Genomic DNA, 144,179 nt, shown 5'->3' with positions numbered 1-144,179 from the left:
TATGAAGAAACTTTGAGTGTTTAATGAGTTATTGGAAGGTATTATTTTTGGCAGCCATGGAATATCAAGGTTAATGAATTATTTCTTCATGTAAATGGTGTTTTGAGGTGTTGAATTAAGTGTTTAAATGTATAGGAATGATTTACCATGTATATAGTTTGAATTGTAAGCTTGAAAAGTCAAAATGGAAGCTTGATGTATATGTGTTACTTGGGCAGCCTCATGGTGAAGATTGGAAGTGTTTAAATTCATGAAAAGTTTTTTGAATTATGGTACTAAAAATGGCAGCATATGTATATGATATAGTAGTGAAAATGTATGTAATTTGGTAGTGGAAATTATATGTAATAATTAGGAGTGTTTATGTGTATATATTATTGGGTTTGGACTTTGTGAATTAGGATTGCATTTGGTGTATTGTGAGTTGTTATATTCTGCCCAAGTTGACCTAAATGTGATGTGTTGAGTGATTATAGTTAGTACCAATTAAGAATTTGGTAGAGAAGTGGACTTATAACAAGGTTAATGTGTATTTGGATTGGTGTTTGAGACATGTAAAGGGCAGTATGCAAATGAGCCTATAACCCTAAGTGTGTGACTCCAATTGGTATGAGGTCAATTGGAGGTGAAACTGGGCACAAAATGTGCCAACTTTCACGAAGAAAGCCTACCTAAATTCTATCTAGAAAGTGACAAGAGAATTGACCAAATCTGGATTAGTGACTTTGCAAACCTAAAAATTGACCATTTGAACAACAGTCAGTATTTACAGGGGGATGCATATGACTGGTGGAAAACCATTCCCCATAGTTTGGTGGAACCTCCAGTGCTAACCTGGGATGAATTTCTTCGAGAGTTCAGATAAAAACATGTCCCGGATGCCTATGTGAACCAGAAGCTATAGGAGTTCTCAAGTCAGAAATAGGGAAGTAGATCAGTGGCAGAATATGAAAGGGAGTTTTCCTGCTGAGCCACTATGCAAGAAGTCTCCTTTCTACTAGCAGGGAAAGATGTAAGAGGTTTGAAACTGGCTTGAAGCCTAGTCTCAGACTGTAAGTGGTTGGATTCAAACATAATAACTTCTCTAAGCTTATTTCTTAAGCACTTGAATTAGAAAGAATTGAGTCAGAAGCGGCCCCAAAGAAAAAGAAATTAGAGAAGACAGAAAAAGAGAAAGAGGGAAAGTCAGTAGATCAGAGTTCTAGTGGTCCTCTTGGAAATAGAAAGAACTTTGGGGGACAAAGCAGGGGTGGTAAAAAGTCTGGTAGGGGAAGATTTTCGGGACAGAGACCTCCTCCATCTAGTCAATAGACTACCAGAAGTTCCTACCCTCCCCGTTAATGTGAAATTTGTGGTAGAAATCATGGTGGGGTATGTTATAAGGCCACAACAGCCTGTTATAACTGCGGAGGCACAGGACACTTTGCTAAAGACTGCACTAATGCCCGTAGAATTGGGCTACCTCCTACTACTGCAGAAGGGTCAGTTAAGAATCCTACCATTAGAGGTTCACAGCCACCTAGCAGAGGTAGAGGCAAGGGTAGAGGTAGTCCATCAGGCAGTCAAGGCACAGTAAATCAGTCAGAGCAAGGCAGTGCTTCAGTCAGAGTCTACTCAATGAGATAAAGAGAAGAGGCTGAGACATCTAATATTATGGCTGGTACCTTCTCAACTTTTAATCAAGATGTGTTTTTGTTATTTGATCAGGGTTCTACCCACTCCTATGTGAGTGCTAGCATCATTGATTGCATTGTTGTTCCATGTGTGAAAATGGACTTTGAGGTGTTAGTAACAAGTTCGCTAGGACAAGAGGTTAGGGTTAATAGAATGTATAGGGATTGTCCTTTGGTGATCCAAGGACATATTTTTCTATCTGATCTCATTGAAATGCCCTTCAAAGATTATGATATCATCTTGGGCATGGATTGGTTAGCCAGGCATCATGCCATGATTGACTGTAGACTGAAGACAATCACTTTTGGTCTCCCTCAGTATAGTGATGTGGTAATACACGGGGAGAGGCAGCTATTGCCATCAAACATCATTTCGGCTGCACTAGCCAGAAAAATGATCAGAAAGGGGTGTGAAGCATACTTGGCACATGTGGTAGACACCCAAGTGGGGAGCCTAGCATTGAGGGATATCCCTACAGTATATGACTTTCTATATGTGTTTCCTGATGAATTGCCAGGATTACCTACAGAAAGAGAGGTGCAGCTTGAGATTAATGTTATGCCTAGTGTGGATCCAATCTCTATAATACCATAAAGAATGGCACCAGCAGAATTGAAGGAGTTGAAGGTACAGTTGCAAGAACTACTTAAAAAGAGCTTCATCCGCCCTAGTGTGTCACCTTGGGGAGTGCTAGTATTATTTGTTAAGAAGAAAGATGGCACTCTTCGCTTATGTATTGACTATTAGCAGTTGAATAAGGTGACAATAAAGAATAATTATCCATTACCTCGCTTTGATGATCTGTTTGATCAGTTGAAGGGTGCAGCTGTGTTCTCCAAATTGATTTGCGATCTAGTTATTATCAGTTGAAAGTGCAAGGGTAGAGTATTCCCAAAACTACTTTTAGAACTCGATATGGCCACTATGAGTTTCTGGTAATGCCATTCGGATTAACTAATGTTCCAGCTGCTTTTATGGATCTGATGAACATTATCTTCAAACCATACCTCGACCAATTTGTGGTGGTGTTTATTGATGATATTTTGATATATTCGAGGAATGCAAAGGAGCATGACAGACATCTGCAGATTGTACTACAGACCTTAAGGGAGAAACAGCTATACGCCAAATTATCGAAATGTGAATTTTGGCTGAAAGAAATATCTTTCTTAGGACATATTGTGTCAGCTGAAGGGATCAAGGTAGATTCCAGCAAGGTAGAAGCTATCCTTAATTGGAAGCCACCCAGGAATATCACTGAAATTCACGCTCGGGTTTAGCCGATACTACAATGATTTGTGAAAGGGTTTTCTATGTTGGCTTCTCCACTGACCAAGCTGCTTCGGAAAGATGTGAAATTTCAGTGGACGGATAAATGCCAACAGAGTTTTAATGAGTTGAAGAGGTGTTTGATTGAAGCTCTAGTCCTTACTTTACCTACCCCGGGTAAAGAATACACAGTTTATAGTGATGCCTCTCACAATGGGTTAGGCTGTGTATTGATGCAAGATCGGACTGTCATTGCTTATGCATCACGCCAGCTAAAACCGCATGAGAGGAACTATCTGACACATGACTTGGAGCTAGCAGCTATTGTATTTGCTCTGAAGATCTGGAGACATTACTTATATGGGGAGAAATGCTACATTTACACAGATCACAAGAGCTTGAAGGATTTTGGCACTCAGAAAGAATTGAACTTGAGACAGAGGAGATGGTTAGAACTGATTAAAGACTATGATTACTTAATAGACTATCAGCCAGGGAAAGCAAACGTGGTGGCTGACGCCTTAAGTCGCAAGACTATGGCAAGTCTCAGAGTTTTTTCTTTGTCCATGGTACATGAGTTAAAAGCACAGCATGCTAGTTTGGAGATTGATAATGAGGGACAGATAGTAGTTGCATGAAATGTACAGCCAGTGTTGATTGATCAGATCAGAATGGCTGCTCAGAATGATGAAAATTATCAAAAGCTACTGAAAGAAGTCCAGCAAGGCAAGAAACCTGAATTCTCTGTGAGTGATGATGGTTTATTGCTACATCAAGGCAGAATGTGCATTTCTAATGATGTTGACTTAAGACAGATCATTATGAAGGAAGCACATGAGTCTCCTTTTGCTATGCATCCTGGTGGAACTAAAATGCACAGAGGGCTAAAAGAGCTTTACTGGTGGATGGGTATGAAAAAGGATGTAGCTGATTTTGTCTCCAAATGCCTAACTTATCAGCAAGTAAAGGCAGAACATCAAGTACTAGCTAGTTTATTACATCTATTGCCAGTACCAGAGTGGAAATGGGAACAGATAACTATGGATTTTGTTGTGGGACTTCCGAGGACACAAAATAGTCATGATGCAGTATGGGTTATAGTTGACAGACTGACCAAGTCTACTCATTTTCTGCCAGTCCGGATGGACTATAGCCTGGAAAGATTGGCCAGATTGTACATAGATGAGATTGTAAGATGCATGGAGTGCCAGTATCGATTGTATCTGATAGAGATTCTAGGTTCACTTCTAGATTTTGGGGTAGTCATCAGAGAGCCCTAGGAACTATATTGAACTTCAGCACGACATTCCACCCACAGACAGATGGCTAGTCTGAGAGGGTAATTCAGATCTTGGAGGATATGCTACGAGCTTGTGTGATTGAGTTTGAAGGTAGTTGGGATACACACTTGCCTTTGATTGAGTTCGCTTATAACAACAGCTACCAATCAAGCATTGGGATGCCTCCATATGAAGGTTTGTAGGGCAGAAAGTGCAGAACTCCCCTATGTTGGGATGAAGTAGGTGAAAGAAAGATGATTGGGCCAAAAATTGTTTAGCAGACAGAGGAAAAGATCATATTGATTAGAGATCGACTCAAGGCTACATCAGACCGTTAGAAGTCCTATATTGATTTGAAAAAAAGAGATATTCAATATGCAGTGGGTGATGAGGAATTTTTCAAAGTTTCTCCTTAGAAGAGGATTATGAGATTTGGCAGAAAGGGGAAACTGAGTCCTCGTTTTATCAGACCATATGAGGTTCTGGAAAGAGTGGGTCCTTTGACATATCGGTTGGCATTACCTCCAGAGCTAGAAAGGATACACAGTGTCTTCCATGTGTCCATGTTAAGGAGGTATAGATCTGACCCATCTCATGTTCTATCAGTTGAAGAGATTGAGGTAAATCCAGAACTCTCATATGAGGAAGAACCCATAGAGATTCTAGCATATGAGGTGAAGCAGCTAACGAATAAACAAATACCTCTGGTTAAAGTACTGTGGAACCATCATTCAGGCAAGGAAGCTACTTGGGAACGTGAAGAGGACATGAGGAGACAGCATCCACAGTTGTTCAGAGACTGATGCCAGGTAAAATTTTGAGACGAAATTTATTTTAAGGGGGGGAGAATTGTGACACCCCTATATTTGGTAGTTCGTTTTACTATTTCGGTAATCAGTGTCTGTCCGAACAATTAGAATGCCTGGAATTATACTTAAACATTGGTGAGGAGATATGAAATAATGAAATACAATAGAGGAAAACATAAGAAAAACAAAGGAAAAATAATAGCAATGAAATGTAACTACGTTAAACGAGCCAAAAATCGTAGCGATGGGTGACCGCACCGGGAAGTTGCGACGAGGATCGTTGACTAGCCCTGGACCATGAGGAACCCTGGGAAATATTTTTAAGACTTAAATAAACATCTATTGAAGTATAAATGACATTGGAAATGTCAAATAAAAATTAATTAATTAGTACAAAGAAAAACAAAAAATCAAGAAACTGACAAAAATCGGTGTTATCGAAAAATCGAGAATACAACCCAAATAGGGGCATTTTGATCAATTGACACCCCGAGTTGCCTTTTGACCTAAATGTCCATTAAAAATAAATGTTATTCAACTTTGAAAATTTGATGAAAATTAAAAGTGTGGTACATATTATAAATAGTGGAAGTGTGGTGGCAAAATTGCAAAATTATGAAACTTTGATTTAATTAAACCTTAAACTAAGTTAGTGCTCCACTAACCTCATTTTAGTGGACCTATGTACAGCATTTTGGGACAAAAATTATATCATCTTCAACCTCACAAACAAACCAGCCGAAACTAAAGCTCCCAACATCCTCCCATGGTTGTCTCACAACCAAGCTCCATGCAATCCACCTTAAGCCATCTTCTCCACTAAGTTCTTTCATTAAAATTGTTCACAACAACACAAGGAAGAATTTGATAGTAATTTTAAGAGGAATAGGTGAAGTTTAGCCAAGCTCACTAGAGGTAAGTAACCATTTCTTCATCCTTTCTTTGTTAAAGTTTGTGTGGGTGTTGTGGTGAGTTGATTTATGAAGAAACTTTGAGATTTTAATGAGTTATTGGAAGGTACTGTTTTTGGCAGCCATGGAATATCAAAGTTAATGAATTATTTCTTCATGTAAATGGTGTTTTGAGGTGTTGAATTAAGTGTTTAAATGTATAGGAATGATTTACCATGTATGTAGTTTGAATTGTAAGTTTGAAAAGTTAAAATGGAAGCTTGATGTATATGTGTTACTTGGGTAGCCTCATGGTAAAGATTGGAAGTGTTTAAGTTCATGAAAAGTTTGTTGAATTATGGTATTAAAAGTGGCAGCATATGTATATGATATAGTAGTGAAAATGTATGTAATTTGGTAGTGGAAATTGTATGTAATAATTAGGAGTGTTTATGTGTATATATTGTTGGGTTTGAACTTTGTAAATTAGGATTGCATTTGGTGTATTGTGAGTTGTTATATTCTGCCCAAGTTGACCTAAATGTGATGTGTTGAGTGATTATAGTTAGTACCAATTCAGAATTTGGTAGAGAAGTGGACTTATAACAAGGTTAATGTGTATTTGGATTGGTGTTTGAGAGACATGTAAAGGGAAGTATGCAAATGAGCCTATAACCCTAAGTGTGTGACTCTAATTGGTATGAGGCCAATTGGAGGTTAAACTAGGCACAAAATGTGCCATCTTTCATGAAGAAAGCCTACCTAAATTCTGTCCAGAAAGTGACATGAGAATTGACCAAATCCGGATTAGTGACTTTGCAAACCTGAAAATTGACCATTTGAACAGTAATCAGTATTTTGGCAATAACTCACTCAAAACAAGTCCAAATGACCTATAATTTATATGGTTGGAAAGCTTAGACATAGGGCTACATCTTTTGTAGAGAGCACAAAACCCAAAAATGACCATAAGTAAGTCAAAATGCTTGCACAAATTTGGGTAGAAAAACTGCCAGAATCGGAAATGACCTAAAAATGACCTAAGTTTGCCATTTTAGTGCAATCTATCCAGCAATAGTAAAATGACCATAACTTGGTCTAGTAAACTCCAAATGACCTAAAATTTATGGCAAAAGTTCACTAAGACATAGACCTACAAGTTTGTAATTCTGACCAGAACCCGAAAACTAAGGAAACTAGGTCATTCGGCTAGGTCAAAACAGTATACCGAAATTCGATAAATTGCAATAAAATGCAATACACTTGAAAATGAAATTGGTAACGTATACCAACACTAAAGGACTATAAAATGTGATATATTGGTAACATTAATATTAATTCACCTAGAGTGCATCAAAGGTCCACATTATAGGTTGACTAATAAAAGCAATAGTATTAAATAAATTTAATTATTGAACTTTATTATTAGAAACAATATAATAGAGTACTGAAACACTTCAAATTGTGTGTTTCAATTAGCAAAAACTCAGAGAAGGAGAAGGAACCACTGAGTCAAGACCAAGAGGCATTTATCAGAGGTTTGTGCACAAAAGTTATTTCTTTTGAATTTTCAATTGAAATAAATTATGACAATTTATATGTTATTTCTTAAATTGTGAAAAATTTATTTGAATGGAATTTGATGGATACTTATTGCTTGAAAAATATTACAAATGGTTTGAAATCATAGCTATCATGAATATTTGATTGAATTCCTCGCTAGCTTATTTAGTGGGATGAATTGGCTTTGAATTCCCTCTCTGGCTGAAGTGTTGAGGTGTGTGTCAGTTGAGGACGAATAGGATGAGTACTCATATAATTGCTAACTAGCTATGTTATTCCTCATTAGCCATTGGCTTTTGGGACGAATTGGACTTTGGAAACATGATTAAGCTGTGTGTGTGATTTATTGATATTTATTGAGACATTGTGAAATGGAGTTTAATTCTTTATGACAATCTTTGTCTTTTGAATTTAACTATGATTTTAAGTATCCACAATTTATATGATTTATGGTTTATGGTTTTAAATTGCATTTTCTTAATGTTGTGCACTACTGAGACATTAGCTCAGCAATAGCTTTTTCATTGCTGTCGCAGGTAGACAGATAGACAGAGCAGCAGAGTAGGCTGCTTGTGCTACATTTTGGGATTCTGCCGAGTATATTGAGTATACCAACTTTTTGTAATTTTTGTTATAATGTATGCGCACTGTATGTATATATTATACTTGGTATTGAGCAGTTGTAAACTAAAGCTGTAATATATTTCTCTTATCTCAACTTTTGAACTACTCAGTCATTTTGTAGTTTATCTTTGGAAATATTGAAAATTTGATGTTGAATTGAGTTTGACAAATGTTGAGAAAGTTGATTTGTATTGAGTCATATTGGAGTTTGGGATTGAACAAATATATTGGAAGTGCTTCTTATAGGTTTTTGAAGAACTGTTTTATTCAAAATACAGATGGCACTCTGCCAAAATTTTTACAGAAATTACTGATAATTCATATGTGTTATTTGGTTTCACTTCAGTTAAAAAAAATTTTTTAACACCTATATCACCTGTCAAAAGTGCTCACCACTGTAAAAAGAAATAAGAAAAGGTTTAAAATCCCTTATAGTGTATTTAATGGGTTATCAGTAGACGAAGTTTGATAATTTATTAGGTATACTATGGGATCATGTTATGCCTTACGGAGGGGTAAGGTGTGACACGGGCATATAGCCATGAGTGCGGGCATAAAGCCATGAGTGCGGGCATAAAGCCATGAATACAAGCATAAAGCCTTATGCAGTATTGCTAAAACAATACCCTATTGGCATGCCAATCTATCCAATCTGAAGCACGTGTCTAGGCAACACATGGGCACATAGGTACCATTAAATGTTAATATATTGTGTTTTATGACTTCATTATTTCATGATAAATTCCAATTATAATTTATAACATTTCAATTATATTTCTAACAGAAGTATAATTTTTTAAAATACATTTCTACATAACTTTTGCCTTCATCATAATTCATATATTTATTCAATATATCATTTGTGTTGATTACAATTCACAACAATGGTTTTCATATACCATTGTACTCAAAGTACTTTTCCTTTCTACAATAATGAGAACTAATGTCTCATTTATACATTAACATGATCCATTTATTCATTACACTATTTATATAATTTATCATTCATATTTCAAGTAATCCATGAACATTTCATGGATTTCAAATTTAACTAAATTTTCCTTAAATCCTAGAGTCACTCAACTTCAAGAATTTAAATTCATTAATCACATTAGTACCATTAAGGGTTCATAAGTATCATTGACTGTTATTTTTTATTATTTCATTATTTCATTATAATTTATGCATTCATTTGATCATTCATATAATCGCAATTCACATCGATCAATTTTTGTGTGTTATTTGTACATCGAAATATTTTTTCTTTCTCTCATAATGAGGACTAATGCCCCTTCATACATCCAATTGATTTTCTTATTCATTATAATATTTATATTATTATTTCTTATGCCTTTCGAATTACTATTCACTCAAATTCTTAACTTTTTCATACATAATATGTACACAAATGTTTGATACATATTTATACCACATTTTGGATTCTAAGTTTGTTGGCATTGATCGACAATTGCAATTTTAAGCCTCCTAAAAGTATTTTCAAAAATTCAGTTTTTGTGTCCTATGATTACTGTTCCATTAGTCTAAGCTACAGTGAGATTTTGGCAAACGTTTCTTCATCAAAGTTGTCCCTTTATGTGTCTTCTTTAATTTCCTTTTTGAATCACTCTATTTTGAGTTTTGTAGCTCAAATTATGGTCAATTTACTATAACTGGCCGGATTGGTCCTTACCCAGATTTTCTGGGCAAATTTGGTTCTGCTAGATTTGGTGTCCTAACTTGGACTAGCAATTTGAATTGGTTGGATTCAGAATTTGAGTTTGTGTTCTTCATGAAAGTTATTCTAAATTGTCTAATTTTCCATTGATATAAAATTCAGGTCATTTGGATATTTCTACACTGAGTTATGCTGTTCATTTGGTCAATTTTCCAGGGCAGTATATATGTTACCCGGATTAGGTCAATTTTTAAGGCAACTTAGGTTGGTTTTTCTGGGCATGGTTTCTTCACCAAAAATGTGGCTTAAGGTCTTAAATTTCATCTCCAATTGGCCTCACACCAATTGGAGCTATTTAGCTCTACTTATGTTCATTTAAACACACTGGACTCATAAGTCCAGAATTACTTGCACATGAACAACACTCCCAATGCCACCTTCCCACACTACTACCATCCACAATTCATATTCCATGCACTTCAGTTAATCCATAATTGGTCTCAACATCAACAATTTATCAACATATCTTTAAATTCCTAATTTTTATATCAAACCCTAGCTCCAATTCAAGATTTACACAACAAATATCACATTAGGCATACTAATTAATTTCTAATTGATGTCTACACATGAAACACCATTTCTAAACCATTAAAATCCATCAAAACCCTCAAACACTCACTCCTATAAGGCTAGCCAAAATTCCATGAAACCTAAGCATGCATATTTACTTCATTTTTCATCAATTTCTTACCTAATTTAACTTGAATTCATGCTTAAAAGGGAATAAAGGTAAGAAATATGGCACTAACCTTGTTTGATGAAATTTCCAACTTGATAAACTTTCAATTCTTCTCTTCTTTTTACTTCCTAGAGGATGTTTAAGGTATGAGGAATAATTTTAGTGAAACAAGCAAGTGGTTTAATGGGATTTTTACAAAAAATTTCTAGTGCGAAGGTGAAGCAAAAATGGAGGTATGGAGAGGGATATGGGTCTCGGCTGAACAAGGAAGAAGGAGAAGAATTTGCTTTCTTAGTTTTGACTTATTTTTCCCCTTTTAAAGAAATTTAAGTGTGTTGTTAAATTGTGATTAGTGGAGCCATGTTAAATGACATCATCTTATGTCATAATTCCAATTTTTATTTATTTTCTTTTCTTTTCTTTCCTACTCATTTTCAATTTAATTTTTAGCAATATTTATTCATATTTTATGTCATATAATTCACTTACTTAAATGGACAAGTTGGTAAAAAATCATCTCTGCAGGCGAAATGACCAAAATGCCCTTCGTTTGGCTTAAGGAGCCAAAATCGTCTGTACTGATTGATAAAATTCTCCTACCCTTTTCTTGGCATTCTAATGCTACCTAGGGCTTCGCAACTCTTCTCTGGCATCCCATAAATTATTTCACAGGATTTCCCTTGGGTTTAGAGTTACTAGCTGTCTTCACCATTACTTCCCATTAGGGGTCACCCATCACCGGGGCATCGGCTCATTTAACTTTGTTGTATTTCATTTCTAAAATTTTTCCTTAATTTTTCTTACTATTATTTAGTCTATTTATGACTTCCTACTCTGGTTTACATATAGTTCCATAAATTTCGACTGTCCGGGCCAACATTAATCACTAGAACAGTCGAATGCACAAACTAGCTAAAGTGAGGGTGTTACAGTTTTAGAAACAGCCTTCTGTGAAATCTCAGCCGTCTCTGCTCTACCAGGTCTTCTACCCCTTTGTATTGTGGGGGTAGGTCTATCAGCTTGTGCTGGAGCTGTTAAACCACTCCTCTGGGGGCAATCTCTTATGAAATGATCTGTAGCCTCACACTTGAAACACCCTCCAGTTAACAGTCGATACTCCCCTCTATGTCTTTTCGCACAGTGTGTACATTCTGGCACTGGGGCTGATCCCCTTGTTACTGTGCCCGATGAGCTAGCTACAGTTATTCCAAACTAGCCTCTCTAGCCCTGTGTCTGGTCCTGTGAACCCTTAAGCTTCTTACTATTAGTCAGTATACTTGACTACCCCGATCCAACTTTCCTCTTATGCTGCCTATCTTTTCTGCTCTGTTCACTTACTCTGACCCTTTCAATCTTCAGTGCAGCTTCAACCAATTTTGCGAAGTTTGTAATCCCCAAAGCTATTATCATGAGTTTGATATTATCATTTAACCCTTCCTCAAATCTCCTGCACCTCTTAGCTTCTGTGGGAACTATCTCCCTTCCATATCTACTCAACCTCACAAATTCTCGCTCATATTCTGATACCGACAATTGCCTCTGCCTCAAGCTGATGAATTCCCTTCTTCTCTCTTCCAAGTACACACTACCAACATACTTCTTTTTGAATTTCGTAAGGATGAAGTCCCATGTTATCTGATCTGGCTGCCTCCTTAGATACCATGTCCCACCACTGTTATGCATCATCTTGAAGTAGGGACACAACCCCCTCCAGGTTCTGCTCTGGGGTGCAGTGGAGTTGTTTTAGTACCCTTCCTGTTCTATCTAGCCAATTTTCAACTGCCATGGGATCATCTTCCTTCTTTCCCAAAAAGTCCACAGCCCCATACTTTCTCAATTTCTCTAAATGAGACTTCGGGAGGAACATAATCACACTCACCCCAGACTAATAAGTCAAAGAGGGAGGAATATATCACACTCACCCCATAAATGGAGGAGGAACATAGTAACAGTGTCATGCCAAGTGTGAATCAAAACAAATTTCAAATCACAATATTTCATACAAACCATAAATCACACTTTATCTCAAAATTTCCATTTGCAAAGTTGGCAACACAATAATTTCCAAATAATATTCCCAAAACCAAAGCAATAAAAAATTATTCATAATTCATTTCTCCAAATAAATTTGCTAGTAAAAGCAGTGAATATAAAAGTATTGTGCATGGACACAATTTAAAACTATAATGTTCAACTAAATTTTTAAGTAAAAAATGAGAAGTTAAAATTGTTGTGCACAAACACAATTTAAAACAATAACATACAGATAATCATAATTTATTTCAATTGAAAAATTCAAAAGAAATAATTGTTGTGCACAAACACAATTTAAAACAATAACATATAAATAATTGTAATTTATTTCAATTGAAAAATTCAAAAGAAATAACTATTGTGCACAAACACAATTTAAAACAATAACATACAAATAATCATAATTTATTTCAATTGAAAAATTTAGAAGAAATAGCTATTGTGCACAAACACAATTTAAAACAATAACATACAAATAATCATAATTTATTTCAATTGAAAAATTCAAAAGAAATAACTGTTGTGCACAAAACTTTGATATATGCCTCTTGGCTCTGACTCAATGTTTCCTCCCCTTTCCCTGAGTCGTTGCTAACTGAGAAACATAATTTGAAGTGTCTCGGTGCTCATTTAAACTGTCTCTAACGATAATGCTTAATAATTAATTCATTGAGTTCTATTATTTCCTTAGTCAACCTAAGATGTCGACCCTCGATGCATTCTAAGTGAAATAGGTTTTAATGTCACCAATATGTCACATTCAATAGTCTTTTAGGGTTGGTACATGTTACCAAATTCATTTCTATGTATCTTGCATTTTCTTGTAATTTGCTGGATTTTGGGATACTAGTTTGACCTAGCCGGACGACCTAGTTCCCTCGATTTTCGAGTTTCGGTCAAAACTACAAACTTGTAGATCTATGTCTTATTGCATGCGGGGCAAAATTTCAGGTCATTCTGAGTTATGTAGACCAAGTTATGGTCATTTTACTATTGCTGGTCAAATTGCATCAAAATTGGTCACTTTAGGTCATTTTAGGTTAATTTAGGTTCGGCCAGTTTTTGGACCCGAACTTGTGCAAGCTTTTTGACTTGCTTATGGTCATTTCTGGGCTTTGGTGTCTTCATAATACTTGTAGATATGGGTCTTAACTATTCATGGTCAAAATTTTAGGTTAATTGGACCTGGTTTGAGTGAGTTATGGCCTAAACCCTAACTGCTGCCCAAATGGTCAATTTTCAGGCCTTATTTGCACTTAATCCTGATTTGGTCATTTTTCAAGCTACCTTGCAAGCAGAATTTTGGCAAGCTTCCTTCATGAAAGTTGGCACATTTTGTGCCCAGTTTCACCTCCAATTGGTCTCATACCAATTGGAGCCACACACTTAAGGTTCTAAGCCCAAAACACAAACTGCCCTATTACATTTTGTTTATACTCATCAAGATCACCTTTAACACTTACCAAACTTCACCTTCATGCCATTTCTGGTTTGTACCCTAACCTAAACATATTTCACAACATTTTATTGATCATTTTGGCAGCTTACAATCACATTCAATGTAACACCCCTAAGTTCGGTAGTGCGTTCTACTGTTCCTATGACCAGTGTTATCCAGATAGCTAGAATGCCTAGAACTACAATTCGACATGAGTGAGGAGACATAAAATAATGAAATACAAGAAAAGAAAGTACAAGAAAAATAAAGGAAAAATAATAGCAAAGAAATGTAATCAAGTTAAGCGAGCTGAGAACCCTAGCAATGGGTGACCGCATCAGGAAGTCACGGCGTGAACCGTTGACTAGCCCTGGACCGCGGGGAACCCTGAAAAATATTTTTAGGACTCAAATAAATATTTATTAAAGTATAAATATCATTAGAAATATCAAAGAAAAATTAAATAATTAGTACAAAGAAAAGTGAGAAATCGAAAAATGGACAAAACCCGGTGTTACTGAAAAATCGGGAATGCAACCCGAACAGGGGCATTGTGGTCATTTGACACCCCGAGTTGTCTTTTGACCTAAATGTCCATAAAAAATAAATAATATTACACTTGGAAAATATAATGAAAAATTAATTTAGTGGTACCTAATGTAAATAACAAAAATGGAGGGTAAATGGGGTAATTAGCACTTAAACATATAATATGATTAAAAATGCATGAGTGGAGCACTATGGGAATTAAAATATTCATTAAGTGGGCAGATTACTTCCACTAAGCTCATCTTCAACCTTCATTCCTCACCATTGCCGAAATGAAGAAGTTCCAAGGTTCTCCCATGGCCACCCAAATGCATGGTTCATTACACCCATTTTCAAGCTAGATTTTGGTTACTTGTCTTCATTAATTTTGATCCTCACACCATGGGCAGTAGATAGGCAGCAAGAAAGGAAAGTTTTTGTGGAGTTTTGAAGAATTTCCAAAGTGGTAAGTTTGTGTTTTTTATTATTGTTTAATTAAAGTTTGTAAGGATGTTATGGGTGTTTGATTTATGGAGAAATTTTTGAGGTTTAATGTTTAAATGGAGAAGTGTACTTTTGGAAGCCATGGAAACACTTTGAAGGCAGTTTATTTTTGCTTGTAAATGATGAATTAAATGATTGATTAAATGTATATTGGGTAGGAAATTATTTGGGTGATGTATACTTAGTATATGTAAATGTGAATTGAAATTTGAAGCTTGGAAATTAATGGATTGTAAATGCACTAATGCGGCAGGTTGTTGACTCTTGAAGAATGCTGGAATTCATGCTTGGTTTGTGGTATATTAATGTTGACTTATGTTGGATGTTATGGCTATTTGAGTGTATATATGATGGTGTGAAGTTGGATATGAAAAAAGTGTTATGGTTAGGTGCCTAAATTGTTGTAATTGAGTTGAAAAATTCTGCACTTTATGGTGTTTATTGAATGTAATTGTAAGCTGCCAAAATGACCTATAATATGTTGTAAATTATGTTTAGGTTATGGTACAACCAGAATTGACTTGAATGTTGAGTTTGGTAAGTGTTAAGAGTGATCCTTGATATGTATGGAAGAAATGCAATAAGGCAGTTTGAGTTTTAGGCCTATAACTTTAAGTGTGTGGCTCCAATTGGTATGAGACCAATTGGAGATGAAACAAGGCACAAAATGTGCCAACTTTCATGAAGGAAGCTTGCAAAAATTCTGCTTGTAAGGTAACTTGAAAAGTGACCAAATCCGGATTAAGTGCAAATAAGGCCTGAAAATTGACCATTTGGGCAGCAGTTAGTGTTTAGACCATAACTCACTCAAAACAGGTCCAATTGACCTGAAATTTTAAAAATGAATAGTAAAGACCCACATCTACAAGTCTTATGAAGACACCAAAGCCCAGAAATGACCATAAACAAGTCAAACAGCTTGCACAAGTTCGGGTCCAAAAACTGGCCGAACCAAAGTTGACCTAAAATGACCTAAAGTGACCAATTTTGATGCAATTTGACCAGCAATAGTAAAATGACCATAACTTGGTCTACATAACTTAGAATGACCTGAAATTTTGCCCCGCGTGCAATAAGACATAGATCTACAAGTTTGTAGTTTTGACCAAAACCCGAAAACCGAGGGAACTAGGTCGTCCGGCTAGGTCAAACTAGTATCCCAGAATCAAGCAAGTTGCAATAAAACGCAGTATACATGGAAAATGAGCTTGGTAACATGTACCAACCCTAAAAGACTATCGAATGTGACATATTAGTAACATTAAAACCTAAATTACCTAGAATGCATCGAGGGTCGACATATTAGGTTGACTAAGCAAATAATAGAATTCAGTGAATTAATTATCAAGCATTATCGTTAGAGACGTTTAAATGAGTACTGAAACACTTCAAATTGTGTTTCTCAGTTAGCAAAGACTCAGGGAAAGGGAAGGAAACACTGAGTCAAGGCCAGGAGACAGTTATCAGAGGTTTGTGCACAACAGTTATTTCTTTTGAATTTTTCAATTGAAATAAATTATGACTATTTGAATATTATTGTTTTCAATTATGGAAATGTGTTTGAATGGATACTTATTTCTTGAAAAGCATTGTAAATAGTTTGAAATTGTGAAAAATTGTTTGAATGATATTGATGGATACTTATTGCTTGAAAAGCATTGTAAATGGTTTGAAACTGTGGAAAAAATTATTTAGTGTGATTTGTGAAAATTGAAGTTACTTATGAATTATGTTGCCATTTTGTGAATGAAATTATGACTTTGAAAATTTATTGGATTCTCACAAATCATTTGAATAAAATGTTTGGAATTGATTTTGTGTTCACACTTAGCATGACAGTATCGTATTATTCCTTCTCCATTTATGGGGTTGTGATCGTTTATTTTCCTTCTCCATTTATGGAGTCGTGATCGTTTATTTTTCTCCCTCTCTGATTTACCAGTTGAGGTGATCGGATGAGTACTCATTAGATAGCTAGCTCCCTTCCTCATTGATTTCGATTAGTGCGGTCGTGATTGCTTTGTCGTGGTGTACAACGCGGCATTGATCGAAAATTTTGTGTCATGGCTTAAGTTGTGAATGAATTGGCAACACTGTATTCTTAAATTATTCGACTAAATTGTGTTATTATGAGATTTGATAATTTGTGAAATGGAGTTTAAATTCTTATTGACATTCACTGTCTTTTAAATTTAACCATGTTTTGACTATTGAGATTTATTGTGATATTGTGAAATGGAGTTTAAATTCTTATTGACATTCACTGTCTTTTGAATTTAACTATGTTTTGATTACTGAGATTTAATGTGATATTGTGTTAAATTCCTTATGACATTCATTGTCTTGAATTTAACTATGGTTTTATGTATCCATCATTTATATGATTTATGAATTGTGATTTAAAGTTGTATTTGGTTAATGTTGTGCACCACTAAGACATTGTCTCAATGATAGCTTTTCATTGCTGTCGCAGGTAGTCAGACGGATGGAGCAGCAGACTAGACTGCTAGTGCATTCAGCGAGAGATCATCGGGTATATTGAGTATACCACATTTTGCATTTTGTACTGTAATGTATGTTCACTGTATGTATATATTGTTCTTGGTTTTGAGCAGTTGTACATTAAATTTGTACATTGAAGTTGTAAAGTAAATTATGAGTATTTTGACTTGTAAAAATTGTATTATATTTCTTTTATCTCAGTCTTTGAAAAATTATTGTGGATTTGAGTTGAAAAAGATATTGTGTCGTTTAATTATTGAAGTGGAGATTGAGAATTATATTGATGTGCTTTTTACAGGTTTTCTGAAGAACTGTTTTATCTAAAATACAAATAGCACTCCGCCAAAATTTTTATAGAAATTACTAATAATTCAAATGTGTTAGCTATTTCACTTCAGTTCAAAGAAGTTTTTAACACCTGTAAATAGTGCTCACCACTGTAAAAAGAAGTAAGAAAAGTTTTAAAATCCCTTGTAGTGTATTTAATGGGTTATCAGTAGACGAAGTTGGTAATTCATTAGGTATACTACGGGATCATGTTATGCCTTACAGAGGGGTAGGGTGTAACATGTTTTAGTGGTATCAGAGCAAAGTTTTTAAATTCTGTTTTCACCTGTTACTTGAATATTCTTTCTTCATAGTACAACTGCTTAATATCCTTGTTTGATACATACAGTACATTACATTATAAATATGCACTAACGGGAGGAAATCTCCTTGTGTTAATTGTTCAGGAGATCTAAGATCCTCGCATTGACCATGGAAGAGGGTGATCATTCAGTCGATCAATCTATAGAGGCTGAGGTGCAAGGGGATACCCCAGCCCTACATAATGTCAGTGGTTCAGTAGCACCAGCCCCCGCAGTACCGCAGTTCCCTGCTCAGTTCGCTCAGCAGATGGCTGCAATGTCCTAACAAATGGCTGGTAATGTGCCTACTCAAGTCCCAATACAGACACCAGTGGTACAACCACAGTCTTCTGCTAGACAATATGACAAATTGATGAAATATGGGGCTACAGAGTTCAAGGGGACAGTAGATCCTCTAGAGGTAGAACAGTGGTTGGAGAGGATCGATAGGGTATTCAAGAAACTGCACTGCACAGAGGAGCTCAGATTTGAATACTCAGTATCTTTGCTACAGGGGGATGCTGATGACTGGTGAAAAACCATTCCCCACAGTTTGGTAGAACCTGCAGTGCTAACATGGAATGACTTTCTCACAGAATTCAGACAAAAATATGTTCCTGATGCTTATGTAGACCAGAAACTGCAAGAGTTCCTAAGTCTGAAATAGGGGAGCAGATCAGTGGCTGAGTATGAAAGAGAATTTTCTCACCTAAGCCATTATGCAGTAAGTCTACTTTCTACCAGCAGGGAGAGATGCAAGAGGTTTGAAACCGGCTTGAAGCCCAATATCAGATTACAAGTGGTCGGATTCAAACACACTAACCTCTCTGAACTTGTTTCTCAAGCCCTAGAGTTGGAAAGAATTGAGTCTGAAGTTGCTCCTGAGAAAAAGAAATCAGAGAAGACAGAGAAAGAGGGAAATCGGTGAAACGAGTTCCGGTGGTCCCTCTGGAAGAGGAAGAACTATGGGGACACAGAAAGTGACAAGAAGTGCAGTAGGGGAAGACATTCGGATGAAACCTCCTCTATCAGTCGTCAGAGTACAGAGGTTCCTACCCTTCCCGCCAATGTGAAACTTGTGGAAGATATCATGGTGGGATATGCTATAAGGCTATTGGAGCCTGTTATAACTGTGGAGGCACAGGACACTTTGCCAAGGACTGCACCAGTAGTCGCAGAGTTGGACCACCTCTTACTACTGTAGAAGGGTCAGTTCAGAGCCCTGTCACCAGAAGTTCACAACCACCCAGCAGAGGTAGAGGCAGGGGTAGAGGTAACTCAGCAGGCAGCCAAGGCACAGTGAAACATTCAAAGCAAGACAGTGCTCTAGTTAGAATCTATGCAATGAGGCAGAGGGAAGAGGCCGAGACATCTGATGTTGTGGCTGGTACCTTCTCAACTTTTAACCAAGATGTGTTTGTGTTATTTGATTTGGGTTCTACCCATTCTTATGTGAGTGCTAGCATCATTGATTGCATTGCTGTTCCATGTACAAAAAATGGACTTTGAGGTGCTAGTAACAAGTCCGCTAGGACAGGAGGTCAGGGTTAATAGAATGTATAGAGATTGTCCTTTGGTGATCCAAGGACACACTTTTCTGTCTGATTTTATTGAAATGCCCTTCAAAGATTATGATATCATCTTGGGCATGGATTGGTTAGCCAGGCATCATGCCATGATTGACTGTAGGCTAAAAACAGTCATTTTTTGTCTCCCTCAGTACAGTGATGTGGTAATACATGGGAAGAGGCAGCTATTGCCATCAAACGTCATTTCGGCTGCACTAGCCAGAAAAATGATTAGAAAGGGGTGTGAAGCATACTTGGCACATGTGGTAGACACCCAAGTGAGGAGTCCAACATTGAAAGACATCCCTACAGTGTATGACTTTCCAGATGTGTTTCCTGATGAATTGCCAGGATACCTCCGGAAAAAGAAGTGCAGTTTGAAATTAATGTTATGCCTGGTATGGATCCAATCACCATAAAACCATATAGAATGGCACCAGCAGAGTTGAAGGAGTCTAAATACTTTTATATTAGTGTTAGAATTATATGTTCTGTTGTTATTCCTTTACAGGGGAATAAATTTTGATGCATTAGTGATTAGTCCTTTAGGATAAGGATTGTGATAATAAGTGAAATTAGTTTTGGAAGAGTTTATCGGCGAAAAGTATTTTCTGACACACCATAAATTATAAAGCTAATTGGCGAGCCTACTTAATGTAAGGCAAGAGGACATAAAAGTAAGATGCAGTAATGGAATTGCTCTAGATGAGGGCAAGGATGTTACTGTTAGTAATTGCTAATGGATATTGTAATCAGAATAAATTCGGATATCAGTGAATTTGAAAAGGATAAAAGAGAGGAAAGTTTGATCTATTGGAATGTATCGTAGTAACTATGCAATATTCTTGATGTTTATACTGTAAGCTGCAGATTACAGTACTAAGTTGAGATTATTGTGTAGAGCTACATACTACCCGATAGTACACCTAGATGAGAATAGTTGCCAATGGCATCTGTTTTGGTATAGTTCTGCCAGGACAGAATTTAATTGTTAGAAATAAGTTTGAAAATCCTACTTAGGGATCTAAAACTCAAAAGTTAGAATATCGAAAGGTTATAGTTCAGTACAAAAGGAAGTAAGTTATAGAATATTGATAAATAAAAAGAGTTGTGAAAGTAGAGATTTGAACAGTTGATTCATATATAACAAAGAAATGTTACGAATGTGAGGAAGACTATGGACTAGAATGGTCAGAGGATCAATGACTAGATAAATGATTCTAACATGACCTCAAGGGTCATTCAAGAAGGAACGTGAACCGAAATATTAGATAGTACAATAGTAAGAGGAGATTAGTGTTATACAAACAAATTAAACGTTGTATTAGATTGTCAAAAGTCTTATACAAATTTGAGGAAAAGAAGATTATACGATCATATAGAAAGGAGAAAATAAACGTATGACTATTGTAAGATGCCTATTGGGTAAAATTTCGTGGACGAAATTTATTTCAAGGGGGGGAGAATTGTAACACCCCTAAGTTTGGTAATGCGTTCTACTGTTCCTATGACCAGTGTTGTCCGGACAGCTAGAATGCCTAGAACTACACTTCGACATGAGTGAGGAGACATAAAATAATGAAATACAAGAAAAAAAAGTACAAGAAAGACAAAGGAAAAATAATAGCAAAGAAATGTAACCAAGTTAAGCGAGCCAAGAACCCTAGCGATGGGTGACCGCATCGGGAAGTCACGGCATGGACCGTTGACTAGCCTTGGACCGCGGGAAACCCTGAAAAATATTTTTAGGACTCAAATAAATATTTATTGAAGTATAAATATCATTAGAAATATCAAAGAAAAATTAAATAACTAGTACAAAAAAAAGTGAGAAATCGAAAAATGGACAAAACCCGGTGTTACCGAAAAATCGAAAATGCAACCCGAACAGGGCCATTGTGGTCATTTGACACCCCGAGTTGTCTTTTGACCTAAATTTCCATAAAAAATAAATAATATTACACTTGGAAAATATAATGAAAAATTAATTTAGTAACAAAAATGGAGGGTAAATGGGGTAATTAGCACTTAAACATATAATATGATAAAAAATGCATGAGTGGAGCACTATGGGAACTAAAATATTCATTAAGTGGGCATATTACTTCCACTAAGCTCATCTTCAACCTTCATTCCTCACCATTGCCGAAATGAAGAAGTTTCAAGGTTCTCCCATGGCCACCCAAATGCATGGTTCATTACACCCATTTTCAAGCTAGATTTTGGTTACTTGTCTTCATTAATTTTGATCCTCACACCACGGGCAGTAGATAGGCAGCAAGAAAGGAAAGTTTTTGTGGAGTTTTGAAGAATTTCCAAAGTGGTAAGTTTGTGTTTTTTATTATTGTTTAATTAAAGTTTGTAAGGATGTTATGGGTGTTTGATTTATGGAGAAATTTTTGAGGTTTAATGTTTAAATGGAGAAGTGTACTTTTGGAAGCCATGGAAACACTTTGAAGGCAGTTTATTTTTGCTTGTAAATGATGAATTAAATGATTGATTAAATGTATATTGTGTAGGAAATTGTTTGGGTGATGTATACTTAGTATATGTAAATGTGAATTGAAATTTGAAGCTTGGAAATTAATGGATTGTAAATGCACTAATGCAGCAGGTTGTTGACTCTTGAAGAATGCAAGAATTCATGCTTGGTTTATGGTATATTAATGTTGACTTGTGTTGGATGTTATGGCAGTTTGAGTGTATATATGATGGTGTGAAGTTGGACATGAAAAAAGTGTTATGGTTAGGTGCTTAAATTGTTGTAATTGAGTTGAAAAATTCTGCACTTTATGGTGTTTGTTGAATGTAATTGTAAGCTGCCAAAATGACTTATAATATGTTGTAAATTATGTTTAGGTTATGGTACAACCAGAATTGACTTGAATGTTGAGTTTGGTAAGTGTTAGGAGTGATCCTTGATATGTATGGAAGAAATGCAATAAGGCAGTTTGAGTTTTAGGCCTATAACTTTAAGTGTGTGGCTCCAATTGGTATGAAACCAATTGGAGGTGAAACTAGGCACAAAATGTGCCAACTTTCATGAAGGAAGCTTGCCAAAATTCTGCCTGTAAGGTAACTTGAAAAGTGACCAAATTCGGATTAAGTGCAAATAAGGCCTAAAAATTGACCATTTGGGCAGCAGTTAGTGTTTAGACCATAACTCACTCAAAACAGGTCCAATTGACCTGAAGTTTTAACCATGAATAGTTAAGACCCATATATACAAGTCTTATGAAGACACCAAAGCCCAGAAATGACCATATGCAAGTCAAACAGCTTGCACAAGTTCGGGTCCAAAAACTGGCCGAACCAAAGTTGACCTAAAATGACCTAAAGTGACCAATTTTGATGCAATTTGACCAGCAATAGTAAAATGACCATAACTTGGTCTACATAACTCAGAATGACCTGAAATTTTGCCCCGCGTGCAATAAGACATAGATCTACAAGTTTGTAGTTTTGACTGAAACTCAAAAACCGAGGGAACTAGGTCGTCTGGCTAGGTCAAACTAGTATCCCGGAATCCAGCAAGTTGTAATAAAACGCAGTATACATGGAAAATGAACTTGGTAACATGTACCAACCCTAAAAGACTATCGAATGTGACATATTAGTAACATTAAAACCTAAATTACCTAGAATGCATCGAGGGTCGACATATTAGGTTGACTAAGCAAATAATAGAATTCAGTGAATTAATTATCAAGCATTATCGTTAGAGACAGTTTAAATGAGTACTAAAACACTTCAAATTGTGTTTCTCAGTTAGCAAAGACTCAGGGAAAGGGAAGGAAACACTGAGTCAAGGCCATGAGACAGTTATCAGAGGTTTGTGCACAACAGTTATTTCTTTTGAATTTTTCAATTGAAATAAATTATAACTATTTGAATATTATTGTTTTCAATTATGGAAATGTGTTTGAATGGATACTTATTTCTTGAAAAGCATTGTAAATAGTTTGAAATTGTGAAAAATTGTTTGAATGATATTGATGGATACTTATTGCTTAAAAAGCATTGTAAATGGTTTGAAACTGTGGAAAAAATTATTTAGTGTGATTTGTGAAAATTTAAGTTACTTATGAATTGTGTTGCCATTTTGTGAATGAAATTATGACTTTGGAAATTTATTGGATTCTCACAAATCATTTGAATAAAATGTTTAGAATTGATTTTGTGTTCACACTTAGCATGACAGTATCGTATCATTCCTTCTCCATTTATAGGGTTGTGATTGTTTATTTTCCTTCTCCATTTATGGAGTCGTGATCGTTTATTTTTCTCCCTCTCTGGTTTACCAGTTGAGGTGATCGGATGAGTACTCATTATATAGCTAGCTCCCTTCCTCATTGATTTCGATTAGTGGGGTCGTGATTGCTTTGTCGTGGTGTACAACGCGGTATTGATCGAAAATTTTGTGTCATGGCTTAAGTTGTGAATGAATTGGCAACACTGTATTATTAAATTATTCGACTAAATTGTGTTATTATGAGATTTGATAATTTGTGAAATGGAGTTTAAATTCTTATTGACATTCACTCTCTTTTGAATTTAACTATGCTTTGACTATTGAGATTTATTGTGATATTGTGAAATGGAGTTTAAATTCTTATTGACATTCACTGTCTTTTGAATTTAACTATGTTTTGATTACTGAGATTTAATGTGATATTGTGTTAAATTCCTTATGATATTCATTGTCTTGAATTTAACTATGGTTTTACGTATCAATCATTTATATGATTTATGAATTGTGATTTAAAGTTGTATTTGGTTAATGTTGTGCACCACTAAGACATTGTCTCAGCAATTGGTTTTTATTGCTATCGTAGGTAGACAGACGGATAGGGCAGCAGACTAGGCTGCTAGTGCATTCAGCGAGAGATCATCGGGTATATTGAGTATACCACATTTTGCATTTTGTACTGTAATGTATGTTCACTGTATGTATATATTGTTCTTGGTTTTGAGCAGTTGTGCATTAAATTTGTACATTGAAGTTGTAAAGTAAATTATGAGTATTTTGACTTGTAAAAATTATATTATATTTCTTTTATCTCAGTCTTTGAAAAATTATTGAAGATTTGAGTTGAAAAAGATATTGTGTTGTTTAATTATTGAAGTGGAGATTGAGAATTATATTGAAGTGCTTTTTACAGGTTTTCTGAAGAACTGTTTTATCTAAAATACAGATAGCACTCTGCCAAAATTTTTATAGAAATTACTAATAATTCAAATGTGTTAGCTATTTCACTTCAGTTCAAAGAAGTTTTTAACACCTGTAAATAGTGCTCACCACTGTAAAAAGAAGTAAGAAAAGTTTTAAAATCCCTTGTAGTGTATTTAATGGGTTATCAGTAGACGAAGTTGGTAATTCATTAGGTATACTACGGGATCATGTTATGCCTTACAAAGGGGTAGGGTGTAACATTCAACATACCCCAAAAAGTACAGAATTTGTCAAACTCATTTACAACAATTTAATCACCTATTCATGCTCATTTACACGTCCAACTTCACACCATCATACATATACCCAAACTGCCATAACAACTAACACAATTCAACATTAATATTCCATAATCCAAACATGAAATAACATCCTTATGGTTCACCAAACCAGGCTGCCAATTCATGCATTACAGTCCCTTAATTTCCAAGCATTCAAATTTCAATACACATTTACATATACTAAGTATACATCACCCAAATAATTTCCTACACAATATACATTTAATCAATCCTTTAATCTACCATTTACAAGCAAAAATAAACTGTCTTCAAGGTGTTTCCATGGCTGCCAAAAGTACACATCCCCCTTTAAACATCAAACCTCAAAAATCTCTCCATAAATCAAACACCCATAACATCCTTACAAACTTTAATTAAACAATAATAAAAAACACAACTTACCTATTGTTGGGGTTTGTCAAATCTTCACTAAACTCCCTTGATTTTAGTATCTACTTCTTCCTTGTGAGGTGGGGATCAAAATTAATTAAGACAAGTAAAGAAAATCAGCTTGAAAATGGGGTGGAGTGAGCCATGCATTTGGGCGGCCATGGGAGAGTTTGAAAGCTTTTGAATTTCGGCAATGGTGAGTGAATGAGGAAGATGAAGGTGCTGAATGATGTGGCTGTCCACTTAGGTGTAGATAATTCCCACTAACTCTCCACTAAACTTTATTTAATTAATATTATATGTTAAATGTGTTAATTACTCAATTTGAATCCCATTTTTGCTATTTACATTAGGTACCCCGAATTTAATTCTTTATTATATTTTTCAAGTGTAATATTATTTATTTTTTAATGGACATTTAGGTCAAAAGACAACTCAGGGTGTCAAATGACCACAATGCCCCTGTTCGGGTTGCATTCCCGATTTTTCGGTAACACCGGGTTTTGTCCGTTTTTTGATTTCTCACTTTTCTTTGTACTAACTATTTAATTTTTATTTAATATTTCTTATGGTATTTATACTTCAATTGATGTCTCTTTAAGTCCTAAAAATATTTTCCAGAGTTCCCCGCGATCCAGGGCTAGTCAACGGTCCACGCCATGACTCCCCGGTGCGGTCACCCATCGCTAGGGTTCTCGGCTTGCTTAACTTGGTTACATTTCTTTGCTATTATTTTTCTTTTGTTTTTCTTATATTTTCTTTTCTTGTATTTCATTAGTTTATGTCTCCTCACTCATATCAAAGTGTAGTTCTAGGCATCCTAGCTGTCCGGACAACACTGGTCACCGGAACAATAGAACGCACTACCGAACATAGGGGTGTTACACACAAAACGAAGCCTAGTAATCCTACCAAGTGCACTGCTGGATGAAGTAACACTGGACACAATGCATATCAGAATCAGACTCCCAGTCTATGGTCTACTGGGCTCTCGCTCAGTATCTCCAGTACCTACGCATGGCAAACAACGACGCGCTAAGCAATACATGGTGCCAATATAAAATAAAAATAAACTAAATAAATAAATATGCAGATATTATGTTGCCATTTTATGCAAACTAAAATTTTTGGTAATTATTAATATTATTATTAATTTAGTACTTTTTATATTCATTATTTGGTAATAATTTGTTAAGACTTATTTTAGCTGCCCAAGTAACCTATACCAATTGACTGGACTAGATAAATGGGTAACCTAGCACTGGGCACCAAGTACCTCGGGCTATCACACCATCGGTCACAAAGTGTCTCCAGGTGTGCAACAGAATGGTTAGCAAGCCATAATAATCATCGGGCACAAGGCCAAGTATGTCAAGTATATTAAAATGGCTAAAAGCCATAATATCACAAAATGGCCACAAGAGCCATAAATCAAGGAATGGCATGAAGTCATATGCAGTACTGCTATCGAAACCCTATTGGCATGCCAACCTATCCAAACTAATCATACTAGGCATACTAGGGTATGTTACAAGGTTAATTGTTTAATTCTTTGTACTTAATGCTTAGTGGTTACTATTCACCTTACTATTCAAGCAAAAAAGTTGACTTTTTCTTAAATAATAGGTATGCTAATTCTAATTACATCAACATACCACATTTTGGATGTTATATGTGTTAGCATTGGTTGCCAAATTTAATTCAAAGTCCAATGGAAATTATTTTAAATTTTCAGTTTTGGTCACTTAGGTTTACTGTTCCATTAGACCTTTCTAAATCATAAGAATTCAGATCCCCAAATTCAGAAACCCTAACTCAATTAGCTAAAATTTCAAAATCCAAAAGATCTAATAGCACTAACCTTGTGTGCTAGCTTCAATCACCCTTCAAACATCCTTTTCTCCAATTAAACACCACTTCCCTCTTTTCCTCTACTTCTGGCCAGATTTCCCTCTTGGAATTTAGTTTGTTTTTCTTTGCTTTAGGGCTGGATATGAAGTTCTCTCAAGGTTTGCAACAATTTTGGTGAAGAAAGGTACATGTTTGGAAGCTTAGGTTTGGTGTATCAATGGAAGAAATGAAGAAATTTTTTGAGAGAAAATGGAAAGAGAGAGTTATGGGAATGCTTAAAAAGAAAAAGAAGACCATTAGCCTCAAAAGAACAAAATAAAAATGAGTTGTCAAATATTCCATTTGATGGTGGCTTTTTATTGTGTCATACTTAGGTCACCATGATGTCATAATTTGTAATTTTAATTTCTTTTTCTTTTTCTCTCTTCTCTCATCATTTTTATTAATATTTATTCACATTTTATGTCATATGCCTCACTTACTTAAATGGACAAGTTGGTCAAAAATCATCTCTGAAGGTGAAATGACCAAAATGCCCTTCGTTTTGCTTATTGAGCTAAAATTGTCTGTACCGATTGATTTAATTTTCCTTGTATTTTCTTAGTAATCTATTATCATCTAAGCCTCAATAATTCTTCACTAGAGTCCCAAAAATTATTTCATAGGGTTTCCCTCAGGTCTAGGGTTGCTAACTGTCTTTATAGTCATTTCTTCTTAGGTCACCCATCGCCTGTGCTATGACTCATTTAATTTTATTGCATTTCATTTCTTAAATTTTTCCTTAATTTTTCTTATCATTATTTAAACTATTTATGACTCCTCACTCTAGTTTATATATAGTTCCAGACATTCTGGCTGTTCGGATAGACATTGATCACCAGACCAGTAGAACGTATGAACTTTTAAAGTGAGGGCGTTACACATATATCTTTGTGTTCTCCATTCTTGAATGGCCAGGTGATGGAGAATTTGGGTTGTGGTGGTTGTGGAGGCTGGGGGTGTGGTTGGGGTTATGGTTGGGGGTGTGCTTCTGGTTGTGGTTCTTGTTGTGTGGCCCAGTGTGTTCTTGGTCACTGCGATGGAGATTGAGAGGGTGCGGAAGGTGAGTCTTATCCTCCTCTAAAGGAAGAACCAACTCTATCTGCTGCCCTTTTTGTGGATACCATGGAAGAAGAAAATAAGAAACTCCAGGGTTTTTGGGAGAGAAATCAAGATTAGAAGGAAACTTGTGAGAAATTCTTAGAAAGGAAGGGAATTTATAGGATTTGAATGGGTGTGTAACAGTTGGGAGAGCATTTAAAGGGCTAAAGTGGTGCTCAAAATCTTTTTCTCACCTCTTCGGTGCACTGTCTATGAAGAATTATACGGGTTTGTGTATCACTACACAGCCATACCCATGTAACTCTCTGTTTATTTTTTTTTTTCAATTATTGTCTAGTTACACGGGTCTAACTTGTGTAACTTTTGTCACACCCTACCCCTTTGTAAGGCATAATATGATCTCGTAGTATACCTAATGAATTACAGAACTTTGTCTACTGATAACCCATTAAATACACTACAAGAGATTTTAAACATTTTCTTACTTCTTTTTACAGTGGTGAGCACTTTTGACGGTATTAAAAATTTTTTAACTGAAGTGAAACAAAATAACAAATTTGAGTATGAATAATTTCTGTAAAAATTTTGGCAGAGTGCCATCTGTATTTTGAATAAAATAATTCTTCAAAAACCTGTAAAAAAAACACTTCTAATATATTTCTCAATCCCAAACTCCAATAACAATTCAACACAATAATTTTCTCAACGTTATCAACTCAGTTTAACAATCAATTTTCCAGTGTTCCCAAAAGATGAGATAAAAGAAAGTCACAATATTTTTACAAGCCAAAATAATTTACAATTTTAGTTTACAACTGCTCAAGACCAAATACAATATATACATACAATGCACATACATTGCAACAAAACTACACAATATGGTATACTCGATATACCCGGCGAAATCTCAAAATGTGGTACAAGCAGCCTACTCTGCTGCTCTATCCATCTGTCTACCTGTGACAGTAATGAAAAAGCTATCACTGAGTAAAATTTACTCAGTGGTGCACAATAACAATTTAAAATGCGGTATGTAAAACTTTTATTGACAATTTACAATCGAAACAATTCACAATTTTTCAAAGCTCATATAACACCAATTTGATCAAACAATTGAATAACACAGTGTTGCCAATCAATAACACAACTTAGGTCATGACACAAATTTTTCCGAACATGCTGTGTTGTTGATGTGAACCTTCAAGTGATTGGTAACTTGAAAACCCACATTCAAGAATTAAAGGAACAATATGGAAAGCACCAAATCAAGATGTATGAATTTGATTCTTTGAACCAGCACAATTAGATTGCTGTGTAATTCAAAGAAAATATCAGAAATGGGATTCTTGACCTAATTCATATGGAGAATGAATAAAGCAAGAATATTATGCACATTAAATCTTGCAAGATAGAAATCTCAGCAAGTTAATGAGCTTCACAAGAACAAAGGCAACAACCAATTTTACTCACTAATGGAGCAGAAACAATCTTTCATTAATATTCAAAGTGTGTCCTCCACTCTCTCATTACACTTGTATTTATAGTCTATTGGCTCCAAAGCTAAAGACAAAAATATCCCTACTTTAATAACAGCTGCAAGGAGCTTTAAGTCTAAACAAAAATTAATTTATCAAAAGACTAAAAACTCCTAAAAAAAGTAAATTTAATACAGCAGCAAATAAGGGCATTTAAGTCCAAAAGAGAGGTGGTTATAACAGCAAGGAATATTCTTTCAAAAAGGTGCCAGCAGATGCATGTACATGGGTTGGATCTGGTATATGCATGTCCACAGTTTATTCCATGTAACCTAATGCTCTACATGACACCTGGTCACTTCCAAGCTTAATTTTCACCAAATTTAATCCTTTATAATTTTCTTCATGTCATTCTAGCTTATAATCCTTGCTCCTTAAGATTTCACAAATTAAATTCTGAAGTGATTTAGCTCTAGCTCTAGTAATTGGACCTTGGATGAAATCCTTTGGCGTGGATGTAGCTTGATTCTCATCATTCCCCTCCGCTTCAAAAGGATTCGTCCTCGAATCTGTTCCTGCATCAACACAAGGAGATAAATCAGCAACATTGAAGGTGGCACTAACATTATACTCACTGGGCAGGTTTATTTTGTAGGCATTATCATTAATTTTGGTCAGCACTTGGAAAGGTCCATCACATCTTGGTTGTAATTTTGATTTCCTTCAAGAGGGAAACCTTTCTTTGCGCAAGTGAACCCATACCCAATCTCCAGGTTGAAATGTGACTTTCTTCCTTCCTTTGTTGGCTTGACTAGCATATTTTTCATTTTTCTTTTCAATTTGAAGCTTGGCTTGTTCATGGATTTTCTTCACCAATTCTGCTTTTCTTTTTCCATCTAAACTAGCAAGCTCGTTCACAGGCAAAGGTAAAAGATCCAAAGGAGTTGAAGGATTGAAACCATACACAATTTCAAATGGAGAATAGCCAGTAGAAGAATGCACATTTCTATTGTATGTAAATTCAACAAGTGGAATGCAATCTTCCCATGACTTCAAATTTTGCTTAACCACAGCACGCAAAAGAGTAATTAGTGTCCTATTTACTACTTCAGTTTGACCATTGGTTTGTGGGTGACAAGTGGTGGAAAATAACAACTTGGTGCCCAATTTTCCCCACAAAACCTTCCAAAAGTGACTGAGGAATTTAACATCCCTATCACTAATTAAACTTTTAGGTATGCCATGCAATCTAACAATATCTCTAAAGAATAAATTTGCAACATTTGTAGCATCATCAGTTTTATGGCATGGAATAAAATGTGTCATTTTTGAAAACCTGTCAGCAACAACAAAAATTGAATCATAGCCTTGTTTAGACCTAGGTAATCCCAACACAAAATCCATAGACAAATGAACCCAAGGATCACTAGGGGTAGGCAAAGGTGTATACAAACCTTGTGGCAAAACTCTAGATTTAGCCTTAGCACACACAACGCACCTAACACATACTCTTTCAACATCTCTTTTCATATTCGGCCAATAAAAATGTTCCTTCAACACATCTAAAGTTTTGGCAACACCAAAATGACCCATTAATCCACTAGCATGAGACTCATTCACAAGTAATTCATGCATGGAACTCTTAGGCACACAATCTATTTTCTCTAAATAAATATCTATCATGCCTACAAAACTTCTCAAAAGCATTCTTTTCATAAGCTGCATACACTCTAGCAAAGCCATTATCTTCAGCATATAATTCTTTCACATATTCGAATCCCAATAACTTTGCATCAAGAAGGGCAAGAAGGTTATACCTTCGAGATAAGGCATCAGCAACCACATTTTCTTTCCCATGTTTGTATTGAATCGCATATGGGAAGGTCTCAAGGAACTCAACCCATTTTGCATGACGCCTACTCAACTTATTTTGCCCCTTGATATGCTTCAATGACTCATGATCTGTGTGGATGACAAATTGCTTTGGCCAAAGGTAATGTTGCCATGTTTCCAAGGCACGTACTAATGCACACAACTCTTTGTCATATATAGAATAGTTCAAAGCTGCTCTATTATGCTTCTCACTAAAGTATGCTATTGGTCTCTTATCCTGCATTAAAACGGCTCCAATACCTATTCTTGATGCGTCACACTCAATCTCAAAAGTCTTAGAAAAATCAGGTAAAGCCAACACAGGAGCGGAACATAACATGTCTTTAATTTTATGAAAAGCATCATCTTGTTTCTGTTCCCAAACAAAATTAACATTCTTTTTGACAAGATCATTCAATGGTGCTGCAATGATACTGAAATTCTTAATAAATCTTCTATAGAAACTAGCTAGTCCATGGAAACTACGTACTTCAGATGCAGACTTTGGAATGGGCCAGTCTTTAATAGCTCTAATTTTTTCATCATCAATTTCAACACCATTAGCACTAATGACAAATCCTAAAAAGACAACCTTTTCCATGCAAAATGAACATTTCTTCAAGTTAGCATATAATTTTTCCTTTCTTAACACATCGAATACAGCTCTTAAATGATGCATATGTTCATTCATGTCTCTACTGTAAACCAATATATCATCAAAGTAAACAACAACAAATTTTCTAATAAAAGCACGCAACACATGATTCATCAATCTCATAAAAGTGCTAGGAGCACCCAAAAGGCATCACTAACCACTCATATAGTCCATGCTTTGTTTTAAATGCAGTCTTCCATTCATCACCTACTTTCATGCGAATTTGATGATATCCACTTTTCAAGTCAATTTTGGTAAAAACACAAGCACCACAAAGTTCATCCAACATATCATCCAATCTAGGTATAGGGTGGCGATACTTTACAGTGATTTTGTTGACTGCCCTACAATCCACACACATGTGCCATGTGCCATCTTTCTTTGGTACCAAAAGGACGGGTACAGCATAAGGGCTCATACTTTCTCTCATGTAACCCTTAGCTAGCAATTCCTCAACTTACCTTTTTAATTCTTTGGTTTCTTTAGGATTAGTTCTATAGGCTGGACGGTTGGGAATAACTGCTCTAGGTACAAAATCAATCTGGTGCTCAATCCCTCGAATAGGTGGTAGTCTTGCTGGCATCTCCTCAGGTAGCACATCCTCATATTCCTGCAAAAGGGAGACAACAACACTAGGCAAATTGGGATCAAGGTCAGATGTGGATAAACAAGAGTCCTTAAACACAATTAATAACATTTGCTTGTTGGCAAACATGGCATTCCTCACATCTCTTCCTTTAGCATACAAGCTTAATTTTTCTCTCCCCTCTTTCTGCACAGCTCTCCTTTTGCGCCGAAGTTTCACCTTTTTCAAGCACTCTTGGAATGTTTTCTTTACTCTCTTTTCTTTCCTCACAACCACCCTTGTCTTGCTCACTCACAACATTTTCAGTCAATTTCTTTTCACTCCTTCTTTTCTTCTCTGCTCTCTTTTCGGCCACTCTTGATTTTACCTCACCCATTGCTTGCTTAAGCCTTGTTTGGTCTTCATAAATCTGTTTTGGTGCCATAGGTGCCAAAATGATTTTCCTTCCATTCATTTCAAAAGAATGCCTATTTTTATACCCATCGTGGATCACCTTTCTATCAAATTGCCATGGTCGGCCAAGTAATAAATGGCCAGCTTGCATTGGAACCACGTCACACATAACCTCATCTTGATACTTTCCTATTGCAAAGGAAATCAGCACTCGTTTTGTTACTTTCACCTCACCGCATTCATTCAACCATTGCAATTTATAGGGTCTAGGGTGTTTCAAAGTCCTCAACCCTAATCTCTGCACCAAAATAGTACTAGCAATATTGGCACAACTTCCTCCATCAATGATGACACTACAAGCTTTGTCTTGGATAAGACACCTTGTATGGAAAATTGTTTCTCTTTGCAATTCATCACCAACATCCTCCTGTACTTGAGTATTTAATGCTCTCATAATCACTAGAGCACTTCCTTCAGCAGCATATTCTACCTCTGCATCCTCCTCCCCTGAAGATGTGGAATCACTCACAATTTCCTCCTTCGTTTCTATCTCACCATTTTCTCTCATGACCATGACTCTCTTGTTAGGGCATTGAGAAGCTATGTGTTCACTGCCCAAACACCTAAAACACTTCACATCTCTATTTCGGGTAGTAGTTGCAACCTCCTTTCCTTTACTTTCTACAAATTTCTTCTCCACCTTCTTTTCCTTTTCCTCATTTTTCTTATATTTGCTAACAGCCTTTTCCCTATCCTCCTTTTTCCAGTTAGACTTCCAAGATGAAGAAGTACCTGCATTTCCTCCAAATTTTGACTTGCTTTTAAGTTGCCTTTCTACCTTCATAGCCATATGGACCATATCCTCCAACTCAACATAGTGATGTAACTCAACAATATGAGCAATCTCCTTGTTTAGCCCATTCAAGAATCTGGCCATGGTGGCTTCTCTATCCTCCTCTACATTTGCTCTAATTATAGCAATTTCCATTTCTTTATGATAATCTTCAACACTTTTAGAACCTTGAGTCAATCTTTGTAACCTCTGATGTAGCTCTCCATAGTAATGACTAGGAACAAATCTCCTTCTCATTATAGTTTTCATCTCATCCCAGGTTGCAATTGATTGCTCATAATTTCTCCTTCTACTAATCAACACTTGATCCCACCATACTAAAGCATAATCAGTAAATTCTACTGCTGCTAACTTTACTTTCTTTTCCTCTGAATAGTGATGACAAGCAAAGACGGCTTCTACCTTCCTTTCCCATTCTAGACACACATTCGGATCATTTTTGCCTTGGAAAGAAGGGATGCTCATTTTAATACTTTTGATATTGTCATCTACCCTATTCCTCTTTCTTTCCTCTCTTCTTATCCTCCTATCCCCATTCCTCCTATCTTCAGCTCTTCTCTCATATCTACCCCTCCTAGGTCTTTCAACCTCAAAATCATAGTTATCAACCTCATCTTCATCAGATTCAACTACTGGAGGTACAAGATCCCTCCTATTTGGCCTTCTTTCATTTTGCCTATCTCTTTGCTCCAATCCTTCCAACCTATTTATGATTCCATTACACACAACATTCATTCTTTCAAATTGTTGTCTGATAGCCTGCATGTAGAATGGATTTTCACCTTCCCCCTCACTACCATCACCCCTTCGAGACATGCTTTCAGACCTGCAAGAAAATGGTTAGTGTAAAGAAAACACCTCACTCACTCCCTTACATGTTTACACTCAATAGGGGACACTCCAATCATGTTTAACTCAACAAGGCTTTTCCCCTCTTATGAACTCACCACTCTGTGCCTTTTACCTCTCTTGGCTATGTCCATAAGTTCTTATCAAACTCAAGTAACTCAAACCAAGACTGTACTTACAAAAATTTAACACACAATAAAATTCTTGAACGTGACGGATCAAAACGAGTAATAAAAAAAAAGCAATAATGTGACTCAAGAAGTCAAGAAAAGAAAAGCTCAAGTATGGAAATGTAATGCAATAAGGAATCAAGAAAAAAGACACCAAAATAAAAGAGTAGTAAGTTGGAAAAGAGACAACCTAAAGAAGAGATATCAAGCTTAAATATCCAAGTTTGCCACCAACTTATCACAATTACCAGCAATTCACACAATACACCAAGAATTGCATAAATTTAGGATCACCAAGCAAACGAGTGTATTTTGATCTGAAATTGAGTAGGCAAATGCAACCCAATACTGATTAATTGTTGCTAGAATTTTAGGCTTTTCTTGACATGTTTACTATGTAAACCAAATTTAATCGTGTCTGCCACAAAATTTTGTTCCCCACACAAACGATTAAATTTTTAGCTGAGATTTAATTTGAGAATAGCTCAAATGTGGCAAAAATAACCTGTAAATTTTCAAGAATTTCTGAGCTGATTTGCTATGTGAACTTAATTTGATCGAGTCTGCCACAAAATTTTAGTTCTCCACACAAACGGATGAATTTTAAGCTGAAATTTAATTTGGGAACTACTGATATGGGATATAAAAACCCGGTAAATTTTCAAAAATTTCTGGGCATATTTGCTATGTGAACTTATTTTGATCGATTTTGCCGCAAAATTTTGGTTCCCCACACAAATGGTTGAATTTTAAGCTGAAATTTAATTTGGGAACTACTGAAGTGGGGTATAAACACCCTGTAAATTTTTAGGAATTTCTGGATCTATTTGTTATGTGAACTTAATTTGATCGGGTCTATCGCAAAATTTTGGTTCAGTAGGCAAACAATATCAAACAACCTCCAAAATTTCCACCCAATGTCTTAAACACACCCAAATAATGCTGGTACAGTTTTAGGCCTAATAGGTAAGTCGAACTCAATGACCCAAATAATCTCTCATACTTGATATCAAAATGAAGGAAGCAAGATGGATAGCTAGAATAATGGCTTTGGCTTGATTAACCCAAAACCCTAAGACAAACTAAACAAAATAATTTTTTAAACAAACAGGTCATACTAAACCCCAAGAGCCAATTTCGCTCAAGCATACAATGAACAAAAATGTGAATAACAGAAACACAATAAGAAGCAAAACAAGGTTTAGCAAGAAAGCACCAGATGCAAAATGAAGAAGAAGAAACAAATATGGAACTAGAGCCAAACAACAAATATGAAAAAGGTAACAAACACAAAGAATAAGAAGCAAATAGAGAATCTACCTTGTTTGGACGTCCCTTTGCTCTAATACCAAAACTGATGTGAACCTTCAAGTAATTGGTAACTTGAAAACCCACATTCAAGAATTAAAGGAACAATATGGAAAGCACCAAATCAAGATATATGAATTTGATTCTTTGAACCAGCACAATCAGATTGCTGTGTAATTCAAAGAAAATATCAAAAATGGGATTCTTGACCTAATTCATATGGAGAATGAATAAACTAAGAATATTATGCACATTAAACCTTGCAAGATAGAAATCTCAGCAAGTTAATGAGCTTCACAAGAACAAAGGCAACAACCAATTTTACTCACTAATGGAGCAGAAACAATCTTTCATTAATATTCAAAGTGTGTCCTCCACTCTCTCATTACACTTGTATTTATAGTCTCTTGGCTCCAAAGCTAAAGACAAAAATATCCCTACTTTAATAACAGCTGCAAGGAGCTTTAAGTCTAAACAAAAATTAATCTATCAAAAGACTAAAAACTCCTAAAAAAAAGTAAATTTAATATAGCAGCAAATAAGGGCATTTAAGTCCAAAAGAGAAGTGGTTATAACAGCAAGGAATATTCTTTCAAAAAGGTGCCAGCAGATGCATGTACATGGGTTGGATCTGGTACATGCATGTCCACAGTTTATTCCATGTAACCTAATGCTCCACATGATACCTGGTCACTTCCAAGCTTAATTTTCATCAAATTTAATCCTTTATAATTTTCTTCATGTCATTCCAGCTTATAATCCTTGCTCCTTAAGATTTCACAAATTAAATTCTGAAGTGATTTAGCTCTAGCTCTAGTAATTGGACCTTGGATGAAATCCTTTGGCGTGGATGTAGCTTGATTCTCATCAGTTGTACACCACGACAAGGCATACTCACCCCACTAATCGAAATCAATGAGGGAGGTGGCTAGCTAGCTAATGAGTACTCATCCATACTCACCTCAGACTGACAAGTCAAAGAGGGAGGAATATAGTCATACTCACCCCATAAATGGAGGAGGAAAATAGTTATACTCACCCCATAAATGGAGGAGGAAAATAGTAATATTGTCATGCCAAGTATGAATCAAAACAATTTCAAATCATAATATTTAAATATTTCGTATAAATCACAAATCATATTTTAACTCAAAATTTCCATTTGCAAAGTAAGCAACACAATAATTCTCAAATAAAATTCCCAAAGCCAAAACAATAAAAAATTATTCATAACTTATTTCTCCAAATAAATTTTCTGGTAAAAGCAGTGAATATAAAAATTATTGTGCACAGGCCTCTGATATATGCCTCTTGGCCCTGACTCAGTGTTCCTTATGCTTCTCAATATCCTTTTCAATTGAAACACACAATTTAAAGTATTTCAGTACTCAATGAATTTGTTTCTAACAATAAAATCCAATATTTAAATTTTCTTGGTACTATTCCCTTCAATTCATTTCATTAGTCAACCTATAATGTTGACCCTTGATGCACTCTAAGTGAGTCAATTCTAATGTTACCAATATGTCACATTTTATAGCCCTTTAGTGTTGGTATATGTTACCAAATTCATTTCCAAGTGTATTACATTTTATTGCAATTTACCGAATTTTGGTGTACTATTTTGACCTAGCCGGACGACCTAGTTTCCTCGGTTTTCGGGTTTCAGTCCAAACTACAAACTTATAGGTCTATGTCTTATTGCACGCGGAGCAAAATTTTAGGTCATTCTAAGTTGTGTAGACTAAGATATGGTCAATTCACCAATGCTGGACATAATGCACTAAAATGGTAGGCTTAGGTCATTTTTAGGTCACTTTTGGTTCGGCCAATTTTGGTACCTGAACTTATGCAAGCTATTTGGCTTGGTTTTGGCCATTTCTGGGCTTTGGTGTCTTCATAAGAATTGTAGATCTATGTCTAAATATTCATGATAAAAATTTCAGGTCATTTGGACCTGTTTTGAGTAAGTTATGGTCAAAACACTAACTGCTGCTCAAATGGTCAATTTTCAGGCTTTCAAGTCACAAATCCAGATTTGGTCATTTTTCAAGTCACCTTCTAGGCAGAATTTAGGTAAGCTTCCTTCATTAAAGTTGGCACATTTTGTGCCTAGTTTCACCTCCAATTGGTCTCATACCAATTGGAGTCACACACTTAAGGTTCTAAGCTAAAGTGTACACTACCCTGTTACACATTATTCAACACTTACCAATTACACATTCAATACTTACCAAGTTTACCTTTCATGCCAATTCTGATTTGGTACCATAACATTAACACACTTTACATCACATTTTCGTCATTTTGGGCAGCTTATAACCACTCTCAACATACACATTGTAACTCAGAATTTTCAAAGTCCAATTACAACAATTTAACCACATGAACATACCTCATTTACATGTCCAAATCCAAACAATTATTCACATACACATGCTGCCACCATAAGCAACATAATTCAATAAACCAAACCATGAAACAATACATTTCTAACCACACTTTAAAGTTGCCAATTCACCTCATGGAAAATATCTCCTTCAAATTGCTTTCAAGCTTCCAAAACCAAGTGCCCATTACACATACTCTTAATATACATTGTCTAAATCATTTCTCTGCACATAAGCACTTACATCAATATCTTAAACAACCATTTACAAGTGAAAAAAAAACTAAATATGTTGAGTTCCCATGGCTGCCAAAATGGTGTACCACCATTAAATCATCAAACTTCAAAACTTCTTCCACAAAACAACTCACCACAATATCCACTCAAAGTTTAATGAAACAAGAATTGAAAATAACAACTTACCTCTTTTGGATTTCTTTAAAACTCCACCAAAACTTATCCTTCTTGCTCCTAGTATGCTGCCCAAGGTATGGTGGTTAAGTTTAATGAAGGGAGCTTAAGGTTTTTATGGCTAAATCATGGTGGACTTAAGCTTGGAGTGTGGACGGCAATGGAGGATTCCCGTGGAGGCTTTCGGTTGGTTTTGCAAAGTAAGGTTGAAGATGAGTTCTTGACCTCCCAAGTGTCCCTTTAGCTGTCCCAAGGTTAAGGTTAGTGGAGCACTAAGGTAATATAATGGTTATTTATTCCAAGTTTCTAAATTCTCACATTTTACCCCATTTCTTTTACTATTTAATTTATGGACCACCATTTTAATTTTCATGGTATTTTCAAAGTTTAATATCATTTATTTTTAATGGACATTTAGGTCAAAAGGCAACTCAGGGTGTCAATTGACCACAATGCCCCTATTCGGGTTGCATTCCCAATTTTTTGGTAATACCGAGTTTTGTCGTTTTCTCGATTTCTCGTTTTTCTTTATACTAATTAATTAATTTTCTTTGATATTTCTAATGACATGTATACTTCAATAAGTCTTTAATTATGTCTCGAAACTAAATTCTGAGGATTCCCTACAGTCCTGGGGTTGGCTATTGCCTGTGCCATAACTTCCCCGTGCGGTCACCCATCGCTGCGATGCTGGCTCGTTTAACTTAGTTTCATTTCATTGCTATTATTTTTCCTTTGTTTTTCTTGTATTTTCCTTTCTTTTATTTCATTATTTTATGTCTCCTCACTAACATTTAAATGTAGTTCTAGGCATCCTAACTGTCCGGACAGACACTGGTCACTGGAATAGTAGAACGCACTACTGAACATAGGGGTGTTACAACTTTTTACTGCTTTTTCTCCTTTATTGTGCACCTTTTTTAACGTACGTGGGATCGTGTAATGGAGTGAAGGAGGCTCGTGTAAGTTTCTGCCCTATGTTAATCCATTCATTCTTTCATCTTTTCCAATTACACTATTCATGTGTCTTCACACAGGTTACCCCATGTAACCTTCTGGAGTGCCTATGTGCAAGAGCTTCTGGTCCAGTATGTCACATGGGTCGTGTAACACAACACGGGTTGACCTGTGTAATTTTCTGGACTAAAAATTTCTTTTTGCTTTTAAGAGTTTCCTCTCTTCCTAACTTTCCAAGAGTTGATGCTAACATGTTTCTATGTGAAATAAATAAAATGCTCATGGGAGTTAGCAATAAAAATACTTCCCTGATTTTGTGATTTCCTTTCTTACATGGTTTGGACTTGGTGATTTCCTTTCTTCTTGCTTCTTGCTTTCCACAATTTATGGTCAATTTGAAGAGTGTGGGTGCCTACAAAACTAGAAATAATGATAAGATGAGAGAAAAAAAAAAAAAGAAAAAGAAAATTGACTACAAAGAAAATTAGAAGTCTTGGGTTACCTCCCAAGGAGCGCTTGTTTATAGTCTTTAGCTCGACTTCTCTTCTTAGTTCACGGCTGCGCTAGAGTGTTGCTGTAGGATTGTGTGAATCCTTTCTCAATTGGATCTCCTGAGAAGTATGGCTTAGTGTCTGCCCATTAACCTTAAAGGTGCTAGAGGTCTCACTCCATACTTTTACTACTCCATGTGGGAAGACTTATGTATCCTTTAAGGGTCCAAACCATCTAGACCTCAACTTTCTTGTGAATAGCTTCAATCTTAAGCTAAACAACAAGATAAGATCTCTTTCCTTGATTTCTCTTTTGGTTATGTGCTTGTCATGCTAGCTCTTAGTCTTGTCCTTGAAGATTTTGGCATTCTCATAGGCATTTAGTCTAATTTCCTCTAATTCATTGAGCTATAGGTGCCTCTTTTCTCCAGTAGATTTTAAATCAAAATTCAGGGTTTGAATTACCCAATAGGCTTTGTTTTCAAGTTCAATGGGTTGGTGGCATGATTTCCCATAAACCAAGCTAAAAGGGGTTGTTCTAATGGGAGTTTCGAATGCAGTGCGTTAGGCCCATAATGCATCATCTAATTTCAAGGACCAATTGTTCCTTAAGCAATTTACTGTTTTCTCAAGGATTCTCTTCAATTCCCTATTTGAAACTTCCACATGACCACTTGTTTGAGGGTGGTAAGATGTTGCCACTTTGTGTGTCACTCCATATTTCTTTAATAATGTTTCAAACTACTAATTACAAAAGTGACTTCCCCCATCACTAATGATAGCTCTTGGTGCGCCACACCTTGTAAAGATGTACTTTTTGAGGAACTTGACCACTACCCTGACATCGTTTGTTGGTGTGGCTATTGTTTCTACCCATTTTGATACATACTCTATACCAACACAAATATACTTGTTGCCAAAAAAAGACGGGAATGGACCCATAAAGTCTATTCCCCATGCATCAAACATTTCGACTTAAGTATACCATGTAGTGGCATCTCGTTCCTTCTTGAAATATTTCTAGTTCTTTGGCACTGAAATATTTCTAGTTCTTTGGCACTGATTTTAACATCCTCAAATTTACCCTAAAAGGGCTAATAAAAAAAATAAAGAAAAATATGGCATAATTAATTATGTGGAAATTAGAACTTAATTATAGAGACTAAATCGAATAAGTTAGAGAGTAGAGGAGAAATTGGGAAAGAATGGACCAAGGGGCTTGCTTGAAATAATTAATAAACTAAGGGGTAAATGATGGAAGGAGTGACTTGAATAAATTAATAAGTTGAGGGGAAAATTGAAAATGAAAAAAAAAAAAGACAACCAATCAAAACGTGAAAGCTTATTAAAACTTTTAATAAAAGAAAATCAATTTTCTTCTCCTTTATCTCTCCATTTTGGCCGGCCACCTTCTCACTCTTCCTCCATTTTTATTCTTCTTTTCTTTCTTTCAACAACCCCAAACTCTCTCAAATTTCAAAAGCTAACCCCAAGTGAAGCCCTAGATCCTACTAATTTTGAAGATTTAAGTGATGGGAGCAAGAAAAACTTAGAGATTCAAGCTTGAGAAGACTTTTCCTTAAAAGATTTATTGGAGAGTTGAAGGAAAGAAAGGGTAGCAGCTAGTTTTCATCAAGGGTAGTGCTATAACCTTCTTCTTTCATCAAGTTTTGGTAGGAGTTTCTTGGATACACTACACTAGAAGTGATTTGGAACTTAAAGGAGTGTTGAAAACCCTAGCTTGCTAGTAGGGGAAAACATGACCAAATTACTTAAAACTTTATAACTTGAGCTAGGATTATTGGATTTTGGTGATCTTTATGTCAATGAAAACTTTAGAGAGTGCCCTAAAACTTTGTAGTTTTGTACAAACCCTAATTCCTCTGTTAAGATGAGGTTTTAGGGAAAAACTTTTTGTTGCTCGAAATTGGGAAACTGCCATGGAAATTTTCTAGAATAGGACACCTAATTTTAAAAATTCATACTTTAAGCTACAAAACTTTAAATAGGGTGATTCTTATACCATTGGAAAGCTTATTGAATGTTTTACAACTTTGTAGTTATGACAAAAAATTGATTTGGTTGGCTATATGGTGAAATTCTTGCATTTCCTGTTACTGCTCTGATTGTGACCGGAGTCTATAATAATTTGCACATTTTCATTCATAACTTGAGTTGTAGCCCTGATTTTGAGATGATTCAAATTGAAAATTGAAATGGACATATGAAACTTGAATTTTGAAGAACATGATAATGATACCCTGTTTCTATGATTTTTAGTGAAATTTTAAAGTGACTGCTCCTGCTGTCCAGTTTGACTGGTGTTGGGAAATTGTGATTTTCATGGTAGTTATTCCATATGAGTTGTGAATGAAAAAGGGAATTGGTGAGCATGATTGATTGAATAAATTTCATGTAATGCTCATAATATGTATGCCCATTTTAAGCTTAGAGCTAGGTGGTATGATGAGAAAATTGACTAGTTAATGCTTAAAATTGTGCACAATTACTTGGCTTTATGCCATGATATGATTACTTAGCTTCATGCCATGATATGTTTACTTGGCTTTATGCCATGATGTGATTACTTGTCACTTGAGTCATCTAGGCATTGTAATTGGGCTAATGAAAAATGTTAGTAGTATGCTCTAGAGCATATCATTTAGTATGTATCTTGTACATGTTTTATTAATAAAAGGCATTTTCACTTTTTCATTTACATAATGTATTTATGTGTAATAGAAAAGGTCCATTGATATTTTATTAGAAATTCTATTCTTAAGTTGTTAAGAATATGAGTGACAGTATTTCTAGCACAAAGTATCATAAATTGGTTCACAATCGAGGATACTTCACAATAAAGACATGACTTATCCAGAAAGATTGTAATAATGTTTGTTCCCACGTTATTTATATGAGATGTAAATAAGATGGAATGGAGAGTCTCATGCCATATAACAAACATGATAGGCACTTATGCATGATAAGTAAGCCGAACCAGTGACATTTATGATAAGCACATAGAGTTTACTCTTGTCAATGCATTATCATAAATCATATCAGTGCATATAATCTTTATACCTAAGATAGCATAATTATCTTGTATATAGGTGGTTAGAGTTTGATACTGCTTTCATACTTGTACTGTGCATGGGTATATGGGTACGTGTTGGCTCCTATTAGTTATATATGGAGGTAGGTGTTGATCAAGATGGAATCTGTTACCCTAAGTAAATAGGGAAAAAAATCCTATATTCATTTAATTATTCTTGATGTTTTAAGTTATTGGCGAGGACAGATAGATTTAATCAGAAAAGAGTTTCTGATGAGAAAAATCTTTTTAATCAAGAATTGGAATTAAAAGAGAACATAATATTCATAGCAAATTTAGTTTGACATAAACCATGACTCCAGCTCGAATTGGGATTTTGTAACAAAGAGATTCTAGTGCATGGTAACATATGATTAAGGTTCGTTTAAGGTATTCCTTATTACTGATTAGGTGGCTATGGCATGCTATGCTAGGTGTTAACCATGGTCTATGAGATGCCTAAAATGACTTAGAGAAATCATTTATGGTAAGAAAGAGTTTTGATGATATTAAGAGTTAATATCATATCTTATTGCCAATTAGTTATGAGCCTAGTGAGTCATACACATACACAAGTAATCACCAAGTTAAATGTGATTTAATTAATTAGTTAAAGAGTTTAATTGATTAATTAAATAGGTTTGGTTTGCAATTAGATTGCAAAGTCTCTAGCATGACTTGAAATCAAATTTAGGTTATTGGATGTATAGTATAAGTTAAATTTATGTTTAAAGTGTTTAAATATAAATTTAATTATGAGAAATTAATTAACAAAGATTAATTAATTAATTTATATTTGATATAAATTATTTTGGATTGAGAACTCAAAATTACAACACAAGGGTAATTTGGTCATTTCACAGGGTGACATGTGGCATCATGAGATAGTGACACATGGCACCATATAAGCTTGCCATTTATCTTCCAATCATGTAAGATGATCAAAGTCAAGATTAAATCTAGCTTTGACACTTGGCTTAATGTGATTAGATCAATTAAAATTCTGAGTTAATCAAAAGATGACATGTGACAAGGGTTTTAAGTGATGACCTAATTATATAATGTGATGTTATGAAAGAACAAATAACAATATGATTATTCTCTCAAGGTGCCGCCACCCAAAGAGGCTCTCCTCTCTCTTCTTCTTCTTCTTTCATCAATTCAAAGAGAATTGTCCATGTTCTCTTGAATTAAAATTGCTAGAAATCGTTTCTAGTGTCCTGTATACATCTACAACCTCTCTAAAGGCAAATTCCTATTTTCTAATTGGTTGGCAAGGCTTTAGAAGCTATTCAAGGGGCTGCCATTGGTGATCTTGGTGTGGACAATCTAGAGGGACAACATTTGGGGTCCTAGATGCTTCCCAAAGGTACCAAACACATCTACAGTGCATTAAAAGGTTAGTGCACATGTTCTTGAATTAATCTAGGATTCTAATGAATTAATTTGTTAATTCTAAAATCTTAAATGGCAAATGTAGATCCTAATACATATTAAAAGAGTTTTAATAAGCAATTGAACATTTAAATCAATAAGTAAATAATGAATCTTGCATGATGCATGAGACTCTCGAAGAAAATTTTTGAATTCAATGTTCTAATCTAATAATTTTTATGCTTCTGCTCCTTCAATTGGTATCAGAGCCACTATATTTTCCGTTTAGATTTTTTAATATATGATTTAATTGTGTGATTTGATCATAAGATGATTAATTCATTGGTGGTTGCAAAGAAATATGTGGCGGCATGCTTTTTTGGAGTCACCATGGTGGCGACTTGCATGGTTGTGCAAACATAGGGTGCGTACGTATGACTTGGGCTTGAGTGTGAGCTTGTTTTCAAGGCCTAGAATTAGGCCCATGACTAATTAAAATGTTTAATTAGGATTTTTAATCACACAATTTAATTTTGATTCAAATATGAATTTTTAAATTTGTTTGAATGTGATTCAAATATGAATTTTTAAATTTATTTGAATGTGATTCATGTCACACCTTACCTCTCAGTAAGGCATAACGTGATCCCGTAGAATACCTAATGAACTACCGAACTTCACCGACCGATAACTCATTAAGTACCCTACAAGGGATTTTAAAAACAATTTTCTTACTTTTTAGAAGTGGTGAGCATTTTCTAATATGTATTAAAAATATTTAATTAGAGTTTGAAAACTAGTTAAAATTTTTGTCCATTTTTATTTTTCTGCAAATTTTTAAAAATTTCGGCAGAGTGCCATATGTATTTTAATAAAACAGTTCTTCAAATATCTGTAAAAACACTTCTAATAATTTGTTTCATCAATTCAACAACTACCACAATAAACTTCAACATCATTTCTCAAACTCCAAAATTCAAATCAATAATTTACAACACAATATTTCCATTCATTTTTTTCATTAAAATAAAAACAAATTACATTTATCAACCACTTTACATTAGCAAATCCAAAATAATATTATTACAAACTTTATACAACTGCTCATGACCAGTTTATACATGTGCATATATTTACATACATCAAAATAAATATTACAATCAGGGTATAAAATATACCTGATAGAACTTCAGGGGTGTAGCTCCAATATCCTAAGCAGCTCACTCTGCTGCTCCTCTAGTCTCTATATCTGCGATAGCAATAATAGCCATCACTGAGTACTATGACTCAGTGGTGCACAACATACTAAAATAACATTTATGCATAATTCAAATCACATTTATTCAAATATTGAACTGAATATGAAAAATAGATACAAAATATGATTTATAAATTTTTAGTCCAAATAATTTCATTTAGGAAGTCTCAAAACAATTTCATAAAAACACACAATTATATCATGCCATTTGAAACATATTCATCTCAATAGCCAGAGGCTTATGAGAAATCACAAGCCTAGCTCAAACTATGGGTACTTATTCAATTTCTTCCTCTACTGGCACACACCTCAACACTTTAGCCAGAGAGGGAATCAAAATTCGAAACTATTTCTTCCCACTAGTCATGCTAGAGAGGTATTCAAATATATAGTCATGACACTATGGTTTGAAAACTGTCTTAGCAATTTACTGAACGTTTATTGTCATTTCAAACACATACAAGTAAACTTTCGACAATTTAAGTCAAAAGCATAATAACCATTTCAATACAATTGAGTCACTATTTAATATCTCAATTCATTCAAAACAATTTGCAGAAGAAAATTTATAGAAATTCTATGTTGTGCATAAACCTTATACGAGTCCCCTCCTGGCCTTGACTCAATGCTTTGGGTTCTTTCTCGGTATTCTTTTCGACTGAAACACACACAATTTCACAGTGTTTCAGTATCATATTTTATCATAAATCCAAAAATAATTTCAAATCTATTTATATCTAACTTTAATATGCTTAACTTGACGTTCTTTAAAATTTGTATTTCGGGGTTACTATTCACGACACTATTCAAGTCAATTTGTTGACTTTCTAATGCTTAATAGGTATGGAAATTCTAATTTCACCCACATACCACATTTTGGTTACCTAATTTGTTGGTTTTGATTGTTTTCTCAAACTTCAAGTCTCTTAGGTACAAATTTCAAATTTTCAGTTTTGGTGTTCATTTTTGCACTGTTCTATTGGTCATATTGCTGTGGAAATTTGACTAAGTTTTCTTCATAGAAACTGTTCTTTATTGTCTTAACTTTATTTCCCTTTTTGAATCACTCCATTTGGAGTTTTGTAGCCCTAGTTATGGCCATTTTAACATGGCTGGCCGGATTTGGTGTTACCCAGAATTCTGGGCATTTACTGATTAATGGCAATTTTTGTGGGTTGACTGTAGGTGAGTTTTTGGGCAGCTTATGGTCAAATTTTGGGTTTTTTGTCTTCATGAAAGTTGTATGGATATGTCTCAGCTTTCTACTGATAAAAATTCAGGTCATTTGGACCTCTAGACCAAGTTATGGTCATTTATATAACTACTGTTCATTTGGTCATTTTTGTACAGGTCAGTTTGCCAATTCTGGATTTAGCCTAATTGTTTACTAAGTTATGGTCACTTTCTGGGCATGATTCCCAAATGAAAAATGTGTCATTTTGTGTCTAGTTTCATTCCCAATTGGCCTCACACCAATTGGGTTGGTAAAGTTTCAGTTTTGGTCCCTAAAAGGGACCTAGGTCAAGCTGCATGCAGATTGACCCTTACCAATCCGAATTTAAACTTATTTCCTACAATTCATTCACATCACAAATGTTCACAATTGACCATTTCTCAACTCCAATAAGGTCAATAACATCATTTGGCCAATTCTCAAAATTTTCTTCAATTTTTCACATGTTCAAAACCCTAGCTACACACAAAGTTTAACCTAACGCAATTTAAAGTGTGTATTCATGTTTTATACACCTAATTCACCTCAAATAACCATTCAAAACCATCAAACTCATTCATATCAAACCGTAACCCAAGCTGGACGAATTTCTATTTGGTCCCTCAACAATTATTTTTTGTTTGGATTTAAGTTAAAATCTAAGTTAACTAAACTAAAACATAATCATTTAACTACAAATTTTCAAGTTTAGATTACTAACCTTGTGTGAAGCTTTTCTATCCTTTTAATTCTTCAAATTTTCTTCTCTTTCTTGTGCCCAATCTCTTTTCCAAGCTTGATTATCAAAGTTTTGTTGAGAGAACTATGAATTTTAGGGTGAGAATTTAAGTTTTGTAAGAGCTTTTAGGTTCATCAATGGTGGAAAGAAAATAAATAAAAGGGAGAGAGGAAAGTGATGGGAAACAATGGAGAAGATAACTTTTAAATTTTGTTTTTATCCTTTGTTTGACTTAGTAAAATAAATAAATTAAATGGTAATTTATTTATGAGGTCATGCTCATGTCATGGGGTGATGTCATTAATCTTATTTTCTTTTCTTTTCTTTTTCCTTTCTTTTTCCTCACTTCTTTAATTTAATTCTACATTTCAAAATTTTCTTTTCTCCGATTTTATTGGATAGTTAGCTCAGGAGTCAGCTCTATGGGTGAATTGACCAAATTGTCCCTCGCTGGTTCAATCCGGTTTGCAAGTAATTCAATATTTTTTTCGGATCTCTGACCTAATTATTTGACCTACTTAACAATTCTTTTCTATGATTTTCTCTTTTCCACTGTGTTCACAATGGTCCTAAGGACCACAGTGTCACATTTTATGGTTTGAAATTTGAGTTTAGACTGACCTCGTATTCATTCACGATAAGGTCACCCATCGCTGTGACTCCCAGCTCATTTAACTTCTTGTGTTCTGTTTTTCTTATTTATACTTAACTATTTGGCAATTACTAATTATTTGTGTTTAGGGCTTATCTAGGTGTCTTAGATGTGGTTCTAATCCTCTTACTTGTCCAGACCGACACCGATCACGGGAACAGTGAAATGTACCAGGCAATACAAATAGGGGTGTTACAATTCACCTCCCTTAAAATAAATTTCGTCCCAAAATTTTACCTGGTATCAATCTTTGAACAACTGTGGGTGCTGTCTCCTCATGTTCACCTCTCGTTCCCAAGTAGCCTCCTGGCCCGAATGATGGTTCCATAGCACTTTCACTAATGGTATCTGCTTGTTCTGTAGCTGCTTCACCTCATAAGCCAGAATCTCTATGGGTTCTTCCTCATATGTGAGGTCTGGATTCACTTCATACTTGAGATGGGTCAGATCTGTACCTCCTCAACATAAACATATGGAAGACGTTATATATCTTCTCCAACTCTGGAGGTAGTGCCAAACGATATGCCAAGGGACCCACTCTTTCTAAAACCTCATATGGCCTAATGAAACGAGGACTCAATTTCCCCTTTCTGCTAAATCTCATAATTTTCTTCCAAGGGGAAACCTTGAGGAATTCTTTTTCCCCCACTGCATACTCAATATCCCTTCTCTTCAGATCAATATAGGACTTCTGGCTGTCTGATGCAGTCTTAAGTCGATCTCTAATCAATTTGATTTTCTCTTCAGTTTACTGAACAATTTTTTGCCCAATCATTTTTCTTTCACTCACTTCATCCCAACACAGGGGAGTTCTGCACTTCCTGCCATACAAAGCTTCATATGGAGGCATCCCAATGCTTGATTGGTAGCTGTTGTTTTAAGCAAACTCAATCAAAGGCAAGTGAGTGTCCCAACTACCCTCAAACTCAATCACACAATCCCATAGCATGTCCTCCAAGATCTGAATTACTCTCTTAGACTGGCCATCTGTCTGTGGGCGGAATATCGTGCTGAAGTTCAATCTAGTTCCTAGGGCTCTCTGAAGACTACCCTAGAATCTAGAAGTGAACCTAGGATCTCTGTCTGATACGATGGATACTGGCACTCCATGTAGTCTTACTATCTCATCAATGTACAATTTGGCCAATCTTTCTAAACTGTAGTCCATCTGGACTGGCAGAAAATGTGCAGACTTGGTTAGTCTGTCAATAATGACCCATACTGCATCATGACTCTTATGTGTCTGCGAAAGTCCCATCACAAAATCTATAGTTATTCTCTCCCATTTCCATTCTGGTACTGGTAGTGGATGTAACAAACCAGCTGGTACTTGATGCTCAGACTTTACTTGCTGACAAGTTAGGCATTTAGAAACAAATTCTATCACATCTCTTTTCATACCCATCCACCAGTAGTGCTTTTTCAGCCCTCTATACATTTTTGTGCCACTAGGGTGCATGGCAAAAAGAGATTCATGTGCTTCCTTCAAAATGATCCGTCTCAAGTCAACATTATTAGGAACGCACATTCTGCCCTGGTGTAGCAATAGACTGTCATCTCTCACTAAGAATTCTAGTTTCTTTCCCTGTTTGACTTCTTCTAACAGCTTCTGATATTTCTGATCATTCTGAGCAGTCATTCTGATCTGATCAATCAACACTGGCTGTACATGCCATGCAATTACTGTCTACCCCTCATCATTAATCTCTAACTTGGCATACAATACTCTCAATTCATGCACCATAAACAAAGGAGAAACCCGTAGACTTGCCATAGTCTTGTGATTTAAGGTGTCAGCCACCACATTAGCTTTCCCTAGCTGATAGTCTATCATACAATCATAATCTTTTATTAACTCTAACCATCTCCTTTGTCTCAAATTCAACTCCTTCTGAGTGCCCAGATACTTCAAACTCTTATGATCTGTATAAATGTAGCACTTTTCCCCATACAAATAATGTCTCTAGTTCTTAAGAGCGAACACAATAGCTACAAGCTCCAAGTCATGTATCGAATAGTTCCTCTCATACAGTTTCAGCTGGCGTGATGCATATGCAATGACATTCCGATCTTGTATTAGTACACAACCTAACCCATTATGAGAAGCATCACTATATATTGTGTATTCTTTATTCGGGGTAGGTAAAGTCAAGAATGGAGCCTCAGTCAAACACCTCTTCAATTCATCAAAACTCTGCTGGCATTTATCCATCCACTAAAATTTCACATCTTTCCTAAGTAGCTTGGTCAGTGGAGATGCCAACATGGAGAACCCTTTCACAAAACAGCAATAGTATCCAGCTAACCCTAGGAAACTGCGAATCTCTGTGATATTTCTGGGTGGCTTCCAATTAAGGACAACTTTTATCTTGCTGGGATCTACCTTAATACCTTCTGCTGATACTATATGCCCCAAAAAGGATATCTCCTTCAGCCAAAATTCACATTTTGATAGTTTTGCATATAGCTGTTTCTCTCTTAAAGTCTGTAGTATAATGCACAGGTGTCTATCATGCTCCTTTGCACTCCTCGAATAAACCAATATATCATCTATGAATACCACAACAAACTGGTCAACGTATGGCCTGAAGATAGTGTTCATCAGATCCATAAAAGCAGCCGGAGCATTAGTTAACTCGAATGGCATGACCAAGAACTCATAATGGCCATAGAGGGTTCTAAAGGCAGTTTTAGGAATACTCTGCTCTTGTACTTTTAACTGATAATACCCTGATCTCAGGTCAATTTTGGAGAACACAGCTGCACCCCTCAACTGATCAAACAAGTCATCAATGCAGGGCAATGGGTATCTATTCTTTATTGTCACCTTTGTAACACCCCTATGTTCGGTAGTGCATTCTACTATTCCGATAATCAGTGTCTGTCCCGACAGCTAGAATGCCTAGAACTAAACTTAAATGTTAGTGAGAAGACATAAAATAATAAAATACAATAAAATAAAATACAAGAAAAATTAAGGAAAATAAAAGAGAGAAAATGTAACTAAGTTAAACGAGCCAAAAATCGTAGCGATGGGTGACTGCACCGGGAAGTTGCAGCGTGGACTGTTGACTAGCCCTGGACCATGGGGAACCCTAGGAAATATTTTTTAAGACTTAAATAAACATCTATTGAAGTATAAATGACATTAGAAATTTCAAAGAAAAATTAATTAATTAGTACAAAGAAAAATGAAAAATCGAGAAACCGATAAAAATCGGTGCTACCGAAAAATCAGGAATACAACCCGAATAGGGGCATTGTGGTCATTTGACACCCCGAGTTGCCTTTAGACCTAAATGTCCATTAAAAATAAGTGGTATTACACTTTGAAAATATGATGAAAAATAAAAATATGGTACATAATATAAATAGTGGAAGTAATGAGGCAAATTTGCAAATTTAGTAACTTTAATTAAATAAGTCATTTCCTAAAGTTAGTGCTCCACTAACTCACATTGTGGGACACCTTTATGAAGCATTTGGACAAATTAAACTTCATCTTCAACCTCATTTCAACACCAGCTGAAACTAACTCCCATGGCCGCCCCATTTTCCACCTTCATCTACCCATGATCAAGCTTTGTTCTTCCTAAATTCCTTCACTAAAGTTGGACTATACAACTTGGCAAAGAGTGTGGCAGCAAAAAGGGAAGGATTTGAAGAAGTTTTAACAAGCTTCAAAAGAGGTAAGTGCTTATTTTCCATTGTTTCTTCATTAAAGTTATAGTAGAGGTTGTGGGGTGTTAGATTATGGAAGAAATTATGAGATTTGATGAGTTATTGAAGTGTAACATTTTGGGCAGCCATGGAAGTGAAAGGTAAGTGATTTATTCTTATATGAATTTTATGGGTAGTGAAGTTAATTAGAGTGCTTAAATGTATAAGAGTTTGATTTTTATGTATATGTGTGAATTGTGAATGTAAAGTGAGATCACATGTTGAAATTGGGAAGCTTGATGTATATGAACAATTTGGGCAGCCTCATGGTGAAGATTGGTAATGTTTAAGTTCATGAAAGTTGTTGAATTATGGTACAAAAAGTGGCAGCTTATGTATATGAAATAGTAATGATAATGTATTTAATTTAGTAGTGGAAATTGTATGTATTGGTTAGGAGTATTATGTGGAAAATTGTTTAGTATTGTAATGTAGGTTGTGAATGAAACCATATAGTTTTCACGTGTAGTGGATTGATATAATAAATGTGGACAGGGATTTTCATAAGTCACAATTATTAAAATATTAAGTGAAACTCTGTCCGTTTTCTGTTAGAAATTTTAAATTAAATTTCACTAATTGGGAAATTTTAAATAAGTGAAACATTTATCAATTAATTTACTTATGATTTAAAAAAAATTGAAAATTTGTAAATCTCCCTTTATTTTCTGAAATTGAAGCATAAATGGGAATTAAAGTAAACCAAGTTTCACTTTGGGTAGAGAGTGTTAACCCTTGAGATATACTCTTGGGTGTGTCTCGGGGGCATGTACACACTACTCTAGCTGCAGACAAGGTTTGAGCGTTGCATTGATTGTGATGAGTCCCGAGGTCATCAATTAAATTACTATTTATCCTAATCCAATTAACTTGTAGTTAGAGCAAATAGGATATCGTTCCCATAGAGAATGTGTAATTAAGCTAATTCAATCTCAGAAGTAACTAAATTAATAAACTAAAACTAATTAATACTAACTAAATGGGGGGTATGATTCGTTTATATAGAGAAAATAGAAGAAACAATTTAAAAACTAATATACAAAATACCTAATGTATGCAAGACACAAAGATGAATGAGTTTGATGCTAAAACAATGATATGACAAACCTTTAGCATAGATAACCAATTCTACTACTTTGTTAACATTAATCATGGACCAAAAATAAGTTAATTTAGTTGATACAATTTGATTGTGGAGTATTACATGCGTGACCACTCCCTATCTCTTCTTAATCTTAGATTAATTAGCCAATGAGCATAAGTAACCCCTAATCATATTATCCCTCCCATCATGCATGTGAATTAGATTCAAAGATTGCATTAATGTATAAAAGAGACATCATCAAAACAAGGTAGTGTAGATGACATGCTCATAAGCATTTATCCTAGCTCATATACTTTTAATTAATAATGATGAATACTCAACATATTAATTGCTGCCACTTTGAATAATCAACTTAACAATTATGGATTAAGTTAATCAAACTAGCTTTAGAATCACATGAAAATTAGTGTGCACCCTAATAACATGTATTCATTTATTCAATCACAAAAGTATATGAATGTATGAATGAAATTAAGCTTTCTCATTAAAACAGAATCAAGATCTCATAATGTTAACTTGGTAGCTTCATGGCATCTATGCTAAGAATCTAATCTACTCACATATAACTAAAAATAAAATACAAAATAAAAGAGATAGAGTTATGGAAAACATACTCCTCTATTGAATCCACTTGAAATTCTTTGAAGATACATCAAGATGAATATGCGGCCACACTAAGGTTATGCCAAACAAATCTCCAAACAACTCAATTCTTCAATTTAAAAACAGTCACAAGTATGCTATGATGTATGCACAATTACAGCCTCCTTGTACTTGCAAAAACCTATGGAATCTTTAATGGAAAAATCCCTAGATTTTCTTGAGTAATATTCGACCACTATGAGAGAGAGGGGAGAAGTATGAAATTTCTAATGCAAGTGTGTATTCTCTCATCATTCCTAAGGCCCCTTTATATAGTGTTGCTAAGTGAAAACTCCATTAGGAATAGGACTTCATGCCTTGGCCGAATTCTTCATGAGAGGATTTGGCTTGATCTTCTTGCTTAAATCTGATTGGTTGATGCATATTTATCTTGTATATGATTGGATGAAGAGAATTCATGAAGATGCGGAGATCAGAATCCAACTCCATGCATGATTTTTTATGTTAGCCAAATTTTTCATGATGGTGTGAACATGGTTTGAGCTCTTGTTGGCATGGCAAATTTTGGTTGGTTGGAGTGCCATATTTCTTTTCCTCATTGGTCCATGCATGTCATCACCTTATCCTACATGAAAGATAAATCCAATCCTAAGTAAACTAGGATAAGGATTAGGAATGATGAAGCAACAAGGAAAAGAAAGCAAACTTATCTTTAAGTCTATCCTATCTACACGCCACTCATGTGCATTTTTCACATGCTTGGCCAATCACATGATGCCAACACATTAATGAACTAATCAACACATGTTTAATTAACTTATGACACATGTTATGCAATTAAAAGCCCTAGCCTATTAATAAGCCCATTAAACATTAGTTACTACTGCTTAAGCCCAAAATGAAATATGTATTTTGTATGCCCACAACATAAATTAAATAAGACAATTCACACGTGGGCCCGTATTAAGACATGCTTAATTAACTTAAGGCTTTTATTAGACATATGTCCAAATTAAGACCAAAAGCCCAAAGTTGATTTAAGACATCATGAAAACATATTTAAAAGCCCAATAAACATGTCTTACACATTTTACTATGCATCTACCATGACAAGAATATAATGTATGCCCAAAAGGCCCTTAAATGTCCAGAACATGCAAATTAAGCCCAAACTTAACCAAGATGAATCTTTTTCAAGCGAAAATTTTCCTTAACCTTAGAGAAACATAGAAGAACATCAATCCAGGTCAAAAACATAAAATACAATTTTGGACCAAATTACCCTTGAGTGCAAAAGTAGCATAAATTGTTACAATTGAGCACATATTCATCATAAATATCCTAAGTGACCTATAATCATAAAAACTTAACCTAGGAGATTATATAAATCATCAAAACATAACAAAAGACTAAGGATTATAGCATAAAAGAGTGCATAAAATGCACTCAACAAATTCCCCCACACTTAGCTTTTTTTTGTTCTCAAACAAATCTAAATCTAAACTCAACTAACACATCTTACTATGAATATAAAAAATCATTGTAACACCCTCACTGTAGCAATTCTGTACATTCTACTGTTCTGGTGACCGGTGTCAGTCCGGACAGCTTGAACGTTTGGAAAAATATTTAGACAAGAGTGAGGAGTCATAAATAACTCAAATACTAACAAGAAGAATGTAGGAAAAATTTTAGAAATAAAATACAACCAAGTTAAATGAGTCGATGCCCTAGCGATGGTTAACCTAGTGGGAAGTTGCGGTCTACGTAGCTAAAAGCCCTAAACCCAGGGAAAATTCATGAAATAATTGTTGGGACTCCAGAGAAAAGTCATTGAGGTTTCTATGGCATTAGAATTCCAAGAAAAGGCATAGAAAAATTTTTCGATTGGTACAGACGATTTTGGCTCAATAAGCCAAATGGAGGGCATTTTGGTCATTTCGTCTTTAGAGATGATTTTTGGCCGACTTGTCCAGTTAAGTGAATAATTATTATGACATAAAATATGGATAAATATTGCTAAAAATTAAATTAAAAATGAGTAATGAAAGAAGAAAAGAAAAGAAAACAAAAATGAAATAAAAATTAAATTTATAACATAGGATGATGCAATTAAAACCCTATCAACCAATCATATTAAATCAAGCATAAGAATAAAAGTCAAAAGACCCTAAATTAAACCAAAATTCTGCATCTTCTTCCTTGTACCCAAGTTGGTCGAACTCCATGGGAAGAGAAGCTCTACCATTTTCTCTTTTTCTCACTTAAATCCTTAGCTAATCTTACCTCATAACCCTAGGACCCTTCACTAAAAATGTTCCCTACACCTTGAGGAAGCTTTGGGCAGCAAAAATTTGAAGTAAAAATTGAACTAAGGGAAAATTCCGCTCACAAGGTTAGTGCCATATCTCTTCATTTTCTCTTTAAAATTGATATTAGGAGTATGAAATGAGTTAGAAATTTAAAAAAAATTGAAAGAATATGTTGAGGAATTGAAAGTCATAAATTTCAGCAGCCATGAGGAACCTTGAGGAAATTATGATTTTGATAGAATTAAATTTGATTAGTAATGTTCTTTATGAGTTGTATATGGTAGAAGTTGAATTATAAGGTCTTATGCATGAATGGAGGTATTGAAAATTAGGGTTTTGAGCTATATTAGGGTTTGGCCCTATTGATGGTAAATGGAAGTTCTAATGGTCAATTAGTGACCATTTGGCTGAGTATAATGAGGAATTAAAGTGAATTGTAGCTTGGGATTTTAGGTTGGGTGTGCTGCCTTGGGTGACCTGCAAGACTGGATGTGAGTCCAGCAAGTTTGGGCAGCTATAACTTGAGTTGTGTAGGTTCAATTGGTGCAAGGCCAATTGGACATAGAATTAGACACATAATCGCACAACTTTGATGAAGGAACCCTGTCCAGAAAACAAACTTAGGATACCCTAAAAATTGACCAAATCTGGGTAACTAACCTGCTGGTCCTGGAAATTAACCAAATGAACAGTATTTGTTCAAATGGTCATAACTTAGTGTAGAAATGTCCAAATGACCTAAATTTTATATCAATGGAAATATTAGACAATTTAGAACAACTTTCATGAAGAACATAACTTCAAATTTTGACCAGAACTTAATGGAATTATCCACCAAAATCAAGATACCAAATTTGGCAGAACCAGGATTGCCCAGAAATTCTGGGTATAGGTCAATCCGGCTAGAAAACTCCAAATGGAGTGATTCAAAAAGAAAATTAAAGAAGACACATAAAGGAACAACTTTGATGAAGAAAAGTTTGCCAAATTCTCACTGTAGCTTAGACCAATAGAACAGTAAACTTAAGGTATGAAATCTGAAAATTTTGAATAACATAAAATAAGCTTTGAAATGGTATTGAAAATCAATGCCAACAAAAATGAAATGTAAAATGTGGTATATTGGTGAACTTAGGCTTAACAAGTCTATTATGAATCAAAAAAGTCAACCTTTGAATGGAAATGATTAAATAAATAGTAACCACTAAATTATGTGAAGTAGAAAAACAAACTATAAGAACCATTGTAGTTGTTAATATAGGATGTGGTAGGTAAATTATGAATGGTGAAGTTGAGTGACACTAGGATTTAAGGAAAATTTAGCTAAATTTGAAATCCATGAAATATTCATGGACTACTTGGAATATAAATAATAATTTATATAAATAGGGCAATGAATAAATGGATGTATAAATAAGACTTTAGTTCCCATTATTGGAGAAAGGACAAGAAAAAGTATTTTGAGTACAATAGTATATGAGAACCATTGTTTTGAATTGTGATCATTATGGATAACATAATGAATATATAAATTATGATGAATGCATAAATTATGTAAATATTAGACTTAGAGATTTATGTTTCTATTATGAAAAAGATTAAAATGATAGAAATTATAATTAGAACCTATAATGAAATAATGAAACTTATGAACATTTAATGGTACTATGTGTCCATGTATTGCCTAGACACGTGTGTTAGATTGAATAGATTGGCATGCCAATAGGGTATTATTTTAGCAGTACTGCGTAAGGCTTTATGCCTGTATTCATGGCTTTATGCCCACACTCATGGCTTTTATGCCTGATTATATGTTATCATGGCTTTTAGCCATACTGATATGCTATCATAGCTCTTAGGCCATACTGATTGCATACGTGATTGATGTTTTGCGTCCCATGGTATGACGGCCCGAGGCATCGCGGTGTCCAGTGCCAATGACCCGTTATCCAGTTTATTCAGCCTGTCATAGGTTACTTGGGCAGTGAAATTTATTGAAATAAGTTAAGAATATTAGAAACTGAAAATATTAGCAATTAAATAAATGAGTAAGAATATTTAATTATTATGAAAGAATTGAGCATTTTTGAAGAGGAATAAATTAGAACAAAGGATAGTTAATACTAGAAGTATTATATGAAATTAGATTAAATTCCAAAGTATCCAAATTTTGATCCATTTCTTTTTTTATTGTATATTATTTTCTTGTTATATTATTGCACCACTAAGTTACAATGCTTAGCGTGATGGATTTGTTTCCTTGCGCAGTACTGAAGGTAAGCCCAACGAATATTAAATAGAGATTTTGGAGTTCTGATCTGCAGAAGTGTCTGAAGTATTCAATGTTGTCACCTCCTCAGCAATGCATGTAGATAGAGCCTATATAGGTCATAATTTGTATGTTGTATAAAATGTTTAGTTATAGTATTCTAATGTAAATTAATAAATCGGTTAATTCATATATGATTAATTTGTATATCATGTAATTTATGAATTTATGTTATTAGTTTGTACATTGCATAATTAATGAAGATTTGAAAATTTTGATATATGAATTGAACACGGAATGAGTTGAAAGAGTTAAATATGAAATGATTATGATGAGCAGGGATGATATTTATATTGTAAAATATTGTTGAATTTCAAATAGGTGAATAGTGAAACAAGTCAATATTTAATAAAATAGGGAAAACTCCGTTAGTTTCTCCATAGAATATGAATTATTTTAAATTATAACGAGTTTTATATAAATTAAGGATTAAAGTAAGATAAGATAGGGTGCTCCAGCAGCAAATGGAGCATGCCTTGCTCGGCTACACTGTAGTCGGGTGAGGGGTGTCACAATCGTGCATGCCATGTGTAAGTTTGATTAAACCATCAAAGAGATCATTCATATTAAGGCCTCCTCTCCTCACAAAATCTAACCTCAACCCAACTTAACAATCTCTTTAAAAAGCTGAGCATACCCACTAAGAGAATCCTCGTTAAGGTACAATGAGCACTCTTTCTCATGTGCTTCGTTTAAGTGTTTAAGCTCTCAAATTCATTACATAATTATGTCCTACCATAAGCTTGCTTGTCCATCTAATCCCCACAACTAGAAAATTATACACATGTAAAAATCAAAAGGTAATTTATTTGGTTGTAATAGGGCTAATGTAGAAGGTATGGAACAAAGGTAAGGGGTTAAATATCAACGAAAGTAGTAGAGTATTAGGAACACTAAGGATATACCATTCATGACATGTTCTTTAAAGTGTAAATATACTCCACAATCTCTTTCCTCTACTCCTTTGTACATTGAGCTCATTACAAACTTCCACTGATATATACGTGTCATATCAAGATAATTAAAGTATGCCTTCATTAGTACTTCTTTTTTACTTGAAGGCTCTCTCTTCTTCTCCTTTTTTTTTTTTAGTGCATTTGGCCTTCTTTTTGAATTGATGTACTTGCACTTTTATTTTGATAAGAATGATGCAACACTTAATTAACACCTTTCTTTTTATTTCATAGCCACACCATAAGCCCATATGCACTAATGCTTTACCAATTTCCTTGATAGGGTGATAACTTTGTTTTTTAAGTTTATGGCTCAAATTAGTGAGTTTATAATAAAGAATAGGTATAATGTAGGCTTACAATTGGCTCACTAATTGGATAACTTATAGTTATCATATAGGTAGGCTAATTTAAGTCAAGTGGTTATCCTTAATTTGCCTTTATCATTTTAATGCATGCATATAATTTACAATATAGTCTTTGAAAAGTATGTAAAGCAAGTTTTAGAGGACAAAATTATGCATGAATTATATCACACAACAAGGAAAGAGATTGATATATCTGTTTCAATCTTTACGCTCAAAAGCTCACATAAAAGGTTTTGATTCTCTAGATAGACATACTTAACTCTTCAATTTGATCATCACATTAAGAAGGACTAAACTTTGCAATTCAATTCATCCTTTCTATTTATAATCACCTTAATAGTTCAATCAAGGTTCACTTATAGCATGCATAGTCTTCTCAATTCAGGGTAAGAACCTAAAATAGACTTAAACTAACCTAAACTCACACGTAATATGTACATCAATGAACTATATTTCATGTGCATTTTTTCTTGAAATTTGAAAAAAGATTTTACCTATGCGCAACATCTAATAAAAGCAAAATCGATGCTCAAAATCACACATAAACACAAAATGCAACACAATTTCCCTCCCCTACACTTGAAACTTGCATTGTCCTCAATGTAAGGGAAAAGAAAACTAGACTAAACATAAAAATAAAAGAGAAAAGCGAATGAGAAAGCAAATCTGAAATAGCGTGGGTTGCCTCCCATGCAGCGCATTTGTTTATTGTCTTATAAGCCTAGACATGATGAGGTGTGATCACTGTTCCATATTCGGCTCCTCATAGGAAGGAATCTTCAACATGACTTCATCACCTTTTTGCTCTTGGAATTTTTCATAGCAGGATTTCAAATGATGGCCATTAACTTTGAGCATTTTTTTGGTGGCTTTGCTCTTGATCTCCACTGCACCATGATCATAAACGTTAGTAACAATATAAGGACCAAGCCAATGAGAACGAAGCTTACTAGGAAATAGACGAAGTTTAGAGTGGTAGAAAAGCATTCTTTGTGTAACACCCTCACCTGATCTACAGTGTAGCAGAGCAAGGGACGTCATATTCTGTGCCGGAGCACCTTATCTTCTCTTGTCTTATTCACTATTAGTTTTAATATCATTATATTTTAAATTACCATATTTTTATGGAGAAACTGACGGAGCTTCCCCTGCTTATTAATATTTGATCTGTTAAAAATCAATTTCCTATTTATAAATCTCATCATAAATTTCAATCATTTCAACTCATATTTCATCATATCAATATCATATCATGTCTTAATCCACTCGTATAAACTTTTTAAAATCATTCATGTGGAATTCATCTCATTTCATTTATAAAGTTCATGTACATAACTTACATAATTTATAAAACTTTATACAATCCCAAAATTTAATTACAAGCTTTTCCCATTTACAATGATCAAAATGAATATATATCTAGCATCCATGGGCCCTACTAATATGGACAGCTGAGGTAACAACTCTCCTACTGTAGATCTGATCATTACTGGGCTCTGCCTCTCGTACCAATGCGTGGACAAACCAATGCGCTAAGCATATTGCTTAGTGGTGTAATAATATAATAAAAATAAACTAAATAAATAGAAGTACATATTTCATATGTATAATACTACAATAGAAATGCATTTCATGATTTATCGGTGTTTTACAGTTTATTAGTCTTTTCCACTTATTTGTATGATATTCAATCAAATTAATTCATTTCATTGCCCAAGCAACCTATAATAGACTGTTTAAACTGGATACAAGGGAGTATACTAGTTAGACACCAATGTGCCTATCATGTATATATCTGTCAGGCATAAAGCCAGCGGGCAGGCATGAAGCCAATAAAGTCATGTAGGGTATAAAGCCAATGGGGCAGGCATAAAGTTAGAAGAATAATCACATCAAACATACATTATCTATCAATGATCGTCCATGAAGTAGGCTTGAAAGCCATGGGCAGTACTGCATCCGTGGTCCCTAATTGACATGTCAATCGATCCAACTCATACACATGTGTCTAGGCATACAAGGGCAATTTTAACATCTTTATACTTATTATTTAATTTCATGTGTTATTCATGCTCATAGCTTTAATACATTATTCATGGTGGAAACATAAGTTGCAATTTCATCTTCATGTGGTACATGTAGTCATCAAACCATTTATGTCAAGCACTTATCACATTTCAAGTCATTTGTGAATGTTTCATGAATTTCCAGAATTGATGTTTTAGCTTTTCCTAATAATTTGGCCAAGACGTAAATTTAGTTTGACCTCACTTTCTTCATGAAACTTGTTTCCCTATGTTTTAACTTTAATTCCCTTTTTGAATCATTCAATTTGAAGTTTTTTAGCTCTAGTTATAGTCAAATTATCAAATACTATTTCAGGGCACTAAACCCTGCACTTTCCATGTTTCCAGAAATTCAATAAGTTTTTGCAACTAGATTCTGAGTACTTTAGGCTCAGAATTGGCTTTAGGTCCCTAAAACAAAGTTTTAGGCCTTTGTCTTAGGTTTCCAAATATTTTTTATTCACTTCATTTGGAGTTTTCTAGAGAACTTTATGGCTTGATAACCAATCAAAGGTCATAAGGCAAATTTGCTGGATTGTATGAATTCCAGCAATTTCATTTCTAAATTTTTCTAATAATTTTCCTAAGTTGCTTTAAGATCTGGGTTCTGGTCAAAATACAAAAGTTGTAATTCTATGTGTTCTGAGAATTTTGGCTTTAGAATCACTGAATTTGCAATTTTGCAGCTCAAGTTATGACATTTTTGCCAAAACTGGTTGAATAGCTCAATGTCCAGGATTTCAGGTTTTGGTCCAGAATCAGGATAGGTTTTATATACTAAATTTATCTAGAAATTTGGTTGAGTTAAAGTCATAATTTGGCTCTAAGTTCTTCATATGAAATGTTCTCCTATATCTCAGGTTTCCATAGGTTCAAGAATCAGGTCAATTGGAGTTTTCTACAGTAAGTTATGCCCAATTTACCAAATACTGTTCATATAGTCATTTCTACAGGTCCAGAATGTGTCATTCCGGATTCAAGCTTGATTTAAGGGAACTTGTGGTCATTTTCTGGTCAACCTTCTTTCATGATATTTCTAGCATTATGTCTTAGGTTTCATCTCTAATTGGCCTCACACCAATTGGAGCTGTGTAGCTCTGCTTATAGCCATGTAAACCTACAGAACTCAAGGGTCCAGAATTCCTGCACATGAAATCACACTTCCAAATCATAACTCATCTCACTAACCAACTTCAAATCACATTCATTTCTCATCAATTGGTCAATAATTGACCTCAAACACATCAATTATACACCATATCACTAAACTCCCAATTTAGTTCAAAACCTTAATTCTTCAATCTTTTCTATCATGCAACACATGAAATTTAATTTACCAATCATGTATATCACCATACCTAAGCTAGATTTCAAGTGCAATTTCATTTAAACACATCAAACACCACATGTACATAGGCTGGCTGAAAATTGATCTCATCAATTCATGCATTATTCTTCATTTCACAATCAATGCACATTAATTGGTCAATATTTGACCTCAAACACATCAATTATGCATCATACCATCAAAACTCTTAATTTCTCCAAACCCTAATTGGTCATCTTTCCTAATTCATGCAAATCATTTGCCATTCAACATACCAATCTTATATTTCACCTTTTCTAAGCTAGGATTCAAGTTTAAATTCAATTAAGCACATCAAATCCTCATTCCCCATGGCTGGCCAAATTTCACCCCTTTCATAAACACATCAATTATATTATTTTTCATGCAATTTCATCTCAATTCAACTTATCTTTAAGAATTAAAGAAGGAAGGAAGCAAGATTAGGCACTAACCTCACTTGACCAACTCTTCCTTGTTAGTAGTATGCCCTAGAGCATATCATTTAGTATGTATCTTGTACATCTTTTATTAATAAAAGGCATTTTCACTTTTCCATTCACATAATATATTTATGTGTAATAGAAAAGGTCTATAGATATTTTGTTAGAAATTCTATTCTTAAGTTATTAAGAATATGAGTGACAGTATTTCTAGTACAAAGTATCATAAATAGGTTCACAATCAAGGATACTTGATAAGGAGATGACTTAACCAGAAAAATTATAATCATGTTTGTTCCCAAGTTATTTATATGAGATGTAAATAAGATGGAATGGTGAGTCTCATGCCATATAACAAATATAGTAGACACTTATACATGATAAGTAGGTCGAACCAGTGACACTTATGACAAGCACATGGAGTTTACTCTTGTCAATGCATTGTCATAAATCATATTAGTACATATAATCTTTAGACCTAAGATAGCACAGTTATCTTGTATATAGGTGGTTTGAGTTTGATACTGCTTTCATACTTATACTGTGTATGGGTATATGGACATATTTGGCTCCTACTAGTTATATATGGAGGTAGGTGTTGATCAAGGTGGAATCTGTTCCTCTAAGTAAATAGGGATAAAATCCTAAGTTCATTTAATTGTTCTTGATGTTTCAAGTTCCTGGCCAGGACAGATAGATTTATTCAGAAAAGAGTTTCAGATGAGAAAATCTTTTTAATCAAGAACTAGAATTAAAAGAGAACATAATATTCATAGCAAATGGGGTTTGACATAAACCATGACTCCAGCTCTAATTGGGATTTTGTAATAGAGAGATTCTAGTGCATGGTAACATATGATTATAGGTTTATTTAAGGTAAACATTATTACTAATTGGGTGGCCATGGCATGCTATGCTAGGTGTTAACCATGGTCTATGAGGTGCATAAAATGATTTAGAGAAATCATTTATGGTAAAAAAGAGTTCTGATGATATTAAGAGTTGATATCATGTCTCATTACCAATTAGTGATGAGCCTAGTAAGTCACACACATAAACAAGTAATCACCAAATTAAATATGATTTAATTAATTAATTAAAGAGTTTAATTGATTAATTAAATAGGTTTGGTTTGCAATTAGATTACAAAGTCCCTAGCATGGCTTGAAACTAAATCTAGGTTATTGGATGTATAGTATAAGTTAAATTTATATTTAAAGTGTTTAAATATGAATTTAATTAATGAGAAATTAATTAATAGAGCTTAATTAATTAATTTATATTTGATATAAATTGATTAGAAGAAGAGAAATAATTATTTTGGGTTGAGAACTCTAAATTAAGACACAAGGGTATTTTGGTCATTTCATAGGGTGACATGTGGCACCATGAGATGGTGACACATGGCACTACACATAAGCTTGCCAAATGTCTTTTAATCATGTAAGATAATTAAAATTAAGATTAAATATAGGTTTGACACTTGACACAATGTGATTGGGTCAATTAAACCTAGAGCCAATCAGAAGGTGACATGTGGCAAGGGTTTTAAGTGGTGACCTAGCTATATAAGTGTAAGGATAAAAGAACAAACATAACAAGCTGCCATTTTTCTCTTTGTGGCGCCACCCTTGGCTACTCTCCCTTCTCTTCTTCTTCATCTCTCATCTATTCCAAGAGATTAGCAAATAATCTCTTGAATTAAAAATACTAGAAATTATTTTTAGTGTCCTGTTTACATCTGTAATCTCTCAAAAGGCAAAACTTGATTTTCTATTTCATAGAAAAAAGCTTTAGAAGCTGTTCAAGGGCTGCCATAGGTGATCTTGGTGTGGACAAGCTACAGGGACAATATCTAGTGTCCTAGACGCATCCCAAAGGTGTCAAATACACTGCAGTGCATCAAGAGGTTAGTGCACTTGTTCTTGATCTAATCTAGGGTTCTAATAATTAATCTAATTAATTCTAAAATCTTAAATGGCAAATGTAGATCTAAAAATATATTAAAAGAGTTTTAATATATTGTTTATCATTGAAATCAAATAGATAAAAATGAATCTTGCATGATACATGTGACCCCAGATGAAAAATTTTGAATTTCAATGATCTAAACTTATGATTTTCATGCTTCTGCTCCTTCATTCCTTTTGCCAAAACTTTAATATTCTTCAATTCTTTTGCTCCCAATCACTCTAGCTAGGTCAATTAACAAGTTTTATTATTTAGGGTTGGGAAAATATGGAAGAAATCTAAGGGAGATGGAGCTTTGGAAGAGAAGCAATGGAGGAAAACAAAGGGGAGAGTGGGACGGCACATGTGAAAAGGAAGAAGAAGAAGCTGCTGTTTTTTTATTTTAGGGTTTTGTCTCTTACTTATATACTTATCCTCTTTTTAAATTTTATTTTTAATTTGGTCATGCTTATTTCGTAATTTTAATTAAGTTTTTATTTCTTTCTTTTCTTCTTTTAATTACACATTTTTATTTAAATTTTCATCCAAATTTCTTCTTGTTGTCCCTTATAGCAACCCAAGAAGGGGGGGGGGGGTGAATTAGGTTCTAATTGCAAGATTAAAGACTAAATGAAATTTAAACACAAAGAAGAGTAGAGGAAGAATGATGACACAAGAAATTTATAGAGGTTCGGCTATCACAAGCTTACGTCCTCTCCTCAAGGCCCTTCTTGAGAGTTAACTCCATTAAAATTCTTCTTTGGATGAAGAATAAATCCCTTACAATCACCGCAAGAGTAAATCCTAGCTCTTTTATAAATCCCTTTACACTCAAGAGCTATTTAAAGCTCTATTACACTCAAAATTACAATAAGTGCTCACAACAACCTTGAATGAACTCTTAGAATAATGAATTTACAACTCAAATATCAAGTTCTCAACATTAACTATGGTAGCTCAAGTTTTGTAGAGAGAGAATAAAGAAAATCTTTAGAACACAATAAATTTTCAAAAGATTGTTGTGTTAAAAACTTGTTTCCAATCATAAATGGTGCCAATTTATAGTGTTTGCAAGAAAATAGCCATTGGGGGGTGCATTAAATGCAAAACCAGCTGTTCAACCACCCAAAGTTTTGTTTTATCGAGTTGCAGAAATCCAGGTTTGGCTGCCAGAGTTATTTATTTCGGCTGCCGAAGGTTGAAGCGCCAAAAAACAGCTTTTGAAAAGTCACTTTCGGCTGCCGACGTTCCCACTTTTACCTATCGGAGTGCTCTCTGGACAAAATAACTTTTAATGCCCAAAAGCTATGATTTAAAGAGTGAACTTCGGTTGTCAGACTTCCCACTTTCAGCTGCCAAACTTCCCACTTTTGGCAGAAAGTGTCAAAAGGGCACTTAGGCTTCAAAAATGCATATCTTTTTTACTGAAACTTGGTTTTCGATCTGTTTGAACTGTTGGAAACCTAATTTGATAAAATTTTCAATGAAAATACTTTTAAAAACAAATTTGCATTTCTCAAATGTGAAAATTTCATTTTAGTCCCCCTTGGTCAAGAAAAAGTTTCAAGTAAAGACACTAAGAAATTAAGAGTTTAAAAAACTCATAACTTTTTTATCTGAACTCGGATTTTTGATCTGTTTGAACCATTGGAAAGCTAATTCAATATATTTTGCAACTAAAATGCTTTTCAAAATTATTTTTGCATTTTTGAAAAGTTTATTTAATTTTCCCTTGATAAAAAATTAGGTGAAAACTAAGTTGAACAATATATTCTTAGTACCACCTAGACTTGAGCCAACACAATTAATTAAATGAGATTTACAAGATATAAAATAAATAAAAGTTACATTGTAGAGTCTCATAAATGTTTGCTTCCTTATCTTGCTCTTCCTTAACCTTGATTTGAAGCAATTCGGCAATTTTGAATCTAGGACTTACAAACCCAATGCAAACACTTCCAAAGTATATTAGTAGCATACTAATTGTTTATTATCATCAAAACATGGTTAAGACACCTAGTTCCAACACTTTATATTTTATTACATTAATTTTACTTAATTTAATTGATATTTTGATAAAAAATCAACTCTAGAGGTGAATTGACTAAAATGCCCTTCATTGAGTTATAGTCCATTTCTTTCATTAATACCGACATTTTCCATAACCCAATGGTTACTTGATTTTTATTTTGCTTATTTTCAATTATTTGTCATCTTATTTTTAGTCCTCAAATTGGCTTTGAATAGTACTATTCACTGACTAAAAATGGTACTATTCAGAGCTCAAGAAATTCGGGGTGTTACACTTTGTCCCACCTTGAACTCTTTAGGTCGAAGCCTCCTGTCGTGGAATGCCTTAGTCTTTGCTTTATAAATCGTCATATTTTCATAGGCATCCTTTCTTATGGCTTCTAATTCTTGTAATTGCAACTTCCTATGTGTACCACATTCATCTATGTTTATGTTGCAACATTTTATAGCACAATAAGCCTTATGTTCAAGTCCCACAGGTAAGTGACAAGTTTTACCATAAACCAGTCTATATGATGACATACCTATCGGCATTTTGTAAGCTGTCTATATGCCCATAATGCATCATTTAGCCTTAAACTTTACTCTTTCCTAAAAGGATTGACTGTCTTTTCTAAAATGGATTTGATCTCTTTATTTGAAATTTTAGCTTGTCCATTAGCTTGAGGATGATATGTAGTGGATACCCTATGTGAAACATGATATTATTTCAAAAGTGCCTCAACAGTTTTATTACAAAAATGAGTACCTCTATCACTAATGAGAGCTCTTGGAATTCCATGCCTATTAAAGATAAAAGCTTTAACAAATTTCATAATTGTCTTACCATCATCTTTTCTTGTAGGAATAAATTCTATCCACTTGGACACATAATCACCTATTGAAAGTATGTATTCATAACCAAAAGATTTGGGAAAGGGTCCCATGAAATCAATGCCCCAAACATAAAAAATTTAACAAAAAGATATTAGTAAGAGGCATTTGATCTCTAGAAGAGATGTTACCTGTTCTTTGGTATTTATCACATGCCTGATAATGGAGGTATGCATCTCTAAACAACATAGGCCATAAACCCACTCTCCATCACTTTAAGTGTAGTCTTTTGTGGTCCAAAGTGTCCACTAGCTTCAAATTCATGACAGAAGGAAAGAATGGAATGAAATTCAAATTCAGTAACACACCTTCTTTTTATTCCATCACCACCTTGCTTCCATAGATAATTATCATCTCAAAAGTAGTACTTTGAATCACTCTTTATCTTGTCCTTTTGAGCCCTAATTAAATGAAAAGGTAAAGTATTAGTAACAATGTAATTAACAATATCAGCATACCATGGTACTTTACTCTCTAGAGCATAAAGATGCTCATCAGGAGAAAACTCATATAGGGGTAAAGACTCTTGTTCTTGTAACCTACTTAGGTGCTCAACCACATTATTCTCAGTCCCTTTTTTGTCTCTAATCTCTAGGTCAAATTCTTGAAGTAACAATATCCACTTAATCAGCCTTGGTTTAGCCTTCTTTTTGTGCAACAAGTATTTCAAAACTGCATGATCAGAATATATTATCACTTTAGTACTAAGCAAATAGGATTTAAACTTTTCTAAAGCAAACACAATAGAAAAAAGCTCCTTTTCAGTGGTGGTATAGTTCTTTTGCACCTCATCCAATGTCCTCGAAGCATAGTAGATTACATGTGAAGCTTTATCAATTCTTTGTCCTAAAACAACACTAATAGCATAATCACTAGCATCACACATAATCTCAAAAGGTAAATTCTGATCAGAAGATTGGATAACAGGGGCAGAAGTTAAGCACTCTTTCAACCTGTCAAAAGCATGCATAAATTTACCACCAAAATTAAACACTACATCTTTTGCAAGATTGAAAAATCTTTGATAAATCAACAATAAATTGATAGTCTCATCAATTTCTTCATCCACCACCTTTATCTCTGATTTGTCTTCATGGAAACACTCTTCCAATGATCCCCTAACTATAAAGGAGTTGTTTCCTTCAGCTATAGGTTCTACTTGTTCTTTAAGTGACTCCTGCTCTTATGGGAATTCTACTGGTAAGTCATCTTCAAAGGAATTTTGTTCTTGAAGCTCAACTTCTTCTCTAGGTTCAAATTCCCATGAAGCTTCTTCATTCTCCCAACTTTGTTCATATAATTCCTCTTCATAAAGTGATAGCTCATTATTCATCATAAGGTTCAAAATTTTCGAATGGAGCTATTGCGTTTTCAAGTCCCACTCTATTCTCTAATTGTAGCTCGAATGGTTGGTGTGAAATATTAGGTTGATAGGTGTCTAGAGGGTATTGGTGACTCCAACCCTATAGTGAAGGTTCCCAATGCAAATGGTAATCAAAATCTGCCATGTCATTCAACAAGTGAATGGCATCCTCATGGTTTCTTTGAAGAACATGATCACCAGTAGCCCAAGCTCCATAATCTACCGAATTCCTTATTGCTTCATTCAGACCATTGTAGAAATTGAGAGTGAGTTCATAATTTGAAAAATAATGATTGGCAAATTGCTCTACCAATTCATTGAATCTTCTCCAAGCATTGTAAAATGGTTCATTGTGCTGTTGAATAAAGCTTGTGAAGACTTGTTGATGAAACATCTCAATGTACCTCACAAGAAAAACAAAGTAAAAATAAAATTAAACTGGAAATAAACTATAAAAGAAATAAGAATGTCTAGAGTAATCAAATCGCTAATCATTCAATATCAAGCATTGGTCCCTGGCAACAGCGCCAAAAACTTGTTTGTTGGTTTTACAACCACCGCAAGTGCATGGATCGCTAACAAGTAATAAAGTGATGAGTAAAGTATCATTCCCACGAGGACTGTGTTGAGTACCAAACTATGGTAATTTTAATTATCTAGACAATCAAATTGTAGAGAAATAATGATTATATCTAAATTGAAAGAAATAAAATCTAAATAATTAACTAAAATAAAATACTAATGGACAAAGGCATTATAGAGCTAGGGGTTTACACTTCAATTAATTATAGAATTAATCTGATTCATTCAATAAATGGGAGATTATTACTTTGATGGAAATTAATCCTAAGTTTTCTTAAGTCCTCTCTCAAGGCACTCAAGGTGTATTTTAATTAACATAAACCCTACTTTTGTGGTGATTAAATTAATTAAAACCCTTTAAGATATTTGATTAATTTTGGAACTCCACAAAGGTCATTAGCCTATCTCTAGGTCAGATTTCCTAGGTTCAAAATCCTGATTTTCTAATATTAATCTTTACCTTTCAGTCCTTCAATTAATATCTATAATCAATACTAAGTGGGTACCAACACATAGCATGCATTAAGATCACAAGAGATTAAATCAAAGAATAAAATACCCAATGTATTGATTGCATCAAATTATATAGACATTTTAAGTTAACATGCATTGCATTTTGTTTGCATTTAGTATCCTTTTATGTTTATTTTTATATGTTTTCATTATTATTTTAGAAAACATGTTAATCCAACTTAATTCATTGATTTTTATATTTTATCAGGTGTTTTTATGTGGTTCTATAATCAAAGATTAGTTTGAAAGAGATTTGGAGGTCAAAACATGAAGAATACAGTGCCAAAAACATTACACGGGCCGTGTAACTTACCCCGTGTAACTTCTTGGAGCCTGTGCAACCTTCTAGATAAAGAAAACTTGAAAAACAAGAGTGGCAGAAAGTTACATGGGGCAGGGGCATGTAACACTGCACGGGCTGTGTAAAGTCCCCTGACAGCAATTTTGATGCGACTTTTCTTTGCTCCAACTCGACCCGGATGGACTCCTAATGCTTATAGGACTCTGAAATTAGGGTTTTTACACTAGATATAAATAGAACAAGTCAGGAATTGAGGGGAGGGAGAGAATTTACATCCAAGAACAGAATTTATGTAACGATCGGGCTCCAACCACTACAAGAATTGTCCGCTTTGGCCATAAGCCTCACGGTTTTATCCCATAGGTGGGATGGAGAACTTTCCAGGAGGTCACCCATCCTAGGATTTCTCTCAAGTGAGCACGCTTAACCCTAGAGTTCTTCCAACTCTCTAGGCCATTCCACCAAAAAGCGCCTCTAGTGATTAGTTCCACCATCTTATATATCATTACTTTTTGAACCCAAGACCATCTTCGTGCTTTGCCGATGTGGGATTTGCCTAAGGGACCTTTCTCCCCCCCCCCTTTCGAGACTCAGCGTCCTCATTGAGGTTTGCCCCATCATCACTCAAGAGGACACGTGAGCGGCTCTGATACCAATTGTAACGATTGGGCTCCAACCACTACAGGAATTATTCGCTTTGGCCATAAGCCTCACGGTTTTATCCCATAGGTGGAATGGAGAACTTTCCAGGAGGTCACCCATCCTAGGATTTCTCTCAAGAGAGCATGCTTAACCCTGGAGTTCTTTCAACTCTCCAGGCCATTCCACCAAAAGGCGCCTCTAGTGATTAGTTTTCCCATCTTATATACTATTACTTTTTGAACCCAAGACCATCTCCGTGATTTGCCGATATGGGATTTGCCTAAGGGGCCTTTGTAACACCCTAGGCAAATCCCACATCGGCAAAACACGGGAGAGATGCTGGGTTTATAAGTTGGCGATTCGTAACCCCTAATGACGCATTTTAAAACCGTGAGGGCTTCGCCCCAGAGCGGATAATATCACTAGTGGGCTGGGCCATTACATTTGTGGTATCAGAGCCGCTCCGCGTGCAACCTTGGGCGATGGTGGGGCAAACCTCAGTGAAGACGCTGAGTCCCATAAGGGGGGTGAATTGTAACACCCTAGGCAAATCTCACATTCGCAAAACATGAGAGAGATGCTGGGTTTATAAGTTGGCGGTTTGTAACTCCTAATGACGTGTTTTAAAAGCGTGATGGCTTCGGCCTAGAGCGGACAATATCACTAGTGGGCCAGGCCATTATAATTTACATTCAAGGGGAGCCGATTTGCACTCAAGGATGCACATCAACTTCAAGAGAGGTAAGGGAGAAAACAAGATCTGTAAGATTTCTCTAATGGATTTTTAGCTGAAGTTCCAAAAGTCCAAGGCTACAACTCTCTTTCTGGGTTCTTTCACTCTATTTTCTTCTCATGTCTTCTCTTTATCTTTTTATAAACTTGATTGTAAAACTCACCATATGTGAGTAGGTTCTTTATTCTAGGGTTAAGGTGTAGCTTTCAATTTTATTATGGATCTAGCTTGATTTTATTTAATACATTGGGTATTTTATTCTTTGATTCAATCTCTTGTAATCTTAATGCATGCTATGTGTTGGTACCCACTTAGTATTGATTACAGATATTAATTGAAGGACTGAAGGTGAAGATTAATATTAGAAAATCGGGATTTTGAACCTAGGAAATCTGACCTAGAGAGAGGCTGATGACCTTTGTGGAGTTCCAAAATTAATCAAAGATCTTAAACGGTTTTAATTAATTTAATCACCATGAAAGTAGGGTTTATGTTAATTAAAATACACCTTGAGTGCCTTGAGAGAGGACTTAAGATAACTTATGATCAATTTCCATCAAAGTAATAATCTCCCATTTATTGAATGAATCAGATTGATTCTATAATTGATTGAAGTGTGAACCCCTAGCTCTAGAATGCCTTTGTCCATTAGTGTTTTATTTTAGTTAATTATTTAGATTTTATTTCTTTCAATTTAGATATAATCATTATTTCTCTACAATTTGATCGTCTAGATAATTAAAATCACTATAGTTTGGTACTCAACATAGTCCTTATGGGAACAATACTCTACTCATCTCTTTATTACTTATTAGCGATCCGTGCACTTGTGGGGTTGTAAAACTAGCGAAACAAGTTTTTGGCGCCATTGCTGGGGACCGGTGCTTGATATTGAACAATTAGTGATTTGGTTACTCTAAACATTCTTATTTCTTTTATAGTTTATTTCTTGTCTAATTTTATTTTTGCTTGTTTTTCTTGTGAGGTACATTGAGATGTTTCATCAACAGGTCTTCACAAGTTTTATTCAACAACACAATGAACCATTTTACAATGCTTGGAGAAGATTCAATGAATTGGTAGAGCAATTTGCCAATCATTATCTTTTAAATTTTGAACTCACTCTCAATTTCTACAATGATCTGGATGAAGCAACAAGGAATTGGGTAGATTATGGAGCTTAGGCTACCGGTGATCATGTTCTTCAAAGAAATCATGAGGATTCCGTTCACTTGTTGAATGACATGGAAAATTTTGATTACCATTGGCATTGGAATCCTTCACTGCAGGGTTGGAGTCACCAATACCCTACAGACATCTATCAATATAATATTTCACACCAACCATTTGAGCTACAATTAGAGAATTGAGTGGGACTTGAAGAGGTGATAGCTCCATTGGAAAATTTTGACAACCTTATGATGAACAATGAGCTATCACTCTATGAGGAGGAAACAAATGAATAAAGTTGGGAGAATGAAGAAGCTTAATGGGAATTTGAACCTATAGAAGAAGTTGAGCCTGAAGAACAAAATTCCTTTGAAGATGACTTACCAGTAGAGTTACCATAAGGGCAAGAGTTACTTGAAGAAGAAATTGTACCTAAAGTTGAAGAAAACAACTCCTTTATTGTTAGAGGGTCATTAGAAGAGTGTTTACATATAGATAGATCAGAGGTGAAGGTGGTAGATGAAGAAATTGACAAGACTATCAAATTGAGCTCATTAACGATGTTTACACATACACCACCAGAAGACCCTTTTCTATCATGGACACTTCTTATGTCCTCCATGAGCTAAAACAGTCCTCTTCCTAAGCATATAACTCTAAACCATGTGTTGTTCGTGCTATGTGCAATCTTATTCCAAATCTTGCCAATCTTGAGGCTACCACAAATCAAAACCCATATGTGGTGTTACATGATAACTACTATGGACGAAAACTACCTTTTGATCAGTAATTCTAAAAGGGGTCAAGCTAATGACCTTAAATTAGCACTTCTTAGGAGGCAACCCAAGTTTTAAATTTAATCTTCGCATTTGTTTATTTCTTTTGTCTTATTACCCTCCCAAACTTGATTTCAATGTTTGTTCACTTTGTAGGTTCAAGAAGCACTTGAAAGGAACAATGGAGATTAAGCTCACAAATCTTCAAGGGAAGGCACGCATAAAGGGAGAGTATTCTATATCCATTAGCTTTTCCTTGTTATTACATTTATGATGTTGCTCTTGACCTATTTATGATATCTTGATGACATTGAGGACAATGTCAAATTTGAGTTTGGGGGTGCATTTTATGCATTACATTCATATATTGCATTTCATCACCTTATTATGTCTATATTATATTGTGTGTCAAAAATCTAAAAAAATTTTGAAATTTTTTTTAGATTTTTGACACACAATATAATATAGACATAATAAGGTGATGAAATGCAATATATGAATGTAATGCATAAAATGCACCCCCAAACTCAAATTTGACATTGTCCTCAATTTTTATAAATTTTGAAAATTATGGACTTTTTCAAAAAGCTTTTAACTTAGAATTATAACTAAAACATTGATGAGCTAATGATTGGACTCTCTGGGATAGATGAATGAATGTAATTGAATGGGTAAAAAGGCTTCAATATATTGTTTGTGAAGAACTTAATCACCTAAGTGGAGTTAAACTAGTTAAACCTCTTCATAGTCATTAATTTATCACATTGAACTTGTAAAATTAGGAAAAAATTTTTGAAATACAAGCAAACTTAAAAATGCCTCAGCAGCTTTAGAACATGTCTCTTGGACCTTTCAAGGTGAAATCCTAGTATATGCTTGATGAAGAGATGATTAAGGCATTCTTTGATATAACGTCACTAAGCCTTAGCCACCTTTAATTAAAATATATATCCCTTATAGCCGATTTGAAACCTATATCTATCCCTTAAAATTTATTGTTTACCCATATTATTTACCTAGCCCCTAGCCTAAACACCTATCCTACCCTTTTGAGGATGCTAAATGCATAAGTAAAAAGTATATTAAGTGTAAAAAAAAATGGAGAGAGGATGTAGAACTCAAGAAAGAGTGCAAGTGTGCAATTGAAATCAAAGAAAAATTTGCCTTTCTAACCCAGCAAAAGCAATAAGTTTGGGGGAGAGGACAAAAGGGGCATAAAAAAAAGGAAAAACAAAAAAAAAAGGAGAGAGAAGAAGTCCTGAGATAAGTATCATGGAAGCATGCTTGGCGCTATAAAAAAATCAAAAGCCCCTTTTCTCCATATAAAATCAGTAGAACAAACTTAGTATACTTGATATTTTATGCACACATGCTACCCTCATATTTTCATTCCCTAAAAACCTTTCATTGGCAACCAAGTCATTATCCCTTTAGCCCCATTACAACTGTTTTAAAGACCTTTTGATTTTTTGAAAAGTGTATGCTATATTAGTGGAGATAGAAAATTGAGATATGCCTATGGAATTGAAATTGAGTGACTTCATCACAATTATCCGCAATAGAGGCAAATTTGGGGGAGTAAGTGTTTCTAAAATCTTTCTTGATAAAATAGGTTATTTGTGACTTATTAATGGCTTTGTATAGAGAAATAGTTAGTTAAAGCACCATAAAGGGGGTGAGCTTCTAATGGGCAACTATTGAAATCCCTATGCCTTGAAAGAGGGAATTGGCATGAAGGCTGAAGAGTGTCTAATTATGTGCAAGTTAAGTTTTCTATTATGTTTCTAAGTACCCTAATGAATTTTTATAAAGTTTTAATTTGCTTAAGGACAAGCAAAAGTTTGAATTTGGGGGTATTTGATTGCATCAAATTAAAGAGACATTTAAGGTTAACATGCATTGCAATTTATTTGCATTTAGTATCCTTTTATGTTTATTTTTATATGTTTTCATTATTATTTTAGAAAACATGTTAATCCAACTTAATTCATTAATTTTTATATTTTATCAGGCGTTTTTATGTGGTTTTAGAATCAAAGATGAGTTTGGAAGAAATTTAGAGGTCAAAACGTGAAGAACACAGTGCCAAAAACATTAAATGGGACGTGTAACTTGCCCCGTGTAACTTCTTGGAACCTGTGCAACCTTCTAGACAAAGAAAACTTGAAAAATAAGAGTGGCAAAAAGTTACATGGGGCAGGGGCGTGTAACACTACACGGGCCGTGTAAAGTCCCTTGACAGCAATTCTGATGTGACTTTTCTTCGCTCCAACTCGACCCGGATGGACTCCTAATGCTTCTAGGACTCTGAAATTAGGGTTTTCACACCAGATATAAATAGAACAAGTCATGAATTGAGGGGAGGGAGAGAATTTACTTTCAAGGAGAGTCGATTTACATTCATGGATGCACATCAACTTCAAGGGAGGTAAGGGAGAAAACGAGATCTGCAAGATTTCTCTAAGGGATTTTCAGCTGAAGTTCCAAAAGTCCAAGGCTACAACTCTCTTTCTAAGTTCTTTCACTCCATTTTCTTCTCATGTCTTCTCTTTATCTTTTTATAAACTTGATTGTAAAACTCACCATGTGTGAGTAGGTTCTTTATTCTAGGGTTATGGTGTAGCACTCAATTTTATTATGGATCTAGTTTGATTTTATTTAATACATTGGGTATTTTATTCTTTGATTCAATCTCTTGTAATCTTAATGCATGCTATGTGTTGGTACCCACTTAGTATTGATTACATATATTAATTGAAGGACTGAAAGGTGAAGATTAATATTAGAAAATCGAGATTTTGAACCTAGGAAATCTGACCTAGAGATAGGCTGATGACCTTTGTGGAGTTCCAAAATTAATCAAAGATCTTAAAAGGTTTTAATTAATTTAATCACTACGAAAGTAGGGTTTATGTTAATTAAAGTACACCTTGAGTGCCTTGAGAGAGGACTTAAGATAACTTAGGATTAATTTCCATCAAAGTAATAATCTCCCATTTATTGAATGAATCAGATTGATTCTATAATTAATTGAAGTGTGAACCCCTAGCTCTATAATGCCTTTTTCCATTAGTATTTTATTTTAGTTAATTATTTAGATTTTATTTCTTTCAATTTAGATATAATCATTATTTCTCTACAATTCGATCGTCTAGATTATTAAAATCACTATAGTTTGGTACTCAATATGTTTCTCATGGGAACGATATCTACTCATCACTTTATTACTTGTTAGCAATCCGTGCACTTGCGGGGTTGTAAAACCAGCAAAACATGTATTAAATAAAATCAAACCAGATCCATAATGAAATTGAGAGTGCTACACCCTAACCCTAGAATAAAGAACCTACTCACCCATGGTGAGTTTTACAATCAAGATTATAAAAAGATAAAGAGAAGACATGAGAAGAAAATAGAGTGAAAGAACCCAGAAAAAAATTTGCAGCCTTGGACTTTTGGAACTTCAGCTGAAAATCCCTTCTAGCAAACTTCCAGATCTTGTTTTTCCCTTGCTTCCCTTGAGGTTGATGTGCCTCCTTGAATGTAAATCGGCTCTTGAATGTTAATTCTCCTCTCCTCTCAATTTTTGACTTATTATATTTATATCTTGTGTAAAAACCCTAATTTCAGAGTCCTAGAAGCATTAGAAGTCCATCCGGGTCAGGTTGGAAAGAAGAAAAGTCGCATCAGAATTGCTGACAGGGTACTTTACACAACCCGTGTAGTGTTACATGCCCCTGCCCCGTGTAACTTTTTGCCACTCTTGTTTTTCAAGTATTCTTTGTCCAGAAGGTTGCACGGGGTCCAGGAAGTTGCACGGGGCAAGTTACACGGCCCTTGTAATGTTTTTGGCACTATATTCATCACGTTTTGACCTCTAGATCTCTTCCAAACTCATCTTTAATTCTAAAACCATATAAAAACACCTGATAAAATATAAAAATCAATGAATTGAGTTGGATTAATATGTTTTCTAAAATAATAATGAAAACATATGAAAATAAACGTAAGAGGATACTAAATGCTAACAAAATGCAATGCATGTTAACCTTTAATGTCTATATAATTTAATGCAATCAAATACCCCCAAACTCAAACCTTTGCTTGTCCTCAAGCAAATTAAAACTTTATAAAAACTCATTGGGATACTTAGAAACATATTAGAAAACTTAACTTTCACATAATTAGACACTCTTCAACCTTCATACCAAATCCCACTTTCAAGGCATAGGGACCTCAACAGTTGCCTGCTAGAACCTCACCCCCTTTATGGTGCTTCAACTTATTATTCCTCTATGCAAGGCCATTAATAAATCACAAATAACCTATTTTATCAAGATAGACTTGAGAAACACTTACTTCCCCAAATTTGCCTTTATTGTGGGTAATTATAGTGAAGTGATTCAATTCCAACTCCATAGGCATAGCTCAATTTTTTTATCTCCACTAATGTAGCATACACTTTTCAAAAGATTAAAAGGTCTTTAAAAAGGTTGTAATAGGGCTAAAGGGATAATGACTTGGTTGCCAATGAAAGGTTTTTAGGGAATGCAAATATGAGGATAGCATGTTTGCATAAAATACTAAGTATACTAAGTTTATTCTACTGATTTTGTATGGAGAAAAGGGGCTTTTAATTTTTTTTTTAGTGCCAAGCATGCTTTTATGATACTTATCTTGGGACTTCTTTTTCTTCTTCCCTTTTTTTTATGTTATTTATGTCCCTTTTGTCCTCTCCCCCAAAATCATTCCTTTTGCTAGGTTGGAAATGCAAAATTTTCTTTTATTTCAATTACACACTTGCACTCTTTTTTGAGTTCTACATCCTCTCTCCAATTTTTATTTTTTTTTATTTTTTTATTTTTTACACTTAATATACTTTTTACTTATGCATTTAGCTTTCTCAAAAGGGTAGGGTAGGTGTTTAGGCTAGGGGCTAGGTAAATAATATGGGTAGGCAATAAATTCTATGGGGTAAATATAGGCTTCAAGTTGGCTGTAAGCGATATATATTTTAACTATGGGTGGCTAAGACTTAGCGAGACTATATATCAAAGAATGCCTTAATCATCTCTTCATCAAGCATATGCTAGGATTTCGCCTCAATAGCTCCAAGAGACATGTTCTAGAGCTAATGAGGCATTTTTAGGTTTACTTGTACTTCGAAAGTTTTCTCCTAATTTTGCAAGTTCAATGTGACAGATTAATGGCTATGAAGGGGTTTAACTAGTTTAACTCCACTTAGGTGATTTAGCTTTTCACAAACAACATATTAAAGCCTTTTTGCCCATCGAGTTACTTCATTCCTCTTTCTCAGAGAGTCTAATCATTAGCTCATCAAGGTTTTAGTTATAATTCTAAGTTAAAAGCCTTTTCAAAAAGTTCAAAATTTGTAAAAATTTTCTAGATTTTTGATACAAAAATATAATGTAGACATAATAAGGTGATGAAATGCAATATATGAATGCAATGCATGAAATGCACCCCCAAACTCAAATTTGACTTTGTCCTCAATGTCATCATGATATCATAATCAGGTCAAGAGCAACATAATAAATGTAATAACAAGGAAAAGCTAATAGATATAGAATATTCTCTCTTTAAGCGTGCCTTCCTTTGAAGATTTATGAGTTTGATCTCCATTGCTCCTTTCAAGTGCTTCTTGAACCTACAAAGTGAACAAACATCGAAATCAAGTTTGGGCGGGTGATAAAACAAAAGAAATAGACAAATGCAAAGATTAAATTTAAAACTCGGGTTGCCTCCCAAGAAGCGCTAATTTAAGGTCTTTAGCTTGACCCCTTTTAGAATTGCTACTCAAAGAGCGGTTTTCGCCCATAGTAGTTGTCATGTAACACCACATATGGGTGTTGATTTGTGGTACCCTCAAGATTGGCAAGATCTGAATCAATATTGCACATAGCATGAACAACACATGGCTTGGAATGTTATGCTTGGGAAGAGGACTGTTTTAGCTCATGAGGGATGTATAATGGTGTAGGAGGTGTCCATGATAGAAAAGGGTCTTCTGGTGGTGAATGTGTAAGCTTCATTAATGAACTTAAATTGATAGTCTCATCAGTTTCTTCATCCACCACCTTTATCTCTAATTTGTCTTCATGGAAACATTCTTCCAATGATCGCCCAACTATAAAGGAGTTGTTTCCTTTAGGTCTAGGTTCTACTTGTTCTTTAAGTAACTCCTGCTCTTGTGGGAATTCTACTGGTAAGTCATCTTCAAAGGAATTTTGTTCTTGAAGCTCAACTTCTTCTCTAGGTTCAAATTCCCATGAAGCTTCTTCATTCTCCTAACTTTGTTAATATAATTACTCTTCATAAAGTGATAGCTCATTGTTCATCACAAGGTTGTCTAAATTTTCCAATGGAGCTATTGCCTTTTCAAGTCCCACTCTATTCTCTAATTGCAGCTCGAATGGTTGGCATGAAATATTAGGTTGATAGGTGTCTAGAGGGTATTGGTAACTCCAACCCTGCAGTAAAGGATCCCAATTCCAATGGTAATCAAAATCTGCCATGTCATTCAACAAGTGAATGGCATCCTCATGGTTTTTTTGAAGAACATGATCACTGGTAGCCCAAGCTCCATAATCTACCCAATTCCTTGTTGCTTCATTCAGACCATTGTAGAAATTGAGATTGAGTTCATAATTTGAAAAACAATGATTGGCAAATTGCTCTGCCAATCCATTAAATCTTCTCCAAGCATTGTAAAATGATTCATTGTGTTGTTGAATAAAGCTTGTGAAGACTTGTTGATGAAACATCTCAATGTACTTCACAAGAAAAACAAAGTAAAAATAAAATTAGACTGGAAATAAACTATAAAAGAAATAAGAATGTCTAGAGTAATCAAATCACTAATCATTCAATATCAAGCATCGGTCCCCGGCAATAGCGCTAAAAACTTATTTGCTGGTGTACCACCGCAAGTGCACAGATCACTAACAAGTAATAAAGTAATGAGTAGAGTATCATTCCCATGATGACCGTGTTGAGTACCAAACTATAGTGATTGTAATTATCTGGACGATCGAATTGTAGAGAAATAATGATTATATCTAAATTGAAAGAAATAAAATCTAAATAATTAACTAAAATAAAATACTAATGGACAAAGGCATTCTAGAGCTAGGGGTTCACACTTCAATCAATTATAGAATCAATCTGATTCATTTAATAAATGGGAGATTATTACTTTGATGGAAATTAATCCTAAGTTATCTTAAGTCCACTCTCAAGGCACTCAAGGTGTATTTTAATTAACATAAACCCTACTTTTGTGGTGATTAAATTAATCAAAACCATTTAAGATCTTTGATTAATTTTTTAACTCCACAAAGGTCATCAACCTATCTCTAGGTCAGATTTCCTAGGTTCAAAATCCTGATTTTCTAATATTAATCTTCACCTTTTAGACATTCAATTAATATTTATAATCAATACTAAGTGGGTACCAACAGATATCATGCATTAAGATTACAAGAGATTGAATCAAAGAATAAAATATCCAATGTATTAAATAAATTCAAACCAGATCCTTAATGAAATTGAGAGTGCTACACCCTAACCCTAGAATAAAGAACCTACTCACCCATAGTGAGTTTTACAGTCAAGATTATAAAAAGATAAAGAGAAAACATGAGAAGAAAATAGAGTGAAAGAACCCAGAAAAAGAATTGCAGCCTTGAACTTTTCGAACTTCAGCTGAAAATCCCTTCTAGCAATCTTGCAGATCTTGTTTCTCCCTTGCTTCCCTTGAGGTTGATGTGCCTCCTTGAATGTAAATCGGCTTTTGAATGTTAATTCTCCTCTCCCATCAATTCTTGACTTATTATATTTATATCTGGTGTAAATGAAGGAGCGGAAGCATGATAATTATTAGATTAGAACATCGAATTCAAAAATTTTCTTCTAGGGTCTCATGCATCATGCAAGATTCATTATTTACCTAATTGATTTCAATGTTCAATTGCATATTAAAACCCTTTTAATATGTATTAGGATCTACATTTGCAATTTAAGATTTTTGAATTAACAGATTAATTCATTAGAACCCTAGATTAATTCAAGAACTTGTGCACTAACCTTTTGATGCACTGTAGATGTGTTTGGTACCTTTGTGAAACACCTAGGACCCCAGAGGTTGTCCCTCTAGCTTGTCCACACCAAGATCACCAATGGCAGCCCCTTGAATAGCTTCTCAAGCCTTTCCAACCAATTAGAAAATCGAGATTTACCTTTAGAGAGGTTGTAGATGTATATAGGACACTAGAAATAATTTCTAGCAATTTTAATTCAAGAGAATATGGGCAATTCTCTTTGATTTGATGAGAGAAGAAGAAGAAGAGAAGAGACGCTTAGAGGTGGCGGCACATATGAGAGAATAATCAGATTGTTTTTTCATTCTTTTATAACATCACATTATATAATTAGGTAATCACTTAAAACCCTTGCCACATGTCATCTTCTGATTGCACCTTAATTTTAATTGACCCAATCACATAAGCCAAGTGTCGAAGCTAGGTTTAATCTTGACTTTGATCATCTTATATGATTGGAAGATAAATGGGAAGCTTATATGGTGCCATGTGTCACCATCTCATGGTGCCACATGTTACCTTGTGAAATAACCAAATTACCCTTGTGTTGTAATTTTGAGTTCTCAACCTAAAATAATTATTTCTCCTCTTCTAATCAATTTATATCAAATATAAATTTATTAATTAATCTCTATTAACTAATTTCTCATAATTAAATTCATATTTAAATACTTTAAATATAAATTTAATTTATACTATACATCCAATAACCTACATTTGGTTTCAAGCCATGCTAGGGACGTTACAATCAATTGCAAACTAAACCTATGTAATTAATCAATTAAACTCTTTAACTAATTAATTAAATTACATTTAACTTGGTGATTACTTGTGTATGTGTGTGACTCACTAGGCTCATCACTAATTGGCAATGAGATATGATATTAACTCTTAATATTATCAAACTCTTTCTTACTATAAATGATTTCTCTAAATCATTTTATGCAACTCATAGACCATGGTTAACACCTAGCATAACATGCCATGGCCACCCAATTAGTAATAAAAAATACCTTAAATAAACCTTTTATCATATGTTACCATGCACTAGAATCTCTCTGTTACAAAATCCCAATTCGAGCTGGAGTCATGGTTTATGTCAAACCCCATTTGCTATGAATATTATGTTCTCTTTTAATTCCAATTCTTGATTAAAAAGATTTCTCATCACAAACTCTTTTCTGATTAAATCTGTCTGTCCTAACCAGGAACTTGATACATCAAGAACAATTAAATGAACATAGGATTTTATCCCTATTTACTTAGGGTAACAGATTCCATCTTAATCAACACCTACCTCCATATATAACAAGTAGGAGCCAACACATGCCCATATACCCATACACAGTGTCGACACCATATTTTGGCCAATCCTCGAAATCAATAGACTTTGAAATCGATCCCCAGTCATCATATCATTCAATTCATTTCCGATCTCTCTTCATAGGGATCAAACCGACACTAAGTCTCCATATCGTTCAAAGCCTTACCAATCTCTTAAACCAATTATTAAGTCTCTTAGCCAGTCAATCGCATTTCCGACCTCTCGTCAAACGAAATCAAACCAACATTAGGTCTTCGTGCCATCTAGTCTTGTTTCCGATCTCCTTTTTTTTTTAAATTTTGTGAATAACCGTTTGATAAAGTTAAGGTTTCAATCCGGTTTAATGATGCTTTCGATCTTAAGTGTTCAAATCAGGTTTCCAATTTTAATAATCTTAAGTCCCGTTCGGTGTTTGTTCTCAGCCGATCTCACGCTTACAATGTTTTTCCGACCTCTTATACTTGGATTAATAATCACTTTTAAGTTTGATATTCTAATTGGTTCAGATAGTCAGGCGCTTATACAACTTAGATACTTTCCGATCTCATCAAATCATCGGACAAAAGAAAGAACTTCATTTCAAAATAAGAATATATACAAGTCATTTGGCTGGAGGATCACCCCCAGCCTGTTCTACATTTTGTTCACCCTCTCTATCACCTTCGCCCTCCTCCTCGCTATCCTCTTCGTCTTGGGGAGCCAGCTCCACCATCTAGGAAAAGTCCTCCTCGGGATAACGCTTCTTGAGCTCGGCTAAAAGATCCCCATGGGCGTTCACATAAGCACCCGCCTCCCTCGCCACTGCCTCTTCTTCTTTGGTTCTAAGTTCTTCAGTGAGGCGAGCGACATCAGCAGCTCGGAGTGCCCGAACCTCTTCAAGGACATGAGCCTGCTCGGCCAGTTTATCCTCATAGAACTTCATCCACCCCTTGATTTTAGTTATGTAGTTTTAGGCAGATGAAAGTTGGGCTCAGGCTGAAGCCGCTTCTTGACCCACCTTCAGGATCTCCTGCCTTAAATGATGAGCCTTCTCCCAGATGATATGTTAGTTCACCAAACTCTCCACGCTCAGGCTCATAGTCTGGGCTAGGATATCGTCGAGACTATTTGGGGTGAATCAAGACTTGAGCACCGCGGGAAAGGGTCCTTGTAGGAGGTTGGGAAGAACCCCCATCGGCACCCGAAGCAACCGTTGGAGGTGGCGGTTCTTCCTATCGAGGAGGAGACTGGATCACTTCTATTTCGGGGATCGGTGGCCCCAAGGGTCCTGGTTCACTTCTTTCACAAGAGTCTCTCCGAGGTAGCCTTGAGGTGGTGTATTCAGTTGGACAGGAGCAAATTACGCTCTGGAAAGATTTGGCTGATGCTTTCATGAAACAATACAAGTTCAACTGCGATGTTGCCCCCACAAGGAGAGACCTCCAAAACCTGGTACAGAGGGAAAGAGAAAGCTTTAAAGAATATGCCCAGAGGTGGAGAGAGAAAGTGGCAGAAGTATATCCTCCGGTTACTGATAATGAGCTTTGCTCCCTGTTCATCGAGACATTGAAGGCTCCATACTTCAATATGATGATTAGAAACACTTCCAATAGCTTCTCGGATATCATTCAAGCTAGAGAGAGGATTGAAGCTAATCTCCGGTTAGGACGATTGCAGGAAATGACTGAGAATCCTGCAAAGAAAAATGTCAGCTTTGGCAAAAAGAAAGAGGGTGATGTGCATTCCATCACCCGGCAGAACAATCACTCCCCACTTCCTCAGAACAACTACCGGCCATATCCACCTTCTCATGGCCCAACAATTGCCAACATTCCACCCTCTTTCCCAAATTATCCTCATCCACGCCCACAGTATCCACCACCGATAAACTATCAGCCCAGACCACCTCCTCAACCTACTCAACCTAGACCACCTCAAAATAACCCAAGACCACAAAGAAATCCTGATCCACCTCTTCCCCTCCCACTCAGTGAAATATACCGATACCTCGTCGGTATAAATCAAATAGTGCCAATCCCCCTTGACCCAATTCAGCCACCATATCCCAGGTGGTATGATGCCAGTGCCTGGTGTGAGTATCATGGAGGGGCACAGAGGCACTCGACAGATAATTGCGGGGCACTCAGGGGAAGGGTGCACGCTCTAATGAGAAACGGATGGTTAAAAATCGAAGGGAATGGCTCCCTTCCCAATGTCACCTCAAACCCATTGCCCAATCATGGTGCCGGCAATGGCGTGAATATGATAGATTCAGAAGAGGAAGGGTCAACCTTGGAGGTAGATCAACTAATTCCTCACTTTGAGGAGATTTTTACAACGGCAGTGGGGGAAGGTTACCTCTACACCCAAACACTAAAGTCTGGAGATAATGCGAGATGCCCCTATCATGGAGGAATAGCTGACCATGAGTTGCAAAATTATGGGGAGTTCAAGCAAGAGGTCCAGAACTTACTATCACTCAAAGTCTTAAGATGCCAAACAAGGTCGAAATGGAGGGCGGAGTAAATGCAGCTCGATTTGGTCAAAATGCCTCTAATCACTAAATGACCTTCTCTCCCCTAGCATCATCACCACCAGTAACAATCATCTGAACCCCGCCTCAGCTCCCTGTCACAAACACTCGTGCTGTGCCCTGGAACTATGATTTCCAAGTCTTCACCCAAGGAGCATCGAGCAGTACACCGGCTCCTAGCCTTGCCTTACCTTCAGTACCTCCTAAACCGTGCTTCGCTCCTCACAAGCACTTCAAGATGACTTACGCTGGACCTTCTGGTAATGCTACTCCCCAATCAAACCCCCAGCCCGTCACTACCACAAAATTCTCCCCACATGAGCAAGAGGTTGAATTTATAACCAGAACTGGGAGATGTTACGGGGGTAAAGAGAAAGAAAAGAAGAGAGAGAAAGTAAAAATGGCATAGCCACAAGAGAATACGGAAGAGGAGGTTGAGAAAACGGAGAGAGGAGAACCTGCCGGATCAAGCAAAGAGGAGGAGCTGTTGCTTCAAATAATGAAGCAAAGTGAGTACGACGTTGTTGAACAATTAAGGAAGACACCTACTCAAATTTCACTACTGTTACTGATTTTGAGCTCAGAAGTGCATCGCCAAGCCTTAAAGAAGATCCTGGGTAAGGCCTTCGTTAACCCCGACATCACACCGAGGCAATTCAAGAAGATAGTGGGACAAATTTAGGCATCCAGTTTTGTCACTTTCTGAGAAGAAGAGATAGACCCTGCTAGCTTAACGCACACTAAGGCTCTGCATGTGACAGTAAAATGTAAAGGCTATTTAGTTGCCAAGGTCCTCATTGACAATGGTTCTGCGCTCAACGTCTTGCCTAATGCCACCTTGGCAAGGCTATCGGTTGACCGGTCAAACATACGTCAAAGTGCTATGGTGGTAAGAGCTTTTGACGGTACAAGGAGGGAGGTGCTGGGAGACATTGACTTGCCACTCTAAATCAGTGCATGCACTTTCAACGTCACGTTCCAAGTGATGAATATTGAACCTGCATACACTATGTTACTGGGGAGGCCTTGGATCCATTCAGCAAATGCCGTTCCTTCGACTTTGCACCAGAAGATCAAATACATTATGGACGGCAAAATCATCACTGTGAAAGGGGAGGAAGCCATGTTGGTCACCAAACCGCAATCACTTCCTTATGTGGAAATAGCTGAGGAATCCTTGGAAAGTTCTTTCCAGGCTCTAGAATTGCAAGAAACTATCCTGAGGAGTGAAGGGGCCATGGCTATGGTCGCCAAGGTGATGCTCAAGAGCGGTTATGAAAAGGGTAAGGGGTTAGGCGCCACATTGCAAGGGATTGCCGAACCTATACCAGCAATCCAGAAGGTTGGCCATTGTGACTTGGGTTATGAAGAAGATGCCCTCATGGATGGACGATTCTGGATGAAAAATATGCTTTGGGATTAGAGATTCGATCAGAGAATCGGTAAAATAGTCCCGAAAATCACAAAAGTCTTCACCAAGCCGGTTATTGAAAATCCAGTGGAAGCTGAAGAATCACCCGATGAACCATCCATTGATGTCATCCATCTCGATTCCTTATATGAGGCCCTGATCTCGCCAATAGCTGAAGGGCAAGAATTGGATAACTGGACAGTAGAGGACATTCCTGTACTTAATTTCGAGTAAAGTACTTTTGATTATCTACACTTGATCATTTTGTCCATGGTGACAAGTGCAATACTGTAAATGGACCCTTTTCTTATGATGCAAATATTAATGGACTTATAGAGCATTATACATTCAATTCCCTTTTTTTTTTCCTTTTTGCCATTTTCATAATATATTCCACTTTCGTTTATCCGGGACCTTTCATCAATTAACACCTAATAATTTAATAGACTCAGAAATTCCTATAGTTAATTTTGAAATCCCCATAACTGCCATTACTTCGAGTGATTCTGAGAAAGAACTTGCAGAAGAAAGGGATGAAAAAGATGAACCTTCCCTAGTGCCTTGTGGGGACGAAACGCAGACCATAAATTTAGGCACGGAACAAGAAAAAAGGGAAGTTAAGGTGGTGGGGAGTGGAGAATTAGAAGATATGGTCTGTTTGCTCAAAGAATTCTTAGACGTATTTTCATGGAGCTATGACGATATGACCGGCTTGGACCCCCAGATTGTGACACACAAAATTCCCTTAATCCCCGGGACGATCCCAGTAAAGTAGAAGCTAAGAAGAATGAACCCTGACACGCTGCTCAAAGTTAGGGATGAAGTCAAAAAGCATTATGATGCTGGGTTTCTGGAAGTAGTCAAGTATCCCCAATGGATAGCTAACGTTGTCCCGGTAATGAAGAAGGACGGGAGAGTCAGGGTGTGTGTTGATTACAGGGACCTTAATAAAGCAAGCTTAAAAGATGATTTCCCTCTCCCACACATAGATGTGCTAGTTGACAATGCTGCAGGATTGGGCAGATGTTCGTGTATCGATAGGGCATCTGGGTACAATCAAATCCCAATGGATGAGGAGGACAAGGAGAAAACTGCTTTTATCACTCAATGGGGGGTATTTTGTTATCGGGTCATGCCTTTTGGATTAAAGAATGCTGGCGCTACCAACCAACGTGCTATGATGCACAAAGAAGTGGAGGTGTATGTGGATGACATGATCATCAAATCTAGGGAAGAAGAAAGCCATGTGTAGGTGCTGAGGAAAGTATTCGAGAGACTCAGGAAGTATCAGCTGAAACTAAACCCTGCCAAATGCATGTTCGGAGCTAGATCTGGGAAGTTATTGGGATTTATAGTGAGTGAGAAGGGAATAGAAGTAGATCCAGACAAAGTTCGAGCTATTCAAGAGATGCCATCCCCAAAAACAGAAAGGGAGGTGCGCAGTTTCCTCGGGAAGCTGAACTACATTTCGAGATTTATTTCCAACCTCACCGCTAAAGCTGAGACTATCTTTAGGCTACTCCGAAAGAACAACACCACTCAATGGGATTCTATTTGCCAAGAGGCTTTTGAGAAAATTAAGCAGTACCTATCAAACCCACCAGTATTGGTTCCTCCGGTGGCAGGAAGGCCGTTGATTCTGTACATGGCAGTCCAACAAATCTCAATGGGATGTGTTTTGGGGCAGCATGATGATACTGGTTGAAAGGAGAGGACCATTTATTACCTGAGCAAGAAGTTCAATGATTGCGAGTCGAGGTACTCTTTCTTGGAGAAAACTTTTTGTGCGTTGGCCTAGACGGTGAATTGGCTTAAACACTACATGTTGAATCATAAGACATGGCTCATCTCTAGGATGGATCCTATTAAGTATATATTCGAAAGCCCTTTCGTGCCAGGGAGGATAGCAAAATGGCAAGTAATACTCTCTCAATATGACATTGTCTACATGACCTGGAAGGCAATAAAGGGTAGCGTAATCGCTGATCTTTTAGCAGAGAACCCTATCCAAGATTATGAAGCCTTAGATTTTGAATTCCCTGATAAGCATGTTAACAAAGTGGAGAACAAGGAAAAAGAACCAGCTGATGTATGGGAAATGTATTTCGACGGAGCTATTAATTTGTCCGGTAATGGAATCGGAGCTGTGTTGGTATCCCCGGATGGAAGACACTTCCCAATAGCCATCAAGTTAAGGTTTGAATGTACCAACAATGTCGCAGAATATGAGGCCTGTGTGATAGGTTTACAGGCTGCCATCGAAATGAAAGTCAGGAAGTTGGAGGTATATGGAGATTCAGCCTTGATCATTTATCAAGTCAAGGGAGAATGGCAAACCAGGGATCTGAAGTTAATCCCATATCAGAAGTACCTACTGGAATTGATCAAGAAATTTGAAGAAATTTCTTTCACTCACCTCAGTCGGGACAAAAACCAATTCGCGGATGCCTTAGCCTCCTTGGCTGTCATGGCTCAAATAGAAGAAGGGCAGACGACTCAGGAATTGCAGATCAAAGCAAGGAGTGAGCCGGCGTACTGCTTCATGATCGAGGAGGAAGCAGATGGTAAACCTTGGTATCATGACATCCAGCTCTACATCAAAACCAGAGAATTCCCTCCAAGGGCAAGTAGAAACGAAAGAAGAATGATCCGAAGATTAGCTTTGGGATACTTCCCTAGTGGAGAAATTTTATACAAAAGAAGCTCCAACAGTGAATTGTTGAGATGCGTAGATGCAAAAGAAGCAAAGAGGATCCTTTTCGAAACTCATGAGGGGAATTGTGCCACCCATGCTAATGGACATATGATGGCTAAGTACATCTGGACTACTATGGAGAAGGATTGTATTGAGTACTTTCGGAAGTGTCACAAATGTCAGATCTACGCGGATCCAATAAATGTCCCGCCTAACCAATTGTTCAACCTCGTCTCACCATGGCCTTTTGCAATGTGGGGCATCGATGTGATTGGTCCCATCAACCCCAAGGCATCCAATGGACATAGATTTATCTTGGTAGCTATTGACTATTTTTCTAAATGGGTCGAAGCGACATCATATTCCCACATCATGCAGAACACATTTCTCAAGTTCCTCAGAAATAATGTCATTTGCCGACACGGCCTCCCCAGTGAAATCGTCACTGACAACGCCAAGAATTTGAATGGTCCAAAGATTTAGAGATTATGTGATCAATACAAGATCCAACATCTCAATTCCTCACCATACCGTCCCTAGGTGAATGGAGTAGTGGAAGCCGCAAATAAAAATCTCAAGAGAATAATCCGGAAAATGACAATCACCTATAGGGATTGGCATGATTTGCTTCCCTACGCCCTTCACGCATACCGGACTTCCATAAGGACATCAACTGGGGCAACCCCATACTCACTGGTTTACGGGATGGAAGCTGTACTGCCAATCGAAGTTGAAATTCCTTCCCTAAGGATTCTGAAGGAATCAGGGATTGATGAGTCGGAGTGGATCTAGTCAAGGTTGGACCAATTAAATTTGCTAGACGAGAAAAGGCTAGCGGCAGCATGTCATGGGCAGTTATATCAGAGAAGAATGGCCAGGGCATTTGACAAAGGCGTCCGCCCACGTGAATTTCAACCAGGAGATCTTGTCCTGAAAAAGATGCTCCCGAATCAAAACGATCCCCAGGGCAAATGGTCACCGACTTATGAGGGACCCTACGTGGTTAAAAAGGCATTTTCTGGTGGGGCCTTGATCCTGACCCATATGGATGGTGAAGAATTCCCAAGACCCGTGAATGCTGACACTGTCAAAAGGTATTATGCATAAAAAAAAAAAAAAGAGGGGGTGAAAATCGGAAAGGACGCCCCTAACAAAATGTGCGAGGGAAAGTGAAAACCCAGAAGGGCGCTTTCTATAAAATGAGCGAAGGGTGAAAACCCAAAAAGGGCACCTTGAAAAGGAAAAAGAAAAGAAAAAAAAAGAAAGTAAATATGGGGGTGAAAACCCGAAAGGGCGCCCTTAGAACCGGAAAATGGAGAAATAAGGAAGGAGACATGGAACCAAGGATGGAAATAAACCGCCACTGCATGAATCTTCATTATCGAAGTATTTAAAGTAATGGCAGTTAAGGGATTTCAAAGTCAACTACAAGGAATCTGTGAGATCTATCCCTGTACCCCTTTTTCTTTGAAACTGTACCTTTATCTTTCAAACCATAATAAAGTTATTTTAATATATTTTCTTCGCATTTGTTTTTTTTTTTTTTTTTTGCTTTATCTTTCCCGTATACTCATACTCTAATATTGTCTTTTTCCACCTCTTTATCTAATGCACTATTAATCTGTTAGAATTTTGTCATAAGATTAGGATTTGAATATTGATAACCTCATGTACTTTGCTATGAGATTTGCAGGGAATGGCCCAAAAAAAAAAAAAAACTAGAGGTGAAAACCTAGAAGGGCACTTCTAGTCAGATGGGCAAAAGGGAAAGTGAAAACCCGCAAGGGCACTTTTCGCAAAATAAGGAAGTCAAGAGCAGAAAGGGAATCATGGGAAATAAGTAACTAACGAAGAATGATGGGTTAAGTCTTGCAACTCGTCCTCCATTAATCGTCTATCTTCGCGATCCTGTTAAGTACACTTCATCGCGGAAGAACTTCTCGTGTCAGGTTAGACTTGTTTTGTAAGTTAATTTTAATTTTTCAGCATTTAAATTCTTGTTATCAACCTCTGGTTTCTTGATCTAAGTTGATTTTAATTTTCCAGCATTTAAATTCCTGTTATCAACCTCTGGTTCCTTGATCCAAGTTGATTTTAATTTTTCAGCATTTAAATTCCTGTTATCAACCTCTGGTTCCTTGATCCAAGTTGATTTTAATTTTCCAGCATTTAAATTCCTGTTATCAACCTCTGGTTCCTTGATCCAAGTTGATTTTAATTTTTCAACATTTAAATTCCTGTTATCAACCTCTAGTTCCTTGATCCAAGTTGATTTTAATTTTCCAGCATTTAAATTCCTGTTATCAACCTCTGGTTCCTTGATCCAAGTTGATTTTAATTTTTCAGCATTTAAATTCCTATTATCAACCTCTGGGTCCTTGATCCAAGTTGATTTTAATTTTCCAGCATTTAAATTCCTGTTATCAACCTCTGGTTCCTTGATCCAAGTTGATTTTAGTTTTCCAGCATTTAAATTCCTGTTACCAACCTCTGGGTCTCTAACCTAAGTGGGATTTAGTTTTTATTGAGTTTCAAAGTTTTAATCGACCAAAATATGGGTCTGAATCTTTACATAATTCCTACACGGGAAAATTTTTCCCTTCAATAGAAATTATGTAAAGAGGGGCAGCTGTCGACACCATATTTTGGCCGATCCCCGAAATCAATAGACTTTGAAATCGATCCCCAGCCACCATGTCATTCAATTCATTTTTTATCTCTCTTCATTGGGATCAAACTGATACCAAGTCTCCATATCGTTCAAAGCCTTACCGATCTGTTAAACCAATTATTAATTCTCTTAGCCAGTCAATCGCATTTCTGACCTCTCGTCAAACGAAATCAAACCAACATTAGGTCTTCGTGCCATCTAGTCTTGTTTTCGATCTCCTTTTTTTTTTTTTAATTTTGTGGATAACCATTTGATAAAGTTAAGGTTTTAATCCGATTTAATGATGCTTCCGATCTTAAGTGTTCAAATCAGGTTTCCAATTTTAATAATCTTAAGTCCCATAAGGTGTTTGTTCTCAGCCGATCTCACGCTTACAATGTTTTTCTGACCTCTTATACTTGGATTAATAATCACTTTTAAGTTTGATGTTCTAATTGGTTCAGACAGTCAGGCTCTTGTACAACTTAGATACTTTCCGATCTCATCAAGTCATTGGACAAAAGAAAGAACTTCATTTCAAAATAAGAATATATACAAGTCATTCGGCTGAAGGATCACCCCCAGCCTGTTTTATATTTTGTTCACCCTCTCTATCACCTTCGCCCTCCTCCTCGCTATCCTCTTCATCTTGGGGAGCCAGGTCCACCATCCAGGAAAAGTCCTCCTCGGGATAACGCTTCTTGAGCTTGGCCAAAAGATCCCCATGTGCGTTCACATAAGCACCCGCCTCCCTCGCCACTGCCTCTTCTTCTTTGGTTCTAAGTTCTTCAGTGAGGCGAGCGACATCAACAGCTTGGAGTGCTCGAACCTCTTCAAGAACATGAGCCTGCTCTGCTAGTTTATCCTCATAGAACTTCATCCGCCCCTCGATTTCAGCTATGTAGTTTTGGGCGGATGAAAGTTGGGCTTGGGCTGAAGCTGCTTCCTGACCCACCTTCTGGATCTCCTGCCTCAAATGATGAGCCTTCTCCAGGATGATATGTTGGTTCACCAAACTCTCCACACTCAGGCTCATAGTCTGGGTCAGGATATCGTCGAGACTATTCAGGGTCAGCCTATTCCGATCCTCCTGAAGGCAAATGGAGGCCCCCAAAACCTTAGCCAAACCCGGATTCTCTCGAACAATTCGATTCTTCTCAAGCGAGTGAATCAAGACTTGAGCACCGCGGGAAAGGGTCCTTGTGAGAGGTTGGGAAGGACCCCCTTCCGCACCCGAAGCAACCGTTGGAGGTGGCGGTTCTTCCTGTCGAGGAGGAGACTGGATCACTTCTATTTCGGGGATCGGTGGCCCCGAGGGTCGGGACGAGCCTCCCTACATCTCCCCTGGATCGTGCCTTGGCGTCTGAGAGGCCTCAGCGTGCTTCATCTCTCGCACTTTCCTAGAGACCTCTCTCTTCCGCTTTCGGCTCTCTTTGGAAGCCTCGCCGCTCACCATGCCTACACAATGAAAAACTCAGTGAGTTCGCTAAGGCCCAGAGATCAGAGATTTAGAAAAGTACCGAGGCCGAGGTCAGAGAGCTGAAGCCCGTGTTCTTCGCCGGTGATCAGCTGCATTATCCAATGATGCAGTTCGGCCGTCACCGCATCTAAACAGGAGAACTTCTGAGTGGTCGCCTGATCTTTCAGCTCCATCACCATTATGCCCTCTTCCCTATTCAGGGTGATGTGCTTCGGAAGTGAGGGACCCAGATGCAGCCAGCTACATGGGAAACCCTCAAAACCGTTCGGAATCTTGCTCCTAAGAATAAAGAAGCGATTCTTCCAATTCTTTAGTGAGGAGGGTAGATCGGTAAAAAGCCCACAATACGGCTTCGCCTGAAAGAACCAATACTCATTGTCCTTTCGACGAGTTAGCCTATGTAGCTCGGCGAACACCTTCGCTGTTGGACTGAGTCCCTTAGCTCGGCAGAGGCCTCTGAAGGCTACTAGAATCCGCCATGAGTTCGGATGTACTTGAGCTACACATACTTGGTGGACTTTCAGGACTTCCTTGAAGAAGTCATCGAGAGGAAAATGCAGCCCGACTTTTAATTATTCTTCGTATATCATGATGATATCATTTTCTTCGAAGAAATGATCGGTTCGGAGATCGCCATGGCATCTGATGAGTTTGTATGAGTCGGTCCGAAGGTTGTATTCTTGGCTAATCGTCTACAGATCAGTTTCTTGAAGGATTGACGGTAGCTCATCTACGGGAAGGCTTTCTCTTCCTGAGGTATGCGTTCGTCTTGAGGGTGCCGCTTGACCACGGGCTAGAACAGAGGATGTAGGAGGTTCAGATCACTCACTTGGTCCGACCAACTCAACTTCATCTGACGACTACAAGACCTGAACAGAAAAGGGGCTTGCCGCTCTCTGACCCTCGGCGCCACTCATTTTCAAAGAAAAGAGAAAATTTAAACTAAAAAAAAGATCAAAACCCTTACCGGAGTGTGATCGGTGTCGGAAGAACTTGAAGAAACAGGAGAATTTTGGAATCGCTCGCGAGATGCTGAAAATGACATAAGGGAGCAACTGGCTGACCCATCCCCTATTTATACCCGTCTGAGCATTTAATGCTCACAGTGTCCCAAGCGGCGCATCGGTTAGCGGGATTTGCCAGCTTTTTTTGACACGTCTCACGAATATTTCGGAAACTCCATAATTAAATAAGGGGAGATTGGCTAGTTAAAGACCGGCAGATTAAGGTAGTTGTTTAGAATTACAGATCGGCTAAGGGCTATTCAGTTAGGAATCGGATCGGATAAACACATCAGAGATCAGAAAATAACCAATGCAATAATAATAAAATGATAATTATCAAAATAAAATTTTATTTCCAAAAGGTCAGATTACATCATTTGGGCGATCTCAAGAGATCGGATTACATTTCCAAAAGGTCAGATCACATTATTTGGGCGATCTCAAGAGATCGGATTACATTAAAGGACAGATTACATCATAGGGGGCGATCTTTAGAGATCGGCGGTACATCCTATCTAATAAAGACCTATGTCAAAGCCTAGTCTCGTGGCTGAATCAAAAGATGTGTTTGATCAGGAAATCGGCCATTGACATCGTATAGATGTACAGCTCAGATGGGGGGACTATGACTCTCATGAGGATAAGAGAGGTCATCGTCAATGTTATCGCTCGGAACCGAGCCGCTGTCGGGACACCCAATGTGGTGAGAAGCCAAATGAACTTCGGAGGGCAGTCACCAGTAATAGGAGGGAAATTAGCAGTTTTCTCGCCTGAAATCGGTTCGCCGATTACATCGGTTCGCCGATTACATCGGTCGACCGATTCGAGGTCAACACAATCGATATTCTCGATCTGGGTCGATAAATTAGTCCGGTTCTCTCACTATCATCAGAGGTGGCCATAGTAATTTTCTGATCACCAGGGTCGTAAATTTTCAGTTGATAAATAAGGTGAACAGCCGGAAAAAGATCAAAAGCAGCTATCATGGCCGAGATTGTTGCCAAAGCGGCTAGAACAGGAAAAGTGAGAAAGAAAAAGGAGAAAATGAAATGCGGAAGGATTTCCTGTTAAAGGTATATATAGAGAAGGTCTGAGCATTTATTGCTAGTAGAAAAAGAAGCGGACGCCTCGAAAATCGAAGGAATAAATGCTTTGACTAAACTGGCCCAGATAAAGGAGAAGACCCTGGAATGGGAGAGATTGGGAGAGGGGGCCCGGCATGAGAGATCGGAAAAAGATCGTATTAGAAAGGTCGAAAGGAATGAGAGATTGAAAAGCAAAGAGAGAATAAGACAACTTCCAATAACTGTCGTCATAATCAGAGCCGACGTAGTTAAAGCATTGCAGACGAGATCAAATCTCCACCGCATGCCTCATTTGCAGAATTGCCCACATTACTGACAGGCGCCAGGACATGTCATGGCAGTCCGATACATCTCGATCTCCACTGTTGATCTTATTTGTAAGGACAAGTCCAGAGCCCTTGGATCAAAGAAGAAGACGACAAGACCGACGCTTTTTATTCCCAGCCCTCAGATCGCCCTTGACAAGAAAATTTTGAGCCGTCAGATTAGAAAAGAGAAAGGATAAATATTCTGAATAGGATCTCAGCCATTTATTTTGATTCTCTTCAATTCTCAAGCATCAAATCATGTCCTTTAAAATCCAAACCTTCCATCTCCCTCAAAGAAAATCCTGACCCTTCATTGGGAGCACCCGTTCCTTATAAATACCTGTATGAAAACTGTTGAAAGAGAGGACGAAGAAAAGGGTGGTGACTATAGTGGAAAGGCTCTAAAACTTAATTCAGTTTTGCTAACTCTGCTATTTTTAAGCTTTCAAAAATAGAAAAACTTCAGAAACCAGTTTTCTAAAGTATTTTCTTTGAAGGGGTATTGAATACTGAAACTCTCTATTTTCAGTTCATTCATTACTCTGTGATACCCTCACTTAGTTTCAGTTCTATCTTCATTTCCACTTTCATTTTCTAAGCTCAACCAGGTTTTTGTCATTTCGGTTTGACTGCATTTTAACTTGGTATTCTTCATTCCAAGGCGAACATTAGTCCCCAGGCTATCAGTGCGCAGCTCTACTATATTTTGTGACTCCATAGTTAGTTCTATAGATTTGACTCCTTACAGGTGAGTATCTATACCGCTGCTTTATCAAGTGCTAATTTTTATTTTATGTATTTTCTTTGTATTCATGTTTGTAATTTTCACCAAGTTTATGTTATGTTAAAAAACCCCGCGAAGAAGGTTATTCTTGAGTTTACTTTTTGTTCATCAGTTCATTCTTTTTTTGTTAGCCTTTGTCACTTTCAAATGTAGGTGTTCTGGTCCCGAGTAATGTATAAGTAGTTTGATAAAATGTTGGTAGCTGTATCTTAACACAAGAGTTTCTTTAAAATAATAAAATTTTGGATAATAAATCAGAGAAAATTATGAAGTCGAACCACTAGACTAGCTCAGAAGATGACTGGGTAAGGTTAGGGGGTCGGAGTAAAATCGAATCTCAGACTAGCAAACGAAATAGAGCGAGTATTGCCTGCCGAAAGGTACTGGTAAGGCGATCACATAAGAGATCGGTAAAAATTCAGTCTAGTATCCCCTATCTAGTCACAAGGTACCAATGAGTTAAAAGAAGCCTAATCCGGGTTCCCAGTGTCTTCGGATGCCAGAACCCTTAGCTTAAGGTCCTTGCGCGATACGATCGTAACTAAATTTCAAGAGGTCGGGGGAGAGTTCTTACCTGATCCTCATCCAAACCAAATAGGAGATCGGAGGAGAGTTCTTATCCGAGATCCTTTATCAAAACTCTAAAATTGCATATTAAAAGAGATCGGATGAGAGTTCTTATTCGATTCTCAATCAAATTATAAATATTAAAAGAGATCGGAGGAGAGTTCTTATCCGGTCTTCAATCGAAAATTTCAATAAATATTCAAAGAGATCGGAGGAGAGTTCTTATCTGGTCTTCAATCGAAAATTTCAATAAATATTCAAAGAGATCGGACGAGAGTTCTTATCCGATTTTCAAATCAAATTTCAAATACTCAAAGAGATCGGAGGAGAGTTCTTATCCAATTCTCATTCAGATTTTAATAAATACGGGGAGACCGGAGGAGAGTTCTTATCCGAAATTCCCCATCCAAATTTTAAACAGATTATCCCTAGAGATCGGGAGAAGCTTTTGCCCGGATTCTCTCAAATCCAAACAAAGATGGCACAATACGTGAAGCAAACCTCTAAACAAAATCATTGCGCAACACCAACTCACTAAGGGTCTCCTCCTGTACTTATGTATTTTGGTAACCCCAAACAGTGAAAAATTAAACATTCCCTCTTATCAAAGGGATTAACATCTTCATTCTGACCCTCTAACTATCGATTTTAATTTATAAAGAATATAACATTAGATCTGCTTGCCCTCATAGAGGGACGAAGCGGGGTGCCTAACACCTTCTCCGCCCGTATACGGACCCCAAACCTAGAATCTCTGTCCTCGAAATGGTTTCTTTTAATTTATTTTCACAAATGGTTTTCTTTAATTTCCCTCAAAATTAAAGTGGCGACTCCTCACTCTTTCCCACTTCGGTGAGTGTTCGTCCAGGCGACCGCAAAATACCTTGCGACACACAGTACAAGTATGAAAGCAGTATCAAACTCAAACCACCTATATATAAAATAACTGTGTTATCTCAGGTCTAAAGATTATATGCAATGATATGATTTATGACAATACATTGACAAGAGTAAACTCCATGCGCTTGTCATATGCGTCACTAGTTCGGCCTACTTATCATGTATAAGTGCCTATCATGTTTGTTATATGGCATGAGACTCACCATTCCATCTTATTTATATCACATATAAATACCTTGGGAACAAAAATAGTTACAATCTTTCTGGATAAGTCATGTCCTTATTATGAAGCATCCTCGATTGTAAACCAATTTATGATATTTTGTGCTAGAAATACTGTCACTCATATTCTTAACAACTTAAGAATAGAATTTTTAACAAAATATCAATCGGCCTTTTCTATTACACATAAATATATTATGTAAACGAAAAAGTGAAAATGCCTTTTAATTAATAAAACATATACAAGATACATACTAAATGATATGCTCTAGGGTATACTACTAACAGTAAAAACCCTAATTTCAGAGTGCTAGAAGCATTAGAAGTCCATCCGAGTCAGGTTGGAACGAAGAAAAGTTGCATCAGAATTGCTGACAGTGTACTTTACACGGCCCGTGTAGTGTTACACGCCTCTGCCTCGTGTAACTTTCTGCCCCTCTTTTTTTTCAAGTATTCTTTGTCCAGAAGGTTGCATGGTGTCTAGGAAGTTACACGGGGCAAGTTACACGGCCTGTGTAATGTTTTTGGCACTGTATTTTTCATGTTTTGACCTCCAGATCTCTTCCAAACTCATCTTTAATTCTAGAACCACATAAAAACACCCGATAAAATATAAAAATCAACGAATTGGGTTGGATTAATATGTTTTCTAAAATAATAATGAAAACATATAAAAATAAACATAAGAGGATACTAAATGCTAACAAAATGCAATGCATGTTAACCTTAAATGTCTATATAATTTAATGCAATCAGTAGCTAAGCAAATGTGCATAATTAACTTGATTTGAAACTGAACATAAGTATAATTATGTCATTGAGACACGTAGAACACATGTATAGTATATGCTCAATCTAGAGGCAACATAAACAGCTATTCTCAAGAATAGCCTACAAAGAGCCAAGAATACTTCAATACAAATTCACTAATTTCATTTGCATAGGACTTGTAAAACCATCAAGAAGTCTATTCAAAGCAACAATAGAATTTTGGTAAATAACCTTCATTGAAAAATAAAGGAGAACAATCTAAATTAATGAGGGTGGTATTGTGATCATGTGGCAGCCAAAAATAGGAAAACAGTCATGTGAACAATAACGTGAACAGTAAATCACAATCTTAAGCATCAAGGTTGTCAAGCATACGTAATTCTCTCTTAATGAAATTAAACCTCTTGATCAATTCTTTGGAGTACTTTACTTGGTCGATGAAGATGCCATCCTTAGCTTGCTTGATTTGAAGCCTAAGGAAAAACTTGAGTTCTCCCATCATGCTCATCTTAAACTCACTCTTCATGGTATTAGCAAACTCTTCACACAAACACTCATTAGTAGCACCAAATATAATATCATCAATATATATTTGTACTACAAGAATGTCATTTATATGATTTTTAACAAAAAGAGTTGTATCAACCTTTCCTTTTGAAAAACCATTTTGCAAAAGAAAGTTACTAAGCCTTTCATACCAAGCTCTAGGAGTTTGTTTCAAACCATACAAGGCTTTAGTCAATTTAAAAACATGGTTTGGAAACCCATGATTTTCAAAATCAAGAGGTTGCTCAACATATACCTCATCATCAATAAAACCATTTAGAAAAGCACTTTTAGCATCCATTTGGAAAAGCTTAAAATTCATGTATGATGCATATGCAAGCAAGATTCTAATGGCTTCTAATCTAGCTATGGGGACTAAGGTTTCATCATAGTCAATGCCCTCCTCTTGGTTATAACCTTTGGCTACTAACCTAGCTTTATTCCTAGTTATGTTTCCATCCTCATCTAATTTGTTTCTAAACACACATTTGGTGCATATGGATGGATGGTCCTTTGGCCTAGGAATTAAGGTCCAATCCTTATTCATTTCAAACTGATTGAGCTCCTCTTGCATTGCAAGTACTCAACTCTCATCATTAATGGCCTCATCTATGCTCCTAGGTTCTATTTGAGAAATGAATGCAAGGTTATTACATGTATTTCTAAGAGAGGACCTAGTTGTTACCCCTTTTGATGTATCACCAATGATTAGGTCTTTAGGATGATCCTTCTTGAATGTCCAATTTTTGGGTAGATCTTGTTGAACTTCTTGATATGGAGCTGGTTGACCTTATTGCTTTTGAGGCTCAACTTGATCAACTCCTAAGTCCTTCAAGGGATCTTCCATGTGTTGATCTTGAATTCCACTAGATTGAATATCTTCAAGAGTCAACTCATCAAGATTACCTACAACATCATCATCATAAGAAATATATTTTTTAGGACCAAAGGGGTTAGCTTCATCAAATACAATATGCATTGACTCCTTAATAACTAAGGTTCTCTTATTGAAGACTCTATATGCTTTACTAGATGTAGAGTACCCCAAGAAGATACCTTCATCTGTTTTGGAGCTAAATTTATCTAAATTATCTTTGGTATTCAAAATGAAGTATTTACAACCAAAAACTCTAAAATAACATATTTTAGGTTTCTTGCCATTCCATAGCTCATAAGGGTTTTTCTTTAAAATAGGTCTAATCAAAACTCTATTTGAAACATAACAAGTCGTATTAATGGCTTCTGCCCAAAAATAAGTAGGCAAATTATATTCATTTAATATAGTCCTCCCCATGTCTAAAAGAGTTCTATTTTTTCTCTCAATAACACCATTTTATTTGGGAGTTATAGGAGAAGAAAAAATGTGAGTGATCCCTAGAGTTACAAAACTTATCAAATTTCTTATTTTTAAATTCTCTACCATGATCACTCCTAATAAAAGATATTTGAAAACCCTTTTCATTTTGAACCCTTTTTGAAAATCTCTCAAAAATATCAAAACATTCATCCTTATGAGCAAGGAATGCAACCGAAGTATACCTAGAGTAGTCATCAATAATCACCAAGGCATAATATGCACCACCTAAGCTAGCTACTATAGTAGGACCAAACAAATCCACATGCAACAATTGAAGGGATCTAGAAGTAGCTACCTTATGAATATATTTAAAAGAGCTCTTGACTTGCTTACCCATTTGGCATGCATTATACACCTTATCCTTTTGAAACTTGATCTTTGGTAGCCCATTAACTAGCTCATCCTTGTTCAAGTTTGCAAGAAGGTCCATACTAGCATGTGCAGGCCTTCTATGCCAAGTCCAAGAGTCATTACTAATAGAAACAAAACACTTGACATCTTTGTTAGACAAAGCATGCAAATCGATAACATAAATATTTTCAATTCTTTCACCAATAAACAATATTTTGTTATCACTCATCCTAGACACAAAGCAAGATTTAGTCTCAAAAATAACTCTATAACCCTTATCACATAATTGACTAACACTAAGCAAATTATGTTTTAAACCATCAACTAAAAGCCCTTTGTCAAAAATAGGGGAGTTTTCCTTACTAACCTTACCTATTCCCATTATTTTACCTTTACCATTATCACCAAAAGTCACTTGCCCACCTCCATCTTTCTTTTCAAGTGAAAGGAAGAGATTGGCATTTTCGATCATGTGTCTTGAACATCCACTATCCAAGTACTACTTGCTTTCAAGCTTTGAGGATTTCAAGCACACCTACACATGATAATTCAATTTACTTTAGGTACCTAAATGTACTTGGGTCCTTGAGGGTTAGTAGTTTCATAATTAAAATCAAATATTCTACTATATCCAAGATGGATTTTCCTAATAGCACACCTATAATTGGTGTGACACCCCTTACCCATCTACAGTATAGCCGAGTAAGATATGCCACACCGTGTACCGGAACACCCTATTTTATTTCAATTATTTTTATTTTTCCTTATTTATTTTTTCATAGTTATGAAGTGTAATTTGTGAAATATCATTTATTTAAGTCATTTATTAAAACATAAATTCATTTGAGGTTCCGTAAATTTTGTAGAAAATCCAGCAGAGTACAGGCTAAAAATGGAGAAAACAGTTCTTTAGAACCTGTGAAAAACACTTCTAATATGTTTTCAATCATTCCCAAACTCCATTTCATCAACAAAGTCTCAATATTTTTCAACAACAATTCCATTTCTCATTCATTCATTCCTCATGATATTCATATATAAGTCATAAATAAATACTCAATTTTCTATTCATAAACACAATTTCTACTATTTACATTAATACCAAAATACATTACATAAGTTTCAATTACACATGAGAAAAATAAAAGTTAATTACAATATACCAAAATGAAACCTAGTGTCCTACCAATGTACTGAAGATGGTGAGGTGACACGGACATTATGCAAAGCTGTTGATGGTCTCACCCAGTCTTTGGTCTACTGGGCTCTCTATCGGTCTCTCCAGAACCTACGCGTGGCAAAAAGCAATGCGCTAAGCAATAATGCTTAGTGGTGCCAATAATAGAATAAAAAGAAATAACAGAAAATAAATATGCAGTGAATGTATTGATGTTTTATGCAGAAAAATTTTCAATAATTATTTGTAGTCTTAATGATTTTGTACTTGTTAAGTTCATTATTTCATTATATTTATCCACTTTCATTTTTAGTTGCCCAAGTAACCTATATTAGATGACTGGATTGGATAAACGGATAAATTGGCACTGGGTATCAAGTACCTCGGGCCGTCACACCATCGGTCACATATGTATCTCCCAGTGTGCTACAGAACAGCTAATGAGCTATAATAACATTAGGCACAAGGCCAAGTATCAACACAATGTCAAAATGGCTAAAAGCCATAAAATCACAGAATGGCATGATGCCATGTGCAATACTGCTAACTAAACCCTATTGGCATGCCAACTGTCGACACCATATTTTGGCCAATCACCGAAGTCAAGGGACTTTAAAATCAACTTTATAAGCCGCTCTCAGCCGATATCATTCGATCACAAATGACTTTTCCGAACACATCAATTGCTCGACCAAGAAATAAACCGATCCCACACTTAGTTAATTATTTTTTGATCTCTTATCAGATGGGTTCGAATCAATGACGGGTCTCCGGACCATCGAGTCTTGCCTCTGATCTCTCTTCACAAATATTGTGGAAATTCATTTAGCTAATGTTAGGATCAGGCTTCTCACCTGAATGTCCCAAATATTCCTTAAAATAAAGTTAAGGTTTTTGTCCGGTCTAATGATGATCCCGACCTCAAGAATTCAAATTAAGTCTTTCCAATTCTAATGTTCTAAAGTTTTACTTGGTGTTTGGTCATGGCTTAGTTCGATCTCATACTTACGAGAGATGTCTTTCCGATCTCTTATACTTAGGTTAATTATTGCTTTAAAGTTTAATGTTCTAATACGTTCAATCGATCTCATCAAGAAATTGAACAAAAGAGAGGACTTCAATTCATTTCAAAATAAAAATTTACAAGTCATTCGATAGGAGGGTTTCCCCCAGCCTGCTCCCCAGATATATTATCAATTCTCTCATCCCTTCCCTCTCTTTCAGGCTCCTTCTCGCTCTCCTCTTCATCTCTAGGAGCAAGATCCACCATCCAGGAGAAGTCTTCCTTAGGATAGCGCTTGTCAAGCTCTGCCAGAAGATTGCCATGTGCATTCACATAAGCGCCAGCTTCTCTTGTCACAGCCTCCTCTTCTTTCGCTCTAATCTCCTCAGTGAGGCTAGCGACATCGATAGCCTGTCCTTATAGGATTTCATCCGACCCTTAATCTCAGTAATATAGTCCTAGGAGGACGAAAGTTGGGCTTAGGTGGAAGCAGTGCCCTAGACAGCCTTCAGAATTTCCTGCCTCAGAAGATGGGCCTTTTCCCTGATTATGTATTGATTCACCAAGCTCTCTACGCTCAAACTCATCATCTGAGTTAGAAGATCATCAATACTATCGGGGGTCAGCCTGTTCTGGTCATCCTGGAGGCATATGGTGGCACCCAGAACTTTGGCCAAGCCCAGATTCCCTCGAACTGAGCGGTTCTTCTCGAGAGAGTGAATGAGGACCTGGGCGCCACGAGAAAGGGTCTTTATAGCAGGTTGAGAAGATCCTCCCTCAGCAATTGAGAAAACAGTCAAAGGTGGCAATTCTTCCTGTCGAGGAGGGGAAGGAGCGATCTCTACCTCTGGGATCAGTTGTTCTGAAGGACGGGACGAAGAGCCTGACACTTTTCCTGAATCTCGCCTTGGTGTCTGGGATGCCGCAGCGATCTTCATTTCTCATACCTTTCAGGAGACCTCTCTTTTTAGCTTGCTGCTCTCCTTTGCGCCTTCGCCTCCAGCCATTCCTGCACGAAAAAATAGTTAGTGAGATCACCTAAGTCAGGAGGTTAAAGACTCAGGTTATATCGACCCGAGTCCGAGGTCAGAGAGTTACAGCTCGTAATCTTCATTGGCGATCACCTGCATAAGCCACCACTTTAGTTCGGCCATTATAGCATATGGGCATGAATACTTATGGATGGCCGCCTGCTCCTTCAATTCCTTTACCATTGCGTCCTCGTCTCTATTCAAAGTGATCTTTTTTGGAGCTGAGGGGACCAGGTATTGCCAGCTGCGTGGGAAACCTTCGAAGCCATTCAGGATCTTATTCCTCAATATAAAGAACCAGTTCTTCCAGTTTTTCAGCGAAGAGGGGAGGTCAGTAAAAAGCCCACAGTGTGGCTTGGCTTGGAAGAACCAGTACTCGTCATCCTTTTGGCAAGTAAGCTTATGCAACTCAACGAAAACCTTCGCTGTAGGCTCGAGCTTTACCCTCTGAAAGCCACCAGGATCCGCTATGAATTAGGGTGCACTTGGGCTACGCTTACATGATGAAGCTTTAGAACGGCCTTAAAGAAATCTTCCAAGGGAAACCGAAGTCCGGCTTTTAATTGCTCCTCATACACCATGATCATGTCATTTTCTTCAAAGAAATGATTGGCTCGGAGATTGCTATGGCATCGTATAGGCTCAAAAGAGTTAGTTCAGAGGTTATACACTTGACTAATGGACTGCAGGTCAGTTTCTTTGAGGACCGAAGGCAATTCATCCATGGGGAGATTTTCTTTCCCCGAAGTAGAGGCCCGTTTGGATTGAGCCACCTGACCACGAGTTGGGACGGAGGTTGCAGAAGGTTCAAGTCGTCCACTTGGCCTAATCACCTCAACTTCGTCCGATGTCCACGAGATGTGAAAGGAAAGCGGGCTAGTAGCTCTCTGACCCTCGGCGCCGCTCATTTTCAGGGAAAACAAAAGAAATTAACCAAGAAGAGAATCAAAACCCTTACCAGAATGTGATTGGTGCCAAAAAACTTGACAAAATGAGAGAAAACACTGGGATTGCTAAGAGATGTTCTGAAAATGACATAAGGAAATAACTGACTCACCTCATCCGTATTTATACCCGTCTGAGCATTAAATGCTCACGAAGTCCCAAGCGATGCATCGGCTAGCGGAACCAGCCACTTTCTCAACACGTCGTAAGAAGATTCTAGAAACAGAATAAAAAATCGAATGAATAAGACAAACTTCCTAAATCATGGATTGGCTAATGGCGATTCATTTAGGGATCAGATCGGATATGCATATCAGAGATCGAAAAAATAACTAATAAAATAAAAAAAAACCTTCAAATAAAATTTCATTTCATTTCCAAAAGATCAGATTACATCATCTGGGCAATCTCAAAAGATCATATTACATCATCTGGGCAATCTTTAAAGATCGGATTACATCATTTGGGTGATCTCTAAAGATCAGCACTACATCTTACCTAATAATGGCCTATGTCAAAGCCTAGTTTTGTGGCTGAATCAAAAGATGTGTTTGATTAGAAAGCCAGCCACAGGCATTGGATAGATGTACAGCTCAGACAGGGTGACTATGACTCTCATGATAGTGAGCGGAGTCATCGTCGATGTCATCGATTAGAACCGAGCTGCAGTCGGGACGCCCGATGTGGTGAGGGGCCAAATGAACTTCAAGAGGCAGTCACCGACATTAAGATTGAAATTAGCAGTCCTCTTGCCCGAGATCGGTCTGCCCACTTCATCGGTAGAGATCGGCACGTTCATCACTTTCGATCCTGATCGGTAAATTATTATGGTTCTATCACTTTCATCAGATAACGTCCTTGTGGTTCTCCGATTGCCAGGGTCATAAACTTTCAGGCGAAAGGCGAAGAAAATGATCGGGAAAAGATTAAAAGCAGTCACCATAATCAGAATTATTATCGGAGATGCTAGAATTGGAGAAATGGAGAAACTGAAGGAGGAGAAGTGAAGTGTGAAGGGGGTTTCTCGTTGGTGCATATATATAGGGGCTAGGCATTTATTGCATATAAAAACCGAAGCGGATGCATTGATAACTGAAGAATTAATTGCGTTGACCAAGGCAAGTTAGATAAGGAAGAAAGATCTAGAATGGGAGAGATTGGGAAATGAAAAGGGACTTGATACTAGAGAGATCGGAAAAGGAGAGGGTCATAATAGGGAGATCGGAAGAAATAGAGATTGGAGAGCACGGAGAGATTGAATAGCTTTCAAATAACTCTCTTTATAATCAGAGCCGAGTTAGTTAAAGCGTTGCAGGTGTGATCAAATCTTCATTGCACACCTCATTTGTAGAAACGCCTACCTAGCTGACAGACGCCAAAACAGTTATGGCAGTTCTGTACATTTTGATCTCCACCGATGATCACAATTGTAAGGATGGACCCGGAGCCCTTGGATCAAAAAGCAGATGACAGGATCAGCGCTTTTTATTCCCAGCCTTTGGATCCAACTTGTAAGGCAAGACCCTGAGCCGTTGGATTAAGAGAAGAAAGGACAGATATTCTGAATAAAGTCCCAACCCTCCATTTTGATTCTCTTTAATTCTAAGGCATCGAATTGTGTCCTTTTGAATCTAAACCCTCCATCTCCCCTGATGAGATACTGACGCTCCATGATGATCACCCATTCCCTAATACCTGCATGCAATACTGTAGAAGGGACGGGCAAAAAAAAAAAGGGTGGTGGTGATTATAGTGGAAAGACTCTGAAATTTGATTCAGTCTTGCTACTTTACCATTCTGAGCTTTTGAGAAACTTTAGAAACCAGTTTTCTTAAGTATCTTCATTGAAGGAGTTCTGGACCCTGAAATTCTTCATTTTTAGTGTATGTTCATTACTCTGTGAGACCATTTTTCCTTTTTCGTCCATTTTCATCTTTGCTGCCCTAACATCAGTATATTCCTCTCTAAGCTTAACTGCATTCTGACCCGGTTACCGTCGCTTCGACTCAACTATATTCCAACCTAGTTCCCGTTACTCCGAAGTAAGCATTAGTCTTTCGGCCGTCAGCTTTCAGCTCTGCAATATTTGAGGATTCTGGAGTCATTCCATCCGTCTCCTTAACTACCCATAGGTAAGCGTCTAAACTATCATTTTATCGAATACTCTTGTTTATTTTCTCCAGCTTTCTTTTGAAATTTCTTCTATATCCAGTTGCATTAAAATCTCAAAATAAATTGTCCAGTCAAACAGTTATTTCCTGTGTCTTTGTTTATTTTTCATTTCCTTCATGAGTAGACGTTCAATTCACAGGCAGCTTGTAAGTACTCAAAAGGACGTAAGTAGGAATGTTTTGATGTGAGAATTTTCAATCAATTAAAAAAAATGACAAAAAGGATAGGTGTAACAATAGGTCGAATAGTAGGTCAAATAAATAAGTAATGAGGTCAAGCTACGAAACGAGCCTAGGAGATAACATAATAGAGCGGGAACCGAGATAGGATCGAGCGCCGGACTAGTAACTAAAAGAGATCAGATATTGCCAACCAAAAAGTTCTGATAAGGCGATCACATAGGAGATCGGTGAGAAGTTTAGTCTTGTATTCACCCTCTAGTTATAAGGCTCTGTGGGTTAGGAGAAGCTCTACACAGGTTTCTTGCGCCCCCGCTCGGCCAGAATCTTTAGTTCAAAGTCCTTACGATATGCGATCCTAACGAATATTTTAAGAGATCGGGGGAGAGTTCATACCTGATTCTCATTCCAAATTTAAATGTGTGGAGATCAGAGGAGAGTTCTTATCCGAGATCCTTCACTTAAAACTTTAAATCGAATACTTTAAGAGATCAGGGGAGAGTTCTTACCCGATTCTCGTCCAAAATTTCAATAGAATATAGGGAGATCGGAGGAGAGTTCTTATCCGAGATCCCTCACTTAAAACTTTAAATAGAATACTTGAAGAGATTGGGGGAGAGTTCTTACCCGATTCTCATCCAAAATTCCAATAAAATATATGAAAATCGAAGGAGAGTTCTTATCCGAGATCCCCCGCTTAAAACTTTAAACCGAATACTTTAAGAGATCAGGGGAGAGTTCTTACTCGATTATCAGCCAAAATTTTAATAAAATATGTGGAAATCGAAGGAGAGTTCTTATTCGAAATCTCTCACTTAAATTAATACATCAAGAGATCGGGAGAGAGTCCTTACCCGAATTCTCTTAACTAAAACCCAAATTAAAATATCACAACTTCAATACACAAAGTGACCCCTAAACAAAATCTGCTACCTGACACTTACTCACTAAGGGTCATCTCATGCACTCATGTTCTTGGGCAGCCCTGAACAGTAAAATATCAGACATTCCTTTTATCCATATAACGGATTAACATTGTCCTCCCAACTCCCTAATTATCAATTTTAATTTATAAAGAGCATAATATTAAATCTGCTTACCCTCGTTGAGGGACGAGGTGGGGTGCCTAACACCTTCCCCACCCGTATACGGACCCCGAACTTAGAATCTCTGTTTTCGAAGTGGTTTCTTTATAATTTACCTTTTACAAATGGTTTTCTTTAATTTCCCTCAAAATTAAAGTGGCAATTCCTCACTTTTCCCACTTCGGTGAGAGTTCATCTAGGCGACCACAAAAACCCTTGTGACAGCTTGACGACTCCACTGGGGATTTCCTTAACCCTGGTTTAGAGGTCCAAAAGCGGATTTAATTTTGTGCTCTTGTAAATTAAAATCATAGTTAGGGGGTTTAACTTACAAAATTCGAAAGTCTTAATGTGTTAATTATTGTTATTCTTTCTAACCGTTTTGCTTATCTTAATTGTTTTATTTCTCACAGCACTCTTTGTCTAAAAAAAAAAAAGAGGAAAAATTCCCCTATACAGGGAAGAGGTAAAGGTGTCCCTTCGCACACTGAACACTCACACAATGTCCTCATACACTTCAGCCCTATATCCAGACTTTCTTACCCTTTTAGGGAAAAGGAGGGAGTCATGTAGTGGTACCCGTGGGTTTTACCCCATTAGTATCCGTGAAGGCTTCTGCTCATACTAGAACTTGTTCTATCTACTGTGATACCCGTGGAATTCTCCCGTTAGTTTAGTGGTGGTGGAATGGGGCTCTACTGTTTACAGTAGGGACAATTTGGGAACCTGTGGCTTTAGAAAATTAGACCTTGAGCTAAACTATCACATTAACTGAAAGCCATAGCAAGCTACTTCCTAAGATAGAACTATCCAATTAGATAGTACTTACCCGGTACTAAGACTCTCCCTATTTTAGGATAAAAGGGACATACTTACTTTTACCTTACTCTATTGTGTTTTTAATTTTTTTTAAAATAAGGGTAATTTTGAAACATACTGTAAGGAAGATCTAAACATCTTCCTACTTTGATAGGTGTATAGATATCACCATGCCAACAGTATAATTCAAAATTACCTGAATTTGTTCTGCTGACAAATTTTCTCTGTAGGTGTTACAAATTGGGGTCTGTAAGAGGATAAATGGAAACTTTAACATGGCATCCTCGAGTCAGTCAACGCAAGAAGTTCCTAGACAGGAACAGAATGCTAGACCATGGTCCAAATCGTTTCATAGTTCAGAGTCTCCACAGAGTGATGCCACCAGGGCAGACACTGGCCTGTTACCTCCGTTAAATCCAAGCAAGGTTGAAGTCAGAATGACCAGTCTAGAGGGTCTACCCAGCAGTTGGAAATTGCTTCCCGATCACGTCAAGGCAAAGTTCGAGGAAAAATATGGAAGGATTGCAACCTTGATATGGGTCAGAGTCCAAGTTCCGGCGCTAAAAGCCATGCTGTCAATTTGGAATCCCAAGTATGGGGTGTTTTCCTTCAACGACGTTGATATAACCCCCACCATGGAGGAATATCAAGCGCTGCTAGAAATCTCTTATAAGGCATAGAATCGGATCTACCTATACCTCTAGCATAGGCAGACTTGGAAACGGTTCGCACATATGTGAGGGGTCTCTGCTGAGGAAGCAAAGGCAAGAGAAACTGTCAAAGGAAACGCATATGGGTGGTATTGGACCTACCTCAAAAAGCAGTTGGATCTGTACATCCAGAACAGACAATGGGAATAAGCTTCGTTGGCACTGGCTCTGGGGATCTACGGCCTGATCTTATTCCCCGGGCCTTTAGGAATTATAACTTGCAGTGTCACGGAAATGTTTTGGGTAATAGAAAAGCAAAAGGTCAACCCGATACCGGCAATCCTTGTAGAGACCCTATTAACTCTTACTTATTATCGACGACAAGGCAGGGGATCTATTAAGTGCTGTTCTCAATTGCTACACCTTTGGATCCTCAGTCACATATGCCCTCTGGAGATTAAAGGGTTAACTTGGTATCCTGACCAGCCGCTTATTGAGAAAATGGCTAGATTAGCAATCAGTCCAAAGAACGAGCTGCAGTGGCAAAGGCAGATTCTAAGCTTCAACAGTCACAACTGCTACTGGAGGAAATTATGTATGTTGGGTCAGCCTATTTTGTTCAGTACAGGGAGTAATCATTCAGTATCTTTGATCGGAGTGACTGGATACACGAGCTACACTCCAGCTCTGGTAATGAGGCAGTTCGGTTCAACCCAATCCGCGCTCAATACTGAAGAACTCCATCAAGCTCATTTCTACCATGAGCCCAGTAGTGAGGAAGAATTGAAAGCATTCCGCAAATCCTGGCAGAGCATTACTATGATTGAACGATCGCTTAAAGGGCCGAGCGCCATGAAAGATTACCTTAGATGGAGGGCCAGCAGAGATCAGGGATACTCAATTGCCGAACTTACAGAACCTGATGGTAGCACCCCTCATCAGAAAATTCTTTCAGAAGAAGCTAATGCTTAGTTGGTCAGCTCTCTGTAGAGATCGGATGCCGAGAACTAGCAACTACAAGAATGGATAAGGCAGTTGGAAGACCAACAACAAATCTTAAAAAAGGAGATGAAAAGACTTAGGGAAGAAGCTACGACAGAAAAGGCAAAATTTAAGGAACAAGAAATACAGTGGGAAAAGGAAAAGACCTCCCTCTAAGGTACAATAAGAGAGGCGGGAGTTCAGAATGGCAAGTTGCTAGAGAAAATAGAATACCGGGAGATACTCATGGAAGAGTATAAACAAGAGGGCAAAAAGAAGAAGCTCGAACTAAAGGAGCAAGCACAGCTTATCAATGATATTCTGAAAGAGTGTGCTAAAGAAAGAAAAGAAAAAGAAAGGTAAGCCACCCTTCATCAAGAGCTGAGAGAAAATGTTGACCAGCTAGAAAGAATGATAGCACAAGGGAAACAAGAGCTCCTGCTAGAATCTGAATACGCCTTGAAAACATTCAACCCCACTGGACAAGAAGAAAGACTCTATGAGTACCTCAAAAGATGCCATTGCATTCTTAAAAGTCTCCCTGAGCCTAGACAATTATAAAGAATGCTATGTATGAACTGTTTGATTAATGAATCGCTCTGGACCATTGTTTAGCAAAATATGAATGAATAGTATAACTCCCGTAGGAACTATCCTTGCTAGGGTTGTACGAAAAGATGAATGTGCCATATGGACAAGTATCATAGACACGCATTCGATTCAGTCATTCACCGTCAGACTATCAAGCGATGCCATGATAAAATTAACGCAATTATCCTTCTATAGATTCCATTTTTGGCTTTCATACGCCACCGTATCCTTTGTCCAAGATAGGACCTTTAATTTTCACATAATTTAAAATTCATTTAACAATTTTTCCCCATAGCAAATCAACATTGCTCCAAATAAAGCAAGCCTGATAAAGTAAGCAGTTCGACCGAGACTAGTGTACTTAACGAGATCACGAACAAAGAAGATAATGGAAGATCAGGAACAAGTCCAGAACCTACAAGGACAGGTTTCCAAATTAAGAGATCAAGTCTCAGAGCTCATGAAACTGATGAAGGAGATATCCCAAAATAAGCCTGCATCAGAACCTAATTTGCCACTACCTCCCCCACTTCCTACAATTGTTGATTTCCACCAAGCTTCAACCTCTTTCACTTTTCAACCACCCATTCCAGATCCAACAATCACTTTCAATCCAACCCTCCCAAATAATGACTTACCTTTTCCCTATTACCTGGCTGTCTCAAATGCCGAGTTACACCATTCTATCCGAATCCCTCCAGTCCACCCTGCCCCTTACTTCCCAATTGGGGGAATAGCTCATGCAGTAGGAGGGGAAAGTAAAACAAGAGAGAATGAGAAGTTATCTGCTCTAGAAGAGAGATTAAGAGCGATTGAGGGACTGAATATGTATTGCTCAGTAGATGTATCATCGCTAAGATTGATACCAGTTGTGGTGGTGCCACCAAAGTTCAAAGTTCTGGACTTCGACAAGTATACCGGAAATTTAGATCCCCGCATCCATCTGGCAACTTACATCGCTAAGATGTTAGCCCTTACAGAAGATGACAGACTTCTGGTCCAATTCTTCCATGAGAGTCTCTCCAGGGCAGCCCTGTGATGGTGCATCCAACTAGATAGGAGCAAACTACGCTCTTAGAAAGATTTGGCCGACGCTTTCCTAAAACAGTACAAATTCAACTGTGACGTCGCCCCCAAAAGGAGAGACCTCCAAAATCTGGTGCAGAGAGAGAGGAAAAGCTTCAATGAGTATGCCTAGAGATGGAGAGAGAAAGCAGCAAAAGTATTTCCTCCGGTTACCGATAATGAACTCTGTTCTCTATTCATTGAGATGTTGAAAGCTCCGTATTTCAATCTGATAATTGGAAACACCTTCAACAGCTTTTTAGATATCATCCAAGCTGGTGAAAGAATTGAAGCTAACTTAAGGTTAGGACGATTGCAAGAGTTGACTGAGAATCCTGCAAAGAAAACTGCCAGTTTTAGAAAAAAAAAAAGAAGGTGATGTACACTCCATCACCCGACAAGCCCAACCTCAAAATAACTTTCGGCCATACCCTCCTGCTCAAGGTTCGACAATAGCAAATATTCCACCCCTTTTCCAAATTACCCTCACCCTCGCCCACAATATACACCATAAGCTGCATACCAACCCAGACCGCCTGCCCAACCTGTTCAACCAAGACCACCTCCTCCCCAATACAATCCGAAACCATAGAGAAACCCTGATCCACCTCTCCCTCTTCTACTTAGTGAAATATACCGATACCTCCTCGGTATAAATCAGATAGTGCCTATTCCTCTGGACCCAATTCAGCCACCATATCCCAGGTGGTATGATGCTAGTGCCCGATGTGAGTATCATAGTGGGGCACTCAGGAACTCAACTGATAACTGCGGAGCTCTTAGGGGAAGAGTACAGGCCCTGATCAAAAACAGTTGGTTAAAAATTGAAGGAAACAGTTCTCTCCCCAATGTCACTTTAAACCCATTGCCCAATCATGGTACGGGCAATGGCGTGAATATGATAGATTTTGAAGAAGAAAGGTCAACCTTGGAGGTAGATTGACTGATTCCTCACTTCGAGAAAATTTTTGTAATGGCAGTAAGGGAAGGTTACCTCTGCCCTCAGACACCGGGGTCGAAAAGTGATACAGGATGCCCCTATCACGGAGGAGCGGCTAACCATGAGCTGCAAAACTGTGAAGTGTTCAAACAGGAAGTTTGGAGGATGTTGTCACTCAAAATCTTGAGATGTCAGCGAAAATCGAGGTTGGAAGGTGAAGTGAACACAGTTAGGTTCGGCCAGAATGCCTCCACCCCCAATTCCAGATTAACCTTCTTTGCTCCCAGCATGCCAACATCCACACCACCAATAACAGTCATCCGAACCCTGCCTCAACTCTCAGTTATAAACACCCATGCAGTGCCTTGGAACTATAACCTTCAAGTCTTTACTCAAGAGGCATCTAGCAGTACCTCAGCTCATACCCTCAACTATACACATACTCAACCCATAACCCCTCCTAAACCGTGTTTTGCTCCTCACGAGCACTTTAAAATGACTTATGCTGGACCCTCCAATGAAGCTACTCCCCAATCAACCCCAAAACCTATCACGACCACTATCTCCTCCCCACCAGATAAAGAGGTAAAATTTATAACCCAAAGTGAGAGGTGTTACGGAAATGATGAGAAGGAAAAGAAGAAGGGGAAAGTAAAAATGAGAGAGCCACAAGAGAACATGGAGGATGGGGGCATGAGAATTGAGAAAGGGGAACCGGCTGAACCAAAGGAAGAAGAAGAATTGTTACTACAAATCATGAAGCAGAGTGAGTATGACGTTGTCGAACAATTGAGAAAAACACCTGCTCGCATTTCATTACTGTCGCTGATCCTGAGCTCAGAAGTGCATCGCCAAGCATTGCAGAAGATTCTGGATCAGGCCTTTGTGAACCCCGATATTACACCGAGGCAATTTGAGAAAATAGTCGGGCAAATCCAAGTATCCAGTTTTGTCACTTTCTTGAAATAAGAGATAGACCCGGCTGGCTTGAAGCACACCAAAGCTCTACATGTGACAGTCAAATGCAAAGGCTGCATAGTTGCCAAGGTTCTGATTGACAATGGCCCTACTCTTAATGTCTTGTCCAATGCCACCTTGGCAAGACTACCTGTCGACCGATCAAATATATGCTAAAGTGCCATGGTGGTAAGAGCCTTTGACGGTATAAGGAGGGAAGTACATCGATTTGCCGCTTCAAGTCGGGGCATATACTTTTAACGTCACATTCCAAGTGATGGATATTGAGCCTGCTTACACCATACTGCTGGGAAGACCTTGGATTCATTCGGTAAATGTTGTGCCTTCAACCCTGCACCAGAGAATTAAATATATCATGGGCGGCAAAATCATCATCGTAAAGGGGGACGAAGCCATGCTAGTCACCAAGCCTCAATCAGTTCCTTACATGGAAACAACTGAAAAGTCCTTGGAAAGTTCTTTCTAGGCACTAGAGTTAGAGGAAACTACCCTGAGGGAAGAAGGGGCTACAGCTATGGTTGCAAAGGTGATACTTAAGAGCGGATACGAAGAGGGCAAGGGATTGGGCGCCGCGTTGCAGGGAATTGTTGAACCCATACCAGCTATTCAGAAGATCGGTCGCTTTGGCCTGGGATATGAGGAAGATGCCCATATGGATGGGCGATTCTAGATAAGGAACATGCTCCGGGATCAAAGGTTTAACCAGAGAGAAAAATGAAAGTTGTCCCGAAAATCACAGATGTTTTCACCAAACTAACCATTAAGAATCCAGAGGAAGGTGAAGAATTTCTCGAAGAGCCGTCCATTGATGTCATACAACTAGACTCCCTATATGAAGCCCTGATCTCACCAATTGCTGAGGGGCAAGAGCTGTATAATTGGGCAGTAGAAGACATTCTTGTGCTCAAACTCAAGTAAAGTACATTTTATTATCTACACTTAGTCATTTTGTCCATGGTGACAAGTGTAATGTTGTAAATGGACCCTTTTTTTTATGATAAACGAATTAATGAATTAATAGCGCATTTTGCATCCAATTCTCTTTCCTTTAAAATCTTTCCTTATAATATACTCCACTTTTGTTTCTTCAGCACCATTCACCAATTCACGCCTAATAATTCAATTGACTCAGAAATTCCTCATGTTAATTTCAAAATTCTCGTAACTGCCAATACTTCAAGTGATTCTGAAGAGGAACTTGTAGAAGAAAGGGGTGAAAGAGATGAACCTTCCCTAGTGCCTTGTGGGATGAAACACACACATTAAATCTAAGCACTGAAGAAATGAGGAGGGAACTTAAGGTTGTGGAAAGTGGAGAGTTAGAGGGTATGGTCAGTTTGCTCAAAGAATTCCCAGATATATTTTCATGGAGCAATAACGATATGCCCGGATTAGATCCTCAGATAGTGACACATAAGATCCCCCTAATTCCTGGGACAATTCCAGTAAAACAAAAGTTGAAAAGAATGAACCCTAATACGCTACTCAAAGTTAGAGATGAAGTCAAAAGGCAATACGGTGTTGGATTCCTGGAAGTGGTCAAATATCCTCAATGGATAGCCAACATTGTCCCGGTAATGAAGAAAGACAGAAGAGTTAGGGTGTGTGTTGATTATAGGGACCTTAACAAGGTGAGCTTGAAGGATGATTTTCCCTCTCCCACACATAGACGTGCTGGTAGATAATGCTGTGGGTTTGGGTAGATGTTCATGCATTGACAGGGCATTTGGGTACAACCAAATCCCCATGGATGAAGAAGACAAAGATAAGACTGCTTTTATCACTCAGTGGGGGGTATTTTATAATCGGGTCTTCCCATTTGGGTTAAAGAATGCCGAGGCTACTTATTAACATGCCATGCTCACATTATTCCACGACATGATGCACAAGGAAGTGGAGGTGTATGTGGATGATATGATCATTAAGTCCAGAGAGGGAGAGAGTCATGTACAAGTGTTGAGAAAAGTATTCGAAAGGCTCAGGAAGTATCAGCTGAAATTGAACCCAGCCAAGTGTGTGTTTGGGGCTAGATCTGAAAAGCTATTGGGATTCATAGTGAGTGAGAAGGGAATAGAAGTGGATCCAGACAAGGTTCGAGCCATTCAAGAAATGCCATCCCCGAAGACAGAAAGAGAGGTGTGCAGTTTCCTAGGAAAACTAAACTACATCTCGAGATTCATTTCCAACCTTACTGCTAAAGCTGAGCCCATCTTTAAACTACTCAGAAAGAACAACACTATTCGATGGGATCCAGTTTGTTAAGAGGCTTTTGAGAAAATTAAGCTGTATCTGTCAAACCTGCCAATATTGGTCCCTCCAGTGGTGGGAAGGCCATTGATTCTGTACATGGCAGTTCAACAGAGTTCGATGGGGTGTGTTATGGGACAGCACAATGACACAGGGCAAAAAGAGAGGGCCATTTATTATTTGAGTAAAAAATTCAATAATTGTGAGTCAAGGTACTTATTCCTAGAGAAAACTTGCTGCGCATTGGCTTGGACGGCAAATCGGCTCAAATACTACATGTTGAATCATAAAACATGGCTCATCTCCCGAATGGATCCCATCAAGTATGTATTTGAAAGCCAGTTCATGCTCAGAAGGATAACAAAATGGCAGGTCATACTCTCTCAATACGACATCGTCTATATGACTAGGAAGGTAGTAAAAGGAAGCGTAATTGCTGATCTCTTGGCAGAAAACCCGATCCAATATTATAAAGCCCTAGATTTTGAATTCCCTGATGAGCATGTTAATGAAGTCGGCAACGAGGATGAGGAACCAACTGATGTATGGGAAATGTATTTTGACGGAGCTGTCAATTTGTCTGGTAATGGGATCGGAGCTGTGCTGGTATCCCCTGACGGAAAACACTTTCCAATAGCTATCAAGCTGAGGTTTGACTGCACCAACAACGTTGCGGAATACGAAGCCTGTATGATGGGTTTGCAGGCCGCCATTGAAATGAAGGTCAGAAAGTTAGAGGTATATGGAGATTCAGCCTTGATCATTTATCAAGTCAAGAGAGAATGGCAAACCAAAGACCCGAAGCTGATCCCATATCAGAAGTACCTATTGGAATTGATCAAGAAATTTGAAGAAATTTCTTTCACTCACCTCAGTCGAGACAAGAATCAATTCGCAGATGCATTGGCCACTTTGGCTGTCATGGCTCAGATGGAAGAAGGGCAGATGACTCAAGTATTGCAGATCAAAGCAAGGGGTGAGCCAGCTTATTGTTTCACGATCGAAGAAGAAATCGATGTAAACCCTAGTATCATGATATCCAGGTCTACATCAGAATCTGGGAATACCCTCCAGGGGCAAGCAGAAACGAAAGGAGAATGATCAGGAGATTACCTTTGGGATACTTCCCCAGTGATGAGATTTTGTACAAAAGAAGCTCCAATGGCGAATTGTTGAGGTGCGTAGATGCAAAAAAAGCAAGGAGAATCCTTTTTGAGACTCATGAGGGGAATTGCGCAACCCACGCTAATGGACATATGATGGCCAAGCAAATCATGAGACGGGGATACTTCTAGACTACTATGGAAAAAGACTACATCGAATACTTTCGTAAGTGCCATAAATGTCAAATCTAGGCAGATCCGATAAATGTCCCACCTCATCAATTGTTTAATCTCGTCTCACCTTGGCCTTTCGCAATGTGGGGCATCAACGTAATTGCTCCCATTAACCCTAAGGCATCCAATGGGCACAGGTTCATCTTGGTGGCTATTGATTACTTTTCTAAATGGGTCGAGGCGACATCATATGCCCATATCACATAGAATACGCTCCTTAAGTTTCTCAAGAATAATGTCATCTGTCGACACAGCCTCCCCAGTGAAATTTTCATGAACAACGCTAAGAATTTGAATGGTCCAAAAATTAAGAGTTTATGTGACCAATACAAAATTCAGCATCTCAATTCTTCGCCATACCATCCCCAAATGAATGGAGCAGTGGAGGCCGCTAATAAGAACCTCAAGAGAATAATCAGGAAGATGACCATTACTTATAAAGATTGGCATGATATGCTTCCCTTCACCCTTCACGCTTATCAGACCTTCGTGAGAACATCGACTGGGGCAACTCCATACTCATTGGTTTACGGAATGGAGGTTGTTTTGCCTATCGAGGAAGAAATTCCTTCCCTGAAAATTCTAAAAGAATCAAGAGTCGATGAGTCAGAATGGATACAATTTAGGTTCGACTAACTGAATTTACTAGACGAGAAAAGACTAGCAGCAGCATGTCATGGGCAATTATACCAAAGAAGAATGGCTAGGGCATTTAACAAAGGCGTTCGCCCCCGCGAATTCCAACCGGGAGATCTGGTTTTGAAAAAGATTCTTAAAAATCAAAATGATGCCCGGGGCAAATGGTCGCCAATTTATGAGGGACCCTATGTGGTTAAAAAGGCATTTTCTGGTGGTGCACTAATCTTGACCCACATGGACGGCGAAGAATTCCCAAGACCCGTGAATGCAGACACTGTCAAAAGGTATTATGCCTAAAAAAAAAAAGAAAAAAAAAAAACGTAGGAGTGAAAACCCACATGGGCACTTTCTGCAAAATGAGTGAAGTGTGCAAACCCGAAAAGGCATCCTGAAAAGGTGAGGGTAAGGCATAACATGATCCCGTAGTATACTTAATGAATTACCAAACTTCGTCTACTAATAACCCATTAAATACACTACAAGGGATTTTAAACCTTTTCTTATTTCTTTTTACAGTGGTGAGCACTTTTGACAGAAGTTAAAATTTTTTAATCGAAGTTAAATCACATATTAGGTCTGAGATAGCCACAAATTTTATGAAAATTTCGGCAAAGTGCCGTCGGTATTTGGAGCAAAACAGTTTTTCAAAAACCTGTAAAAAGCACTTCCAATATATTTGTTCAATCCCAAACTCCAATATGGCTCAATTCAAATCAGTGTCCTCAACATAGTTCAAACTCAATTCAATATTATTTTCAGCAATTCCAAAGATAAAGTGCAAAATAAATGAGTATTTCAAAAGCTGAAATAAGAGAATTGTAATACAACATTTTGACAGGCTAAAATAATTTACAACTTTATTTTACAACTGCTCAAGACCAAGTACAATATATACATACAGTGCACATACATTACAACAAAAATTATAAAAAGGTGGTATACTCAATATACCCAGCAAAATCCCAAAGTGAAGTCACAAGCAGCCTACTCTGCTGCTCTGTCTATCTGTCTACCTGCGACAGCAATGAAAAAACTATCGCTGAGTAAAATTTACTCAGTGGTGCACAATAACAATTTAAAATGCGGTATATAAAACTTTTATTGACAATTTACAATTCAAATAATTCACAATTTCATGTCACAATTTTCAAAGCTCATATAACACAACTTTGATCAAACAATTGAACAACACTGTGTTGCCAATCAATAACATAACTTAGGTCATTACACAAACTTTTCCGAATATACCGTGTTGTACACCACGAGAAGGCATACTCACCCCACTAATCGAAATCAATGAGGGAGGTGACTAGCTAGCTATGAGTACTCATCCAAACTTACTCATACTGGCAAGCTAGAGAGGGAGGAAAATAATCAAATATCAAATTCAACCCCACAAGTGGAGGAGGAACAGAGGGACTGTCATGCCAAGTGTGAATCAAAAACAATTTCAAATCACAATATTTAAATATTTCATACAAACCACAAATCACACTTTATCTTAAAATTTCCATTTACAAAGTAGGCAACACAATAATTTCCAAATAAAATTCCCAAAGCCAAACAATAAAAAATTATTCATAACACATTTCTCCAAATAAATTTTCTAGTAAAAGTAGTGAATATAAAAAGTATTGTGCACAGACCTCAGATGACTCGCCTCTTGGCCTTGACTCAATGTTCCTTATGCTCTTCAATATCATTTTCAACTGAAACACACAATTTAAAGTGTTTTAGTACTCAGTTAAATTGTTTCTAATAATAAAATCCAATATCTAAATTTTTCTTGGTACTATTGTAACACCCCTAAGTTCGATAGTGCGTTCTACTGTTCCGATGACCAGTGCTGTCTGGACAGCTAGGATGCCTAGAACTACACTTCGTTATGAGTGAGGAGACATAAAATAATGAAACACAAGAAAAGAAAATATAAGAAAAACAAATGAAAAATAATAGCAAAGAAATGTAACCAAGTTAAGCGAGCCGAGAACCCTAGCGATGGGTGACCGCACCGGGAAAGTCACGGCGTGGACCGTTGACTAACCCTGGACTGCGGGGAACCCTGGAAAATATTTTTAGGACTTAAATAGACCCTTATTGAAATATAAATATCATTAGAAAAATCAAAGAAAAATTAAATAATTAGTACAAAGAAAAGTGAGAAATCGAAAAACAAACAAAACCCGGTGTTACCGAAAAATCGGGAATGTAACCCGAATAGGGGCATTATGGTCATTTGACATCCCGAATTGTCTTTTGACCTAAATGTCCATAAAAAAATAAATAATATTACACTTAGAAAATAAAATGAAAAATTAGTTTAGTGGTATCTAATGCAAATAACCAAAAGTGGAGTCAAAGTGTGTAATTAGCACATTAAACATATTAAATGAATTAACTAATGTGAGTGGACCACTAAGGGATTTTAAAATGTATTAAGTGGGCAGATTTCTCCACTAAAATATCATCTTCAACATTAGAAACCTCCATTGCCGTGAATGAAAAGCTCCCAAAACCTCCATGGCCATTTTTCTTCAAGCTTGATCGACTCCTTCATTTCACCTCTAATCACCTAGGTAGCTTCATTAAAAATTGTCCCCACATCACAAGGAAGAGTTTGATACCAAAATCAAGAAGTTTAGTGAAGGTTTAACAAGTCCCAACCAAAGGTAAGTTTGTATTTTTGAACATTGCTTTGTTAAACTTTGCATACTTGTTATGGGTGTTTGAATTGTGAAGGAAATTTTTAAGTTTGACGAGTTGTTGATATGTCCATTTTGGATAGCCATGGAGTTATATGTTTAATGAAATGTTTATACATATATTTGATGAGAAATTATATTGATTAGGGTGATTTAATGTCCAAGTAAATTAATTCCACATGTATATGGTAATTGTGCACTTGGAATGGAAATTGATGAATTGTAGGACACTTTGGCATTGTGGGACAATTCGGCAGCCTTGGGACACTTTGATAAATGTATGAGTTCATGAAGGTATTGGCAGAATATTGACATTGAGGATTGATGGATATGTATATAGATTGGTTGTGTAAAGTGTATGTAAGAATGAGTAATGTTTAGGTGTATATGTGATTGTACTTAGACTTTGTAAATTTGAGTTTATTTGGTGTATTGAGGATGTGTGTAATCTGCCCAAAGTGACTTTAAAGTGAAGTGGTATATGGTTTTGGTAATGTACCAAAACAGAATTGGTAAGGGAAGTGAACATATAGTAAGGTAAATGTGTCATTGATGTATGTTTAAGCAAGGTAATTAAGGGCAGTATGCATTTTATCCTATAACTTTAAATGTGTAACCTTAATTGGTATGAGACCAATTGGAGGTAAAACTAGGCACAAAATGTGCCAACTTTCATTAAGAAAGCATACCAAAATTCTGCTTGCAAGGTGACATGAAAAATGACCAATTCGGATTAAGTGCAAGTGAAACCTCAAAACTGACCAATTGGGCAGCAGTTAGTGTATAGGCCATAACTCACTCAAAACAGGTCCAATTGACCTGAAATTTTAACCATGAATATTTAAGATCCATACCTAAAAGTCTTATGAAGACACCAAAGCCCAGAAATGACTATAAGCAAGTCAAACAGCTTGCACAAGTTCAGGTCCAAAAACTGGCCGAACCAAAGTTGACCAAATTGACCTAAAATGACCAAATTTGATGCCATTTGACCAGCAACAGTAAAATGACCATAACTTGGTCTACATAACTCGGATTAACCTAAAATTTTTCCCCGCGTTCCATAAGACATAGATCTACAAGTTTGTAGTTTTGACCGAAACCCGAAAATTGAGGGAACTAGGTCGTCCGGCTAGGTCAAACTAGTATCCCGGAATCCAGCAAGTTGCATTAAAATGCACTAAACAAGGAAATGAGTTTGGTAAAACTTACCAACCCTAAAATACTATCGAATGTGACATATTAGTGACACTAAAACCTAGTTTACCTAGAACGCATCGAGGGTCGATATATTGGTTGATTAAGCAAATAAGGGTATTCAGTGAATTACTTATCGAACATTATTGTTAGAGACAATTTAATTTTGTACTGAAACACTTCAAATTGTGTTTCTCAGTTAGTAAAGACTCAGGGAAAGGGAAGGAAACACTGAGTCCAGACCAGGAGACAGTCATCAGAGGTTTGTGCACAACTAGTTTTCAACTGATTTTACTCTGAATAAGATTTCATATGATTAATTGTATGTTATTGTTTTAAATTGTGCTTGTGCACAACTAGTTTTCAACTGATTTTACTCTGAATAAGATTTCATATGATTAATTGTATGTTATTGTTTTAAATTGTGTTTGTGCACAACTAGTTTTCAACTGATTTTACTCTGAATAAGATTTCATATGATTAATTGTATGTTATTGTTTTAAATTGTGTTTGTGCACAACTAGTTTTTAACTGATTTTGTTTTGAATATTTCATATAATTAAATGACATAATTTTCTTATGTATTATGTTTAACAAGCATTGGATTTAATTCAATGATTATTGAAATTGTTATAGTATGTATGAATTTAGCTTTGTGAAATGGTATTTCCACAAGTATTAAGCATTGTTATGGATTGAATAAATTATGTTTTGGAAAATTGTGCTAGAACATGTTTTGAATTGTGATTGTAATTTTCATGGAAAAATGCAAATTTATGATTTGAATTGTGATGAGCATAAAAAAATTATTGGATATTGGAATTGAATTTGAATCGAATTATATTGTGATTTATGCTCACTAAAAGGATTGTGATATTATTTTATATCTCACTATAGATGCTTGACTGGGTTATTACCCGTCTCTCTCATTTGTTGAGAAGACAATGGAGTTAGTTGTGTTTTGATTACCATGGTACGTGCACAGGCTTAGATTTTCCTCTAATTTGAGGTTAGATCTAAGTTTATTTTATCGTTATGGCCCTTGTGGAAGATTCATTATTGTGATGGTACTGTGCACGATGATTCGACCTCCCCGACCATAGGGAGTTAGAATCTAATTCGACCTCCCCGACCATAGGGAGTTAGAATCACATCGAAGATGGCCCTATCGGATTAGTCTTGCATAGTTAGTGAGATAAAGAATGATCTGTGAGATACAGCATGGTTTTTGAGATACAACATGGTTTTGAGATAATGATTGATTTTTGAGATACAGAATGGCTTTTGAATGGTAAAGAATTGTGATTTCAATTATGGTTTATGTATAATTGATTTTGTTGGAATTACTTAGATGGTTAATCATGATTTGATAAATTAAATTTTGTGATCAAAGTCATTTATACAAATGATTTACATTATTGGCAATGAATATTTTGAGTTTTGGAATTTGATGAGTATTCAGATTTCCAAATTATTTACTGTAAATTTTGTCAATGTATATTGTACTATGTTTTAAATTATAGTTGTGCACCACTGAGTTCACCACTCAGCGATAGCTTTGCATGCTGTCGCAGGTAAGAAGAGCATAGAGTAGTGAGTAAGTTTCTTTGAAGACACTTTCAGACCAGCTCCAGGTATATTATAGGTATACCCATGTACATAGATCTGATGTATGCATGTAATAATATGTATGTAAATTATTTGAGTAGTTGTAAATTAAAATTGTACATTGAAGTTGTAAAGTGAATTATGAGTTATTTTGACTTGTAAAAAAAATTGTATTATATTTCTTTTATCTCAGTCTTTGAAAAATCACTATGGATTTGAGTTGAGAAATGTGTTGTGTTGAGAAATATGTTGGAGTTGAGATTTGGAAATCTATTGAAGTGCTTTTTACAAGTTCTCTGAAGAACTATTTTATCCAAAATACAGATGGCACTCTACCAAAATTTTTACAGAAATTCCAAATAAGTCAAATGTGTTAGTTCTATCACTTCAGTTCACAAAAGTTTTTAACACCTGTAAATAGTGCTCACCATTGTGGAAGAAGTAAGAAAAGTTTTTAAAATCCCTTGTAGTGTATTTAATGGGTTATCAGTAGACGGAGTTGATAATTCATTAGGTATACTACGGGATCATGTCATGCCTTACAGAGGGGTAGGGTGTGACATGTTTAAGTGGTATCAGAGCAATGGTTTTAAAGTGAATTTCGAACTGTGAATTTGAAATCTTTTTGTCAGAACTACAACTGCTCAAATGTTTGATACATATAGTACATTTACATCATAAATGTGAACTAATGGAGAGGAATCTCCTTGTGTTGGTTGTACAGGAATAGAAAATTCTGCGAAAAAAAAAATGGAAGAGAAGAATGAGACAATAGAACAGTCTGTGATGGCAAAAGAACAAGTTGAGGCCCCAGCTCCACAAAATGTCGAAGGCCTGACTGTACCAGTTTTACCGGTACAAATTACTACACAAATGGCCCAGCAAATGGCCACTTTCTTTCAACAAATGGCTGATACTCTGTCAGCTCAAACTCAAGTACAAACCCAACCCCCACAAGGGCAACATGAAATGGAGAAAAGGGAGAAACCTAAGGGTCAGAGCTCGAACAGTAATTTAGGGAAGAGAAAAGAATTTGAGGAACCCCGAGCTCAGAAATATGATAGAGGCGGATCATCAGGGCAGAGACCACTAAGATCTAGTCGTCGAACAACCAGAAGTTCCTATCCTGCCCGTTTCTGCCATGTTTGTGGTAAGCTACATGGAGGTATTTGTCGTAAGGCCTCTGGAGCCTGTTACAATTGTGGAAAACTTGGACACTTTGCTAAAGATTGTGCTAAACCACCTCGATCTGCTCCCCGGAGTTCACAGACCGTCAGTCAGAGTCAAGATAGAAATAGAGTTGGTACTCCTCACCACTATAACACAGTGAATCAACCCGAATATAGTAGCGCACCAGTCGGAGTGTCCACTATGTGCCAAGGAGAAAGAGCAGAAACTTCAGATGTAGCTGCTGGTAAGTTCTTAATTTTTGAAAGAAACAATTAGTTATTATTTGATCCCAGCACTACTTAGTTGTGTGTTAGTGTCAGAACTATATGTTCTGTTGTTATTCCTTTACATGGGAACGAATTTTGATGTATTAGTGACTAGTCCTTTAGGATAATAACTATAATAACAAGTATGATTGACATTACTTTTGGAAGAATTGTTAGCTAAAAGTATTTTCTAACATACCGTAAATTATAAAGCTAATTGGCGAGCCTACTTAATGTAAGGCAAGAGGACCTAAAAGTAAGTTACAGTAATAGAATTGCTCTAGATGAGGGCAAAGATGTTTCTGTTAGTAATTGTCAAAGGAAATTATAATCAGAATCGGTTTGGGATATTAGCGGATTCGAGAAAGATAAGATGTTAGAAAACCTAGTCCATGAGGTTATAACGTAGTGACTATATAATGTTCTCGATGTTTGTATTATAAGCTGCAGATTATAGTACTGACACGGGATTATTGTGTAGAGCTACATGCTTCCTTGTGGTATAATAAGTTAAGAATATTTGTAAGTAATCTATAAATTGATACAGTTGCACCCGAATAGAGTATTATTACTGGAAATAAATGTGAAAATTTTAGTCAGAAATGTAAAACTTCAGAACTAGCCTATCAAACGACTACACTTGTAAGGTAGCTAGAGTCAGTGACTCAATTATATTAATGTGAATTACCTGTACCACAGTAATTGCTATAAGCTTAGAGATATCAGTACGACTTATCATCCTCAGACGGATGGACAGTCGAAACAAGTAATTCAGGTAAATTCGGAAACTCATTGAGTTCCTATAAATAATGAAATGAAATGATAATAATAATCTGTAAAATGCAATAAACCCTCGAGAATATACTAAGAACTTCTGTCCTTGAATCCGAGGGGAAATGGGACAGATACATCCCACTAACAGAATTTGTATACATTAATAAGTGTCAAGCTAGCATACAAGTGGCACCCTATGAAACATAGTAAGGGAACAGATAACTATGGATTTTGTGATGAAACTTCCGAGGACACAGAATAGTTAAGATGCAGTATAGGTCATAATTGACAGACTAACCAAGTCTGCTCACTTTTTGCCAGTCCGGATGGACTATAGCCTGGAAAGATTGGCCAGATTGTACGTATATGAGATTGTAAAACTGCATGGAGTGCCAGTATCAATTTTATCTGACAGAGATCCTAGGTTCACTTATAGATTCTGGAGTAGTCTTCAGAGAGCCCTAGGAACTAGATTGAACTTTAGCACAGCATTCCACCCACAGACAGATGGCCAGTCTGAAAGGGTAATTCAGATATTAGAGGATATGCTACGGGCTTGTGTGATTGAATTTGAAGGTAGTTGGGATACACATTTGCCTTTGATTGAGTTTGCTTATAACAACAGCTACCAATCAAGCGTTGGGATGCCTCCATATGAAGCTTTGTATGGTAGAAAGTGCAGAACTCCCTTATGTTGGGATGAAATAGGTGAAAGGAAGATGATTGGGCCAGAAATTGTTCAGCAGACAGAGGAAAAGATCAGATTAATTAGAGATAGACTTAAGGCTACATCAAACCGTCAGAAGTCCTATGTTGATTTGAAAAGAAGAGATATTGAATATGCAGTGGGTGATAAGGTATTCCTCAAAGTTTCTCCTTGGAAGAGGATTATGAGATCTGGCAGAAAGGGGAAACTGAGTCCTCGTTTCATCGGACCATATGAGGTTCTGGAAAGAGTGGGTCCTTTGGCATATCGGTTGGCATTACCTCCAGAGCTAGCAAGGATACACAGTGTCTTCCATGTGTCCATGTTAAGAAGGTACAGACCTCATGTACTATCAGTTGAAGAGATTGAAGTAAATCCAGACCTCTCATATGAGGAAGAACCCATAAAAATTCTGGCTTATGAGGTAAAGCAGCTGAGGAATAAACAGATACACCTGGTTAAAGTGCTGTGGAACCATCATTCAGGCTAGGAAGCTACTTGGGAACGTGAAGAGGATATGAGGAGACAGCACCCATAGCTGTTCAGAGACTAATGCCAGGTAAAATTTCGAGACGAAATTTATTTAAGGGGGGGAGAATTGTAACACCCCTAAGTTCAGATGCGTTCTCTTATTCGGTGACTGATCTTTGTCCGGACAGTTAGGATGCCTAGAACTACACTTCGTTATGAGTGAGGAGACATAAAATAATGAAATACAAGAAAAGAAAATATAAGAAAAACAAAGGAAAAATAATAGCAAAGAAATGTAACCAAGTTAAGCAAGCCGAGAACCCTAGCGATGGGTGACCGCACCGAGAAGTCACGGCGTGGACCGTTGACTAACCCTGGACTGCGGGGAACCCTGGAAAATATTTTTAGGACTTAAATAGACCCTTATTGAAATATAAATATCATTAGAAAAATCAAAGAAAAATTAAATAATTAGTACAAAGAAAAGTGAGAAATCGAAAAACAGACAAAACCCGGTGTTATCGAAAAATCGGGAATGTAACCCGAACAGGGGCATTATGGTCATTTGACATCCCAAATTGTCTTTTGACCTAAATGTCCATAAAAAAATAAATAATATTACACTTAGAAAATAAAATGAAAAATTAGTTTAGCGGTATCTAATGCAAATAACCAAAAGTGGAGTGAAAGTGTGTAATTAGCACATTAAACATATTAAATGAATTAACTAATGTGAGTGGACCACTAAGGGATTTTAAAATGTATTAAGTGGGCAGATTGCTCCACTAAAATAACATCTTCAACATTAGAAACCTCCATTGCCGTGAATGAAAAGCTCCCAAAACCTCCATGGCCATTTTTCTTCAAGCTTGATCGACTCCTTCATTTCACCTCTAATCACCTAGGTAGCTTCATTAAAAATTGTCACCACATAACAAGGAAGAGTTTGATACCAAAATCAAGAAGTTTAGTGAAGGTTTAACAAGTCCCAACCAAAGGTAAGTTTGTATTTTTGAACATTGCTTTGTTAAACTTTGTATACTTGTTATGGGTGTTTGAATTGTGAAGGAAATTTTTAAGTTTGAGGCGTTGTTGATATGTCCATTTTGGACAGCCATGGAGTTATATGTTTAATGAAATTTTTATACATATATTTGATGAGAAATTATATTGATTAGGGTGATTTAATGTCCAAGTAAATTAATTCCACATGTATATGGTAATTGTGCACTTGGAATGGAAATTGATGAATTGTAGGACACTTTGACATTGTGGGACAATTCGGGAGCCTTGGGACACTTTGAGAAATGTATGAGTTCATGAAGGTATTGGCAGAATATTGACATTGAGGATTGATGGATATGTATATAGATTGAGTGTGTAAAGTGTATGTAAGAATGAGTAATGTTTAAGTGTATATGTGATTGTACTTAGACTTTGTAAAATTGAGTTTATTTGGTGTATTGAGGATGTGTGTAATCTGCCCAAAGTGACGTTAAAGTGAAGTGGTATATGGTTTTGGTAATGTACCAAAACAGAATTGGTAAGGGAAGTGAACATATAGTAAGGTAAATGTGTCATTGATGTATGTTTAAGCAAGGTAATTAAGGGCAGTATGCATTTTATCCTATAACTTTAAATGTGTAACCTCAATTGGTATGAGACCAATTGGAGGTAAAACTAGGCACAAAATGTGCCAACTTTCATTAAGAAAGCATACCAAAATTCTGCTTGCAAGGTGACATGAAAAATGACCAATTCGGATTAAGTGCAAGTGAAACCTCAAAACTGACCAATTGGGCAGCAGTTAGTGTATAGGCCATAACTCACACAAAACAGGTCCAATTGACCTGAAATTTTAACCATGAATAGTTAAGATCCATACCTACAAGTCTTATGAAGACACCAAAGCCCAGAAATGACCATAAGCAAGTCAAACAGCTTCCACAAGTTCGGGTCCAAAAACTGGCCGAACCAAAGTTGACCAAATTGACCTAAAATGACCAAATTTGATGCCATTTTACCAGCAACAGTAAAATGACCATAACTTGGCCTACATAACTCGGATTGATCTAAAATTTTTCCCCGCGTTCCATAAGACATAGATCTACAAGTTTGTAGTTTTGACCGAAACCCAAAAACCGAGGAAACTAGGTCGTCCGGCTAGGTTAAACTAGTATCCCGGAATCCAGCAAGTTGCATTAAAATGCACTAAACAAGGAAATGAGTTTGGTAAAACGTACCAACCCTAAAATACTATCGAATGTGACATATTAGTGACACTAAAACCTAGTTTACCTAGAACGCATCGAGGGTCGATATATTGGTTGATTAAGCAAATAAGGGTATTCAGTGAATTACTTATCGAACATTATTGTTAGAGACAATTTAATTTTGTACTGAAACACTTCAAATTGTGTTTCTCAGTTAGTAAAGACTCAGGGAAAGGGAAGGAAACACTGAGTCCAGACTAGGAGACAGTCATCAGAGGTTTGTGCACAACTAGTTTTCAACTGATTTTACTCTGAATAAGATTTCATATGATTAATTGTATGTTATTGTTTTAAATTGTGTTTGTGCACAACTAGTTTTCAACTGATTTTACTCTGAATAAGATTTCATATGATTAATTGTATGTTATTGTTTTAAATTGTGTTTGTGCACAACTAGTTTTCAACTGTTTTTACTCTGAATAAGATTTCATATGATTAATTGTATGTTATTGTTTTAAATTGTGCTTGTGCACAACTAGTTTTTAACTGATTTTGTTTTGAATATTTTATATGATTAAATGACATAATTTTCTTATGTATTATATTTAACAAGCATTGGATTTAATTCAATGATTATTGAAATTGTTATAGTATGTATGAATTTAGCTTTGTGAAATGGTATTTCCACAAGTATTAAGCATTGTTATGGATTGAATAAATTATGTTTTGGAAAATTGTGCTAGAACATGTTTTGAATTGTGATTGTAATTTTCATGGAAAAATGAAAATTTATGATTTGAATTGTGATGAGCATAAAAAAATTATTGGATATTGGAATTGAATTTGAATCGAATTATATTGTGATTTATGCTCTCTAAAAGGATTGTGATATTATTTTATATCTCACTATAGACGCTTGACTGGGTTATTACCCGTCTCTCTCATTTGTTGAGAAGACAATGGAGTTAGTTGTGTTTTGATTACCATGGTACGTGCACAGGCTTAGATTTTCCTCTGATTTGAGGTTAGATCTAAGTTTATTTTATCGCTATGGCCCTTGCGGAAGATTCATTATTGTGATGGTACTGTGCACGATGATTCGACCTCCCCGACCATAGGGAGTTAGAATCTGATTCGACCTCCCCGACCATAGGGAGTTAGAATCTGATTCGACCTCCCCGACCATAGGGAGTTAGAATCACATCGAAGATGGCCCTATCGGATTAGTCTTGCATAGTTAGTGAGATAAAGAATGATTTGTGAGATACAGCATGGTTTTTGAGATACAACATGGTTTTGAGATAAGGATTGATTTTTGAGATACATAATGATTTTTGAGATACAGAATGGCTTTTGAATGGTAAAGAATTGTGATTTCAATTATGGTTTATGTATAATTGATTTTGTTGGAATTACTTAAATGGTTAATCATGATTTGATAAATTGAATTTTGTGATCAAAGTCATTTATACAAATGATTTACATTATTGGCAATGAATATTTTGAGTTTTGGAATTTGATGAGTATTCAGATTTCCAAATTATTTACTGTAAATTTTGTCAATGTATATTGTACTATGTTTTAAATTATAGTTGTGCACCACTGAGTTCACCACTCAGCGATAGCTTTGTATGCTGTCGCAGGTAAGAAGAGCATAGAGCAGTGAGTAAGTTTCTTTGAAGACACTTTCAGACCAGCTCCAGGTATATTATAGGTATACCCATGTACATAGGTCTGATGTATGCATGTAATAATATGTATGTAAATTATTTGAGCAGTTGTAAATTAAAATTGTACATTGAAGTTGTAAAGTGAATTATGAGTTATTTTGACTTGTAAAAAAAATTGTATTATATTTCTTTTATCTTAGTCTTTGAAAAATCACTGTGGATTTGAGTTGAGAAATGTGTTGTGTTGAGAAATATGTTGGAGTTGAGATTTGGAAATCTATTGAAGTGCTTTTTACAAGTTTTCTGAAGAACTGTTTTATCCAAAATACAGATGGCACTCTACCAAAATTTTTACAGAAATTCCAAATAAGTCAAATGTGTTAGTTCTATCACTTCAGTTCACAAAAGTTTTTAACACTTGTAAATAGTGCTCACCATTGTGGAAGAAGTAAGAAAAGTTTTTAAAATCCCTTGTAGTGTATTTAATGGGTTATCAGTAGACGGAGTTGATAATTCATTAGGTATACTACGGGATCATGTCATGCCTTACAGAGGGGTAGGGTGTGATAACTATTCCTTCAATTCATTTCATTAGTCATACTATAATGTTGACCATTAATACACACTAGGTGAATTAATTTTAATGTTACCAATATGTCATATTTTATAGTCCTCAAGTGTTTGTATATGTTACCAATTTCATTTCCAAGTGTGTTGCATTTTATTGCAATTTATCAAATTTTGGTATGCTGTTTTGACCTAGCTGGATGACAAAGTTCCCTCAGTTTTTGGGTTCTGGTCTGAATTACAAACTTGTAGGTCTACGTCTTAGTGAACTTTTGCCATAAATTTTAGGTCATTTGTAGTTTACTAGACAAATTTATGGTCATTTTACCAATGCTGGACAGATTGCACTATATTGCAAAGTTTAGGTCATTTTTAGGTCAAAGTCAATTCGGCTAGTTTTTGTGACCTAACTTGTGCAAGCATTTTGACTTGGTTCTGGTAATTTCTGAGCTTTGGTGTCTTCATAAGAGTTGTAGCTCTATGTCTCAGCTTTCCATGGTATAAATTTCAGGTCATTTGGACCTGTTTTGAGTGAGTTATTGCCAAAACACTAACTGTTGTTCAAATGGTCAGTTTTCAAGTTTGCAATGTCACTAATCCGGATTTGGTCAATTTTCATGTCACTTTATAGATAGAATTTAGGTAGGCTTTCAACATGAATGTTGGCACATTTTGTGCCTAGTTTCACCTCCAATTGGCCTCATACCAATTGGGGTCACTCATTTAGAGTTATAGGCTGAAATTGTATACTGCCCTAATTAACTACACTTTGCATTAAAATTTTACATTTCTAATGAATACCATACACATTGTATCTAGGTCAATTGTCCAACAATACTTCAATACAACCAATATCTAGCCACAATATACTTAATCAAGTGTCCAACAATTTAATCAATGTCCAAATACCAATTCAACTCAAGTAAGTCTCCATCACATTCAAATAATCAAATCCATATCTAACAACAATTCAATTACTCAAACCTAATCTAACTAACCAAGATCAATAACATACAGCCCATTTTTCTTAAATCAACATTAAATATACATGAAATTAAGGTCTTCCTAAGCATATCAAGGCTGTCCCAAGGCTGTCCAAATTTACACATATACATTAAGCTTCCAATTTCAATTCACAAACTCACAATTCACACTATACACATGGTAATCAACTTTTATACATTTAATCACTATAATTAACACCTCCAATCACCATTTTCATGAAGAAATAATTCATTCTCCCATGGACATGAGGGCTGCCAATTTGGAGCTTTGTCCATATTCATCAAAACCCTTCAATTCCTTCCATAAATCAACTCACCACAACCCCTACACAAACTTTAATGAAGCAAAAATGGAAAACAAGCACTTACCTATCTTTGAAGCTTGTTAAATCTTCTTCAAATCTCTCCCTTTTTGCTCCCAAAATGCTGCCCAAAGTGTGTACTCCAACTTTAATGAAGAAGCTTAGAAGAAATTGTGGCTTAAAGTGATGTGCATAGAGCTTGGTTGAGGTATGGCAATGGAGGTTTCCATGGAGGATGAATTCGGCTAAATATTGAAAGGTTGAAGATGATGACATTTTCTGCCCCAAAATGCTGTATTTATATGTCCACTAACCTCACTTAGTGGAGCACTAACTTTGGTTTATGTTTAATTGATTTTCAAGTTCCATAATTTGCAAATTTGCCACCAAACTTTCACTATTTACATTTCATTTCTAATTTTCATTTTTCATGGGGTTTTCAAACTTTAATTTCATTTATTTTTCATGGAAATTTAGGTTAAAAGTCAAGTCGGGGTGTCAATTAACCAAAATGCCCGTATTCGGTTTGTATTCCCTATTTTTCGGTAACATCGATTTTTATTTGTTTCTTGATTTTTCGTTTTTCTTTGTACTAATTTATTAATTTTTCTTTGACATTTCTAATGTCATTAATACATCAATAGATGTTTAATTAGGTCCCAAAAATATTTCCTAAGTTTCCTCGCAGTCCAGGGCTAGTCAACGGTCATCGCCACAACTTCTCGGTGCGGTTACCCATCGCTACAGTTTTTGGCTCGTTTAACTTAATCACATTTCATTGCTCTTATTATTATTTTTTTGTTTTTCTTGTATTTTCCTCTATTGTATTTCATTATTTTATGTCTCCTCACTAACATTTAAGTAAAATTCCAAGCATCCTAACTGTTTGGATAGACACCAGTCACCGGAACAGTAGAATGCACTACCGAATATAGGGTATTACAATTCTCCCCCCTTAAAATAAATTTCGTCTCGAAATTTTACCTGATTTTAGTATCTAAACAACTGTGGGTGTTGCCTCCTCATATCCTCCTCTCATTCCTAAGTAACTTCCTATCTTGAATGATGGTCCATAACACCTTAACCAAATGTATACATTTATTTCTCAGCTGCTTCACCTCATGTACTAAGATCTTTATGAGTTTCCCCATCATACGTTGAATTTAAATTCATTTCACCTTTTTAGAGGTAAGCAATTTTGTATGCTAATGAATCCACTCTTTCTAGGACCTTGCATGATCCTATGGAGTGAGAACTTAGTTTTTCTCCTTTCTATAGAATCGTATAATCTTCTTTCCTTTAAGTTTGTGTAAGGCTTTAACAATCTAATATAACATTTAATTTATTTATATAGCACTAATCTTTTCTTACTATCGTTCTGTATAATATTTCGATTCATGTTTCCTTATTGAATGACCATTGAGGTCATGTTAAAATTATTTATCTAATTATTGGTCCTCTGACCATTAGTCAACAATCTTACTCATATTCGTAATATTTCTTTGTTATATCTGAACCAACTATTCAAATTTTTGCTTCCACAACTCTTTTTATCTATTAATATTCTATAACTTACTTCCTTTTGTACTAAACTATAACCTTTCAATACTCTAACTTTTGAGTTTTAAATTCTTAAGTAGGATTTCCAAACTAATTTCCAATAATAAAATTCTGTCCTGGCATAACTATACCAAAACAGATGCCGTTGGCAACTATTCTCATCTTGGTGTACTATCGAGTAGTACATAGATCTACACAATAATCTCAAGTCAGTACTATAATCTGCAGCTTACAGTACAAACATTAAGAACATTGCATAGTTACTACGATACATTCCAATAGATCAAACTTTCCTATATTTTATCCTTCATGAATTGACTAATATCTGAAACTTATTCTGATTACAGTATCCATTGACAATTACTAACTGTAACATCTTTGCCCTCATCTAGAGCAATTCCATTACTGTAACTTACTTTTAGGTAACTGATAATTTTTTTTTTTATGTGAGGGACAACAGGAAGGCAAACAATGCAGGCACTAACATAAATGTATGTAGACCCCGGGTCAAACAATACATATATATATCTTAGTTAAAAATTGAGAAAGTACCAGCAACAATGTCAGAAGTCTCAGCCTCTTCCCTCTACTGCATAGTGTATACTCTAAGCATCACCTTGTTCTGGCTTATTCACAGTACTCTGACTTTCAGGTGCACCACCCCTACCTCTACCTCTGCCTCTATTAACTGATGGTGAACTCTTTGGGGTAGAAACTTGGGCTGATCCCTCTGGTGTAGTAAATGATCCAGAACGGCATGGATTTATACAATCCTTAGCAAAATGACCAATCTCTCCACAATTAAAACATGCTCCTATGGCTCTATAACATACCCCACTATGTGGTTTACCACAAGTTTCACAAAGTTGATCCGAAAGTGCATTTTTGGGTTTCTACTGAGTTTGCTGATCCGATCGGGGGTGGTTTCTATCCAGAAGATCTATCTCTACCCGATTCGCGTGAGCTAGATCCTCCAAAGTGCTTTCTCTTTCCTGACCCACTATTAGGAACTTGATCAGTAGTCTTTCTAATTTTCTCTTTTTCTTTTGTACCCTTTTTAACTGTTTCTTCATTCTCAATTCTTTCTAGTTCCAGGGCTTGCGATATTAGCTCTGAGAAATTTTGGTGTTAGAACCCCACAACTTGCATTCTTAAACTAGGCCTTAACCCGACCTCAAAACGTTTACATCTGTCTCTAGGAGTGGTAAGCAGGCTTTCTGCATAATGACTCAACTGAGAGAAGTTTCTCTCATATTCTGCCATTGTTCTGTCCCCTTGCTTTAGGCTTAAAAACTCCTGTAGCTTCTGGTCCACATGCCTGGGACATATTTTTGTCTGAACTCTCTGAGAAAGTCATCCCATGTCAACACTGGGGGTTCCACCAAACTGTGGGGAATGGTTTTCCACCAATCATATGCATCCCCTTGTAGAAGTGAGATTGAGTACTCAAACTTCAGCTCATTGGTGCAGTGTAGCTTCCTAAAAACTCTTTCCATCCTTTCCAACCATTGTTCTACCTCTAGCGGATCCACTGTCCCCTTGAACTCAGTAGGCCCATATTTAATTAGCTTGTCATACTGCCTAGCTGAAGGCTGTGGTTGTACTACTAGTGTCTGCAGTGGGGCTTGGGTAGGCATGTTACCAGCTATCTGTTGGAACATTGCAGCCATCTGTTGAGCAAACTGAGTAGGAAACTGCGGTACTGAGGGGGCTGGTGCAGCTGAACCACTCACATTTTGGAGGCCTGGGGCTTCCCCTTGCACCTTAGCTTCAATTAATTGATCGACTGAATGGTCCCCTTCTTCCATAGTCAATTAGAGGATATTATACCTTCTGAATTAATAACACAAAGAGATTTCCTCCCATTAGTGCATATTTATAATGTAATGTACTGTATGTATCAAACCATAACATTGAGCAGTTGTACTATGAAGGGAAAAAATTCAAATTACAGGTCAAAACAGAAATAAAAAACTTGCTCTGATACCACTAAAACATGTCACACCTTACCCCTCTGTAAGGCATAACATGATCCCATAGTATACCGAATGAATTACCAAACTTCGTCTACTGATAACCCATTAAATACACTACAAGGGATTTTAAACCTTTTCTTATTTCTTTTTACAGTGATGAGCACTTTTGACAGGTGTTAAAATTTTTTAATCGAAGTTAAATCACATATTTGGTCTGAGATAGCTACAAATTTTATGAAAATTTCGGCAAAGTTCCGTCTGTATTTGGAGCAAAACAGTTTTTCAAAAACCTATAAAAAGCACTTCCAATATATTTGTTCAATCCCAAACTCCAATTTGGCTCAATTCAATTCAGTGTCCTCAACACAGTTCAAACTCAATTCAATATTATTTTCAGCAATTCCAATGATAAAGTGCAAAATAAATGAGTACTTCAAAAGCTGAAATAAGAGAATTGTAATACAACATTTTGACAGGCCAAAATAATTTACAACCTTATTTTACAACTGTTCAAGACCAAGTACAATATATACATACAATGCACATACATTGCAACAAAAATTACAAAAAGGTGGTATACTCAATATACCCGGCAAAATCCCAAAGTGAAGTCACAAATAGCCTACTCTGCTGCTCTGTCTATCTGTCTACTTATGACAGTAATAAAAAAGCTATCGCTGAGTAAAATTTACTCAATGGTGCACAATAACAATTTAAAATGGGATATATAAAACTTTTATTGACAATTTACAATTCAAATAATTCACAATTTCATGTCACAATTTTCAAAGCTCATATAACACAAATTTGATCAAACAATTGAATAACACAGTGTTGCCAATCAATAACACAACTTAGGTCATGACACAAACTTTTCCGTACATGCCGTGTTATACACCACGATAAGGCATACTCACCCCACTAATAGAAATCAATAAGGGAGATGGCTAGCTAGCTAATGAGTACTCATCCAAACTCACCTCAGACTGGCAAGCCAGAAAGGGAGGAAAATAATCAAATATCAAACTCAACCCCATAAGTGGAGGAGGAACAGAGTAAGGGACTGCCATGCCAAGTGTGAATCAAAAACAATCTCAAATCACAATATTTTAATATTTCATACAAACCACAAATCACACTTTATCTCAAAATTTCCATTTACAAAGTAGGCAACACAATAATTTCTAACTAAAATTCCCAAAGCCAAAACAATAAAAAATTATTCATAACTCATTTCTCCAAATAAATTTTCTAGTAAAAGCAGTGAATATAAAAAGTATTGTGCACAGACCTCGGATGACTCACCTCTTGGCCTTGACTCAATGTTCCTTATGCTCTTCAATATCCTTTTCAACTGAAATACACAATTTAAAGTGTTCCAGTTCTCAGTTAAATTATTTCTAACAATAAAATCCAATATCTAAATTTTTCTTGGTACTATTTCTTCAATTCATTTCATTAGTCAACCTATAATGTTAACCATTAATACACACTAGGTGAATTAATTTTAATGTTACAAATATGTCATATTTTATAGTTTTCAAGTGTTGGTATATGTTACCAATTTTATGAAGGAGCGAAAGCATGAAAAATACAAGTTTATACCATTGAATTCAAAAATTTTCACCTAGGGTCACATGCATCATGCAAAATTTATTTTTATCTATTTGATTTCAATGATAAACAACATATTAAAACACTTTTAATATGTTTTTTGGATCTATATTTACCATTTAAGATTTTAAAATTAATCAGATTAATTTTAGAAGCCTAGAATAGATCAAGAACAAATACACTAACCTCTTGATGCACTGCAGTGTTTTTGTGCCTTTCAGATGCGTCTTCAGGACACCAGATGTTGTCCCTCTAGCTTGCCCACAGTAAGAACACCTATGGCAGCCCTTGAACAGTTTCTAAAGCTTTTTCTATTAATTAGAAAATCAAGTTTTGCCTTTCAAGAGATTAAAGATGTAAACAAGATACTAGAAACAATTTCTAGTATTTTTAATTCAAGAGATTGTTTGCTAATCTCTTGGAATAGATGAGAGATGAAGAAGAAGAGAGGGAGAGGAGCCTTTGGGTGGGGGCACAGAGAGGAGCAGCTACTGGTTGTGCTGTTTTCTTTTCATAACAACACTTATATAGCTAGGTCAACACATTAAACCTTTGCCACATGTCACCCTCTGATTGGTTCTATGTTCAATTGACCCAATCACATTGTGCCAAGTGTCAAACCTATATTTAATCTTAATTTTAATCATCTTACATGATTAAAAGACATTTGGCAAGCTTATGTATAATGCCATGTGTCACCATCTCATGGTGCCACATGTCACCCTATGAAATGACCAAAATGCCCCTATGTCTTAATTTTGAGTTCTCAACCCAAAATAATTATTTCTCTTCTTCTAATCAATTTATATCAAATATAAATAAATTAATTAATCTCTATTAATTAATTTCTCATTAATTAAATTCATATTTAAACACTTTAAATATAAATTTAACTTATACTATACATCCAATAACCTAGATTTGATTTCAAGTCATGTTAGGGACTTTGCAATCTAATTGCTTAATTAATTAAACTCTTTAATTAATTAATTAAATCATATTTAATTAGGTGATAACTTGTATATGTGTGTGACTTACTAGGCTCATCACTAATTGGCTATGAATATTATGTTCTCTTTTGATTCCAGTTATTGATTAAAAAGATTTTCTCATCAGAAACTCTTTCTGAATAAATCTATCTGTCCTGGCCAGGAACTTGAAATATCAAGAACAATTAAATGAACATAGGAATTTATTGAAGGAACGGAAGCATGAAAAACACAAGTTTATACCATTGAATTCAAAAATTTTCACCTAGGGTCACATGCATCATGCAAGATTTATTTTTATCTATTTGATTTCAATGATAAACAACATATTAAAACTCTTTTAATATGTTTTTGGATATGTATTTGCCATTTAAGATTTTAAAATTAATCAAATTAATTTTAGAACCCTCGATTAAATCAAGAACGATTACACTAACCTCTTGATGCACTGCAGCGTGTTTGCGCCTTTGAGATTCGTCTTCAGGACACCAGATGTTGTCCCTCTAGCTTGTCCACACCAAGAACACCTATGGCAGCCCTTGAACAGCTTCTAAAGCCTTTTCTATTAATTAGAAATTCAAGTTCTGCCTTTTAAGAGATTAGAGATGTAAACAGGACACTAGAAACAATTTCTAGTGTTCTTAATTCAAGAGATTGATGGCTAATCTTTTTGAATTGATGAGAGATGAAGAAGAATAGAGGGAGGGCTGCAAAATGGCGTGACCAAGGAGTGTGGCTGCTGGTTGTATTTTATTTTCTCATAACAACACTTAAATAGCTAGGTTAACACATTAAACCCTTGCCACATGTCACCCTTTGATTAGCTCTAGGTTTAAGTGACCCAATCACATTGTGCCAAGTGTCAAAACTATATGTAATCTTGATTTTAATCATCTTACATGATTAAAAAAAAACATTTGGCAAGCTTATGTGTTATGCCATGTGTCACCATCTCATGGTGCCACGTGTCACACTGCAAAATGACCAAAATGCCCCTGTGTCTTAATTTTGAGTTCTCAACCCAAAATAATTATTTTTCTTCTTCTAATTAATTTATATCAAATATAAATTAATTAATTAATTTCTCATTAATTAAATTCATATTTAAACACTTTAAATATAAATTTAACTTATAATATACATCCAATAATCTAGATTTGGTTTCAAGTCATGCTAGGGACTTTGCAAACTAATTGCAAACCAAACCTATTTAATTAATCAATTAAACTCTTTAATTAATTAATTAAATCATATTTAATTAGGTGATAACTTGTGTATGTGTGTGACTTACTAGGCTCATCACTAATTGGCAATGAGACATGATATCAACTCTTAATATCATCAGAACTCTTTCTTACCATAAATGATTTCTCTAAATCATTTTATGAACCTCATAGACCATGGTTAACACCTAGCATAGCATGCCATGGCCACCCAATTAGTAATAAGGTTTACCTTAAATGAACCTATAATCATATGTTACCATGCACTAGAATCTCTCTGTTACAAAATCCCAACTCAAGCTGGAGTCATGGTTTTTATCAAACTCCATTTGCTATGAATATTATGTTCTCTTTTAATTCCAGTTCTTGATTAAAAAGATTTTCTCAACAGAAACTCTTTTCTGAATAAATCTATCTGTCCTGGCCAGGAACTTGAAACATCAAGAACAATTAAGTGAACATAGGATTTTATCTCTATTTACTTAGAGGAACAGATTCCATCTTGATCAACACCTACCTCCATATATAACTAGTAGGAGCCAACACATGCCCATATACCCATACACAGTACAAGTATGAAAGTAGTATCAAACTCAAACTACCTATATATAAGATAACTGTGCTATCTCAGGTCTAAAGATTATATGCACTGATATGATTTATGACAAAACATTGACAAGAGTAAACTCCATGTGGTTGTCATAAGTGTCACTGGTTCGGCCTACTTATCATTTATAAGTGC

This window comes from Hevea brasiliensis, chromosome 11 (genome assembly GCF_030052815.1).
Source record: "Hevea brasiliensis isolate MT/VB/25A 57/8 chromosome 11, ASM3005281v1, whole genome shotgun sequence".
NCBI classification, from domain to species: domain Eukaryota; kingdom Viridiplantae; phylum Streptophyta; class Magnoliopsida; order Malpighiales; family Euphorbiaceae; genus Hevea; species Hevea brasiliensis.
This window is presented reverse-complemented; position numbering follows the sequence as displayed.